Source organism: Hirundo rustica, chromosome 8, assembly GCF_015227805.2.
Source record: "Hirundo rustica isolate bHirRus1 chromosome 8, bHirRus1.pri.v3, whole genome shotgun sequence".
NCBI lineage: Eukaryota > Metazoa > Chordata > Aves > Passeriformes > Hirundinidae > Hirundo > Hirundo rustica.
This window is the reverse complement of record NC_053457.1, coordinates 32,195,845-32,339,497: the sequence shown is the minus strand read 5'-3', so window position 1 is coordinate 32,339,497 and position 143,653 is coordinate 32,195,845. Positions and strand designations below refer to the sequence as shown.

The following is a 143,653-nucleotide window of genomic DNA, read 5'->3' as shown; positions in this document are numbered from 1 at the left end:
CAGGAAACCACTTTCATTAAAAGCCCATTCCTGGCCATGGAGAGCTTTTATGGGTATTTCTACTAAATTCTGCAGGATTACTCTTCTCCATTGTGAAGGAATATGCATTTAAAAAGCCATATGAAATTCTGCTATTAAAATCATAAATGAACAGGGTTCTCAGTACCTTACAGAAAGGATGTGTTACCTTAGGAATTAGGTTATGAGTTTCCCCCTCCAGGAAAAATGTCTATATTTAGTTAAAGAATTTGAGATGCGCAGACTTGAGGGGAAAAAACCCAACATTTTGGAATTTATGGAGAAACTTGGGACTACCTGCAAGTTTTTATTTGAGAAAAAAGATCAGATTTTTCTTCAGATGTGCAGCGATTCCATCTTTGATCTCAAACATACCTGGTTAGGTCACTGCCAGCCACACTCTGCAGCCTTCTGCAGGTGGAAATCTCACCTAAGTAGGGGATTTTTTAAGAGACAAATATAAATGCCGCCTATTGATCATTTCCTCTCGTGGGATAAACCGTTTCCTCCCTGAATGTGTGTGGAGTGGGGTCAAAGGAAGCTCCTGTCCAGCTGACAGCTATCAAACCCCCAGAGAATCTTCTCTGATTGGCTTCATGTGTCCTTTCAGCCTTGATGCTGGACCCCACAGTGCAGATTTATTGACGGATTCACAAGTACAGTTACAAATATTAAATGAACTCTTTCCTATTCCCTCCCGCCATGGAGACATATTACTCACTTCATGTGTTTCTAAATTGAGAATTAATGCTGAAAACTTGATGGATCCTGAACATTTCACACGGGAATATGATTGGTGACATGTGATATGTTTTGCAACAGAAGACCATTCCTATGTTCTTTGCCAACTGGTAATCTGCTGCATAAAAAAGGAGTCAGTCTGGGATTTCAAAAGCCCAAAATAAGTAATTTAGTGAAGTATTTTAGACAACCAGAACAGATTAGTTCTAGTTCAGAAATGCTCACAGATTAAAAATGGTTGGAGAGCTGAGAATGGACTACTTTAGCAGTACAAATAAAAAGTATCATGGGACCGTGAAACAAAAAATCAGAATGAATTTACCACCGTTTGTCGATGTGAAAAATTTAATCAACAACGTATTTACACCCAAGAGTTCACCCAGCTGTGCTTTGATTTGGAATCAACACTGTGTGTTCAGGATAACTCTATACAGATGTTTCCTAACCTGGTCTGCCACGGTCAAATATTTCCATTTAGTTGTCAACTACAGCCATGATCTAAAGATATTATTTTACCAGCCCTAAAAGCTAATTAATACATCTGTCCTCATCATTAACGTGAGCACTGAACAGCTCACATGCTCTGGTTTGTGCCTGTGGTCCTTCTGGAAGTGAAGTCTTCAGTGAGGCTGCTTTTATGTCTCCATCTCTTTCATGAGCTCCAAAACAGGATCTCCTGATTTTAACACAGAGCAGCCGTACGCTGTTGGGTTGTGGCATGACTAAGAATCAAGCAGCAGCAAATATTGGTCAAGCAGTCATTTTGGAGGTAAGGATATCACTATCTAGCTCGGGCTCAGGTAAAAATAAAATTGATCTTGTGGCTCAGAATGAAATAAAAGAGTATTTCCTCGAGTGATGGGGCAGTGCTGGGTGTCAGAGCCCCTCTTCTTCAGCCACAGCCAGTCAGTGGCTTCACGGCAAATCTCCACTCAGGACAAGGCTCACTCAAGTTCTTCCAGTTCCCTTTACCTTTCTGCTGACAATTCTAGCTGTGGAAATATTCGATTTTGTTGTTATTCGCTGTAGCGCTGAGGTGACCCACGTCCCCAAAAGAACAATTTGCCAAGAAGATGGAATTAATATCAGACAATATGTTTTCATTTTTGGTGTTCTGTGCCAAAGCATAGCAGTGGCTCCTTGCAGAGACCTCAGGAGATCTGTGTCTCATGCTGTGCTTTTGCTCTTACCACTGCTGAACAAAACTAATCAAAGATGCAGCTTTCCTGAGTGCGGAGGCACTGAGGAAAATGTTGTTTCCAAATGTTCTCGCTGCTACTGCAGAGGAATGTGAAATGTGTTTTTTGTAAGACCTTGAGTGTTTGGGCCAAGCATCTTGGCTGTCTGGAAGAAGTACAATAAAAACAAAGGATCTCCTGCAAAGGAAAACAGGCACTGGTTGACATGGAAAAGAGTGTGTTGTTATCTCTTGAGTCCAGGCCACAGACCCTGGGCTTCAGCTTAGCAAAGTGAGGAGAAACGATGAAGTTGTTGCAGTTCTGAACGTATCTTTCTGCCAAGAAATTAATCCATTCTCCAACTAAGCCAGAGGTTCTTTTGTTAAAGACGAGGCACAGCAGTGTCATGCAAAGTCATTCCTGCTCGATCTCCCTCGCACAGGTGAGGGGGAGCAGAGGACACAGCCTCAATTTGTATCACAGGAGGTTTAGGTTGGATTTTAGAAAAAAATTCTCCACTGCATGGGTTTTCAAGCATGGAACAGGCTGTGCAGGGCAGTGAAGTCACCACCTCTAGAGGGATTTACAGTGGATGTGGAGCTTGGGGACATGGCTAAATGGTGGCCTTGGCAGTGCTGGGGACGTTCTGAGATCTCAGAGGTCTTTTCCAACCGTAACAATTCCATGAGCAGCGTATTTCCAACAGGAATTCTTGTCTTGCAGTACCATCTTGTGGCCAAGCCCAACACTGCTTTGTGCCATGAACAAAGCGCTTTTTTCCTCCTCTGGAAAAAGAAGAGGCAGGTGCAAAAGGAAAAAATAATTTCTACTTCTTTTCAGATGCTCGCAGGAGTAAAATTTCCAGGGCAGCTGAGGAGCTGGTGAGAGTGTGGAGAAGTGCTGGCTTGGCACAGCCTCAGCATCGGGGAATCACAGAATCATTTAGGTTGGGAAAGACCTCTTGGATCATCGAGTCAGAGATCCCAGCACTGCCAAGGCCACCACTGCCCCATGTCCCCAAGGGCCACATCCACACGGCTTTTAAATCCCTCCAGGCATGGGGACTCCACCACTGCCCTGGGCAGCTGTGCCAGGGCTGGACAAACCCTTCCATGAAGAAATGTTCCCTAAAATCCAATCTAAACCTCCCCTGGTGCAAGCTGAGGCCTTTCCCTCTTGTCCTGTCCCTCGTTATTTGGGAGAAGACACAGACCCCCCCCCTCATCCAGGGAAAGATGTCACCAGCAGCTGAGCTGGGAGCTGCTCACCTCTGCTGAATTCATCCGTGTCCTGCTGGGGACAGATGCTTTTAAGTCACAGCTCCTGTGAAAACTCTGTGCCGCCTCAATCAATAGAAAGACCCTCAAAATGATTGCCAGCATGGCAGGGGCCTAATGGGCTGCCAGGCTGGAAGCTGCCATTAAATTTAGAAGCCTGCTGTGTATATATTAAGGCAAAATTAGCAGAGAATAAGGTCTGAAAGAGGCACAAACAGTAATCACTGCCTCCCTGTACAGAGGAGACACTTCCCCTCAGCCTCATCATTTCTGAACTTCCCTTTGCTGGGTGCAAACCTTCCCCTTCCAGCAGGTGCTGATGTGATGGTGCCTCAGCTGGGCTGGCAGAGGTGTGGAAGATCTGCTGAAAAAATGCCAAAAATACAACTGAGGTGGTTTAAAATTGCAGTTCAGTCACTGAAGGAGCAGTAGCTGTGTGACACTGGGCAGCAGGGCGGCTGCACAGACACCTTCCTTGAGGAAAACGGGGCAGATTTCCAGGTCTTTCCTCACTCTGGGAATGTCTCACACACTCAGAAAATTATTTTCTCCTCTATTAATGAACGGGAATGAGGAAAGGGAAAGGCTCTGCTGCTACTCAGAACATGGCAGTACATGAGCACCCTCAGAGCAGCTCCCAAATCTTCATTTAATTTAGGCTACAGAGGCCTAAGCCACAGATAACTTGCAAATAACTTGGAGTTTAGCTTTTAAAGAAGCTAAAGCCAGTACATCCTGATTATTGAACACATTGGGTGTCCCAGAGACCGTAGATTTGGGGCTGGTGCTGCACTGTCTGGGTGGATAATGGGGTCCACACGCATTATTTCCTCCTCTAGATTGTTGAAATGAGATAGAAAGCAATGGAAACTTCTGCCCATCAGTACAAGCTGGGCACTCCCACAGGGCAAGGAGGCAAAGGCTGTGGTAAAACAGCTACAGAAAGGAATGGAGAAAGGGCAAAAATAAGAAGGAAATCCTGCAGCTGTGTCTAGTGAAATCCTGGAATGCTGAGAACAAGTTGATGACACAAATTGCATGGAAGAAAGTAAAGCCAAGAAAGGCAGCAAAAAAAACCCCAGAAAAAATAAGACAGAGGAATGAGCAGAAAGGGATGTGGGGCTGTTAAATGAAAAGGTGGATTTGTTTTGTTTTGTTTTTTACCATCTGAAAAGACTTAGGAAAGGAAAATAATCATATCACCTGGGAAAGAATGGCTTTACTGGAAAGGCATCAGCTGAGCCCTCTGCAGACTTTGCTTTTGTTGTTTATGCACTAAATTCAGCATCAGGGATGGGATCCATAAAATGTGGGTTCCTCACTTCCTCTGCCTGGCTTGTGCAAGACTCAAATCCTTCATTTACGCTTGGGCAGGAGCTAACACTGTGAAAGGAAATAGAACAATTGTTGAGGGGAAGGTCTGAAAAAAGAACAAGAGGTGCTTGACTGGATTAAGAACCTGAAAGAGAAGCTAAAAGCTGCATTTCTGGCTAAAAAAGAGGAAAGGATCTGCATTAGAGATTTCTCAGGTATCATCTGCCCTTGAGTGCAGGCTTTAGATGAGAGGACCCATAAAAGATCAGGATGTGCAACAGGTGGCAAAAATATAACATGCCGTTTATTTGGGGCTCTTTCTGAGGGAAAACTCACTGATTTTAGGTGCTGGGGCGTGCTGCTGCTGACAGAGGCAGGGTGGGGTGCAGCACTTTGCCACCCCAGCCCTCCAGCTGCAGCTCTCAGGCAATTTTTTATTTTCCAGGGGGCTAAGAGCAGCAAGAAATAAGCATGACTGGGGCTGCAGCACACCACGAGAGGGCAGGGCATAGCTGGAAATTGAGCTGCAGCTGGAAATCCAGTGCCACAGCCAGAGCCAGCTCCCTGTCCTGCGTCACAGCCCCAGCAAAGGGTGCCTGGGAAGGGGGAAAAGAGGGAAAAGGAGGGACATGTGTGATAGTGTGTGTCTGGTGGGCAAAAACCCCAGAGATTTCACCAGAATTGCAGCAAGTGGTGGGGAGAGATTGGTTCTCATGCTATGGAACATAAACACACACAAAACACAGCATAACTCGAATGTAACTCAGCGTAACTCATGCAAAACACAACTGGGAGAGTTAGACAAAAGGGCTGAATTTACACACGGTGTGGAATCATGGAATTGTTTATGTTGGAAAAAAACTTTCAGGTCATCAAATCCACTCTCACAGCACTGGTGCTCCTCACATCATAATCCCACTTCTTTCTCCTGCATGAGCCAACCAGAACTGGGGGAACTTAAATTCAGTCTGATCCACGCTGCTGAATGCAAATCGCTTCTCAAACCTCAGAGCAATTTTGATGGTGCCAAATAAAAATCCTGTTTCCTTGCTGTGAGTGACAAACGTTGAGCCCAGCTCCTCTGAGTTTGTGATTTCAGTGCAATATTCCTGATATTTCCTGATACAGGATAAATCAGGAAAGGGACATAGGAACAATTCATCCCCACTGAAAATTCTTCCTGTGACAGCGGCACACTCAGCAGTCAGCTCAGTATTCATTGAATCATTAACAGCATTTCCCAAGTGCCCTGGTGCCTCACTGTGATATTACCAAACCAAGCCCTGCTGAAGCATTTTTTTTTTGCCTCAGTAGTGCTATTAATCCATGGAAAAAAAGTTTCTTGGACTGAAAAAAAAATTAAATAACACCTACCAAACTGGCAAATATGAGTCAGTCCTTGACAGCGCTGTGTCATACAGCCCAGGGTGAATCCTGGAACATTTGTCCCCAGTCCAAAGCCAAATGAGCAGGATGCCTGGCCTATTCCAATGGTTAGTATGTGCCTTCCTAAACTGGATTACAAAGTATTTCACTTCAGCAGGTGGTGCTGCAGAGCAGTCCTGTCGTTCCAACCCATGCCTGAGCTTTTGTACTGCTGCATTTGAGAAGAACTGAATTTATACATTTACATTGGGCTGCTCTCAATCGTTTCCCTTTCTTCTGTACGTGCTACAGAAGTGAATATTACCTAATGAACACCCCAGGAGGTTCCTGGAATTACAGGCTGGGGGGTGAAGGCAGCACAGCAGGAGCTGAAGCAGGTGTTTGAAACAGAGCAATTCAGCAAGAAATCAAACCCCTGAGCTTCTGAATCCAGGAGGTTCAAAGCACTTGGACTGGCAGAAGTGAATGGTTGTGAGCATGATAAAACCTCAGGAGGCAGGAGCTGTAGGTGTCCAGCACTGTGGGAGGCAGGGTTTGCTGAAGTTAACAGCTGCCAGAGCCAGGAAATTGGGAATTTTAACACTGCGGTGAGGAGCTGATGTGCTGGAGAGCTGAAGAACTCAGAGCAGGGAGGGATGAAAGGCTCCAAGTGCAGCCCTGCGAGGGTGAGCTGATTCACTTTAGAGAAACTGGGGCTTGTGCCAGAGTGATTTGGTCCTTCAGCTGCAGAGAGAACAAGCTAACAAGAGATGTTTGCTCACTGTTCACTGCTGCCTTGGCTGGTATCTCAGACATTTTAGACTGTAAATCATTAAAATTTGAAGGGCCTTCACCTGTGGGTGTTCAAAAATGTGTTATGCTCCAAGGACTACTTTTTTTAAAGACCCACACATTCTTAATTTTTCGTGTCTTCTGTATTTTCATTACTTCCAGCAATGCCGCAAGGATTTTCCCTGAGAAAATAAAACACCCAGCTCATGGTTGTAGTCACCAAACCTGAAGGAAAGGAAGATCTTGCAGCTATCCCCTGCTTCCCTGGGATTCAGAAGGCCTTAAGGACTTTGTCACCCCCATATCCTCCTCAAACCTCAAGGATGCCTTGGGCTCACCTCGCCTGCCTTTTAAGGCTGGCAAACCTCAGGAGGCAAACCAGCCCTGCTGGCTTGGCTTTATTCCCAAATTGATATTCCCCTGGTAGTAAAATAGCATCAGAAGCTCCTTGTCTCACGAGATAGCCTGGGGGGGAAAAAACATCCAAGGTAATTTAGGCAACCCAACCTACCCACACCTGGCTCCAGGTGAGGAGACTGAAGGACAGTGGGGAGAATTTGCTCAGGTTTGCATCCAGGCACGGGGAGAAATTCCCCTGCTGCAAGGAACCAGCCAGTGTTGGCTTTCTGGTTGCTTTAAAAGGACAAGGCAAAAGGGGATATGTGGAATGTAACTGATTAGAATAAGTAGCTTGAACAATATCCGGAGATTGTTTTGATACATGGAGTTGTTCACAAAGCTTTGTGAGGGTGGCCAAAAACTGGTTGTCATTAAGACCAAGAACCAAGAAAATACAGGTTTTTTAAAATTTTATTTATTTATTTGCTTTTTTTTTAAAAAAAATTAAAATAATTTTATATACTTTGAAACGTGCACATAGTTATTTAGCCCCATCCTGGCCTGGGTTTCCTAACATATTCATCCTGCTTTTCCCCAGAGCAACCAATTTGCACACACATGCTGCAGATTTTCTGCTTTGCCATCGAAACCATTTCCCAGAATCAGCTGGGCTGGTTCCTGGTTTTCCTTGAAGCATTTCCACACCAGCCCAGTTTTAATGAGCAGATGCAGCACAAAGGACTCAGGTTTGCAGGTCAGGTAGATGAAAACATTTGCATAATGCCAAAGTTTTTTCATGGAACCACAAAGTAGAAGGGACCTCAAAAACCATCAGGTTCCAACCCCCACCATGGTCAGGGACACTGCCTGTGTAATACACACACATTTTAAAACCCATCAGGAATGATACTGAAGTATAAATATTTTTTCCCCCTGAGCTACAATCTCTCCAAGTTACCCCATGTTAAAGATAAGGAAAATGCACACATTGGGATGTGAAATCCTGAGAATATTATTCAAGAAAAGCATCTCTAGGTGAGTCACAACGGGAAATGCAGATGCCCAAAATGTTCATGCAGTGCTGTTCATTGCAGTTTAGAAATCGTTTTACATGTTTAAAGTCAATTTGAATATGACGGTAAGAGGCAGCAGCGCCAATTCCCAGCATCTACGATTTTGTTTTTTGTATTTTATTGAATATATTTGGGAAAAGAATTGCTTTCCCTTTCTCCAGCTTGAAAAGGAACTGAAGCTTGCCCTTGCACAGCAGAGGAGAAGCCTGGGTGTCACAAGTCTCATGTTAGGCAGGAGACGGTGCCACCACATTCTCATCAGCAGGAACGTCCATCCCCCGTGCAGACAAACCCAGGTGTGCCCAGCAGGGAACGTGGGACGGCTGGAGAGGGTGGGACAACGCCAAAATCACCCGTGGAGAGAACAACACAAGTTCTCCCAAGCACTTGGCCACCTCTGGGTGCTCCTTTTGGTGAAAAGACCCTTCCTCTCTTCTCCAGGACGTGAGAGGGCCGGACAGCACAAATCCCGCTTTGCAGGAGCAGCCAGCCCCAGCTGGGGGAGGCTTTTCTCCAGTGTTTGTTCCACCCAGGGCAGGTCACAGCTCAGCAGGTCCTGGGCAAGCAGACGTGCATCCAACACACCTGCTGGGAGCCAGCTGGCGGCTGGGAAGGAGCCTGGCTGCTGCTGGAGGGGCATTTCTCACACCAGGAGTTCGTTCTGACCAGCAAATCCAAGTTCCAAGCGTGGGATGCTGTCTTGGCTGTGTGAGACAGAAGGCTGGAGTGGCCTAGTTTTAGTAAAAGAGGCACTTTGGGGTGAAATGTTCAATCTTCTCACCCCGGGAAGAAAACGTCTCATCAAAATTTTATGCGGCCTTGGGATCTTGGTGTTTCACCCACAAGGCGATTCCAGATGCATAAATAAGGAAAGACTGGAATACCACGAATTGCTCGTCCAGAGGAAAAACGAAAAGTAGATTAAAAAAAAAAAAAATCAAGCATTTACTCAAATTTATGGACATTTACATACACATTTGGGAGTTTTATCCAACAGCAATACTGCTGCTCTTGCAGGGAACATAATAACTGGGAATTTCCAACATCACTCCTCTTTTCTCCCTGGGGTGTTTCATAACAGGACCTTGGTCTGGGCTCCTGGATGTGTTTCTGGGGTAAGTGCTGCGGGCTGTAGGCGACAGGTCACCTCAGATGTGGTTTTAGGGACCCTTCTAAACTGAGCATCCATTTACAACCTTGCACTTAATGGGATGGGAGCTGATGACCCAAGTGGTCTTTTCTAGATTCTCGTTTAATAAAATTGGTGAAAGGAATGTTTGCTGTTCTGGAGCTCTTTTTTAATCGCCAGAATGAAGCTCTAATATAATAAAGAGAATATTTTAATTGGTCATAATAATGTAAAAGAAGGTTTGATCTCTTTGTACTCATCATCCACCTCCCTAGTGAAAATAACAGTTTTTTTCTTTACAAGAACAATAGACCAAAATGACTGTTTGTGGTGAGTTTTTTTCAGTCTAGCTACACAGAAAGTCCAATTATACAATGCCTCACCCCTGGAAGTGTCCATGGCCAGGTTGGATGGGGTCCTGAGCACCTGATCTAATGGGTGGTTTGCCTACCCACAGCAGGGGGTTGGAACAAGATGAGCTTTAATGTCCCCCACAACCCAAACCATTCTGTGATTCCATAAAAAAAAAGTCATTTTCCAAAATTGCAAACTGTGTTTCAATCTGTTAAGAAAACAAAAAGAGAGATTTGGACTGCTAAAGTACTGTAGGGTCTCTCAAACACTGCATTTATCCCTATGCATTCTTTTCCATCCTTCCCAAATATCCTTGAAATTATTCAGATTCTCTTGGCCCTGCAGCGCTGCTTGTTGGGCTAACACAGAATGGTAGAGAGGCATTATCAGCACCAGGGTTGTTAGCCCACCCCAGGAGACAAGAATAACCCAGGTTCCTGTTAGTAGATCCCCTGGGGTGGATTAGAGCAAAACGACACGGAATAATCAGTGTTTGTAAATATACACACGGAGAGTTATTGAAGAAAAATTGGGTTGCACGGGAAAACGGGTACAGAGCTGTTTGGGTTGCTGTTACCCGTAGGAATATGACGATATAAAAGCATAAAAAAATCACCTGAAAAAATGTAGAAGAAGGAAAGGATGAGAATAGAAAGATCTCACTGCCTGTAAGCCTTGTGAGGAGACTCGTTGCAATTTTGATGAGTGTTGGTCAAAGCCATGGTTGCAATTTGGATCCACAGGGTGGTGGGGAAAATCCCAAAGAAGCAGTGGGCAGAAAGCCCCAGGAGCAACTGATGACCAGTCAGTTCCAGGCTGATCTGGAACAGAGACTGGACAGAGCTAGAGAATAAAGTAGGTATTTATTAAAAAGCATTCAAGAATACACCTTGGGCAGGACAAGAGCCTGGCCAGGGCTACACCCAAGATGGTCTAAGAATGGTCACAAAATGGACGCAGAATGGTCACAATATGGCAAAAGAAAATCTTTAAAAACCAATTGGTCACACAAGAAATTCTGTAATTTCAGTTCTGATTTAATTAAAAAAAAAAAAAATATTGTATAAAGCATGTGAACGGCTGCTAATGCCATGTACTGAAAAATGCCGAGTCCAAACCCATGAAATATGAGATTAATTAAAATAAAACGTTAGTGCTTTTCCTGAAGCTTGCATTTCCCTGTTTCCTACTTAATTTTCATGTTTCTAGCCACATAGGCTGGAAATAAACCTCTTTTTAAAAGAAACTTGAGACTCTTACACATTAAATAAGTTCAGCCTAGAGGGCCCTAAAGAAAATATTCATTACCAGGTGAGTTGTAATAAAATCTCCCATGGCTGGCACAGGCTGTTCTCCGGGTGGCTCCTGGGAGTGCTGGGTGTTTCTCCTGGTGCCTGGCTGATCTCCAGCCCTCTGCCAGGTCAAGGCAAACATTGGAAGCCAAGGCAGTGAACAAATTCCATGGATTTGGCCTCGATATTGCCTCATTATTGCCGCAGGTGATTCGGTTACTCAGGTAGAGTTCCTCGAAAGCCAAGCATTTGAATTCATCTATTTTCACAAGATTCTGCTCAGGCTTTGACCCTAAACCAACACATTCCTGTGCTTTCACCATGACAAACACGATATAAATAAAAAAATGCATTTTCTGTCCTAACACCTGAGACTCTCAGGAAATACCAAATCTACGCAGAGCCGAAGGAGGAGGAAGTGCCAACACAGGAAAATGGAGCAGGTCTTGAATCAATTAGCGCCACATGGTTTTATTTAATGCATTTATTATGGTTTCTACTCGAAAGCCAGCCCTTGCCCGGTTATATAAAGCTATCATTTTCTGGATGGCAGGACTGGAACTGTCTTTATAAAATCTGATATTATTTTGGTTCATTATTCCGAGAAAAGTTACTCTTTACTTTCGCTAAGCTCAAGGAAGCCGAATGAGGCTGACACTGATAGATGGGAAGAAAATGGGCACGGATTTTGTAAAATAGTGATTGTATGGCTGAAGTGAAATGTACAGAGAGGTGAAATGTACAATTCCAGGACCCATCATGTTGAGCTGGACACCATTCATGGAGAAAGGGGGACAAATACACAAATCAAGTGACTTCACAGCTCCTCAGCCCTGGCCAGGGGGCTTAAATCCATTAAACCCCAAACCTTAACTTTTGTCATTTCTCCTTCCCAGTCCCTCAAGACAACCTCCTGGAGAGAGGTGGAGCTGGTGAGGGACGTGCTGAGAGTCTGGGAGGGAAATCCTGAGTTATCGACGTGGACATTGAGCAGGTGATATCAATGTACAGCCACAGATTTGTGTCAGCTGGAGATCCAGGCTTGGAGAGGTTCCCACATCCTAAGAATGTAATAGAGCTCATTGTGTTCCTGCCCTTCTCTTTTTTATTTCTTCCAGCTCTTCCTTATCTATCCCAAACTTTTGTTGCCAATTCTCCTCCCCTTTTAACATCAATTCCCATAATTACAGTTAATTCATAAACAAAAATTCAGTTACAACATACTTATTTTGGGGGTTGTCCCATACATAGAACATACATTTCCATATATTTTCTATATAAAATGCCATATACTTCTCTAAACTTTGGCTTAAGTGAAGAATAAAAAGAATAAAGCCAGATGGTTAGAAATGTTGAAGTTAGGTTTAAAAATTAAAGGAAGAGTACACATATTAAAAAAAAAAAAAAAAATAAAATCAACATTTGGACACATCCTCCTGAAATCTCCTGTCTCCTTGCTCTGGTTCATGGTTGAACTGTCAAAACCCTCTACAAAATGATCTGTGCATCTACTCTCTTGGCAGAGCTGACATTTTACAGCTGGAAACAAGCACAGAAACAGCAGTTTGTGTTGATGTTGAATATAGGACCAGTTTCACTGATTTCCAAGGTGTTAATTGAGCAATTTGTGACTTCTTGATTTTTTTTTTTTTTTTTTTTTTAATAAGAAATGGAAAATTCAAATTAAAATCTGTACTGAAATCTCTGTTCCAACTTTAAGGCCTGACACTCTGCCTCATGCCTGACGGTGCTACAGACTGAGACCTTATAACTCAAAATTTGTTTATTTAAATGACCACAAAATCACAAATAACTGCAAATAAAATACTTGAAGTTTTCAACTGTTCAGGACTGGAACTACGACCACAACGGCCTGAATTTCAAGTCCATGGTTTCACTCAAAGTTAGTTAAGTAGAACATGAGTTAGTTAAACAGAACAGTGGAGTTTTGTGGATATTTTCTTTGGGAATTCCTGCAGTAGTTACTGTGGAATAGCACATAACATATCATAGCCTTCCAAGTGTTAATTGTTCTAAAAATCAGGATAAAGGATATACTCCTGACATGCAGCCCACTTGGAAATTGCCCTCTTATTAAAGCTCTAACCCAAGAAGAAAAACAACTGTGAGTCAGGACTCATGAGAACATTAAGAAATGTTCTTTTCTACTTTTTGTTCCCTCTTTCCTTCAGGGATAACAATAATAGCAATAACAACAGCACAGGTTCTACCACTTTTAAAACTGAACGTTTCCTTGGTCGCAACATAAAGGTTTTCCTTAGCTTGCCTGGACTCCACATAGCACTTTATAATGAGCTTTTTTATTAGTGTTTAAGGTTAATCATCTTAATTTTTTTTCCAAACAGAAAACTGGACTAATTTTACTCATTTTTGATGACAATCCAGATGAAATCAGTGGCACATATGTCACTGACTGCAGAACTGTAACACCACAGGATGCTGCATCACACCATGGCTTTGATCTCCACGGGGAGCAGCATCTTCTGCTGGGCACCTCAGAGACTGCAGGGGTCCAACTGAGGAGGGCTTTGGTTCATTTTTTTAGGGGAACCAACCTTGATCAGGATTCAAACCTGCACAGATTGAGGAGTGCCATTGAAACCTCTCCGCTGGGCTGAACTTGTTTTTCTTTGCTTCACCTAAAGAACATATCTGGATGTGCTTTTTGTTACTGGGATAACCTCTGGAAAGCCTACACTGACTGCAAGCAACAACCCGTATTTTATTAATGTACCATGGGTTATTACCAGGAAATGCTAACGAGTTCAGAAAAATCTGTTCTTATTTAAATAAAATAAACGAGCCGGGTTTGAGATTTGCAAAAGCTCTTCAATAATATTTCTATCTCAGAATGGACATTTTTTTCATGCTGATAGATATGAAGAATGACCTTATGGAACTTGCTGGAGAAAAATGAACGTAGGGGGAGAACTAAGGCAAGCAATCTGAAACAGAAACCGCAGCCTCATGGTAAAGGAAAAAAGGAAGTGTCTGTTGTATCTTGTAAGTGAAATTTATCTGTTGCACTGACATTTTGAGGCTGTAGTTGGAGGTCCTTTGAGAGTAAATATTATTACACAGAGAAAAAGAAATCGTAGGGTCCTGACAACACAAGCTGCCAGCAATTTGATTCATTGCCTCAAGTAATTCTTGCGTGTAAACAGAAGCCCCCCAAACCCACTCCCACACACTGCTGAGAACGTTCTGCGTTCTGTTTTGTCAGCTGGATGAAAAGCCATGCCACAGTTTGTTTAAAGAAAAAGCTTTTTATTTCACAAAACATACTCCTCAGGACGCCACCAGAGGCCAGCCTGTAGAGCAGAAAGTACAACAAACAGATCCAGGGTAATCCTTACCCTGAGAATACCAGGGTAAGCCAAATACATTTTCTAACATAAAAAACATCTCTGCCTTCCTTGGACATATTGTTTGATGAAGCCACCATGGATTTACCTTCGAAAATATGAACAGGGATCTTCAAGAGAAGAAAGTTTAATTACTGTTTATCCTCTTGAGTGTGTTCTGGGGGTGTTATTGATTCGCCGTGTTTTTGTATCCGCACCAGGAGTGTTTGAATTCAGGGAATATTCCCACACAAATCTTCCTTCTGTGACAATTCTAGATACAGAATCACAGAATGGTTTGGGTTGGAAGGGACCTCAAAGCCCATCCAGTGCCATGGGCAGGCACACCTTCCACTGTCCCAGGCTGCTCCAAACCCTGTCCAGCCTGGCCTTGGACACTTCCAGGGGATCCAGGGAGAGCCATAGCTTCTCTGAGCACCCCTTTCCACTGAAAAAAACTCTGCCATTAATGTACTGGTAACATTTTCCACGTGAATTGTGATATCTTTGCCTTTAAATGCTCCCCAGTCCACATATTTGTGTTCCCATCCTGGCTGGGATCTGCCAGACACATTTCAGCCTCGTCCTTCCCCGCTCAGTGGGGAGGGTAAAGAAAAGTCAAGGCAGCCAGAAAATTCCAGCTCCTCCAAGAGAGCAGTAAATAGGACACCCCAACTTGAATTAGCCCGTTAGATCTTGGGAACATTTTGAATACTTCTGGCTTGGTGTTGTCCCACAAAAGTTGAAATTGTTCAGATGGATTAAAAAAAAAAAAAAAAGTAGAGAACAATCCATTTCATTGCTAACTGGAGCAGATCAAAAACCACTCTGGCATCTATTTTTCTTGTCCAAGTCCCAGGCAGCATCCCTCAACTTTATGTTCTTGGTTTTGTGAGACTGAAATCAGACAAAGAGTGAAAAGCAGCCAAATATGGAATAAACATTTTTTAGGGAAAGAGACTTTGAGAGTCAATCCATGATAACTTCCTGAATTACTGTCTGCTTAAACTCAGAGGAAAATTTTGTTACATAGTAATTTTCTACAGATTTATTTAAAAAAAGAGATGTATAAGGCCAGTGAACATCAGCCTTTGACAATTTTATCCAGATTCTGTAATTTTTAAATATGCTTTTGATCCACTCTGAAAGTGGAATCATGTGAATAATCTCTTATTCAATTAAAATATTATTTTTATTAAAAATGTGTGTTTCCATTAATTTTTTTTTTTTTTTTAGGTTTGTTTTTTTTTTTTTTTTTTTTTTTTTTTTTTTTTTTTTTAGTTTTTTCTCTCTTTTTACAATTGGCTTAAAGCCTGAAAAGGCAACTCCGCTTGTGGGCTGCATGGGCTTTGTCCCAAGACAGAGCTTATTATTCCAGTAAAGAATTTATATTAGAATATAAGGTACAGACAGGCTAAAAGAACTTGATTTTGATGTTTCTGAAGGAAAAAAAAATTCAGAGGACAACTCATCCAGGCTAAAGAACAATGACCAGATTGAAAGGAAAAGTTTCTCCCTGTTTCACCTGGGTAAAAGCCTAAGCTGGTGAGGATTTGCATTCAGCAGTTTCAAAGCACACTCGTTTTGGTTGGGGGTTTTTGCATAAAAGTCTGAATGCTGTGCAGAGAGACTGAAGTCAGCATCTCGCTGAGCCTTTTTCAGCAGCTGTCTTTGCCACCATCTACTGAGGGGGATTTTCATAGCCAGGGAAAGCAGGAGATTGCAGTTCAAACACAGTGCTCTCTGAAAAGGCAGCTGAGATTCCTCCTCTCATTTCTGAGATTGATCCATTTTCCCCTCATTTGCCCAGTGGAAAATTCTCCTGACTTCTGTAATTAAAGCATTTTAACTAGAGCATGGGAGAGAGAAGAAAACAGAGACAGAGGAGGTAAAATACTTTGCCTAACCTTAATTCCTTAATTCAGATGGAAACCCTGAGGAGACCTCAAAGCCACTTCCAGCACCTAAAGGGGCTGGAAAAGAGCTGGAGAGGGACTTTGGACAGGTGCCTGGAGTGACAGAAAAAGGGGGATTGGCTTCCCACTGCCAGAGGGCAGGGTTAGATGGAATTTTGGGAATAAATCCTTCCCTGTGAGGGTGTTGAGGCCCTGGCACAGGGTGCCCAGAGCAGCTGTGGCTGTCCCTGGATCCCTGGCAGTGCCCAAGGCCAGGTTGGACATTGGGGCTGGGAGCAGCCTGGGACAGTGGAAGGTGTCTCTGCCCATGGCAGGGGTTGAAACTAAATGAGCTTTAAGGTCTCTTCCAACCCAAACTAGTCCTTGATTATATAATTCCATATAATAATGTAGATTATATAATTCTATATAATTCCTACCTTCCCACCACAAGTTTCAGCAAGATCCCAGCATTTCTCCCAAACCACATCAAAGCATCTTTCAACCCAATGAGGCCAGCACTCAGAGCCCTCCCCTCCATCAGTGTCACCTCCACAAAGCTCCTGTGGTGGGACAAGTTGTGGGACAACCTGCCTGGTTTTATTCTGCACCTTTGTGACGCTCAGGGGGACAAAAATGAACAAGCCAAAAGTCTGGGAATTCCACTGAGTGCACGTGGGGAAATCATCAGGTCTCAGATCAGCACCTCAGTCCCTTGGAATGGGAGAGGCATTTCCTGGCATTTCTTGACATTTCCTGGCATTTCCTCGTCTTCCATGGCATTTCTAGACATTCCAGGGCATTCCATGGCATTCCATGGCATTTCATGGCACAGCTGGCTGATAGCGATGACCAGAGCAGCACGAGGTTGACAATGGATATAAAGAACTGTTCCCTTCACATTTCAAAACCTGTGCCACTTAGACAAAAATTGCTATTTTCTTTCACGCTGACTGATTCCGGAGAGTCCCTGGAGCCTGCTGGGTCTCCAAGCTGGCGAGCCTATGATACTTTTAATAATCAGCATTTATATCCTTGTGGCTGGGCTGATAGACAGACTGACAGGATTTACCTTCAGGGCAGAATTTGCTCCAAAACTGTAAGAGCAGCACGGAGGGATCGATGTGGAGAGGTGCTGGTTCTCAGTCTGCAGGGGCAGGATGAGAGGTGGGCTGAGAAACTGAGCTAGAAACAAACACAGCGTTTCTATTTTCTGGCTTTTTTTTTTTTTTCCCCAGGGAGCAAGATCTCTCAGCTGGGGGGTTTTGCTGGAAGGTGTTCAGAACAATCAATGGCATTATTCCATTTATTTCTTTTTAGTTTTTGTATTTTGGGTGCTTTAAATCGACCGGAGCAGATCTCTGCCCGTCGCAGTAGCGCAGCTGCCATGACACGGCTCAGCAGTGACAGCCACTTTGGGACTCGTGTCAGCTTCTTTTGGGGCTCCTCAAGCCACCACAGACATCTGGGGGATCAGGGGAACCCTCAGCCCAGCCACTGGGCCCCCATTTCAGGCCTCACAAGAACACCCATTACTAGGTGTGAGGGACACTGCTGTTGTCTCCGTCCCCTCTGCCTTTGTGCCCAGCCCTGCCTGCTGGAAGCAGAAAATTCCCTCTTCCCAATTTGCTGACTGTCACCACTTTCAGCACGAGGGTTTTAGTGTTAATTTGATTTTTGCTTCAGCCTCGCTGTTTTCTCCTTATCCCCTGAATTCCCTTCGTTTTCCACACTAGCAGGGCTGTCGGATGCTTTGTTTCTGCTGGTAAATCTAAATTATGTTCCCTAACCCCATTTGTATGGAAGATTAGTAGCAAAGCAGGCTGAGAAGAGGGGGTAAGTCAATCAGTGAATTAACCTCCTGGTTGAATGCCACAACATGTGACAGGACAAATGCATCATGGTTTAGAAATGCAAATTTCAACAAGGGGGATTAGTGCAGTTTATAATGACCCAGAATGTTTGCTTTTAAAAAAAAACGATGCCCCAGATGGATTCAGCCTCTGGAGCTTCAGCAATATGCCACGTGAAAAATGTACTCCCATCGAGGAGTGGAGACTCCAGGCTCAGTATCAACTGAAATTTATTTCAGAGGCAGCAGAGGGTTTATTTAGTGCAGACAACTGGCTGAAAACAACATTCAGCTGCTTCCCAGGGCTGAGCAGAGAGGTGTGCGGGCAAAACTGTGCACCTAAAGCAGGGCAAGGGGGAAAACCAAATCTTTCCTTCCAAGTCATAGAGAAGGCAGATCACTCCTGAGCCTGAAGAAGCAGCTCTGGCACGGGAGATTTGCTTTGTCTCTGCCTGTGGAATTGGGAAATCAACCATGGGACAGCTGGAAACTCTTCAGTTCTGCATCTGGGGGCAGAGGAGCCGCTGATCCTGGGGTCACCTGGGGGAGCTTCTTGCTCATTAATGAGGGAAGAGCGTCCTGTTCCTTTCCCTGCACTGGTGGAGAAGGGACAGCTTAAGAGAATGATGAGTGAGGATCCAAGATTTGCTGCAAATGTCCCCATGTCCCTGTGGATTGGCCAGCTGGGACCAGGAACTCTTTCTGAGGACACACAGTTCCATATATTCCATATTTTCCATCATGGATTTTCTCCTGGCATCCCCTTTGGCAGGCTCACACCTCTCCTTTAGCTGTGTTTAAGCTGTCTCACAGGTCAATGAAACAAGAAATTAGGTTGAGGGATAACCTCCAGCTTGCAGAAAAACCCCTCAGGAGTTGACTATTCATTGACTGGCGCAGACTTAGTTCTATTTTAAAATGGAAATTTTGTCAATTAAATATTTCTGGAACTCAGAAAACATTGACCAAAATTATTCTTCTGGTTTGAGTGGAAATAAAGCACTTTATTAGAAAAGCTGCACTCAAGTTCTGCTTTAGAGTGCATGTACTTGTCCTATGTATGAGGAAAACTTCAGCCATCTACAGATATATAGATCTATATTGATCTATGTAGATCAGAGGCAAAATATGGCAGAAAACACAGGATAAAACTCATGGTTTAAATTTACACTGACATACAGCGTCTGATGATTTAATCTAAATTAAAGCTTTTGGAAAAACAAAGCAGAAGGGACAATAACTTCTTTATATTTTCAAAATAATTTCATTAATCAATTAGTAATACAATTGAGATTATCTCAATAATTTAGCAACTATTTATTTCCACTACTTACAATACAGAAGATAAAAAGCTGGCATTTTTCTAAAGTCCTATTTTCCTGTGGCAAATGTATCTGTAGTTCATACCGACCAAAGGAGCAGACAAAATTGAGATTAAAAACACAGAATAAAAAGTTAAGCCTGTTATTTAGCAACTTCATAATGAAGGTCCTTGCTGCTCATATGACACTCACTATTAAGTATAAAGTGTGTTTTAAATTGGGACCTTTCTCCTCACCTGTGAAGTGCTACAGCATGAAGATACCGACCTGAACTCTGCAGCGATACCCATGCAATGTATTCCAGTCTATTCTGCAGATAGACCCTGAAGAAAGAATTTCTCACTTAAAGGGAGACTAATTATATGACCTTTGCATTTTGAGGATCCATATGGAGAATTTTAATCACTCAGACAGCATGAATGGCTCAAGTCAGCTCTACTTACAATCAATTACAACACATAAGCAGTTTTATCGTTTGCACAAGCCAGGAAAGAGGCACCTTGATAGCAAAAATGTTGTTTACATTCATACTGTAACACATCTTGAGATTGATCTTTACCCTGATTGCAGCCAGGAGATCAGGATACCAGCTCTGATCAACATATAGTAGCAGGGACAGTGTTTGGACGAGGTGGGGATTGAGAGCAGTGAAACGCATTTTCTAGTTCAGGAGGAAAGGCTTCTATTGACTTTTGAAAAAGAAAACCAGCAAAACCCAAACGTTTAGTGGGATATGATGCTCTATGCTCTTTGACACACCGGTCCAGAGCCACGAAACTCCCAGAGATGCTTTGTAAAATCATCCTGATACATCCTCAGAAATACTGTACCTTTGGACAGAGGAACACGGCCGGGTGGGAAACGCAAAGGAGGAGATGGGATGAGTGAAAGAGAAGCGCTGAGTGGAGAAAGTGCAGTTGGGATGGCAATAGAAAAGGAATGAAAGACATCAGTGCGAGTGCTCTGGAATGCTTGTGCTTCCTCAGCTCTGTGGAGGTTTTATACATGCATTTCTCACTGTCGTTAGCAGCCATCAGGCTCTGGAGAAAAGCTCTGCACGTTTTTCCGTTTTTCCGTGGACTCGACAGCTGAAGAGCCCAGTAAGATCACTTCTCCCTTTTCAAAATGTAGATTAGATCAGAGAAACGTGATTATCTCTGCAACTCGCCAAGATATTTTCAATGCAAACAAGAGGCTTTCAATCTTCACTTTGTTAAGCAGAACAAATGTGAAGTTTCTCATTATGAGGCATCTCTTCTAGGCTTTAAATTATGTATTGCTTTTTAAAAGTTCTGCTTCATTTCCTTTTCTTTGTAAAACTTACATTTTGCAATGGAACATCGTACTGCCAATTCCCATTAAAGTTAGGGCATCAAACTACCACTGAAGATCCTGGCTGACGAGTTTACAGGTTTCACCAGTGATTGTCACAGGTCTTTTCAATCATCTTTATCTTCTGACACCTCACATTTGATAATATCCAGCTGCCTCAGCCACGTGGGCTGAGGTTCACTGAATTTTAACTGTTAAGCTTATTAAAAGATGTCACTGCTATGGCTACTGCTCAACAATGGATTAGTGTGGGGTTTCTGTGCGATTGCTCTGTCAGTTAAGTTGTTTCTTACTAAAACATTGCAAGTGAGGATGTGGAGAAGGCAAAGAGCCTTTTACAGCACCAGAAATGCAAAGAAGCTGCATTCTTTAGTTCTGGAGCAGTTCAGTAATTTTCCCTAAAATATTAACTCAAACTCCTTGTATTTATAAAGATGAATAGATTTTATTGCTCAATATCAGAGAAGCAAATACTGACTCAGTACTGACTCACAGATTAGAAAACGTTGCAAAAGAACAAATCAAAATGTTGGCATTATTGGGAGTTTCAGACATGGAAACTCTTGCCTTGCCATTGCACCAATGGCAAATACCAGTTTTAGGAAGCACAAGGCAGGTCTGTATCTCCAGCCTGAATGAACTGAGTATTGCAATATGAAATTGAGCTCAGCTCAGAAACGAGCGTTATCTCACCCTTGGGGCATGGCAGATCCTTAAACCTGGGCTCACGTGGTGTCTTTGCTTCCCTGAGGAGTCCAAGACCAAGGGGAATGTATTCCATGATTCCTCTTGGACCACAGGTCACGAATCAAGTCAATAGCTCATCCTTGAGATTTTAATAGAAGATTTTATATGTATCTGTATTATCGGCTGGTTTTTTGCCAGAAGTTCTTTGTTATATTCTTAAGCATTATTAGTTCAGCCACAGGAAAAAATACTAGGACCACATTTGGGAGATTTTATTTCCAGATTTGGTTCTCACCCCAGTATCTGAAGCTGAGCAAGACCGTTTCCCTTAATTGCAAATCCACATCAAGATATTCCATCACACTTCGGACAAACTGAGCCAGACCCTGACAAAGTCTCCACCTCTCCATGATTTTTCTGCTTTCTGCTTTTCTGCTGAGAACGTGAGGAAGCAGGACACAGACACCTACAGGTGATCCCTGAAAATTCACGTGGAGGTGATCTAAAAGATTATTTCTTCACCTGCCCACTGTCCCCTTTGCTGTTAGGACTTTCCACAGCACATTACAAAGCTTTTTTCCAGCCCTGCTACTATGCTAGTGACCTGTAGTAGCTGTGGAGACTGAACACCTTTCCTCTGTGGAGTTTGTGGGCTGGAAGTCTCCGGGAATAGCTGGTGCCAGGTATCTGCACAAATATGGAGACACCAGCAGCAAAAATTGGGTGGGATATTCCCCAGTAGAGAGCACCAAACCTGTTCAAATTTCAGGAGATGGGCACTTCCCCTTACTGAACCAGTAACTTTGATTTGATCAGCTTCTGCATCCAAACCTGAAACCAGAAATTCCCGTGATGGGCTTAGGGAAACCTATAATGGGAATAGAAAATAGCAACACACTGCTGATGTGAAATGCATTATGGTTTTATTTCCAGAGACAGACTCTGCTATCAGATGACAATAGAAATGAGTGAAGCAGTAGGTGGTTAAAAGCAGCATTTATGGGCTGAACATCACCCAGTCCTTCTGCCCCTATTGCTGATCAAGTGGGAAACATGCTGGTAGGGCTGGGGGCCTTACAGAATTTTTAGTTCTATATTCCTGTACGGGGGAAAATTAAATATTTTCCTGTTGTGACAGCTGTAGAGAATGCTTAGATGTACCCTTTAATTTCCTTCATCGATCAGTTCAGATTGTTTTTAGATGGGGATCATAGGGGGCCATATGCTCAGAGACATTCTCTGTACATTGTTCAGTGGAACAGAACAGCACTTGCTCCTTAGCAGGCGAATTTTTCACTGCAATGCTCTTTCCTGATGGAGTTTCCCAGCAGTTGGTGGCCTGTTCATTGTGCAAGGGCCATTTCAGTGAACTCCAAGCTCATATGGCAGGAGAGCTCTTCCCACTCCCTTCTAATTGCTGCAGACCTGTCCAAATGCAAATGATGCACACAGGTTTGGAGCAGTGGCAAGTGCAGCTGAGCAGATCAAAGCAGAAGATTGTTTGTGAGGTGCTGTGTTCATTATCTGAAGGAAGTCTTTCCTTTGTCACAAGACTCATAAACGTGGCTGGATCTGCCTTTTGCTCCCAGAGGGACAATGTGTCCTTCTCACCCCTCTGAGCACTCAGCAAAGTCTGTGAGCTCCCCCCTACCTTTCCCTTTAATCTGTAAGGTTTTCTCGGTGGGATTCGAGCCTTGCAGAATTCAGAATTTGAAGAAGATTCTGCCTCAGATCCCTTTGTGTGTGAAGAGCCGCAATTTTTTTTTTTTTTTTTCCCAAAAGGAGCAGTTAGCTCTGAGAAGTTGCTGGCACTGAAATTCCAGCAGTTGTTATGAGATATAAATACTCAAAATGTCTTCCTTTTCTTTTTATTTCCCCCGAGCCTTTTATTGCTTACGAAGGAGGCCCCGGAAACAAAAGGAGGGTCAATTAAGATGAGATAAAATTATTAAAATTAAAACCCGGGGACCTAAAATGTGGCATCACCTCCAAGGAAGAGGAGAAAGAGTAGTTTTTAAAACTTGATGGAAATGCCAGCACTGGGGATTGCATAAATATCACCTGCTGCTTTCTGCGTGCATAAATCAAGACCAGATTCATTCTGAGTAAGAGATAAAATGTTATAAAGTGCTGTACCTGGAAGGAAAAAAGGCAGGAACTCAGTTTCTTTTGCTCTCTGCAGCCTATAGTTACAGCCCCCAGCATGGGAGATATTTTATAGAACAACATCTGGTTACAGAGTGCAAACAAACCAACAATTTACACAGGGGCATGTGAAAAGGTTTGACATATGGTATTTATTTATGAAATTCAAAGAGCTGCCTGTATTCAGTTTACATTCAAATATTCCCTGTGTCCCACAAAGAGACCCCACGTGTAGGCTGAAATAATTTTGCTGTATTTACTCATGATGCTGAGCTAAGTAACCTCTAATTGGCAGACTCAGATTATACAGACATTAATCACAATTTCCCCATCGAATAGATGAGCACAGCAATGTTTTCTACAATAAATATCAGCAACAAAATCAGAACTGAGAAAAAAAATCACTCAATAAAATGTGAAAATTCTGTGCACAGCATTTGCATCAAAACAAATTTCTAGAATACCAGCGTATAGAATGCAAGAATTAAAATCATATTAACCACCCCAATCCTCAACTTTTAACATTTCTCATAGGGGAATAAGAAGCTGTGAATTTGGAATGGATTGTTATGATAATCCATTTTGATCTACTGCATAATACTGGCTAGAAGGAGTGTTTTATTAGGTTATTTCTACAACAAAATTCACTTTTAAAGACATTCTCACTTCTCTATCACATCTGTCAGCAGTTGAGCTGTTCCAATAAAGTTTAGCCTTGCTGTTTAAACTCACAGCTCATTTCTGTTCTGCTTTTAATTTGTTTTATCAGTTGGTTTCAGCTACTAGGGCTGACAATTCCATCATTTGCTGAGCCAAAAGAGCCCTCTGCTGTTGGAGACCTGCTCCCACCCAGGGGACTTCTAACCCACAGCCAAGAGTTCAGTTGCATAGCGCAGAAAAACAAGTTTTTAAGCTTTTGGAAGGCAGAATTTCTTATGCTGGCAGCCTTCTCGTAGCTGTGTTCTGAAACATTTCGAAAAGCTGCCAAGAGGTGTGTGGGTTGGCATTGCAAACACTGGCATTTCAGCCCTGGTGGGACTCAAAAATACCTTCTCTCCCGTCTCCCTTCCTCAAATTTTGGATGCCTCAGATTTCACCTCGAACTCGTTATTTTTCAGAACAATATTGAGAAAAATGGCTCAGGTTGAAATGTTGTGTTGAGTGAGAACCAGGCAGCCACAAGGTTCTGGATTTGGCACTCAGAGAGAAGGCAAATTCTGTGGTGTGTTGGTTCTGTTTTGGACTGTGTGTCACAGCATCCCCACCTAGAGCAGGAGAAAGACATGAAGTTTTAAAAATGTGAAATTACAGTGCCTGCAAATGCCACCAAAGCTAGAAACAGTCCAAAGGCTGAAGCTTTCTGACTGATTTTCACATCTCTCATTAAAAGTGTGGGAACAGACCTTTAACAAAAGCTCTGCTAGTGCAAAGTGAAAGCAATGTGCTGGTAAAAACTCCAAGTTTATTTTCTATGAACATTAGCTGTGAGGGTCTTTTCCTATCCTATCTGCTGCTCCCCTTCCCTTGATGGACCTGGATCCCCTTTGGGCTTTTCCTGGGGCTGCTGAATCCTGCAGAGCAATCCATGGTGAGGAATCAAGGAACCTTCCTGGTGGGCACAGGGAGTGTCCCTCTGACTAGCACAGGCATTTAGGGACACCTCAAGAAAGAAAAAGAAAGAGTGGACAGGGCAAGCTGGCTGCAGACACATCATCAAAAACAGTCCTTGGAGAGTAAATTCACTTTGTGGAAGCCAGGACTGGGCCATCTATTCCAGCCAGAATGAAATGCTGATTTATTCTGCACCAGATTTACAGCAATTTACAGCTGCACGTGCTCCAGTCTGGCAGGATCAGTTCAAACCAGCAGGTCCAGAGCACTCAGCTGTGTTATCAACCTTGGGGCTGGATAAATGAACAGGGATGGTCCTGGGAGCTGCTTATTTATTAATAATAATAATAATGAACACTTCTGTGCAACCTCTTGCAAATGGATCCATGGAAATGGAGATAATTTCAAAGACATGTTCAAGAAGCTGAAAGTAAATAGGCACCCCTGAAACAGAGGCTGACCTTGGCACTGTCACCAGTGGCACTGCAGAAATCTCTAAAGAGATATCTAAAACCCTATATATATACATACATATATATATATATATATATATATTTCGATTTTTAAATCTCCAAAACAATTCTAAAAGTGGACTCTGCTTTAGAGGGCCTCCTGCACTAACTGATGCCCAGTTGATGTGAACCTGGTCACCAGACTTCTCTCACCTTTTCCTGATGTTCAAAGGAGATTCCAGAGTCACGATCTCTTGGCCCAAGTCATCACAGCAGGCTGATTGCAGCCATGTAATTAATTTTATTAGTGCTCTGGACGTGGTTACCAAATCCCGGGTTAATTCTGTAATTAGCCTGCTTTGTTAATTAATTAGGTTTTTATATCCATACTGTGAGGGCGTTTTCTGTGATAAACTTTATTTCAACTGGCCTGACTTCTTGGATTTTGATAGAGAATATGGAGGCTACAGAGATTTAAAATTACTTCTACAGATTTCCTTTCCCATATTCTTAATTTTATGAAATACAGATTATTGATGCTCTGGGTGAGGGACAGTCCAGAGCTTGAACTGATTTGTTAACAGCCAATACAGAATTTATGTGGGCAGATACACCATAAGTAGCTCAGTCACCATAAATTATTAATCTAAAATTTTATTGCAATGGGTTATTATGTAGTGTATATTATAGGTTTTGTTCTGATTTTGTGACAGATTTTGGCTCCATATTTGAACGCAGCTACTTCTTGGTGTCTACACAATGATGCCCATGGATTTTAGGGAAAACAAGATCAGTGAGGTAAATGTCCCTGGAAAGCTTCCAATCACCCCTGCCCACATGGTGAACCCACAACAACATACAAAGAGGAGAAGGAAGAGTTAAAAAAAAAGGAAAAAGTAAATCACAAAATGAGGGAAATTATGGAAATTACGGAAACCTAGAGGCCCTCAAGGCAAACAGGGAATTGCCCTCCTGCAGCTCCTCTCCCAAGAAGATGCTCCCTGGGCTCACTCGCTGCCTGTCTGGGAGATACAGTAACATTTGTCTGGGCATCTAAAGTTCCATTGACAGCTTAAATTACCCCATCCTCCCTGGGCTTGTCACAGCATATGTGCTGTGGGGATCTGGGGACTCAACCAGGTCTGGGCAGGAGGGATGGCTTTTAGAATTAACACCAATACAAGCCAGAAGTAAGAAACTCCCTGAGGTAGAGATCATCTACCTGTACAGAGAGGGACACTCGCACCCTCCTCCGAATTTAGGGTCATTATTTGTGCTGAGCTCATTTGCATGCTATACTTAAAGGTCAGCTTGGCTGCTGCTGCTGACTGTTTGCTCTTATGATCTGCATTGATCTAGAGATGAAACAGGAGCAATTTGAGCTAATCTGTTCTGACCACTATCATGCAAATAGAAGTGGTAATCATTAACTACCCAGAGCCACACAGAAAGAAGAGTTAATTAATTGTAGGCACACACACGTACCACCCTTTTATTTAAAAAAGCTGCGTGATGACGTCAGCCTTCGAGAATGTCAACAGACATTTTGAAGAGTTTCTGCTTTTGTCCAAGAGCATTCAGCTCCCCAGAGCTTCTGGAAAGGGAGTTAAATATCCAATTATAACAATTTTTACCATCCAGATCATGAGCCTATTCTTCAGAATTAGCCTGAATTAATGAAAAGTGTGGAGAAAGGAGAAGTTACATGTGATTACCAGCTGCATGTTTTTCTGGACAAACCCAAATCCCCAACATCAGTTTTAAACCCTCATTAGCAGCATTTGCAGAGGAGTTCAGGCTGCTCCACTATCCATTAGCACAGCTCCTGCTGCATCTCTTCCTGGTGCTTCCTGGGCAATCCCTCTGACATCCCAAAGGGCACAGGGATTCTTGGCCAGCATCACCAAAAACCCAGCGCTGACACAGCCAGCTAGGAGAAGTCCACAAGTGTGATCCTCTTGGGGTCCCAGCCCTAAATTCACAAACTGTGGAGCTTTTTTGAAAAGTACCCATCTTCTACCTTTCTTTAAAAACATAGCCACATATTACTTGCTATATGCAGAAATTGATTTTTAGAGTATAACTCAAATTTTTGCACACCAAATTTCCCCACTAGGGAAATGTCATAATTTCAGTGAAAAGTATAGGCATTACTTTTTGGCCTAATTTTCTTTGGAAAGTACCTTTTTATTTGAATCAGCTATAAACATAATTGGAATTTTACGTGTTCTTTTTTTTTTTTCCCCTTTTGTGACAAAGGAAAACCATGGTTATGCTTTATCACCACTTTACCCAGGAATTTTGCAGAGTTGAGACCTCAAAAACTTCCTTAGCAGGAGGGAGGCTCTTACAGTCCCTTTTGTAAATGTGCCTGTAAAACTTATTGAGAGTTTACAGGTTGCAGGTTCTTCAAGAAATTACAAAACAGAGTGAGTGCAGGTGACACTATCGAAAAGATGCCAAGAATTTTCCTGTCTTCTCCTCATTAGGGTGGTGGAGCACCATCCTCAATCAAATTATTAATCGTTACTCTAAATATAACTTTAAAAAACCCCAACAAAAGCACAAATATCTGTGTTCAATATACAAATGCTCATGAAAGAACAAGTGAATAATGCTGGTACGTCTTCTTAGCTGCATAAAAATGCAGACTTTCCAAGGAGAATAAATGGAAAAGAGTTACAGAGAGTTTAAGCAACATGGGCAGGTTCACACAGCAACTGTGCCAGAGTTCAGAGCAGCACTCTGCTCTGCTATTCCTCAGCTTTCTGTGCTCGTGGTTGGACCTTGTGCTGTTGTAGTGCAAAGGAAGGAAAATATGCAAGGAGCTCTCCTGTGCCTGGGGGAAAGGGAGTCACTTATGGAAAATAGAAAGTTTTCATCTCTCTTGAGTCCTAAATCTGGTGTTAAAGGAGTGCATTGTTGCTGCTTATCTGTTGAAAAATGAACTTGAGTTTTTGGTTCTCCAGAATTAATAGTTTCTAATAGTTTATGGAAGCACAATACTGTCCACTCTGAAAGAGACCATGATCACAACAGTGCCATTTTAAACCTTTCTTTGTAGCACAGACATTAATTTTCTGACAAGGAACTGAAAGAGTCTGACAGAGCAAGCGGAAATATCTGTCTGTAAAGGCACTGTTGCCTCAATAGATGGCTGTTCGGGCTGATAATAAAACTTCCTGGGTTTATCCTTTTTTCTTAGAAAAAACATCTATTGGAAAAACTCCGGCGGAGAACACCGACACTGTAACAACGGGAACCTGGAGCCACCTGAAAGGATGGCACAGGCATGGAGGCCCAAGCTACAAAATAACTGGGTTGTCTGGAAGGGAATGGAGATAGAAATCCAAGGAATCACTAACTGGGGTGTTCCGAAGGAAGCTTTTTGGGGCTGCTGGAGCCGGGCTCTGGCCGCAGGCCCCGACGCCGCAGGGCAGGGCCGCTCGCGCCGCTGCCGCGCAGGAGCAGCTCTCTGTAAACACCGTCTCATTAGAGCATTCTGAGAGGAAAATCGCTGGGAATTCGAGCTGGGACCGATGTTTGCAGCCAGCAGATCTCGCATTCCCGGCCGGTCACGGGGAGGATGAGGTTGGGGTTGAGTTTAAAGCCCGGCTCGTGGTGCCATCTCTGCTGTGGCGGCGGCAGGTGAGCGAAGGCCCGGTCATTCCTGCAGCAGGAAAGGCAGAAATGCCAAAAAAGAATAGAAATACAGGAAGTTTAAATTGATGACAACAAACTCCCGCTTCCAATAATCTTAGAAATTGCAAGGATTTTTTTTTTTTCTTTTTCCCCTGGGTTAATGTTTATCTGTGGAATTTGTCTGTCTGTCTGGAATTTACTGCGTCTTGCTTTGCCTTTCGCTACCCTACTGGCTTGTTTTAAGCTTCTGGTGTTTTCCAGAGTATTTTAAACATTGCCTTTTAAGTATTTTTTTCTTTTGTGGCAGTTGTAGACAAGTGGGCAGGAGGAATTTGCACATGATTGGGCGAAATAACAAGAAATAAATATTTTCCATTGCAATTACAAGGTTGGTCTCCTCCTGTAAATTATTTATGGAAAAATACACTTAATGCCATTACCCAGATTTTCCAAGATAAAGGAAGATGAAGCTAAGGTTGCTGCACTGTAATCCATTAGTCTGGTATGTGTGATAGATCACAGTCAGAAGCAAACCATGTAGAAAATAGCTGTAAGTGATCCTCCAGCTGAACTTTCTGAGTTTATTTTCCACTACCAAGGTGTGGATACTTCTGGTAGAGCAGAAGAAAACTTTCTAGGCACATAACATCCTTCCTCCCTGCTGCGTTATTGGGGGGGAGGTTTCCTTCTCCCTTTGCACCTAGGGTGAATATAAGTGATTTAAATCAAGCATGCCCATAAAGCCCCATTCCAGGAGGTGATGCGCTGCCTACATGTCTGGGAGCTCACTCAGGAAGAGCTTTTGGCATTCTGCCCTCCTGCCCAGCCTGGCAGCCTTGGGAGGGCTGTGCAAATCACATGCCAGAGATGTTGGTGTACTACTTAAAGGAGGCTTATAAAAAAGACAAGAAGTGACTTTTTACAAGGGAAGGTAATGATAGGACAAGGGGGAACACTTTCAAACTGTCAGAGGGAAGACTGAGATATGATTTTAGGAAGAAATTGTTCCCTGTGAGGGTGGGGAGGCCCTGGCACAAGGTGCCCAGAGAAGCTGTGGTTGACCCTGGATCCCTGGAAATGTCCAAGGCCAGGTTGGAATGGATTTGGAGCAGTCTGGGACAGTGGAAGGTGTCCCCGCCCGTGGCAGGGGATGGAACAAGGTAATTTGGTTACAAACCAAACTATTCTGTGATTCTATGATTCTCCTCCAGAGTCTCAATGCCTAGGGCTGCTCATCACACCAAGTTCAGTTTTTCTTCATATCTCCAGCTCCCCTGTCCTAATTGAGTACCTTTCGCTCTCTTCCACAGCCTTAAATTGTCATTTTTACAAGAGAATTCCTGTGCTTGGGTTGGTCTGCAGCTATCTGTATGTTGAGAAATCAGCTAGCTAACAAAACCAGAAAATTGTTAAATTCACCAACGCAGTTTTCCATCCCTGGGGTTATTAGCTTGGCTGTGTTTTTACTATTCAGCCAATTTCCACAACATGTGAAGGGAATTTATTTGCCATCTTGATTTTTCCATTCAGTTCAAATGAAATCCATCAGGAATTCCAGCATCACTAGAGATGAGGGCACTACAGATGGACAGACTTCTGGGAAAATGAGTGGACAGACAGCTTGGGGACAGGGTAACACAATGGAATAGGCATTTCCAAAGAAACTCTCAAATAAATTATCTTCCATGGGGCTTGAGGGAGTGAAAATGAAAAAATGATGCTTCATGTAACAGTTTGCATTTGTTGGAGGTGATCCAGATGCATAGGAAGGGTGTGGCATTTTTGTTAAGACCAGTTTTCAAAGGACTGTTCGCAAGTGACTTCTAAAATTTATAAAACATTTTGACTTTGTATGACTGTAATCTTGTCTAAAATACATGAAAAGTACCCTTAAAACCTAAAGCTGTCACTGAGAATTAAATAACCAAAAATTGTGAGTCCATGATGGAGTTCTCTAGAGAAAGAGGAGCCACGTTTTCATTTTTCCTCATTTGCTGGCAAAGAGGCCTTCGGTAACATTCTCTTGTGAGGCTCCAGATCTTGTGAGCTCCTGCTGGGATTTTGTCTGAAGTGAATAAAACACAGATGATGAATGCATATGAAAATGCTTGGCTATATTTAGAAATCCTATTTATTACAGCTCCAAACCACCTGTGAAACGAGATGGGGAAGATAATTATGGGATGGTGTTGGCCTACACAAACACCAGGCCAACCTCAGGCTCAGCTCTGCAGATGTCCCATTCCCCAGACTGCCAGCCTTGATCTCATTCCCAAACCACTGCAAATCTGAAATCTCCCGTGATGCAGAGCCCTGAGCCTGTGGTCAGTGGGAAACAGAGAGCAGCCATAAAGCATGACACAACCCCAGGGTCTCTGTATCAGTATTTCCATGGAAATCAGGGAAAGTGGCACTGGGAGCCTCCTTGACTCTATAATATCTCACCATGTGGAGAAGCACCTTGGTCCTTGCTCAGCCTCTGGGCTCAGCCTCTCCCCAACACACCCTGCTAAATATAAAATATCGATTAGAGGAGGCCCTTCCAAAGGCAAATGTGTAGGGACCATGGGAAGGAGAGAAAGAGAAGATGATAAGCAATAAAAGCACATAACAGCATCCTTAAAATGCCAGGAAAACACTGAAATCTCTTCCTACCAGTTTTGTTATCAATCCAGTTATAGCAATAAAAAGGGAACAAGAAACTCCCTTGTCTAGGTGATGATCAAAGGAGCTAGGAGCTCTTCTTCCTATGAGTGGTTTCCTTTCAAAAATATTATCATTTTTTCTGAGATAAAGCCATTTAAGTCCTGATGGATGGTTCTGGAAATTACTCCCTACTCCGCTGACAAGCTTATCTGGCCTCAAGTGAGGCCGAGGTGTTTTGCTTGGACTGAATTTGCCACAACCAGTAGTAAGCAAACAAAACCATATCTGAACTGCACTACTGGGTGCATTTGGCTAAATTTCAGTAGTTCCAAAACCAAATTCAGCAACCAAAATGATAATGACACCCTGTAGGGTAAAACTGTTGGACTCAAGAGTATCCCTAACACCGCTGATCCCACTAACAAGTGGGATATACAACCACATTGTGAGAAATAACTCTCTGTCTTAGAGATCTTATAGTTTAAACATACAAAGAAGGTTAAAAAAAAAAAAGGAGATGCCGATGTCCCAAAAATCTCTTTTAACCTAAGCTATTCTATGATTTTTGGAAACTAAATTACTTTGGATAAATTTTAAAATGCAAGGTAATTTTTATATCCTGCTTTTTTTGGCTGAACTAGTGCCAAGTCCTGCTTGGAAAAATATATTAATGCCTTTCAAACAGTGAAACTTTATAATTTATGTTATGCCACCTATTATTAAGAATCTGCATAACATTAAAATTTCAGTGTAGCTTTAAATCTTATCATTTCAGCTCTCAGATAGCCTTGTCCAGCATGCTGGCACAAGCCCCTTTTTAATGGCTTGAAGTTAAGTTCAAACAAGCTTTTTACACAGCTGTGAAATTATATTGGCATATCCAGTAATGTAAGTCCTGAATCTCTGTGTGACAAGTTAAAATTCATTTCATTGCTTTCCTTCTACATTAATTCTTGCATTTTCACTGTTTTCGTAAGTGAGTGCACTGTGGAAGGTACCTTCAGTGTATTGTCAAAAATACGTGATTATGGAGATAAAATTAGATCTTCAAATATTGGCTTTAAATATCACTAAATTAATCAGTTCAGGGTTGGAATTAAGCTATGCAGAGACATTGTTATCATATGAAAATGTTGCATTACATTAAATATTTCTTCACCCAATGTAATCCTAGCCAAGAATAGTGCTTGTAGCTGAAAGGAATAATTCCTGGCTCTTGTGCCTTTAAAGCACGATATTTAAACACAGAATTTTAAGTCCTGCTCTTCAATGATGCGTTTGCCAGCTCTATCACACTGAGCAAAACCAATATTTCTGCATTTATGTGTCATCTTCAGTTCCCCACTGGATATTCATCCATGACTTCTCAGGGTACACTGAGGCTGTTGAAGAAATCCCAGGGAAAAAAGTGACCTTTCAGGCAAACTCCACGCTGCATTTCCCTGCTGCTGCCTGGGATGTGTTAAACATGCTGCTCACACTCCACATGGCACATGTGCAGCAATTTCAGTCCAGGAAATACCAGACTGAAATGTGAGAGTCGTTACTTTTTGGGATTCAAATGTTGGCAGGTAGATGATGTCCACGGGGACTGGCTGGAAGTGGCTGTTTTCATCCAAGTGAACCAAAAAGGGACGTTCCAGATGGGCTGTGAGCACAGCGGGGGAATTTCATCCCATTTTCTCCAACTGTTCTGTGCAACCACTGTCATCCACTCAGCTCTGTTGTCTCAGTGCTGTCTCGCTTTTACAGTTAAAATAAAATTTGCACATTAAACTTGCCCATTTTTGGACAACACAGATGACTCCAAACCATTGATTAGAGCAGAACTACAGTCTTTCCGATGCTGATGAATCAACAAAATACAAATAGCATTAGAAAAAAAATAAAATATTGGTTGTCCTTTTTGTAGTGCCAGCACTACAGGATTTTTAATCCCAAAGGCAGTCTCTCCAGTCCCTTTCCTAGTGAAAATCCTGCTGGCTTTGGTCCAGCAGTGGCTGCCAAATGCCAGGGCAATGTGTTGTTAACACAAAATCCACAGACATTCTGGGGCATGAAGAAATGTATTTCCCATAATAATAAAGAAAGAAACCCAAAAAACTATTATGTTCTTTGCAAAAATGCCAGAAATTCCTCTTTTTTTTTGCTTTGTTTTTGCCACTGGTTAACTTTGCCTTTCTTAAAATTCTGTTTCTTCTCATGTGTTCAGCACAGAAGGAAAAAGTAAACTCTGGGAAAGTGTAGGTAGAGAATTTTCATTTCTCCAGCAGAACGGGGTTGATGCAGATGGATCTGATCTAAATATCCCCAAATAATGATGATGGTGGGTGCAGTCTCTGCTTGGCATTCACAGCATTTATACCATGAACTGATCCATCACTTTGAGGCGCTCAAAACAGGAAAATCCCACAATTCCATTTCTGGCTCAGAAAAGGGTTCATATAGTGAAAATGATATCACAGCACGGTGAAGTATAAGAGAACAAGGAACTTTTGTTTCCATGGCAATCCCAGCTCCTTCTCCAGACACAAGCACAAAGGCAACATGCTGAATGATTATCTGAAGGTCATGTTGTTCTTAGGAGAAAAAGTTTGGGAGAATGCATTGGGATAAATTCCCCAGACAGGATGCACACTGCATTTCTAACCAATTTAAATAAACTACTGCTGAAGGAAACAATTGCCTTCATTAATGGCATCAGTTTATTTTTAAAATCTGTTGGCCCAAAGGGAACAGCAGCCTGCTCAGAAGGATGTTTTGTACTATTATTTGGTATGTTCAGAGACAAACATTGAGATTCTGGGTATATTTGGCATCCCTCACCTGGTAAAATAATTATATTCCCTTTAAAGTAAAATGTATCTTAAAACTGAGAAAAATGTCTCCAGGTAAGAGCTTGTTTATGTTTCCATTCACTTTTTCTGCGGTAAGAACTGCTCTTTGAAGGATCTGCCTTATCAACAAGGGCACAGAGGGCTTTAGATGCCAGGATACCGAGGCTGTGCAGGTGAGCAGAACCTTAGCACCTGTCTCTGCTACACGTGTAAGAAACAGGCGCCAAAGAGCCAATAAATGTTCAATGCAGTTTCCTTTGTATTTCCCAGTGTCAGTTTTAGGTTTCCATTTCCTCTGAGATGGTTTGACCTTGTTGACAGCAGGGGTAAATGCTTTATGCAGCAAAGAAAATTACTTCAGAAAAGTGTAATTCGCTTTTCTTGCTCCATTCTGAGCTTCATGATTTACTACAGAGCTGAAGTACAAAGGAACAGAAACTTCACTGGTGTTCAGGAGGAAAGCTATTTTTAGTGTCATTTTGTTGCCAAAGCATATAGAAACCTTATGTGCTACCTCAGAGAGTTACCCTGGAATGGCAAGGAAAACAGAGATGCCTGGGTTTTGCCTTTTTCTTTTTTTTTTTCTTCCCAACCACAAAGATTGCTCCCACTAAAAACTTATTTTCCAAGTGAGAAGTCGCAGGAGTCACGGAGCTGTTTGAAGCTGAATTAAACCTAAATACGTCCTCACAGATTGTGTGGTATAAATACAAATTAAGATCCTCGGCAAGGGCAGAGCTTACAGGTACACCTTTCCTTTCTCCTCAGTGAAATGCGTCCCTGAATCTGGTCTTTCCAGAGTCATTTAGGTTGGAAAAGATCTCTAAAGATCATTAAGTCCATCCATTCCCCCAGCACTTCCAATGCCACACATGTCCCCAAATGCCGCATCCACAAAGCTTTTGAATCGTTCCAGGGACGGGGACTCCACCACTGCTCTGGGCAGCCTGCTCCAATGCTTGATCACCTTTTCCATGGTGAATCCTCCCCTAATATCCACTCTAAACCTCTTCTAACAGGGAGGGTGCCAGGGGCAAGGAAGAGCTGGGAGTGCCTCTTTTTCCAGTGGTGTTGTTGAAATTGGCTCAAAATACGTGACTTGAGAAGTGTTAACCCAGTTTAGAGAGCAAACCACCATCTTCCAAATAAATCCTTCTCGGGAACAGAGAGGGAAACCCAGCTCAGAGCACAGCATGTTGTGTCTGACTGCAGCAGGACAAACGTTTAAAGCCATGTGTAGAATGACTTCTACACTCTCACTGGCATCATTTTGGGGGGGGAGGATGATGCTAGTTATAGTTGTTTTCTATAAAAATCTCCGTTTGCTTTATCTCCTTCCACACTGGCAGGTTTTTACAAGCTATTGTGATACTTCCCAGGCAGAAGAAAAGGAATAGCCCTTAGGCCCAAAACATCTGAGCCCTCAGTGATCTTCATACTTCTGTGCCACTCTTAGAAGGAAAACTTCCTTTCCTGTAAGTTGTTTCTAGGATGCTGACAGATAAAAAAACTCATAAAAATGCTTTTTGGTGAGGTAGATCAAAACTGTGCCTAGGGACAGACTTTTGTGTGGGTTCAGCTGGCTGAATTCATGCACATCCCAAAAAGAGAGGTGGGTGTGGAAGGGGAAGCAGTGAATCCACACCGCCAGAAAGTATTGAAACCCTAAAAAAGAAATAGAGGGGAGCTGGTTATTTGCACAGGTTGATACCCAGGAAGAGGTATTGATGAGTGTTTGGATGAATTAATCTTTCTGAAGGCTAATTACAGAGAAAAGAGGGAGTTATTTGTGGTGACTGCAGGAAGAGCAGCAGTGGGTTTAGCGCTGCCTGATGTCCTGCAAAGTTCCTCCCAGCAGAATGCAAAATTTCCCCAAATCACATTCCTCAGGTCTTTAATTAAAGCACGTTCAACTCTGTATTTTATGCAAACGCTTCTTGTTATGCCTGAAAATGTTAACACTCATCTCTGTGTCCATCTTTAAACACTACAGCGAGTTGAATAATGGTTTGCAGCTAAAGCTCCTTTAGTTACCAAAAAGCCAAGTCCTTAACAACATCATGGAAAAGTTTATTTTTCTACTCCTCCTCTAGGTATGTGAGTGCTCATAATGATTTCAAAAGACTGGCAGTGCTGCAAGTGGCAGCAAAATTAAACACATTTTCTGTAGCTTCTGCTCTGCTCTCAGAAATTAGGAACAAGGCAGGAGGGGACTGGGTAGTCTGGAAAGGGAAAACAAAATAAGAATATTTGTGAAATCACTAAGAGGGGATTTCCAGGATATTTCCTGCTCCCACACTGCTCCCAGAGGTGGACATGACAAAGCCAGATAAAAGTGTCTGAGAGTTTGATGGGAAGCAGCTTTTCATCAAATAAAGTTTATTTATGTATATATGTATAATTCAGCAAAGCAGCAAGAAAAATAAAGTACTTTTTATTCTAGTTTTTTTAGAAAATCTTATATTTAAAATAGAAAGATGCAGTTTTCAGATTTAAAGGGCGGGGGGGAAAGTAAAAGTTTGGGATGAAAGTACAGCTGCATATTTATAAAAGGAAGGATAACAGACACAATATAATCACTGCATTCCTTCTGGGATAGCAACTAAGAAAGCAAGGATGATCATTGCTTGTATGGGACGGGATCACCCACAGCCTGGAAACCAAATATATCAAAAGATACAGGTACCAAGACATGAAATTATGCTTATTATGGTATTAAAATGATGAGAAACACACCAAAAATGCGAGCACAAAGCCAGGATAAAGACTGGGGCAACAGATGTAATGCTTTCTCCCAGCTGACTGCACCGTGGCAAGAAATACAATATCCATGATGAAAATATAAGCTGGCATTTTCAACACAGGAGTAAGAATTCATATTTCATGTGAGCCAACTGTTGCACATTTCCTTCAGCACTGAAGGTTATTTTAGAGGTATGAAAAAAGATGAAAGGTAAGATTTTGCTCTCAGGCAAATTGATTTCATTAATGACACTGGCTTGGGTGCGTGTGTGTGTGTGTGTAGCACAAAACATCCTGGTCTGCTGGGAAGATGCTTCAGGGAGAACAAATATCAGGATTATCCCAAAAAGAGTGGGAAAAAGAGCCACAGATGAACCAGGCTCTTCCTGGTGTTCAGCTGGGCTGAACCCAGGGACCTGCCATGCACCCCAGGAGAAGCCTCTTTAAAACTTGGCACGTGATATGTGTTGAGTTGTATTAGTTACAGATAACTCGCTATAAGTTGCTATAAAATAAGAAGCTACGGCAAAGTAAAAGTTTAAGTAAAGCTATATGATTCAAACTATATGATTTAAACTATAAACAATAAGTTACTATAAGCTAATATAACTATATATATAAAATATAGTTCTATATCTATAAATTAAAATACAGTTTTCTGTCTATAAACTACGTTATCTAGAAGTTTTGTTGCCATATGTATGCAAACTAATATGAACAGGGGAGGCTGAGATGGGTGCTGGAGACAGATCCTACTTTGTAAAAGTTAAAAGCAGGGGGGGAAAGCACTACAAAAGGGAATAACTTCCATGGATTATTTGCCACCGTCCCACATCCCGGCTATCCCCGGCGTGGCCAGGGTGGCAGTGCCAGCAGGTGACCCCTGCCAGGCACGGGCTCTGCGCTCCCACCCCCCCTCTCCCAGGGGAAGGAAACACTTTGGCCACGGGCTGGGAGGAGAAGGCTGCCTGCCAAGTTGACTTTTCTTGGAATAAGCGCTCTCTTGGATGAGCCGCGCGCAGGAGGAGTGAGGAGCCCGGGGACGGAGCGGAAACTGTCGGGGAACTCGGGCTGGGGCAGAGGGAGAGCGGCACCGGGAGTGCGGGCAGGGCAGCAGAGCGGCCAGCTGGCATCGCACCTGCCAGGGGCCGGAGCGCGGGGTGTCCGAGAGTTCGAGTGTCCGTGTGTCCGAGTGTCAGAGTGTCCGTGTGTCCGAGTGTCAGAGCGTCTGAGTGTCCGTGTTTCTGAGTGTCCGAGTGTCCCTGTGTCCGAGTGTCCGAGTGTCCGAGTGTCCGTGTGTCCCTGTGTCCGAGTGTCCGAGTGACCGTGTGTCAGAGCGTCGGAGCGTCTGAGTGCCCGTGTGTCTGAGTGTCCGAGTGTCCGTGTGTCTGATTGTCCGTGTGTCTGAGTGTCCGAGTGTCCGTGTGTCAGTGTCCGAGTGTCTGCGTGCCCGTGTGTCAATGTCTTAGTGTCCGTGTGTCAGAGCGTCTGAGTGTCCCTGTGCCAGAGTACCTGAGTGTCCGTGTATCCGAGTGTCCGTGTGTTTGAGTGTCAGAGTGTCTGAGTGTCCGAGTGGTGTCCGAGTGTCCGTGTGTCTGTGTCCTTGTGTCCGTGTGTCCAAGTGTCGGAGTGTCCAAGTGTCCGTGTGTCCGTGTCCGTGTGTCCGGCCGTGCCACTCTGTCCCCTCCCCGCAGCCCCGCTCCTCGCAAAGCAGCGCCGGGCTCGGGCTCCTTCCCCCGCCGCTCCCGGAGCGTTTTTCCAGCTGCCCAGCCTCTGCCCCCTCTCCAAATAAAGTTCCAGCGCTGCCCTGGAAGCGAGCGATGATCGCCCGCGGCCGCTCCCGGCTCTGCCTCGCTCTCTGCACCTTCGGGCTGGCGCTGCTGGGGGATGTGTCCCGCGCCGTCCCCATGGACGATCAGGATTATTACCTGCAGGAAATCACCAACAGGGATCATTATTACTCCTTTCCGTATCCTGGGGAAGAGTTCTTTCCTTTCACGGAGCAACCCGGAGAGGAAGGACCTATCCGTGCTGCGGAGACAGAGGAGCGCCCGGGGTTCAAACCGAGCAGGAAGGAGTTAAAACAGAAGAAAAACAACAAAAAAGGAAAATCCGTTCTTGAAACGCCACCAGGTAACTTTCCAGCTTCTCCTCCAGAGTCTGGAGCCTGTTGAATGTCGCGCTGACTGACTTTTAGCATTAATGAATATTCAGTTAATGGCAGTCTTGGTAATAATAATAATAAATGTGGTTGTGGTGATGATGATGACAACACATTCAAGTTTAATATCCCACAGAACAGACCTGCAGAACTTTTACACGCTTTGAAACAATCTCTTCACTTGAAAGGTAAAGAGTTAAAGAGTCGGAATGTATTAATTCTTCTGTACTCTGGCTTGTCTGTGGACTTCTCCTTCTTAATTATTCTTAATTACACTTGGCAACTGGCTTGCTGTGAAAGCTGCTTTCTGTGAAAGCAGAAGAACAGAGACAGATTTCATAGTAAAAGGTGATTATATATAGTGACAACTCACCTTATCCCTTGTCACTTTAATCTAAGAGAGGTTTCTGAATTAATTTCACTCCTAAACCTGTGAATTTCTCTGAGATTTCACTCTGAAGCCCTCCAGAGGAAGATATGCAAACAGAGACCTTCCTGGAACAGACTAAGCCATAACAAGCTCAATTTAATTATTGACCAGTTAAGTAAAGAAATTAAAAAGCAACAAAAAACACCTTATAATGAAATGGCCACTCTTAATTCCATTTTCTGAAGTTTGCAGAAACGTGATCAGCTTTTGCCACCTACTTGCTCCCATTTAACACCTAATTTAACTTCTAACACTGACCACCGATTATTTTATCCCACTTGGTCTTGCTACAATGCATCTTTCACAGTTCTAATTCTCAAAAATACCTGGTCTGTTTGCAAGCACATAGTTTGAAACTTGCTTCCAGTTCAATTTCTCTCACAACCACCTCTTCCCTGTTCCATGGCCTTTGTAAGGCAGCGTTTGCTCACAGATGTACAAGACTCTGTGAGTTTTCAGTCAGGCTTTGAGAATCCTCTACAAATTCGTGTCTCACATCTCTCCCTCTTCCTTTTGAAATGCCTCTCAGTTGCCCCATCTCTGTAGAGCTAGGGTTTCCAACATCCTCAGGCTCCATCAGCTTCCCGAGGGGATGGCACTGCCTGGGCCATGTCAAGGACTGCCTCACCAGGTTTATTATCTCAGCATGCTCGTTGCAGTCTACAGGAGATCATCTGAGAATGTTCTTGTGTCAATGTCTCATTTGTTTGGGTTTTTAAACTGAGGAAAGTAAGGCTCTGCTTTCCACCTCCACAGACTGGATCAGGTGGATTATGACAGGTCAAGGGGGAATAGCTTCCCATTATCAGAGGGCAGGGCTGGATGGGAAATTGGGAATAAATCCTTTCCTGGCAGGGTGCTGAGGCCCTGGCACAGGATGCTCAGAGCAGCTGTGGCTGCCCCTGGATCCCTGGCAGTGCCAAGGCCAGGTTGGACACTGGGGCTTGGAGCACCCTGGGACAGTGGAAGGTGTCCCTGCCATGGCAGGGGTGGCACTGGATGATGTTTTAAGATCCTTTCCAGTCCAAACTGTTCCATAAATTCATGTCTGTGGGAAACACTTGGATACTAAAGCTCTGTAATGAGGTTTTTGATTCCTCACTGTGCTGGAGACAATCGTGATTTCCATCCTGTGGTGGGATGTTCTATGGTTCATCTCTGCTTTCACCTTTCCTGCTGGCTTCTTCCCAACTTCCCCAGCACTTGGGGACTCACACTTGCTCCAAACATGACAGTGATGAGAAAAGAATGAAATCCATAAGGGCAAAGTTCATTTATCTTTATAGACAGGCATCTTCCTCGTTCTCCACCTGCTGCAGTGAGCACAGGGGGAGAGGCTCATGATGCACCACCAAAAACAGCTGGAAATGGCTCAGTCCCTCCTTCCACAGAGAGTTTGGGCTCTTTGGACACAGCTGAGCTTCCAAGCTTTCATCAGCCATGTGCAATAAGAGGTTTCAAAGCCTCTGAGCTTTTAAAAAAAAAAAAAAAAACAGCCAGAGGTACAACAAGCAACTGATCTCCTCCACCAAACTCCTCCTCCTGGGTCCAGGATATGGGTGATTGACATCGACTCAGCAAACTAGCCTCTGGACTTATTTATATGGGAAAATTCAGTGGATTTCCCTGGGAGCAGCTGAGCAATTTGAACTGCACGAGGCATAATAAGCCCTGAGGTGAACGCCCTTGTTACAGATGTGAGTGAGAACAGCAGGACTTCAGCAGGAAGTGTCAGGCAGTTTGAGCTGCAGTGTTAAAAGTTCTGGCTATAATACTGAAAATGTCTCTTTTCTCCTCACCCAGAGGCAGGCAAGGGCAAGGTCCTGCTGGGGCAGTAACTCTGATGCTTAGTGCCATTGTCCCCACGTCACCAGGGATCGGTTTGGAACGAAGATCTGAGAACCTGGCCCTCACAGAGATGTTTAAATACTTATACACACCTATATTTACTCACATTTGGATGTTAAGAGGCCAGCTAGAAATAATAATAGCAGCTGTCAAACAGATATCAATAATAACAACTATAAATCTGGCCGGGTAAGAATGTGTGTTGTGCTTATATGTACACAACTGTGTTTATGCATCACTCCAGAAGTGGAATTAATTTATTGGACATGCAGTAAATACTAAAATTTGGGGTTTGTGAGGCTCGCTGGCAGCCAGGACATGTGGGATTAATTAGTTGTAACAAACAATAGGCTGGCTGGGAGCTGGGCTGGAGAAGGAGGAGGAATGGGAATGTGTGATGTGCCCTTTGGCTGAGCAGCTGGTCCTGATCAACCCCGGCTTTGGATCAAAGTGGAAATCAAACAGAGAAGTCTCAAGGACATGGCACTAAACAGATGACACACACTCCATTTATTTCAGCTAATTACTGAAGGTGGCCAGGATATAGATATTTGCAATCTGTGAAATATTGACGTAGAAAGAAATCCAATTGATGCCAGTGGGTTTGCAATTTTTTTGTTTAAAGTATTGGAATCAATATTTGCAAATAATCCATTCAGGTAAAAGTTAAAAGTATCAGTCCGCCTCTTTGCCCTTTAAATGCCTCATAAATTAAGTGGTACTAGCTCATCCTTGGAAGGCAAACAGTTAGACTGACAGGTTTTGTGTATATAAACAGATTTCCATTTTCGAATCCCATCCTTGTTTGTATAGGCCTCTGTCCAAAGCCCATTCAAATCAGTGGAAGGAGTCTTGTTAACATCAATGTTTCTTCTTTTATGAGGCTTTTAATAGGGTTTGATATACAATGCCTCAGCTCCCATCTGTGGGGCAGGTCCCCTCAGAGTCTGGGGGTCTGACTACGGGCAAAAATTCATCATCAAGAGATTTATGGAGCTTTGGTGCCCTATAACCACCTCAGTGTAGCCCAAATCTGCCACAATGAAGTCTGTAATTATTTTGATTTGACCTACAAAACTTAAACTCGTAGTCCTTGTAGAGCCATACCTCAATTCTGAATGTATTTAGAAAATAAAGGAGGGATGTTTACTTGTATGGCAATGCTCAGAGTGGGGCTTAGAGCACATTTGTTCTGCATTTCACAGATCTCCCAGTGTCTGACCTCTGCACAACACAACATTTGTCTGTGTTTAGCTGAAATCAGGATTTCCTTTGTCTCATCTCATTTGGTGCTTTCCCCAGGCTTGATGGAACTCCTCAGACGCATCAGTGTTTGCCCAATATTTGTTCATTTTTCTACACTCTTGCCACCTGTTCAATAAAGCAGTTTTTAAGGGGTTTGGTTAGTTATTTCTTTTTAGTTCAGGTAGTGCATGGGATGGGCCAGGTTTTTCCTGGGACATGTGTGTGAGGAGGAGTCAGCAAGGGAAGGCAAGGAGAGCATAAAATGGACAGTGCAGGCAAACATGGAAATAATCCAGCAGAGAGAATTTGAATTTATAAAAATAGACTGATGGTACTTTAATTGAGATGTTTATCAAGATAATGAAAGCTTGGAGGGAGATCAGTGGGTGAATGAGGAGGGAAAGCTGAATCACAGGGATGTTATTCAGGAAAAACTGGAGTTATTTTGGTGCGAAATGGGGGCGAAGATCTGAAGAGTGTGTGAAGTTAAAAACACGACAGGTTTGGGGTGTTGCTGGGCTTTGTGTGGTGGTTTTGCTCACTAGAAGGAAGAAGTGACAGGGTGACACGTAAGGCATTGAGCTGACAGCTGAAAGCACTCGGGACCTGGTCACCGAGGTACACCAGCACAATTTCTCCTGTGCTGGGAAACCACCAGTGCTGCTCTTTTCTGGTCCTTTGGTGTCCCATCCCTTAAACCTTCCTTCTCTGAGCAGCCCAAAGTGGAGCACTCCTGTGAGTGCTAGAACACAGATTTTAATTTTAAAGCTTTTGCTTGAACTTCTCATAATAGGAACCCTTAAGAATGAACTTCCTGGCCCTAGGTGGAAAATCCATGAATTTTAATATGACCTGTATTGCATCCTAATTGCCGTGTGACAAGCAATGTGGCTTTAATGAGCTTTCTTTCATCTACCAGCCTCTATTTTCTCCTCAGCACTTCTAAAATATGCAGAGTAATGAAATGTTCACTATTGCATTTAAGAGCCCATCCTTTAAAGAATGTCACAACAAAAGAGGACAAGGGATGACTAAGAATGAACAATGAGCAATAGCCTCAAAATTGGCCAAACCTTTTTGATTAGCATCTTTCCTTACCCATGGCTTCAATGAATAATGTAACATGAGAAAGAAAAAAACGGGAATAAACACATTTGATTATGCCAGAGAAAACCACTTTCAAAGATAATTCTTCCAGCAGCCTTCTCTGAATTCAGCCTCATGTTTCAGGTGAGAAAAATGTCTCTTTAAAAACACCTCTTTAAAAAGGGGCTGATTTCACTGAATAGGTTTTAATAGTCTCAACCTGAGCTGAGAGTTGTTCCTGAAATGCCAGCATATTATGAGACACTCATTAGCTGAATTCAGTCTTGGGGTTTAATGTTATTATCTGTTCAGTGAGCTGACTAGACAGGTCAATCCCATGGCTCACAATCAAATTTCACGTATTTCCTTTGGGTTTGGAATGAAGATTTCTGCCAGCTACATGAGCTTCAAATCTGTCAGAAAGATGAAGTGGTGGAAGTAGAAGCTGTGGTGCAGAAGAAGTAATTTCAATATCTGAGTGGGATTTTTAATTCTTGCCCAATTCACTGTCCGTGTAAAAAGCAAACTGCCAAAAGACTGATGTTCTGAGTACAGAGCTGGGAGTTAAGTGTCATATTCACACTGTGTTTTCTTGTGATTTTATTGTTATAATGCAAAGGATGCTCTGGATTTGGTCTTCTTGTCAGGCCTCTGGTGAGGTGCTGTCTTGTGGGATTATTTGGTCTATGTAAACATAAATCTGTGCCTTTAACACTGGGCACTCAAGGAAAATGGGAGCAAAAAAAGCTCTGATGCAGCCAAAATTACTTGCCTTTTAAAATGCACTTTTAAATTCAGTGCCTGAAAAATGAAATGAGGACGTTCAGAGGAAACTGGCCAGCTCAAAGATGGGTCTCCAGTGCTGCTGATTATTTTCCTGGTGAAGATTCCTGAGTCACAGATTCCTGCATCTTTCAGGGTCAGACCTTGCTCCTCTGGAGCCTTCTTCTGGCTATTTCAGCTTCAAGAGGCGTTTGGTGGGGTGTTTGCACATCTAATCCAGCAATGAGAAACACCTTCATTAAACCATTAGCAGAACACGCTGCAATGTTAATTCATTACTTCCGGTGCAACCACATTTATAATTGCCTTGTGGCACAGCAAAAGGAACATTTATGATTCCACTCCCCTGCGGTTTTGACATCCCAGTGTGGGCAGGAACAGGGTATTCTGTGCTGGGAGAGATGGAGCACTATCAGAGAGGAGCGAGGCATTTTACTCCTCATGCACTCGCCAGGCAGTGCTAAATCAACTTGACAGGTGTAAAAGGAAAACTCTTTCTCTTTTCTACCCGTAGCTAAAAATGGCAACCAAAAAAAGGTGAGAAAAACAAGGATAATGAAGAGATGCCAGATGGTGACTCAGGGAGTCAGGGTGCCTGTGAAGGCATCAGGGAATGTGTGCAGATCACTTAGGGCATCCTCAGAGCACTTGGGTTCAGCTGTTAATCCCTCCAGCCCTGCACAAACTGAATTACAAAGGATACTCTGGTGACTCTGCTGATAGATATCTAAGGTCCTTCTTTGGACATAAAGTGCTTCCCTTTTGGTGGGGAACATCCCTGTGATAACCAGCAAGGCTTTGCACCATCTTATTATGGGTTGAATGGAGACAAGGAAAAACAAGGGCTTCATTCCTTACTTGCTCAGTGGTTTACATCATTTTTGCAAACAAGAAAAAAAGGCTTTAAAGTGACTTTCTGACTCTGTAGAAGTGGTTAAAGGAGCTGTCTTATAAATAGGAATCGGCCCCAAGAGACTGTAAGGCATATTTTATAACAATACATTTCAAAGGATTACGTGAGATAATACTATTTGTCAGAAGTGGAGAAACTCATTTTGCTCTTGGCTTAGGAGGAGTGAATCATTTCCTATTCTGACACACGAATGCCCCCCAAACCCGCACTGCCTGGGCTCCGTGGGGCTGGGATTTGACATTGCAGAAAAGTGAAAAAAAGCTGGTAAGCTTCAGAGGACCCCAGTGACTTCTAGTGGCTGTGACTCTTGGCTGGGGTTGAGTGGATTTAGGAGTGACAGTACCCAGACATGGGATTAATCTTCTGTTTCTTTGAGGTTATTTACCTGTAACCTGTACAGGTCTGTAAATGACAGAAAACAATAAAGTTTTGCTCCTGCTTTCACACAAGCATCAGCAGAATGCTGTAATTGCCAAAGTGCTGCTGTGTCCAACATGCCAAGCAAGGAACAGAGTAAAAGTTGTGTACAGAAGTCAATCAGAGATCATAGTTACTTGTCTTTTTGCTTTCTGCTACACAGTGTATCTTCTCTGTAGCTTCTAGCTGCTGACATGGAAAATATTACTTTCAAAGCGGATAGTGGAGGTGATTAATTGAGATTTTTATGGGGGGGGTGTGTTAATTACTTACAGGGTTTTTGTTGTTGTTGTTGTTGTTTTGGGTTTTTTTAATGAATTGCCAGGCAGACTTCTTGTGTGACTGTACATCAGCCTGGGGCTGCTGTGAATTATTTAAGGTATGTACCTGGCAAAATTCTTCTATAATCAACGTGATTCCCAGAGACCAAGTCCAACTGGGATCTTCCATGAAGTGATAGTAAAGAGTCACATGTGCATCTGTAGTTATAGACTTTAAAAATACGGGAATTTCGGAAGTGGGGAGGCTGGAATTTCCCATGGTAAATCTGGAGTGGATTTGGATTTGTTACGGGTTGGGGCTGACCCAGAAACATGGGGATATGTCCCAGCCTTCAGTGCATGTCCCTGGAGCAGGAGGCTTTCCCCAGGTGAGGCCAGAGCTCTTACTCTGCTGGGGAATAGAGGCATGAGGAGCAGCCAGACCCAGAACACCCCCCAGCTAAGACAAGGAGAAAAGTGTCTGACAGCTCTCCTGGGGGATATTTTGTCCCTCAGGCTCCTCTGGATAATTCTGGATCCCAGCAGAGGACTGCAGTCCAGAACTCCTCCAGGCTCTTCAGATGAGTGGCTCAGATCTAGACCTTTGCCTTTCATTAGATACATGGAAGTGACAAAAAGGGACCCCAAAAATCTTGATTCCATCTGGTAGTGGAACAAGGGATTGGGGAATTCGTATACAGAATCAGAAATGTGAGTGGACTCCGAGTGTTCTTCCAAAGACCTTTGGAAATATTGACAAAGTGGGTCCAGGTACTGCAGAAGACAAGAGATGGATGAAAGGCACGAGCCTCAGAGAAGAAAATGAGAAGATGGATAAATTCCTCAGCTGCCAGACTTGCAGGAACGAGGGCTGAGGGGTCTGAGGCTGGTAGCATGTGGAATAGAAAACCCTGCAGACACATCTGATTTTTTCTGTATTCCAGATATGTACTTGGCTTTTTTGGTGCTCCAGTGCCAGTCAAATTGTAGATGCCCTGCTGTCTTACAAGAGGAATAAAATGGGAAACTCTAAGAAATATGATAAAAAAGTATGCTAGTATGGAGCTAGTGCAGATAAAATGCCGCAGAACTCTTTGAAAAAGTGGACAGAAAATAACACAGAACTTTTCCTCTGCGGCTCTTTCCATGGTTCTGCTCATTAATCCTGAATCAGATTTTTTTCCTTGCCAATTAGGAAGTGGAAAAATGAGGAGTTTTATGCTCAGGGAAGCTTGCCTTGAAGCCTTCCCTATTCCAAAGCTCTTCAAGAGCAGAATACCTGCACTTAACAAATACTTTTGGTTCCTGTGGATGGGAAGGGGGATGGACTCTCCAAGGCAGCACTAGAGTTAATAAGTCCCAAATCACGACCTGAACTTTTCACATTAACACACTGATGTTTTGCAGTGGAGCTGAATCTCCTGGTGACATTGTGGGCACTTTTCTCCAGGGAAAAGGTGTCAAACCTCACCGGTAAAAATCAGAGTTTATCTGAAAGCACTCCTGATCATTCCTCCTTGGGTCCCCAGGCTGGGAAATGCGTTGTCTTCTGCCTGGATTTTTGGGCTTTCAGCCTGGAGCGGGCAGACGTGAATGCAGTTAGTTTTATATTCACTAATAACTCAGATTCCAATTGATTGGGAGCTCCTGACACGCTTTGCTTTGAACCAGTGAGGCCTCCAGTGTGCTAAATGTGGAGCCTGTGATTATGAGCCTTCGCTGGACCACGGCTGAATTGTTAAACAAAGCAGAAAAGATGTTTGGACAGAATGAATTTTGGGAACCTTTTGCGGGCTGCATAAGGCTGCGTGACCCTAGGAAGCTGGAACAGGGAGAAAGGAGCTCTGAGCACTCAGCCATTTGGGCTGGAGACGTGCCCACCCTTGGAGATATTTGTCTGAACCTTGCTTGAACTGCATTATCTCCTTTGCTCCATAGCTTGGAGCTGGAGCTTCACACCAGCTTCCCAGCTTAAGCTCCAAACCTTCCCTACAATCCTCTCAGAGATCCCCAAAAGCAATGTCTTCCTCAATTTTAGCATTTCTCTTTCTGCAGACAGGAAGCTCAGAGCCTTGAGAAAAGGCTGAGTGTTCCGAATTTAAAAGGTAATAACCAAGCTTTTAAATCCACATATTCCTGGTGCTTGCTTGGGCTTGAGGCATTTAAAAATTCATTTATTGGGTTATTTCCATAAGCTGACTTTTCCATTTTAGTTTGGAGGCAGGTAGAGAGGGGGAAGTTGAACAGAGACTTTGGTATGTCCAAATGTCATCTTCACAATGGACACATGGAAGCCAGAACGTCACCTGAGAGCTGAAATCCTTGGGAAGATGAGCAAAAACTCAGGGAATCTCACCTGAAGGAAGGTGGGAAAGGGAGAGCCTGGCTGCAGAGGGGGCTTTCTGAGCTCCTCAAAAACCTTTGAAACGCCTTTCTCTAAAATTACTTTGGGGAGGAGCTGATTCCCTCTGCAAGCTGGGGTCTGTCCTTAGATTTTCCATGTTTTCCAGTGGGATTCCTGTGCTGCCCTGGGGTTTGTGTCCCCTGAGTCCCCAAATGCCAAATGGAGCCTTCTTCCCGAGGGAAGCCCATCTCATGCACCCCTACAATTCCGCTCCTCTTTTCTTCTTTATTTATTTCTGGGGTTTGCTTTGGGGTGTGGGTTTTTTGGTTGTTGGCTTGAGTTGTTGGTTTGTTTTTTTTTTTATAAAAGAGGGTACTCACGCTTCAGTCCAGGCCTGGATTTGATTTTCCCAGATCTCAGAGCTTTCATTATTTTTTGAAATGTTGCTTCTTGTTGCTTTGAACTATTAAATCCTGTGCTCTCAGGGTGCTTCTCAAGGGTGCAATAGCTTGGACATAGTGGGCTTTAAAGGAAACAAGGAAGCTCTGTTATACGAGTTCCTAAATCTTTCGCTTTTCTGCACTTCTGGATATATCCAAAGAACCTCTGGTTATTTTCTATGTGCACCTGGCCAATTTTTTATCCCTCCATTGAAGCAGTTTTCCACTGTTTGGGATTTAAATGTATGAGTTGCTTCTGATATTTTAGTGCTGTCTTAGAGCTGTGTATCAAAGGATACTCAAGAATTCAAAGAATTCTGGGTACTTAAAGAATACACAGTCTATCATATGAAAAATAATTTAAACGAAAAAGAGTAATTAAGTGAGAAGCAGGTAACACAACCAGACTTATTTTTTCTTTTTCTCTGCTGTAGAACTTACAAACTGATTCCTTTCTAAGGGTTGGGAAGGAGCACAAAGCTTGAGTTCAGGTTTATTGTAACCACCCAAATTTCTTCTGGAATCACTGTCTGGGCAACAGCTCCAGGCACTATGAAAACTTCTATGCCTTGTTTGGGTTTATTAATTTCTTATTGTTTCCTATAAAATAATAACAACAGATGTGATGCTAGAGGGGAAAAAAAAAAAAAAAAGTGTATAACTGTTTAAACTTGCTAGAGCAGACACACCAGGTCTTCGTGAAACTCAGACCTTGCACTTTATAAAAGGTTTTAAAACCAAGCTGGATTGGTTTGAGGTATTTCCTCTCACAGGCTCCTTATATAGGCCGAGCATTTATCCCAGATGTGCAGCCTGGCAGAGGGCTGGGCAGGGAGGGAGAGCAGGGTGACAGCTCCAAGAGAGCTGGGGCTGGAGCAGAGCGTCCCTCGGCGCTGCTGGAGGAGAAGGAAGGGGTGGGAATTCCAAGGGCTGAGGGCTGCCTTGGCAATCCCAGCCCATCTTCGAGGGTGCTCCTGTGCATGGAGCTGTGTTTGCAGCCGTGTGTTCAAGCTTTAATGTCACCACCGAGGAGCAGCAGGTTGTTGGGAAGATTTCAAATCGACAAGGATGAGGTTATTTTTTTTCCCCAAGGAAGCAGAGAGAGCAGGACTGATGGTGAGGTCAGAAGGATGGTCCTCACCCCTCACCTCACTGCAGATGCAGGCTGCTGCTAGTCTGCACTCTGTAGGCAATTTGAGTATTTTTAATAATAAAACATGAAATATGACGTCTCAGCTCTCTGCTAAGATGATGAATGACTCTCGGCTGCCTAAAGGCACAGCTCGTGCTGCTTCATCAGCCTGGCTCTGGAGTCTTCTGGCTTGCATCAGAAGAAAGTCAGGAGGTAAAAAACAGCCTGTGAAACCCAAAACTGAAGAGCCAGGTGGTGCTATCCACATCCATGATTTTCAGCATAATTTTCAACTCATTTTCTGCCTTGTTGAGGAGTCAAAAATAAATATATAAATAAATAAATTAGTTTTGTCTGTGCTGGAGCTTAACCGGATTAAAATTTGAATAACACTAAGTAGAAGTGACTGGGAAGCTGCTGATTTCCGTCCTTCTCAAGTGTAAATTTAGCACTTGGGAGTGGAGGTGACTGTAGCAGTGGGGATAAAATTTAATGACTTGTCACTGCTAACGAGAACTTCACAGTTTCTCAGGTGTTTCCTGCTCCATGTGTGTGGGCTTCACCTCTGTGCTCCGGAGAGTGAGAAGGTGAAAGCTGGGCGATATCAGTAGTTATTCCAGTGGAATTAATGGTTTCCAGAGGATTTCTGGAGCTGTTCTTGTGTATCTCAGCCCCAGGTGAGCAGTTCTGATTCTCATCCCCTTTCCCATGTCCTCCCACTTGGATACTTCCTTTGGGCCACCTCAAATCCATGGGTTTTTTTTTCCAAAAGCATGGCTGTGATGCAAAATCCTCAAAAACCAGCCAGAATTCTCAGTAAATGTGAATGTCTACGACCAGGAGTTATGGATACTTTCCAGTTTATTTATGTTTAAGAAATTTCATGACTATGCTGTCACTCTGCCCAGTGGATGTTCTATACCAGCCACAGATATGTTGGATATATTTACTGCTGTATAAAATTCCTGCTGCAGCTCTCATGGAGGGGAATAATTGCACCACAAGCCCGTTTTGAACTCTCACAACTTCTTATATATTTCTTCTATTTTTGGTAAAACACACTCAAATTGGATTGTTAATATGGTTAAACTTGAGCGCTTCTAAGATGTCTCATTTATTGAGCCAGGGTTGTATCTTAAGATCAGAGTTATTTCTGTCTTGGTTTTATGCTTATTAATAGCATTCCAAGTTTTAGTGTTTATTTTTGATGGCTGCAATTGATGCTTTTATTGTAGAATCTTTGCCCTTGCTGAACACCTCAGTGACCTGGTATTTTTTAGCTATTTCTGGCATGAGGATGTGTTTTTAATGGTGATTTTTGTCCTGTACCCAGCCATTGTGCAAGTGGTCTGTCTCAGTTTTGTTCTCCATTTTTTTTGGCTAAGTCTGTTTGTTTGGCTCTGGAAAAAAGAGGATGGTTCTCATTTTTGATGGCTGTCCTCAGTTTTGTGGCTTTAGCTGGAATTACAGAAAGTCTTCAGCCTGTGCTTCAGAAAAAACATCAGAGGAGACATTTTGAAATTAATAGCACAGAATTCAGCCTTTGTCAAAGCTCATAATAAAAAGTTAAGAGCTGATACAATATTTTTCAGGCTGTGTTCTTTTGGCCACTATAGAAAATATCTTTTCTTCAGATTGAATAAATGAAATTCTTTCTCTGTGGAGAGAGGTGATATCTTTGCAGATGTGGGTATAAACTGGAGGGTTCCTTGTGCCACATCACAAATCCCATCCTCTGCCAGGCTGGTGGCAGCAGAAGGCAGCTCAGGGAGTGAGTGTGATGTCTGGAGTTTAGATGAACCTCTTGAAGGCTTGGCCAGAAAACTCCCAGGCACGCTGGAAACTCCTGCCTCCAGCTGTGCCAGGAATAATAGAAGCTCTTCCTGCAAAATGTTTTGTTGCATCTGAAGCCAGCCACAACCTGGGCTTGTGAGAGAGCAAAAGTGTGAGAAGCTAATGAGAAATGAAAAAGTGCATTTTCAGAATCTCACTTGGTTTCATGTCAGACCTGACCTAAAGAACCCAGATAATTCTTCACTTATCCTTTATCTGCTTTTACACCTTCAAGAGCAATCACAAGTGTATCTCACAGAACTGTGACAAATATTTCCTCCTGGGATGCTGAAGCCCTCAATGCAGCAATTGTTGCTTGTCCTAGAAAAATGTGCACCTTCAATGCAGCATTGGCCAATAATTAATGTGGTCATAGGACAGGAAGTGTTGGCATCTCTCTAATTCTTTATTTGATCTGCGGTCTGGGACTATAATTCAGGGTTTTAATTTCTGTGCAGGGGATCTGTTGTAAGTGCACTTCGCTCGCTTTGGCCTCGCAGTGCTCTGGGAATGGGTTTTTCAGAAAAAGTAAATAAAAGCAAAATGTGTTTGAGGAACTTTCAGCTGCCTCGAGATGCTGCTTCAAGTGATCTGGGGTGTAGGGTGGATGGTGGTCTGAATTCAGGCCAGAGAAGAAGTTGTAATTGTTGTTAGCAACACTTCAGACATGAGCAGAGTCAGAAAACCACTCAGACTGAAATCCATGGACATTTTTCCAGGGAAAAGCTGGGCCATAGCAACTGTGGAGTGTGAGTCATGAACATCTGTGGGAATTTCACACTTCCATGATCACATCATCAAAACAGCAACATTTGCACACACACCCCTGCCCAATGTCCCCATAAATAAATATAAATTATTTATGTTATATATATATATAACAAATTGTTTAGAAGATGGACAACTTTATTCCGTTTAACTCAGCCCCTACAAAAGCTGTCCATCACAGAGAAGTAATGAAAAGATATTTTCAGCAAGGTGAAGGTTGTCAAAAATGTGCTTTTGCTGTCATTTCACCTTGCAGGTGCATTGCAGTATTGAAGTACTTTGCATGCCTGTGACCAAAGCATAACTTCAGCCACAGGAATTAGACTGCCAGAGTTCCCATTAAGAGTTTTCTGCTGTTGGAAGATGAATTATCAACCACACTTTTCATAGGAAAACCTCTACATTTAGCTGCTAGGGCAAAATCTATGATATTGGCCTCATTAAGAATTTTTTGTGCAAGACCATAAAGAACAGTATGAACGGCATAATGAACATTCAAGTCTTAATTCCTACAAAATATGCACTTATTTGTGTGTTTAATTTACCTGTATCTTAGATATATTCACAGTTTTGCCTCTTAAGTGCATGTTGAAGTGTTTTGTTTAAGCAAGACTTAAATCCCGTTATCTCCCCTGGGATAGGAGATTGTCAGACTGCACAAAGCTGCCGTTTCTCCATTTCCAGATCCCAGTATCTCTGCTCAGGAGGAGTTAGACCAGCACAGAATTGTAGGAATTGAAGAGGATTACAGGTACGGCTCAGATATGGACTGAAGAGGAAACAGGACGCTTCTCTCTGCCCTTCCATTTGGAAAGCTGAACATATTCCAAAACTGATGGAAAATTCTCTTTAAGTCAAAGAACTGTTTGTCTGTTTTACCTCTGAAAGAGGGGGACAGAATAATTTCCTAAATGCATCTTTATTAGATAAAAGAGCCATGAAGGCAATCTGGACTTATCTGGCATTCTTTATTTAGACCAGAAGGAAACAAAATAAATGAATAATTTAGGCAATACAGATGAACTCAAGTGTTTTCCTTGCTAATGCAGCTGTGTGCTGGGGAACAGCTGAAACTGCAGCACAGCAGCTGTAATTATACTGCAGGGGTGAAGGAAACCACGCTGGCCCTGCAGAAGGTGGGGGTTTTGACCAGAGCTTCCACTGAAGATGCTGCAGCAATAGGACAAAGCCATCATGAGGATGAAACTGCTTTCAAATATCCCCACGCATGCTGAGGCTGCAAATTGAGCCCCTGCTGGCTTCAGGAGGGAGCTCAGCTGCACATTCAGATATTGTTCTACCTGGGATAAGAGGTAAAGTCAGGTTTCAGGAGATGAGGTGGAGACTGAGCAAATTCCCGAGGGTTTCTCCTGCTGGTTTTTAGGGACAGGGGATTTCCCGCAGTGCCCAGGTACCAGAACTGCCTTGGTGCCCTGGCTGGGACTGCTGGGAGAAGAATAATTGACAGGAATGGACACGGAGATGTGGCCATTTAGCACTGCTGTAGGAAAGATGTTCTGGAATGCAAACCTCCCAAGAACACACTTCCACAGACAAGTGCTACCAGCTCTGAATCCCAGCCCTGTCTCTTTTTACATGGAATTTATTCACTGGATCCAGACATCTCATTAATGGCTCTTTCTGGAGTGAATACCTATCCATGGCAGCAAATCACACACAAAATCATGCTTGGATATAGGCCAGGAAGGAAGAAATGTCCACAACAGCCCCTTCCCTGCACCTTGAAGCTTAATGTTTGCTTTTTGTCTCTCTAAACCAGAAATGCATTTTTTTTTATTAAGTTCTTATGTGCCCAGGGCATGCATTTCAATGTCTCAAAGCCACAGTTGAATTCCCTGTGTTTTATAATGATTAAATTTTCAGCTGGTTAAAGAAACAACCAAATAACTGGGTCATTTCCAGCTGAATCCATCATGCAGTAGATTCACACACTCTCTGGTCATTCCTGCTGTCCAGTTTCTGTGGCTTTCCCCAAGGTTTTTTTCAAACTGGCATAGAGAGTAGAAAATCATTAAGACAGCCCTACTGATTGGGTGGCGATTTTCATTGTTTCATGAAATACTTCTTCAAGTTAAATAAAATGTATTAAAGCAATACTTTAAAGAGTAAAGTTTTTTATGAATGCCATAAATCAGTTTGTTTTTCAAAACTAAGCTGTCCTGATTATCTCCAGTAGCTTTAAGAAGCAGGGGACACACACCCTAACAAAATAATTTATCCAAAATTAAATTCACAGTATGACTCAGGGTTGGGGGTTTTTTTTCAGTAGTGATATAGCAAATTCAGGTGGATTTTGTTGTATTATAATGAGTAAATTTGAGGTAATCAGAAGAGGCTATATTGAAAAATTTGTCCCCAACAACTCTGAATATTACAAATTGTTGCTTTGATGTACATGCTCCTCTTTTCATCCCTTTATTGGTGTTGGAACTCGTATGCACGTGGAAAACATTTCTATTCCTAAAGAGCTAATATTCCAAATATTATGGCTATAAATAGAAGACATAATTTTATTTTAAAGCAAAATCGGAAGTTTTCTCTTGTGGACAACTGCATGAATTCCATACATCCAAGCTGCAAACCACAGTCCTGATGATTCCAGGAATATCATCCCCATGCAGTGCTACACAGATGGAAATACCTGAAATATCTAAAGGTCTCTGAATGCAAATCCTGCTGCTCTGCTCCCAGTTTGGGATGTCCACTGGAGAAAGAGAAGCCAATAGTGGAAGAAAGTATTTTCATTTATTTTCAGTCAAGTAGTGGGGCAAAATATTAAGTTTTTTGCTTACCAAGATAAAAGAAAGAAAAAAATTGATTTGGTTAGTTAGTGCAGTCACAGCTTAAGGTATAGAGAAAGCAAGTGTTCTCTTATTAATTCATATGGATAACTGTAAAAAAGAAATTCCAGGATACTATTGGATTGATGGTAAAAGTCTTCACGGTCTCTCTTGGAATATTTCAAGGCGTGAGCAGATTGGGAAAGGAGAGTGTTGTGAGCAAAGCATTGCAGGGTTTTCATCAGAAAAACTGTTCTGCCTGTTGTATTCGCTGCCTGCTCACACAGCCCAGTCTCGGTTTCACTGACAGCTCCCGCTAAATTGAGCATTTCCTAATATCGGCCTGGTAATCTGATGTATCCACAGCACAAGTAATTCATCCTCGAATAATAAAGAGCAGTCAAGCACCTTTCTCTGAGATCCACATGAACATTTATTGTTAAGCTTCAATTACTCTGGAAACAGAGATAAACACCAAAATACTCAGGGACATTTTTTTTTTCAGCCTGGAAATACCCATCTTGCAGCCTAAACCCACAGGCAACCCAGGAATTCTGCAGCTTTATAGTGAATTAATAACATTTCATTGTGAGTGAAACCAGACCTGCTTCTCGTAGCGGCATGGGCAGGTGAATGTCACTGCAGGGAACCTCAGCCTGCTCTGACAGGCACCTGCCAGCCTCAGAAATGGTGCATTTCATCAAAATGAGGGGTTTGCACAGCCAAGAGCCGTGGTGGATGAGGACTGTGCATCCCATGGAGCAGGGACGTGACACCTGGGGTAGCTCCATAAACCTTTGCTGCAGTTTGGCAGCAGAGAGCAGGATGTGGAGCACAGAGAGTTTTCAGCTTTTATTTTATAACTCCCTGCAGTAGCTGTAGATGCCCCTTGGCTTTGGTAGGGGTGGCATAAACCCTGAATTAAATAACATTTCATGAACTGAGCATGCAAAACCAACTTGTTTTTATTTTTCAGCTCGCCTTTATTTTCAGCTCAGACCAGGCTCAGGTAGTTCTGGGAAGCTTTTGAGTGTGGGGAATGTTGAGATTGTTCACAGAGGAACATACACCAAAGTGCCAGAGCATTCTCAGGATTGCACCAGGAGATTGATTTCCAAACTTGCCTTGAGGACCAAACTTGTTTAAAAAGGCAGTTCCCAACGATGTAATTTACTCCCAGTAGAGATCTGTCAGAGCCTGAGACGTCTTCCAGTTGGAGTATGATGAAAGATGCAACACTCTATAAGGAAATGAAATTAAAACAATCAGACAATCAAACCAAAATCCTCCCAGCTATTCCTTCCTCTGGCTTTCATTACACATCCTGTATCTTCTCTGTTTTGGGTAATTGAATTGGAAGCCCTTTGAAATGAGGAGCTGTCTACATTTCAGCTCTTATGTAAGATCACTGTTGGTACTTTAGAAAATACATTCATTTTTAGCTTTTGTCTTTACTACTTCTGAAGGAGGCATTTGGCCCTGGATTTGTGTGAGAACTTCCTGAGGATGAACAAAGAAACAGCAGCGTGAATTGACAGCCTGTAACATTTTTCCTGAGGGATTTTAGTTTGTTGTGACCTAAAGAGGAGTCTGGGAAATCTCACATCTCGCCAGTTTGTGCCTAATAATGCAAAACTGCACCTGGAAGTTAACTTCAGCCAGGTTGGGATTCTCAGGAACATTCCCACTGTCCAGGGCAGAGTCCCCATCCCTGGAGGGATTTAACAGAGGTGTGGATGCGGCACAATATATGGGGACAACAGTGGTGAGCATGGCAGTGCTGGGGGAATGGTTGGATTTGATGATTTTTGAGGGCTTTCCCCACACAAACGATTCTTTCATACTTTGAGAACCTCGTGACATTTTGGTAAGTGGTTAAAAAGCCAAACATTTGTCTGATAATCACCAAACCAGACTTTTCCCAAACTCTTCTCTTCCAAAGCCAGAGCTCTGAGCACTGCTTTGCTGAGGTAATGGCATTTTCTTTTTTGTCCTCAAAGATGTGCAGAATTTGGGGCTTAGAGAGATGCAAAATTGGTTCAAAATTGCTCTGTTTGTGCTGAATCACCACCTCTGCAGGGCTCAGCTCTCTCTGGGCTCCCAGACCTCTGGAGCACATCCTATTGTGCAACAGGAGGCACTCTGAGTGAAGTTTCCAGAACAGATTTTAATTAGAAACATAACTTCATACAGTAGCTTGGAATGAGTACAGGGAGGGGGGAAAAAAAAAAAAAAAATCCAAGCAAGAGATGAAAAAGAAAACACCAGAAAGAAAAAGGGAGTTTTACTGGTGTGTTGTACTGAAAAGCACTTGACAGGGAATAACTGTGCATGCCCGTGAAAAACCGAAGCACAGAGCAAGCAGCAATAACTACCTGAGCCCCTGGAAATGGTGTAAATCTGCATTGCCTCATGGTTTTTCCAAGAGCTGCCATTTCTCATTGACCTCAGCTCTGCTTTGCTCGTTTATCCCGGGGAGGATTCCAGCCAGCTTGGCACTGCCGAAATCCAGAGACTCTGAATACTTGTTTGTTTTGTGTTGTTTTGTTGTTCGGTGGTGGGTTTTTTTTTATTTTTTTTTCCTGTTTAATTAAAATTTAATCAATCTTTTGTTTCGTAGATTGCCCTCCACTTGGTCTAGAGACATTAAAAATTACCGACTTCCAGCTCCATGCTTCCACAGCAAAGCGCTACGGCCTCGGGGCGCACCGGGGAAGGCTCAATATTCAGGTAACATCAATTTTTCTCCTGAGTGGGAGAATGGCTCCGGGTTGTGGTGCTGAATGAAGAGAGCCAGTGGACAGTTATTGGTTCTGACTGCTTTGTCAGCTCATGTAATTCAAATGGAGGGGAAGCACTGGCGTGGTAGAAGTGAGTTTGATGGATAACCTTTGGGTTCGTGGGCTGGATAGGAAAAACTCCAGATGTGGTGTGCGAACGCAGACAGACCTCTGTGAGCAAGGAAAGATGGGGCAGCTCCCTTCCCAGCTCCAGATCATCCCAGCTCCCCTCACAACCAGCCTGCAAGGAAGCTCTCACTGCAAGTTGCTTTTTCCTTTGTTGTTTGCCTGTGGTTAATGACAATGGTTAATTGAAAGTGTGGTTTCAAGTGAAACCCTTTCCCTAAGGCAGTTTTTCTCAGGAGCAGTGATTACACCGTCCAAAAAAATGCTTCAGTTCAGAACTCTCTAACATACAATCCCGTTTAGCCTGTTTCTTTTAAGATTAAAAATGTTTTAGGTGCTTTGCAGGACCAAATGCCGTTTTCCCATTTCTCGTGTTTCAGTTTCTCCCTTCATTATTAGGGTTGCTCTCTGAATTACGGTCTGTTCCAGACTAAGGATGTTACTTTGCATGATAAAGCACGACTCTTAAAGTCATAAACAGGATATCAGCAGCGAGCCAAGATCTCTGAAGTTTATTTAATTTACCTTTCATTCTTAGACACCTCCATTTGTGTTTCTCCCCAGCTGAAGGGGTTTGATGCTTGGGGGGGCTAAGGCTGGGACCAGGAGGGATGAGCTGTGATCAGCAGTGCCATTGCACACGGTTCCCTCTGGAAGAGGGATCACCCTTGGTTAAAATCCCACTGTGCCTCTGCACAAATGTTGCTCTGATCTTCTGCATATCCCTCCTAATTTTTTTTTTTTTTTTTTCCCCAAGGTTTGTTTTAATGCATTAAAGTCGGTCAGAAAGCTCAGGAAACCACTTTGGAAGAGCCAGCTGTGGGGGGGAGAGGCAGGCAGCCAGCACAGAGGTGGGAGTGGGCTCTTCCCTTTCAATCCAGTGGGGAGGTACAGGGGGTTGTGTGCAAGGTGGGGTCTCACCTGCAGCCTTCATATTTATTGTCTTTTGAGAGCCCACTGAGGGAGTTTGCTTCTTTACTTGGTATTTTCTGCCAGGAAAAAAAAACTCCTCATGATCACAAAAATGGAATGCAGATGATATTGCGGGGGTTACAGAGGAATGCTCGGTTATTTTATTACACTCTTGTTTATATAATGGCATAAACCCAAGCACTGTGATGCAAACCTCTGAGTTCTCTGTTGGTTCTGGCTACTTATTTTTCGTGCTGCTGTAGAAGTTCAATTTGTTTAATCACAAGACCACATGGGTTTAGACCAGGAGTCCATCCAGTCCTGTCATCACCAGTAGTGTGTTAAAATAAATAGAGAGGTGATAAATAAATATATAATATAAATATAATAAATGGAGTGTTACCAATGACTGATGTTTCCTCTAAATATTATCTCCAGAGGAGCTAAGGGCACAGTCTTTTACTGGGAAGCAAAACAGAGGAAAAATGCGACTCAGCTCTTCCCGAAATTTCCCAAAGCTTGGATTAGACCAAATTTTTTTTTTACCCCTACTGAAATTACAGATACAGTAATTCCTTAAAACCCCTCACCCCACAGCGTTACTACGAATGTTAAAAAAAAAAATGGCCTTGCCTTTATTTTCCTTTAAAAACAGTTTTCTTCAGGCTCAGTTCAAAATAAAGAGCACCAAAATATTTCTAAACCCAGAATCCGCAGGTCCCTGTCACTGGGGTTTCAGTGCTTCATTTCACTCTGTGTGAAGATTTCTGAATTTCGGTCACATTTAGAGGGAATTGGCTTCTGGGCAGGGACAGGTGCAGCATGTGGCTGATGTGTCAGGTGGGTAATGAGCTCCCTGGTGATTTCTCTTTGCTGCCCAGCACAGGAGGTCTCAGCATGCTGGGGAAGGGCAGAAGGCACTGGGATTTAAGCTGCCGTGTTTTCCTGCTGTTCAGAGCCGGCCGTGAAGGAAAACGCGCCCAGGAGCGCTGATGTGCCACTGGAATTCTGTCAGCACGTAATGCTGTGGGTAGGGTGACAAACAATTCTCTGGGCTGCTGCCCTCGTCCAGTGATGTGGATATCACCACAGAGCTGCCACAGTGTTGGTGGGGCTGTGGTGTCCCCCACGAAATAATTCAGAATCCTCTCTCTGCCCAGCCTCATCATCTGATGCGAAGTCAGCTGAGAAGCTCAGGGCTCTCCCCAGGTAACTGGCACTGCCTCAATTCACGGAGAATTTGCAGAACAGTTAAGTTTTTCAAAAGCTTTTCAGGGTTTGTTTTGGTTTGGTTTTGGTTTCTTTTTTTTTCCTTTTTCCTGTTTAGATTATCTGAAGCACATGAAATGAATCAGTTGGTGTGTGCTTTATTCCAGAGAGGAACAGGCTGAGAACAGGATGAGACTTTGCAGGATCTGCTTCTCTCGTGCCCTTGAATTGTGTGGGACGTGATTTTCCTCCCAGTCCTGCCTGAATGTGGGGATTAGGGTGGGATTTCTCAAGGGCACGAGCCACGTTACTGGAGCCTCATATTCTGGAGATTTAACTGTAGTAGTGGTACAACCAGGAGTAATTTAACATCATCAAGAGAAATCAGGGCATAAAATAATATTAATTGAGGCTCTCTGCCTTTGGGGATAAAATTCATTAGTATTTGTCGCTCATACGATAATTAAGAGTGGTTGAAACGTGAATAATTTGTCGAATTATGTTTCTTTCCCTTCCTCATTTTCCTGGTTGGGGAAATCCAAACACTGAGGATTAACCAAGTAAAGCAATCGCATGTCTGCAAACACAGGCATTTGTGTATGAAGGAGATCTCCCAGTGCCTAAAGGGGCTCCAGGAGAGATTGGAGAGGGACTTGGGACAAGGGATGGAGGGACAGGACACAGGGAATGGATTCCCACTGCCAGAGGACAGGGCTGGATGGGATTTTGGGCAGGAATTGTTCCCTGAGGGTGCTGAGGCCCTGGCACAGGGTGCCCAGAGCAGTTGTGGCTGCCCCTGGATCCCTGGCAGTGCCCAGGGCCAGGTTGGACACTGGGGCTGGAGCAGCCTGGGACAGTGGGAGCTGTCCCTGCCCATGGCACTGGATGGGATTTAAGGTCCCTCCCAACCCAAACAATTCCATGGTTCCATGATTGCTTTTCCAGGTCTTCGTTCCCTTTGAAAATCTGTGCTATCAGATCACAAGGAAAAGACAAAATTATCGAAGATTTACTCTCAGACTGTGTGTTTCAGTTCTTCCCTGCTGGCAGTGGTTGCTATAAATACCTGTGATGAGTAAAGCTTTTTTTTTTTTTTTTTTTTTTCCCCCACCCCCTCCCAAACTTCCTATGGTAAAAGAATTTTTTTGATCATCCTGCTGGGAATGGAAAAGAATTTAAGCAGAGGTGGTTTGATATTTGGTGTATTTTTACTGCTGTTCCAGCTGATTTGTGGTAGAAGACTCGAATTTCTTTCTTTATTTGAATACCTTTTGGTAGTATCACCTTTCTCCTCCCTATAGAAGAAGGCTTTTAGAACACTGATATTGTGAGCAAGTTTTTATTCTGCCGTGCACGCATCTAATTTGGAAGAGAAACATGAATTAAAATGCAAAGTCATATTATTTGTAAAGGAATTTAACCTTCATCTTGTTTTCTGGATATCTAATAAGCAGCTGATTTGGTTTAGCTGGATTACAATTTTCAACTTTCACACTTGGGAATAATTTATTTGTGAGTGACAGAAAAAAGTCTCTTTTCCTCTATCCAAAAGATTTTTTTTTCTTTTTTTCATAAGACTGCATATTGAGAATTATTTTTGCATTTGGCTGCAAGTGAAACACAGGCTGGGTTAGACTTGGAGTTATTCTTGAATATTCTGGGAAGGGAAAAAGGATTTGCTCAAGATTTAGCCCTGGATTCCAATTTTCATTAGCTCCTTCAGTCTCCTGTTTATGGAGATAATTGAAGTACCCATGACGTAACCTGAATCTCCTTTTCCCAGTAATACAATATGGTTTTTTAAAATTCAAGTAAACACCTTACTGAGGAAAGGTATCTTGATCTGTATTATTTGATAGAATACTTGGTGATAACTGCACCCATCTCTTAGGAATTCTCATAGTTCCAAAGAAATTTAACAGGAATTCTAATTACTAAATGATTCAGTCTATAAGTTTTTATTTTATAGAAACAATTTTTGAAGTGGCCATAGGGAAATAAAGCACCTTCAGAAAAAAATAGACTTGAAGGTTGAGAAGAGAAATTGTAGAATAAATTGCTTGAGTTGTTTTTGGTTTTTTTCCTTCAGAAACGTTTCTAAAAAGAACTTCTCATTAATCTCCTCTTTTTCATGTAGGACTTTGTGCTGATTAGACACAGACACCTGCTTCTTTTTACACAGTAAAAACCTTTTATTTTAGGTTCAGAGAGGCTGATCTCAGAAAATAAGAGCTGGTAGAAGTAGCAGCATGGTTTCTGCTATTTCTTTTCTTTCTTTTATATATTTGTGTGTGTGTGGTGTTGTTCTTGTTGTTTTTTATGGTGTCTTTGTCCTTATTTAAAGCCAGAGTATTTTAAGCTGTGGATAATTAAGACTCCCCATATTTGATATGCAATTTAAGCTTAACTATATTTAAACCCAGTTGAAACCATGGATACTCCAGAATGTAATTTAGGTGGGAAGGTGTTTGGTTTTTTTTTTATTTTAATAAGCACATTTTTCACACTTTTTTCTTCTGCTTTCCACATCCCATTGCAATGTGGAGGAGGGGTCTGTTCCCTGATGAGCATCACACCAGTGGGAAAGGTCCTCAGCTTGATCAGGACCAGGAATTGGGAGACAGGGAGACTTGTTCTGCAGGAACTGGTGGAATTTCCCCAGTGTGAAGGGGATTAGCAGGATGCTGGTTCAAGGTGCTCTGCAGATCTTAACATTTCCTGGCAAGGTTTTAAAGCCCGAGGCTACTTCAAATTCCATCTTATTTTAAAATGCATTGAAACCTTTCCTTGCGAAGGGTTCTAACTCAGGTCAGTGTTTGAGTTCTCATATTTTCCCATTGTTTTGCTCTCCTTGAAGAATTTATCTCACATTGTTAATACACATTTTCTCTGTGTTTTTTTTTCCTCTGACTTTTATACAAATTTCTCCTTAAAATATCAGAGCTAATGCATTGAAGTCGGGGGCTTGATTTAATTTTGGCAGATGTAGGAAAACAACTAATTTTTAAGCTGCCTTATGTCAGACCTGAATACCCGAGAAAATGAGAAGTTTTAGGGGTTGAATCAGTGTCATGTGTTTTGCAGCTCTTCCTTCAGTTGCCATCAGAGCCACACTGGGAAAAGGGATTAACCACTGCATCCCCGCTGAGTTAGAGCCACCCATTTGAGCAGAAAAAGCTGTAAATTTTCATTTGGGAAATATTTAGTGCTATCCCTTCTTGGAATTGCACGGATGGCAATGATAAAATCACATGAACCACAGATGAAACACCACAAACATACACGTGGCCTCAGAGGTCCACATGGCAAAGCTTCCGTGCTCTTTATGGCAGTGTCCAGCTTGGTGCCAAACATTTCCTGGGCTTTAGGAGCAAAATAAATCTCTGAAGGCTTTAGATGCTATGTTTAATGAAATTCTAGTTCAGATTTATTTGGAAAACAGCTTACCCAAAATACCTTCAGCTGTCTCTTTGAGAATGCTGGGAAGGCTGTTCGTGGCGGGTTTCCCAGCAGAAATTGGGATACAGATTGGTGCTCAAGTTGGGGAACAGCCAGGCATTCCTGAAATTTTAACCTTTGCCACCCTTGCTATGAAAATTAATAATTCTGGTGGGAAGAAGTGTTACTGTTTCCTTATGCCCTGCACTCTGCTTTGCTGCTTCCAGGGAAAATGAGATTTTCTAACCACTGACCATTATTGACATGGGCTGGAGCTGGCTTTGTAGGACTTTCCAAACTCTGCAGACCATGTGGGTGATTTGTTCTGGGTAAAGGCTGTGGCTCTGGATCTGTGGCTCTATCAGGCCACAAGAACTGACTGAAGCTTTGTTTATATTTTCTTACTTAAACTTATATGTAAGCATTCTTCGTTTTCAAAGTGACTTCCCAGAATTTCCTGCCCTGCCTGGAGTAAGGAAACATTTTGGTGAGAGCCTCAAGGGTCTCAAAAGTGGTGCCAGAGGAGTGAGGGGGGTGAATGATGTGTTCCTTTCTTTTTCCCATGCAAGACCTTCAGTTTCTTAGCTCTGATTTATGGTCAGCTTTACCTTCTTTTCAGGCAGGTGTTAACGAAAATGATTTTTATGATGGTGCTTGGTGTGCAGGAAGAAATGACCCCTACCAGTGGATTGAAGTAGATGCTCGAAGGCTGACAAAATTCACTGGAGTCATCACACAGGGAAGAAACTCCCTCTGGTCGTAAGTACACTCTGACTTTTATCCATGGGGTTCAGAGCTTTCAGATCGAGGAATTCATGTCCTGATGTGCTTTGGTACTTCAAGAAAAAAAAAAACAAAAACAAAACAAAACAAAAAAACAACACAACCCACACACACACAAAAAAAGAAAGATTGAAAATGCTGTGAGACATCAAGTAATTGAAAACGGCAAAGTCATTACATGTGGCATAAAATAGAAGTTTAAGGATAGCAAGCTTCTCTAGTCATGATCTGCATCTGGGCCTTTAAGCTCCCCTTGGAGTATTTGCTTGTGTTAAACTTCCTCTTTCTTTTCCAATATTTAACTTGCTAAGCTTAGGTTATACTTTCAGGGAGCTTTTTAAATTTAGTTTAGAAAAACCACGCCTCTTTGAGATGCCTTAATTCCTAGGTAATCACCAAGTGATTGCTGTAATTCCAGAACAACATTATTTTTATATGAGCAGATAAAACAAACTTTATAGTACTACAGAGATATATATTTACATATAGCTATATATTATATGTAAATATATATAATTTTATATATTCATAATTAATTTTATTTTAAAATATTAACTACATATCTACATATAATTGTGCAAATGTGTATATATATTGTATATATATAAAATTATACTATGTTTGACCTTTCTGGCCACTCCTTGTGCTAGAGAATGTGCTCATGGCACTGAGAAATAAATATTTTGCCCAGATTTGTCTGCATTTACTCCTCTGTGACTGTTGTGTGGTGTGTCTGAGGGACGCAGCAATCACATGGCAGGAACAGGAACTGGAAGTGAGGATTTGGTGGTTTTTTTCCTGCTATTTATGTGTTTGTTTGACCTTTTAATTTGTCACTGGGTCTCACATCTTGAGGTGAGCAGATAATTCCACTTGTGCTGCTGGACCTTTTGCACAGGGATGCAGGAGATGCACAACCACTCTGACAGATCCATCCTGGCCAGAGTTCTCCCTTAGAAAATGAATGTGTAATTGAAGGTAAACCAGAAAGAAATGCCACTACATCTTAGAAAAAGAGTATTTTCGTATTTTCCTTTCTTAATTTTCTGTGGTTTTTTTTTTTTTTTTTTTTTTTTTTTTTTTATTCATTTTAACGTGGTTGTGGGAGTAGGTGCTTATTTGGCAACAAGGTTTCTATATTTATTCCACTTTGTTCTGTGGTAGGTAGGTAATTACTGTAGCAAAGCCTTGCTCTTTTCTTTATCCATCCTCTTGACACCGCTGTTCCTCTCCACGCCAGAGCTGCACTGCTTCATCCTGTCATGCTTCTATTTTTAGTTCAGCTCTGTTAGGAGTTTACAGCAGATCTTGACATTCCATTTATAGCTGGTATCCACAGTCATCTTGGGGTTTTGGTTTTTTTTTTTGAATCGTAGAAACACAGAATCACAGAAAGGTTTGGGTTGGAATGGACCTTAAAGGTCATTGAGTTCCAACTCCCCTGCCACGGGCAGGGAATTTGGGTTTTGCCCTCTTTCCCCATAAAAAAAATGGGTGGGCAGAACCCTGAGGTTCTGCAGGCAGGGCAGGACTGGTGCTGGCAGAGCAGGTCCAGGCTCCTCCTGGATAACAACTCGGATTTGAGGAAAACCAGGCACATTTCTGCCTGATAGGGGCAAAGGCGATTTCCACCGGACCAGCTGCGCTGTGGGGCAGGTTAATGTCTCCTGAAAACACGTGCTGTAGGACTGACCTGTGCCCCATGGAAGCAGCAGGGCTGTGGGGAGGAACAGGGACTGAAAGAGTGGGGTAGCACTTGTTTTGGGGTGGGCAGGTTCCTCTGTGCCTGTTCTGCTCAGGAAGCCGAGGAGACTCGGCAGCCTCCTTCCCTCACCCGGAGCTGCTGGCTTTGATGGTATCAAAAGGGACTGTTTGTGATCTGAAAGCTTGTACCAAAAGATGCCCTTCTGTCACCTGAGGCACCTTCCCGGCTTTATGAGGCTGTGTGACAAGAGGAGAGTGCTTTCATGGCTGATGGGAACATATGTTGGGAGAATAATCTTGTTGTAGGTATGGGAGCCAAAAAAAACCACCTCTCTGATCTGTGTTGTATTAGAAGCGAAAGCCTGCCAGGCAGGGGAGGCGAGGTAGAGGTTTTTATTTAGTCCAAAGCCTTGGAGACTTTCCCAGCTTTAGATTTTAAAAATAAAAAATCAAGGCACTGAAGGAGAGCAGGCTTATATTAGATATGAGGAAGAAATTCTTCCCTGGGAGAGTGGGCAGGCCCTGGCACAGGGTACCCAGAGAAGCTGTGGCTGCCCCTGGATCCCAGGAGATCCCAGACCAGGTTGGAAGGGTCTTGGAGCAGCCTGAGACAGTGGAAGGTGTCCCTGTCCCTGGCAGGGATGGAACAGGATAATCTTTAAGGTCCCTTCCAACCTAAAGCAGTCTGTGATTCCATGACACTGAGATAAAGAGCCAGTAAACCAACTCCTTTTATTGAACAAGAATCTTTTAACAAAATGAAAAAAAAAAAAAAAAAGTATTTCACTGGAAAATCTGCCTAGATCAGATTTGTACCTGTCCTGGTCCCTGTGGTTTACTGCTGCTGCCTTAATGAGGACATTTCCAATGCCAAGGGAGCGCAGGCAAGGACACCCTGCTGAACCCTCTACCCTCACTGCAAGGCTGCAGCACCTGAGCTCAGAGCAGTCTGGCCTTTGCTCTCCTGTGTGTGATGCTGCAGCCAGAGCCCTTTTACTGGTGCTGGACTCATCCTTTTCCTCCTTTGGAGCAGCTCTGACACCTGGAGCCTGTTTCTTTTTTTCGTGACCCCTCCAATCAGGCAGGATCTGCACACATGCAGCTTTGCTCTTCAGGGTTTTTTGGGCTTTCTATTCAATGATGAACTGAAGGTTGCACTTCACACAGCGTAAAGAGCACAGAAATGCTTGGAGTTTCCATTTCCTGTGCACTGGCAGGAGCTGCTTCCCCTCAGTCCTTCCTCTCCTGCTGTTCCCTGTCTGTCCCCTCTGGTGGGTTGTGCCTCCTCTTGCCCACGCCAGGCTTGAGACAGGACTGCCTTGAGGAGGGAGAGGCCGAGTTGCAGAAGCAGCTCTTGGAAACACAGATGACCCGACAGGAGAGAAGGAAGCTGAGCCTGGCCTCTGATGAATACTTGGATTGTTTAATCATTTCCTTTTTAAGGAAAAGCACTTCTGAGTCAAATTTTTTTGCTCGGCTGTGAATTCTGTGATGGTCGCAGGGAATCAAACCTTCCTCCTCTCCTTTTTTTGAGCCTGTAACGAGCAGAAACGGGCCTTGAACAAAAAATCCTGGATTTGAGGAGTCCTTCCTTTTGCCAGACAGAGCAAGCACGTGCGCTCGAGGGCTGTTGCTGTTGAGGCACTTCAGCCATTCCTGGGAAACCTGCAATCATGGAAGAGTGTTCTTTTGCCACCCTAAATGGGCAAAAATCTGCTTAGATCATCCAGATCTGCAGATGATGAATTTTGCAGAAAAAATGGAGCCCAGCTGCAAGAACCAGGACTTCTTTTTGATTTTTACACTGAAGGTACCCAAAAATCAGGAGTGCCACAAGTGCTGGTTAACAGGAACAAAATCCAGTGCCTTGAAAGTGAGCAGAATATTCGTTGCTTTTTGGGGGAGGAAATAATATATGTAATTCTTCATACTGCTGCCAATACATCTTCCAGTTTTAGGAACCAAATATCTTTTAAACCACTGTCCAAGGCTGTAGAGTGGGACACTGGAAGCATCACCATGGAATGGTGCCACGGATTTAAAACAATGATGTGGTAGTTTAAAATATGCACTCTCTTGACAGAGGGAAAGAAACTATTAATCACCCTTAACACTTTGCTAGGAATTTGAAAAACAGAGTAAACTTGTTTCCCACAAACCAAACTCTCTTCTGATAATTCGGTGTCATCTTTTGTTATCAAGAGAAAACCCACATGTCAAAATAGAGTCAGTGTGTGCTGACAGTAATATAAAGCTTCAGGCTGTGTGAATGCAGAGGATGTTTTGGTTTTCAGGAGAGGATGTAATGTTGCAGTGAGTGAGATGAATTTTCTGAAAATTAACCTTTCAGTCGTGGTAAATTGTGAACTATCACTGCACTCTGTGGAATGACAACAATTACAAAAAGCATGGATGAAATTATCTGGGCAGAAAGTTGGAATTCCACAGCAAAATGATGAAATTTTTAGAGAAAAATCAAAACAGACTTACTTACAAGCATGTACTCTTTAAGACCTTTCAGCTTCACGAAAATATTGAAGATGTTTTATTTTTATGCAAGATATTTGTCTTTAGGGAAAAAAAAAAAAAAAAAAAAAAAGTAGGGGGAGCATCTTAATTTTTCAGGTCTGATTCAGGTAGAGGTTATTCCCTGCGTCTTCCAAAATTGCAATAGCTCTTAAAAGGTTTGACAAGACACCAGATCAATGGTGTTGGAATCAATGAAAGAAATGACTTTCATGTATTGCCTGGTTCTAAACTGACACACTTTTAAGCTGGTCCCCAATTTTCATTAGTGCTGAAGAAACATTTTAACTGGAAGCTGGTGCAGACACCATTGCCCGCTCCCTGCTGTGTCACTTGTTTGATTCCCCTGCGCTGCTCTGTCAGCATAGCAAACAATAAATATCCAGCAGATTGGATTCAGTGGCTGATCATGCTTTTGCTGCAGACAAGATTCTTGTGGTTGAATAGGGGAATGATTTTGCAATTTTTTTTTTTTTTTTTTTTGTGGTACACCCTCGACCTCAGCCTTCCCTGTGTGCAGTGCAGCTCTTCGCGCTGCCCCAGCATCCCTTTTGACAAACGGTCCTGAGGGAATTGTAGGTCTGTAACAAGCTGGGTGCCTTCCAGAGATACGGTTGAGGATAAATTTAGGTCAGTGCAATTTGCTTGCTTGCTGCTAATTTCGGTGGTACGGCGTTCTGCTCTTTAGTCACAAAATGGATGCGTTGCCCCACATTTCAGCTTATTGCTGCACTCACTGGCAGTTTCTCACGGGCTCAGATTTGTTTTTTAGGCAGTCTCTATGGCAAGGGGGTAGTTTCCTTGCTTGCAAAGCAGTAAAAAATCAGACTCACAGATGCATTAAGGTTGGAAAATGCCTCTAAGATCATCAGGTCCAACACTGCCAGGGTCTTTTCAGCTATTCCTGGTACTAAGGTCATGGTCTCAGCAGTAGCACTGGCCTCCTGAAGAGATAATCACATGAGCATCTTCAGCATTCCAGCAGTAACAGAAGAAAGAGCAGTGATAATCCTTCCAGCGACACTGTGCTAGCATTCAAGAAAGTGGAGTGGATATTCACAGGTATTTCGAGCTGTTACTACAATCTAAGAAAACAGAATTTGGCGCAGTACGCGTGAAGGGCTGAAATTCAGCAGTGCAGTGCTGCTTGTGCGAGCAGAGGAGCTTAAACCCTAAACCCTGTCCAGCTCACAGGTGCCACAGACAAAGCTGGCACTGGCTTTCAAAGCAGCTCCCCCTGTCCCCACGCAGAGGCTGTGAAAACACGCCCTGGTGAAACCTCAGCAAGCTCAGTGGATATGCCTCGATGTTTTTATCCAAATCATGTAGCAAAACAAGCAGCTGCTGCGTGCAGACTCGACTAATTCCGGTGCATTAAATCAGTGCAAACGGTTATTTGCCCTGATTGGATGAGAGGACTGCAAGGGATTATTGCAGCTTTCCCAAAGTCAGCCTCATGGAGTGAATCATTCCAATCCATAGAAATCATATCCAGTGTATTGATGGGAGTTATAAAAGCACCTGAACTCATGGCAGGAAAAGCTCCCTTGAGATAGCAATGTCAGCAGTTACATCTTACACTAATGTTTATGATGGGTTTACCTAATAAATTACATTTTCTCTTGACTGTGGCTTGGTGAATCCTTCTCAAGGGTTTCATGAGCCAGTCTTTGGTGGCTGCACCTCCAGGGCTCTCCATCTATTGGTTCAAATTTCAGTCCCTGTGATGCTTAAAGTTTTAGCTTTCATGTTTTTCAGATTCTGTGCTGCCCAGGGGTGCAGTTCTGGGCCTCACACTCAGGGTCACTCAGCTCTCTGCACAGAGTAGGGACACAAAACAAATCCTTTTCCTGCTGGACACCAAGGACAGCTGTTAAAAGTTTTCAGGCCCAAAAGCACAAGCAACAATGGACTGAAGAGGGAAAACAAGAAGGATGGGACTTCATAACCTGAGGCTGTAACTGGACAATTAAACCCCAAAATGCAAATGGACCAAAACTTATAAAAGTGTGAGACCTCATGACCGGGCGTGCGTTTTGTGACCATTTTTTGGGTCCACCTTGGGTGTAGCCCTGGCCAGGCTCTTGTCCTGCCCAAGGTGTATCCTGGAGGCCTTTTAATAAATATCTACTTTATTCTCCAGCTCTGTCCAGTCTCTGTTCCAGGTCAGCCTAATGGACAAGGCATTTCCTGTGCCCTGTTGATTTTCCAGCTGATTCTTGTCCCCTGCCCAGGATTTTGTCACAGCCTCGGTCACCCTGATGAGCACTCCCCACCTCCTCTGGGCTCTGGGGAACTGTCCTGGTGGCCACCTCGGGTGATCCTGCGTGGGTGGGGTGCTGACAGCACACCCAGGGACAGATCAGTGCCTTCACAAGTCTGTTTGACAGCAATGTCAGAGCTGATGCTGTTCTGATTTGTCACGGGGATCCTCTGCCCGAGCCTCCGTGACTCACTGGGAGTGAGCAGGTCACTGCCACCCCCAGGGACAGCTCTGCACTCTCAAAGGGTGCTGAGGAATGGGCAGAACCTGCCCTGCACAGTGAGGCTCACTGGGGATGCTCAGAAAAGGTAGAGAAGCTTTTTAACCTCACTTGAAATCAAGTGAGCCGAATCCTTTTGGAAAAGGCGACTTCCGATGAATTCCAGCCTCTGCTGCAGCTGATTACTCACACTTACTCACCACGGCCTGGATTTGTGTGCTTGGCACGTGCACGATGACTTGTTGCACTGAGAATGGCTGGGTGGGGGTCAGGTTGGGGTCACCAGGCTCCTCGTCCCCCCACTTGTGCCCTTCCCAAAGCAGTGTCCCTTCCACGCTTGGCCACCTCTGTGGGCTTGGTAGCAGTGAGACCCCTCAACATTGCTGTAAATGTTCTCTCAGCTGTGGACACCAGTGGCAGTGTTTGTCTGCTGGTTCCTCTCAGGGCTTTTCTTGTATTTGAACATTCACAAAGTGAGGCATTGCCTGTAAAGTCTGGGTTTTTCTCCTCAAATACATGACTGATTTACAAAGGCGGGATAGGCACAAAAAGGAATGGAAAATTAGGAATGCCACGGGAAAGAGGTTCGGAGAAAAGTCATTGCAGCTTGGTTGTGATCAGCAGGATCTGGTGCAGAAAGAATTTCAAACTCATGCAGATCTCACTGCAGAGTGGCCCAAAATGAGGGGTGTTATACCAAAATGTTTGAGGCAGAGGATGTCTCTGACCCTGGCACCTTCAGGCATTACTGGCTGAATGTGCAACAGCAAAAAGAAACATCCACAGCTGGCACCAGATTTTCTAGAAAATCATGAAATTCTTGTAAAAACCTGGCTGGAAGTTGCAGATTTTGGGATGGAAATGTATTTGCAACCCCAACTGCTGTTTATTGAGTAAAGCTTTGCAAAATCTGTGCTGAATTCAGTTCAAGCAAGTGAAATTCTGGCTCTGAGCTTTTCTTCATAGGGCCTCCAAAGAGATGGATTTCACAGCAGTACATTCATTTCAATCAGCTAGAAGCAATTTTAAAAATTAAACATTCAAAGATTTCAATTATTAAAAAAAAAATACCCTTGCTGGCTAGTCAATCTTCATCTCCTAAATCACATTTATTTTAATTAGTTTGCAAAACTTGCTGGGCTACCTGTGGTTAGCCTGAGCATTTTTTGACTTGGCTTATTGGGAAGCTGTTTGGCAGTGGGTGATTTAAAAATTTATCAGCATAAATATTATTATAGAATATTCTTATTAATGGTTTTTACATTTAATTGCATGAGAGTACAAATTAATTTTTCAAGTAGAAATCCATTTAATTGCCAGCATGCTGATTCTGTTGCATGAGTATCATTTAGTATCAGGCTTGTCCAGCATTATTTTGGTATAGAGATTTTGCTATATCAAGTATTTTGGTGGGTCAATTTACTTATTATTGCTGGGCACATATTTATTTGCCTGACTGGTTCCATTTTTTATTAATTTTGGGGGTTCGTATTGCAGATAAATCAGGTTAGCCTGACAGCAGAAGAATAAAATGCTCAGTTGGAGCCAGGTCCATTGTAGATGGTGTTTGTGGAAGCTCTGCTGGTTTTTGCTGGTCTCATTCCAAGAATGTCAGAGAATCATGGAATACTTTGGGTAGGAACGGACATTAAAAGTTGTCCTGTTCCAATCCTCCTGCTGGAGGCACCTTCCATCATCCCAGGGTGCTCCAAGCCCCATCCAGCCTGGCCTTGGACACTTCCAGGGATCCAGGGGCAGCCACAGCTGCTCTGGGAAATCCATTCCAGTCTCTCCCAACCCTCCCAGGGAACAATTCCTTCCCAATCTCCCACCCATCTCTGCCCTCTGGCAGTGGGAGCCATTCCCTGTGTCCTGTCCCTCCATCCCTTGTCCAAAGTCCCTCTCCAGCTCTCCTGGAGCTTGTGCAGGCCCTGGAAGTTGCTCCAAGGTCCAGTCTGGATCCTTCTCCATCCTGAACAACCCCAATTCTCTCCTCTCCAGGCAGGAGGGTGCTCCATCCCTTCAATCTTCTTTGTGGCCCATTTCTGCCACTCTGGGCTCGAACCTCTGCTCACCAGCACCTCAAATCTCCTGTTCACCTCAAATCACATGGGGTTTCCTTGATGTGGAACAGCATCCTCAGAGATGAGGATCAGAGTGTTAGATTTATTTCACTGGTTGCCCGTTCAGCTTTCCATGACTGAGAAACTTGGCCTTAAAATATTACATGCAGCAGATGCTGCTCAAACAGAATAAACCCAAACAGTCCCAAATCTGAGCTGATCCACTGCCTGCTGGAGCCTGGGCAGGAAAAAGCCTGGCATCCCTCCACTGCTTCCCATTCAGCACTCGTTGTGTGTTCTCCTGAGCTGGGATTCAGCTTTGGGTCCAACACACAGAAAGAAAAGTCAGGAAAATGTATCAGGGAAGGCATGGCTGGAAGATGTTTTGTTGTTCTGGTGCTGCCCATGTTCTTTTTGCCTATGCTCAGGAGCCTGATGCCGTGGTTAGATAAGGAAAAGATGATTATTGGGACAGGAACCTGCCAAAACTGTAGGAGATCTGCTTTTAATTCTCTGCTTTGATGCAGGTTTACTCTCTCTGTCCCTGGGCAAGTTATTTAATCCCTCAGCTTTTCTTTGTGGATGCAAGTTGAAAAGCAGGACGTTTCCATGCATCACAAGAAACCAAATTTGAAAGTGAAGCTTGGCCTAAGTCCAGTGCATTACAAATAAAAATCAAATAATTAGTAATAATTCAAAAATCCACTGCATTAAGTGAATTTGAATCATATTTTGATCTTTGCATTTACTATCTCTGAAAGGAATCGATTAATATTGTCAGTGGATGCTGAGATTTTTCAGATAGGCACTGCTTCTGAAGAGATAAGGCTGCCATAAATTTTAAAAGGGATTATTTAAAAGGGACGCACCTGAATAATCCAAAGGATCCCTGTCAGAGCTGTACCTCGTGACCTTTTTCCTGCATGGAGGAAATTTGTGAGGCAGAAGTGACATTTTGTGGCAGGGGGTGATGAGCTGAGGGTAACCTCAAACACTCATGGATTGTCACACAATGGCTTCTGTACTGCCTCGCCCTCTGCCAAGAAAGAGCTCGATAATTAATGCACTCTTCTCTGAATGCTGGCCTAGGACTTCCCCTGCAATTCTGTCTCCTCAGCTCTATAAACCCAAAATATATCTGTATTTTTCTCTTAGGAGTGTAAATGTAGGTCTTGGCAGATTTTATAGAGTGAAACCAGAAGGGCTTCTCTGAAACAACAGCAGGGACATCCTGAGTCTTGGAAAACATTACAGCTTTCTTTCAGCCTTCTTTAGACAGCTTTATTGTTCAGTGCTGATGGGCTCCAAGGAGATTGGCTGTGACAGAAATCCCTGTCTGCAAATCCCAAACCCAAGGAGATGGATCTTGGTGTCACCAGGTAATCACACAGATGAATTTCCCCAATACTTCCCCTAACACAAGGCTTTGCTTCAGCTGCCACGTTCCTCTGATGGATTGCCACAAAAAAACCTTTGGATTTCTGTGCCTACATGAATAAACCAGGTGTTCATGGAACTCCTGGATCCTGGGAAGTGCTGTTCTTGCTGCAGACAGGCTGGAGAATGTGCAACACATCAGCTGGTTCCTGGGGTTAGCACTCCTCCCGTGCCACTCATGGGTGGGAGAACTGCAGCTCTCAGGGAGATTTAGTGAGTTGGATGTTCTTGTGCTGGTCTGGAGCTGTAACAGTGTCTGGGGTTTGAAGATACTCAGTCAAAGCTCTGCCAGTTTTAGGCTTTGCCAGTTTTTTTTCCAGATCCTCTGACCACAAGAGCACACACAGAGCTCCCCTTCCCTGGTGTGGGGCTTTTAGGGAGAAGGTGCCATTTATCAGGGGCATCTGGATTTACAGGAGCCTTCTTAATGTTACCAGAAGCTGTTTTTATTATGGCATTGGGGAAAAAAGAGGGAAGGATTTAAGCCCTTGGAGGCAGCTTTGCACGTAGTGCCAGTGAGAGAAGGATCTGATCCCTTGTGATGTTTTTATTCTGCTTCTACCTTACAGGCAAACACAGTTAATAGTGTATTGTGTGTACCTTCATACACTGCACTGATTTACCTCATCCACGACCCTCTGAGGTCCTTCTCTCCTGCCAGTGTCTGAGACTGGATGCAGTCCATTACGATTTTAATTGAATTCTGCCTCTCCATGGCACGTTACTTGTTGCCACTCAGGATGGAAAATGTGCAGTGCTACTTGTATATGTTTTCCTTTGGGAGAAGTTTGAACTTTTGTAATGGTAGGGAGAGGGAAAAGAAAAATATGTTAAATAAAAGTCCTAGCATAGAAATGTTACTGTGGCAGCAGCATTTTTTCATGCCAGTAAGGCGAGCTTGTTCTTTTAAAACATCCTGTATGCGCCTTGATTTTCTTACAAAATCTGTTACAGAGTCAGTCCACAGTTGTTGTGGTTTTATGTGACTTTAGTGCTGTGTTTGAATTTCTTCTGCGGATGTTGAGCAATGAATATGGATGTGCTGTGTTTGCCCTGGTAATCTGATCTGTGCAGCTGAAGTGAGAAAAGTTCTGTAATGCTGCAGAAGCAATGATGTTATTTGGTTTGTGGCTTTGCCTCTTTTGGTCATTTAGCCTGATTTTGAGAGATGGCCAAGAATAGTAAAAAAACCCCAATTATGCAAAGCCCATGCAAAACCCCCAACAAAATGAGCAAGGAAATAAATAGAAAAAAAAACAAAACAGCAAAAAGCCCAATATAATCTAATGTGCATTGAAAATGTATGCTGCCACCAGCACCCTCCTTCAAACTCAGGAGTTTTGCTCTCAAGCTTATCTTTTCCTAGTAATTCAGAAAAAGCTATTTTCCTATTTTTTAGAGTTTTGCTGTTGGCCATTTTATAGACTGGTTTAGGCTGGAAGGGACCTTAAAGTTCATCTCATGCCACCCCCTGCCATGGCAGGGACACCTCCCACTGTCCCAGGCTGTTCCCAGCCCCAATGTCCAACCTGGCCTTGGGCACTGCCAGGGATCCAGGGGCAGCCACAGCTGCTCTGGGCACCCTGTGCCAGGGCCTGCCCACTTTCACAACCAAGAATTTCTTCCCAATATCTGATCCAAACCTACTTTCTTTCATCACCCATGCCCTGGAACTCCATGTCCTTGTCCCAAGTCCCTCTCCTTGTTGTTAGCTCCTTTGTTTGACAGGAGTAAATCACCCTTTCTTCAGCTTAAGAATACAGAGAAGCTGAGGGAAGAAAGTTCTTTGCAAGAGTCAGGAGAAACTTATGCTGAACATGCTGAAGTCACTGTTTATTTTGTTGTGTGTCATTTATCATTTTACAGCCAAATTCTGGAGACGCCAGCACGGCACTTCTCTGCTCTCCAGTAAATCTCCTACCCCAGGAGCCCTTCCACTGAAAGGCAGACAATTAGGATTTTCAGAGTGCTGTTAACTTGTTACAGTTGTTTACCAAATACTAAAGCTGTGTGCATTACAAGTGATAGATGTACCCTTCTTTTCATTGCGATAACAAAAAGTTGTCTGCTTGGCAATAGTCAAGATTTTTCCATTTAATCTAACATGAATGGCAAAACCTATTCACTGAAGGAGGCTGGTGAAAGAGTTGCAGAGGACTGGTTTAGTGGCTAAAACAGAGCTGGGTTTGTTCAGTGGTGTTTTTTTTGTTTTTTTTTGGGGGGGGCATTAGTATGGAACGTACCGAAGTGATTTTCCAAATCCTGCTAAACATTTACCTCATCTTTGTTTTAAGGTGTGTAAAAAAAAACCTCCTCAGCTGTCTGTTCTGTACAAGGCTTGGTGAGCTGGGGCTGATGGTTTTTCTCTTGTTCCATCCTTGTCCCTTTTTGGTCTTCATTAGAAGCCTGGCTCTCTTCAGCAAGCACATAAAGGGACATATTTGTCCCTTTAAACACAGGCACAGCGGATTCAGTGCGGGGGTCTGTGCTCATAGGTGGCTTGCTGTTATTAGTTGATCCTAAAAGAAAAAAAACAAAACAAATCAAAGTTGTATTCGTGTACGAGCAGTACAAGAGGAAGTTCTTAGGTGAGTCTGTCCTCCCAGGTTCTCCTGATCTCCAATTTTTATGTTCTGCTGCTTCTCCAGTACCTGCCCCAAAGGCCCCTTTTGTTCTCTCCAGTGCCAGGAGCTTTCCTAACCCTGGTTTCACTCCCAGCCATGGGACTGTAGCTTAGCTAAGAACCTGTGCTGAGGAAGAGCAGCTCCAGAGCCCTGCTGGTTGCACATAAACACGGAGTTTGATCGTCCTGGACTGACTTCATGGTACAAATGTTCCTCCAAGCCACAACTCTCCTCCAAGTCCCTGCCTGCTGAAGCCAGGTGTTAGGGGGAAAAAATAAATCACTGCTGCTCTTTCTGAGTAACAAATGTGAGAGGAGCATCGAGCATTACCTTCTCCAGCCTTCTCCAAGCCTGTGCACACATTTCCACAGGTAATGCCCAAGCAGTGTGAAACTCCACAGGTTTAATCCAGAATAAAGGAAACAGCATTTTACATTTCCTCATACTCTTCTTTAGATGGATCCAGACGAGGCATAACTGAAGGATTTTACTTTTTTAGATGAAAGGGGATTTTGCTGTAAATCAGATGACATTAGAAAAATCAGCCTATTGGGGATTGATCATGATATTGTAGGAGTGCAGTGGTCCTGTGATCAATTGTCTCTCTGTCCCTATGTCTTGCTAATAAATACAAGAATAACTGCAGGCACCAGTTATTCTTCTATTGAAAGAAATGGAAATTTCGCTGGTTGAAATTCACAGATGTTTCATCCTTGAGGATTTATTACTTTTTTTCCCCATCCTCTCTGATAATAACAGCAGAACTAATAAATGTTCTACAGCTGAAAAGATGATCTTTGAACACTGCATAAATCTGTCCTAGATAAGCCATTTATCCCAAACTCTGCATATCAAAGGAGAGGAGAACAGCAAGTCTCTCACCTCCTGGAATCCCAGAGTATTATCTCACCAGGATTTTGCTTCTATGTGCTAAGCTTTTTGAATAGTCTGTTGAATCCAGACTGCATGACTTTGCCAAATGGGATTTCCAATGCTAGCAACCTTATAACCTTGATTATATCAAATAATGTACAGTCATTCCAAGTTATGAAAAATAACTTATTTATTCTCTTTTTCAAGGAGTAACTGGGTGACCTCTTACAGAGTGTTGGTGAGCAATGACAGCCACGCGTGGACTGCTGTGAGAAACGAATCTGGAGATGTGGTGAGTAGAATGAAACAAGTTTTGTGGGGAAGAGCAGAGCTGAGAAAACAGGGCCTGGCCACAGATGAGTCAGCGGCAGCATCTCTCAGTGCTCCCATTGATTTTAAGAGCAAATCCCAAGGTTCAGAATTGTCCAGGGGGGAACGGGGGCATTGCCATCCTGGAAGAGCAGTTCTGGCCTGAGCCACCATCAGCCTGGACCTGAAAGGTGATTTTGCATTTCTATTACCAACACCACTGAGGGACAGTTGGAAGCAGTGACGTTGCCGTTTCCCCCCGTTTGTCCTGCCCAGATTTTCGAAGGGAACAGCGAGAAGGAGATCCCAGTGCTGAACATGCTGCCGGTACCGCTGGTGGCGCGTTACATCCGCATCAACCCGCGCTCCTGGTTCCAGGAGGGCAGCATCTGCATGAGGCTGGAAATCCTGGGGTGCCCCTTGCCAGGTAATGAGAGCCTTTGTTAATTAATGTTGGCGTGGCTGCCTGTGGCAAGACTCAAAAGTCTCATTTCTTTTGGATATCTTTGCTTTTGGTACGATGTTTATCTCCAGTGAGTAGGGGTTACGCAAAAAGAAAGAGAAATCTCTGCCCAAGCCCACAGACAGTTATCAGGATCACTTTTGATATCAACCCATAGTATCTCTAAATCCCTTTATTAATGAAACAAGATTGCCTGGATCATCTAACAAGATTTTCTTTGTTGTTTGGGCTTAAATGCAATGCAATAAATCTTTCTGAGTGCACATGTACAATGGAGACAACAGAATTCTGTACTGGGACAGGCACTTGCAGAGGTCTCAAGGTTCTAAGACAAGAAATAGCAATTGTATAGCCTGATTTTTAATTTTTTTTTTTTTTTTCATGATGTAGGCCGTAGGACTTCCCTGAAATATTTTGAACTGTTGCTGAACTAGTGCTTAGCAAAACTGGGGCATGGAAGGGATAATTCTCTGCCAAAGAGAAGTGTGGGGCAAGCATTGTCATAAAATTTAGTCTGTAGATGTGTTATCATGAAGCACTGAAATTTAGCAGCACACAGAAAACTGCTGTTAGTGGGTAAAAAATGCATCCTGGACTTGATGGCAGTGACCAAAGGCCCTGTGCATGTGAATTTCCCCATTTTCAGGAGGATTCTGATTTCTTTTAGCTGTGTAGTTGTTTAGAACACTGCACCTCTGCGAGTTGCTTGTTTCCCACTGCAATGGGCAATTCCACAGACAGTATTTCCCCTCAGCTCTTGAAAGGACTCTCAGAGAGCAATGATTTATCCCAAATTCCTGTCTGGAGCTGCTCTCTGTAAACCAGGGTGTGAGGCTGAAGGAAAAGAAACCTTTCTTCAGCACCATGACTTTTTACTGGACACATAGAGAAGTCACATAGAAGGAGTAACATAGAGGACACCAAAACTGTTTTTTCAGGCAATTTGTAGGGAAATTCTCATGATCCCTTTCTCCCATCTACAACTGCATCTAAACAGGAAAAAAACCAAAAATGTCAGTATTTAGAAAAGTGATTTTTATTAAGTGCAACAGTTTTTTTACCCTGGATTCTTACTGGCTTTACACCCATCCGGGGCCAAATTCTGCTTGGCAGAGTTGGCATTTGTTACCCTTCAGCTTCACGGGTCCGTGTCAGTGGGTGAAGCTGGGAACACATCACTTTCAGCACTGTCCTGCTGAGTGCTCTTCCAGCTTTTCACAGATCTTGGATTCACGTGGAAACAGCATCAGTGCGTCCCCCTGGTAGTCATTTATTGAGTTAATTGCCCGCAGTGGCTGATTCAGTATATTCCTGAAAGAAAATACCAGAATCATTCATTGAGAAACACAATGAGAATGGGGTATGCTCATTCAAAATGTAATTGGACTGAAGAACTAATAGGTTTTGGTAAGTGCTGACCCATCTTTTTTAGCTCAGAAAGAGCTGGCATTTCTTTCTCCTTGCTCATTTTGCTCACCGCACGCGAGGCGCCCGGAACAAAGCTGTTGCTCAGGTTCCAGAGGCCTTTCCAAGCATGTTTTCTTCATGTAGGATGGGACATTTTTTTTTGCAGCTCCCTCTAAGAGGATTCTTTACCCTTTACTGATGTCATTTTGCTCATTCTAAGTTAAATATCTAGATGGTTTGGCCGTGGGAGCAGCGACTTTGACAGTGCTGCCCTAACATTCTATTGACTATGGGACTGGAAATCAAGGGCTCGTCTTTTCTGACAGTCTTTTTTATTTTTTCCCATAAAAATGACCAATTTTCCTAAATTCACCAAAATCAGGAGGTGGGGTTCTGTCAGTTCACACAACTCTAGCCTTTCCAAAGCTTGGGCCACAGGGAAATACCCCAGCAACTAAAGGAGGGTTGAATTTATTTTCGTTTTCAAAGACGACTTTTCAAGTCTTCTAGACTTGTAATTTTAGGGTTTATGCCTTCATTAATACATGAATATATTAAACCACTTGCATTCAATCTGTGCTCTCTATCAGCTTTCCATCAAGCAGGCTCACAAGGGAGAGTAATAAAGGAATAAGGAGAAAGGATAAAAGAAAAAGAAAAATCTTGAATAAGATTGATATTCTAGGAGAGGTGGTTAACACTGCTGGAATGAGATGGAAATGGTTAAAGGCAGCTAGAACTCATTCCTATGGGTAGGGCTCTGTCCATAAAACCTGCTGCATGTGGTAGATGCACTAAAAATTGGATAAATCATGATAAAACATGATTTGGACAGCAGTAACAGAGAAGTTACTTCTTGACTGAGCAGTATTATTTAAGATAATTGTAGTTTTTATCAGTGAAAGGCTTCTATCTTATCCCATAACATACAGTTTTGTTGTATCTTGGGCTAGTTTGGACAAAAAAATCTTTTCTAAACCATTACAGGAACTCTGAACAAAACAAGACAAAAAAAAGCTGTGTTGTCCAGCTATGTCAGTGCTATCTTCGGCCAGCAGAAAGGATTTGCTGTTTCACCACGAGAAAGACATTTATCCTTGGAGGAAAGATGCCAGAAAATCCTACCTACAGCAACAATCAGAGCTGCCATGTCTCAAAAAAGAGGGCAAAAATAGGACAAAACCCACAAGCATTTAATTCCCTCTCCGCTTTACAAAAATGCTGGTATTTACACAGAGGGAAACCGACACACACAGTCTTTTGCAATTGCCCCAGGGGGATGGATGTGCTTTCCTTGCCTTCTCTTTCTCAAACCTAAGGAAGGTCAAAATGAACTTGCATGTGATCAAAAGCGAGATCGGAGGGAGAAAATTAGTTGAGTTCTTCATGCATTTATTTATATTGTGGAGTATTCAAGGCAATAAGCAATTATTTTAATGGAAAAAAGTTGTGATGAAATTTAATTTTTAATAGTTCTTATATAAGAAACTATCACTGGTACCATGATTATACCATTACTTTGAACTCAAAATAAAAAATGAACTTTAACAGCTCTGTAATGGAATACTGTGTTTTGCAGTGGATTCAGTCTTATTTTCATTGCTTCTCTCTTAGTGCCAGCCTACCTGGTCCAGTCTAGAGCTGTGTTCATTTTTTGATAAAAATGTGATTTTCTACAAGTATCTTTCATTATAAATAATCTTATAAACAGCAGTTCTAAATCCAGCACCTACTTCTGAGAATAAAAGGAGAAAGGAATCAGTTTATAGTTGAAAAATATTCTTTCATTGCCGATTTCATGTGTGATGTTAATGCTCATGAGCAATGCTCATGAGGCTGCCATGAAATAGATCATCTGGAAAACAACTTAGGATCACCTGATGTGGCTGCCAGCGGATTTATTTCGAGATTACACATGTGCTGTCCATGAGATGTTCAATTTAGTGAAGACAAGTCAAATACACTTAAATTACATGGGAATCAAGAAAACCCAGTCATTTGCGAAATAGCACATTGGGGTTTTGAAGGCAGTCTAAAGGATTTAAACCAGAATATTCTTTTTATCACAAACTTCTCCAAATCCCTTGGATTGCCTTCATCATGGCCTACATTTGGAGCACCACTCCAGAGAAGCTGAAACCCACTGGAAGCATCAGGGCTTCACAGGCTGACATGCTGTAGGGCTGTAATAAGTGAAAAATCTCCTTTTTTTTAATCAACTGCTGAGCAGTTGGTCCTTTCTGGTACTTTTAATGGGAAGTTTTCAGAGCCCTCATGCTGCAGTTGGGGAATTGATCTGCTTGGAGTTCTGGGGTCCGTAGCACAGAAAGGACATGGAGATGTTGGAAAAAACCCAGAGGAGGCCTCAGAGATGATCAGAGGGATGGAGCAGCTCTCCCATGAGGAAAGCCTGAGAGAACTGGGGTTGTTGAGCCTGGAGAGGAGAAGGTGTTGGGGTGATGTAATTGTGGCCTTCCTGAGGGCAGCTGCAAAAAAGGTGGAGAGAGACTTTGGATAAGGGCTTGGAGTGTCAAGACAAAGGAATCATTTCCTGTTGACAGAGGGCAGGGGTGGATGGGATTTTGGGCAGGAATTGTTCCCTGAGGGTGGGCAGGCCCTGGCATAGGGTGTCCAGAGCAGCTGTGGCTGCCCCTGGATCCCTGGCAGTGCCCAAGGCCAGGTTGGACATCGGGCTTGGAGCAGCCTGGGACAGTGGGAGGTGTCCCTGCTGTGGATGGGGTGGCACTGGATGGAATTTAAGGTCCCTTTCAACCCAGGCCATTCTGTGGCCCTCTGCATCTATTATTTAACAGCTTTAACCACTTGTCCATCTTTACAAAGAATAGAAGGATGAAGGGAGCAAGGTGCTTCCACCAGCAAACTTCATTAACTCTACTGCTGATGCAAAGACAGATTAGTGGTAGAAAAATCTAATATATACCTCTGTATAAATGGCAGTGCCACAGTTTGCAGGATCTTTTCTCCTTGGAAGAAAGAGAGACTTTCTCCAGAATTTCTGTGCATAAATCAGTATGTTTCTATTATAACTCTTCTGTGGTTTGAGTTCCTCAGTCTATTATTCTAGTTTTATTTAAAAAAAAAAATAATAATAATAAAAAAAAAAAATTGCCAAAGTGGACCCATCCAGCTGTGTGCAAGCCTTGTTTGCCTTTGTGCATTTTAGCTTTTAATGTTCTAATCTGTATTCCTGCTGCAGCAGAAATCCAGTGATCCAAGCAGGCTGCAGCAGAGCCTGGCAAAATATGAGTGTTAATTCCCTAGGGAACTGTCAAATTGAGCTCTGTTGTTGAGGAAGGGCCAGAGATACAATCATTCTCACTGCACAATTTTTTAAAGTTTCCACCAACTCTACAGCATTCACAGTCATTCCCATGATATTAGTATTTGATGTATGGAAAAAGAGCCAGGCTTTGAAAGGAATGGGATTAAAGTATCAGGGGAAAAAATTGGTTGCTGTATATTTTGGCTCGTGGCGATACAGAAAACCTTCAACGTCCTGGCAGTTTTATGATGTTTATTTTTATATTTTTACAACGTGGGGATATCTTTCCAATTATGAAGATACTCTGTGGGGCATTTAACACATTGTCTCTTTAAGAAGAATTTTTTTTTTTTTTTTTCTGATTTCCATTTCTCATACATCAGCATATTAATGAGTAATTTCTACAAATTAACATGGGTTTTGATGAGACAAGATCATTTTTTGACATTTTTCAGTCACATTTGTAGAGCAGCCTTCAACTTACCTTCCAACATCTCTGATGTAGAATAGGAGATGGCAGGGGAGACAAGGATGGGTCCTGTTACTGTGAAGCTTAATGGAACTTGCATGTTTCATTTCATAAGTAATTTAATAGTGCAAAAGATCCCCAAAATTTTACAATTTTATGGGAATATTAAATAGTTTTAGTGCCAGAAATATGAAACTTAAAAAATGTTATGAAGTATTTTGCACTGTTGTGAGCTTTCCATAATTTCATTAAGGATCTGTTGCTGTAGGATGGTAACTACATATTTTTGATACTCAGAATTGTTCTTTTTTCCCCCCCAAAAAAAGTCACAGCTGACAGGTGATATTGTTTAAAACCATTTTTTTTTCCTCTAGAGACAATGTCCTTTTGTGTTGCAATAAGACAGGATGATATTTAGACTTTTTCATATTTCACTTTCCCCCCAATAATTTTAAAACAATGAAGATGATTTTGTGTGAAGGGAAACAATTTTTCATCGAAGCCTGACAGCCACTGGCTTGACAAATGATTACTCAAAATTCCAGACATCCCAGATGTGGCAAGTTAAGGAATGTGTCTGATGTTTTCCAAATAGACTTGTTTGTCTCTGAAAATAAATCATAGTAGATTAGGCTAGGAGCACATTTATCAGGAACTTCAAAGCTGAGCCATAGCAGTCTTGGCCTGTTTGTTGGGGTTTTTTTGGTTTGTTTGTTTTACAGGTGAAGGGCCTGGAATGTCAAGGAGACAAAAGATTCTTTTCCTACCACATATCCTCCTTTGATACCTTGAAATGAACAAACCATAAATAATACCCATAATTCAATGAATATGTAAATTTTTAAGTAACCAACACCTCTGACTTCCACAGGAACTCTTCTGGAAGATAATTAGGAGTGTTTAATGTGCAAAGTTATTCCTTTCCATATTTTGCAAGCAGTTCACAGACTTGGAAAATACTCACCGAGAAAACTAAAATTCCTTGCAATAGTAAATTAATCAAGTGGACATAAAACATTTACTGTGTCTTTTTCCTCTAATTTGATTTTTCTTCCACTCTTTTATCTTGCATCTGACTCACCACTTCCCAATGACTTTTCCCCTCCTCTGCAGCCTAAGGCTGCCCTTCTGCTCTTCTGTTGAGGTTTAGTTTTTTGTGCAGAGGAGCTGTCTGGAAAGCTGATGCTTCCTTGCTTTTGATGGATCTGTGTGAATTGATTTGTGTGGTGATTAGAAATATTTAAAATCATTTGTTTCTCTGAGTTTTGCTTTTGAAAATCTGTTTTAAGTACACACAGGACGGTGGAATTCAGATTTCCACGATCCTTACATGAATTTTGCCAATGGACCTCTATATTTGAAATTCCTAAGCGTGTGAAAACTCTTCTATTTCTTTTCTCAGACCCAAACAATTATTACCACAGAAGAAATGAAATGACAACTACTGATAATCTGGACTTTAAACATCACAACTACAAGGAGATGAGGCAGGTAGGCAAAGAGGCTGGTGTGTGATGGAGGGTGGATGGGTCCAGGCTTCTCAGCCCTGGGGAATCTGAATTCCACCTCTCCAAAATATCATTAAACTCTGTCTACAGTATGTTTTTAAAATATTTTCCCTGTTTTAATCTATTAGAAGAAGCAGTCCAATGAAGTCCCAAAGTTTTAATTTGTATATAAACTAACCTGTAAAGGGTGACACTACGTGACAGAGGAAGTATTTTCATATAATGTACCAATTTTTTTCTTCCGTATGTGTTTGAGAGGTGAATGGCACACACGTTTCTCCTTCCAGATTTGACTCTGATTTATCAACATCAGTTTTCTCATATATTTCAGTGGGTTTGGATAATCAGAATAAGCTCTAGAGTCCAATTGCACATTCACAGTTGTGAAAATTAGCAAAAATTCACCAGAAAAAACCCCTCTGTTAGTGTAATTTTAAATCCACCGGCCTTGTTAATCTTGTTCCTTTAACTTCAAACAGCCAGCCTTGTTCTTGGCTTTGTTATTGTTTTTAATCTTGCTTCATATCACCACAGACACAAGTGTGGGTTGTCCTGAAGAAATATTTCTGCCCACTTTCTCTTCAAATATAAAGATAATATGTTTGGACTTGATGTGTGTGATTCACTTGCTGTGTGCTGGATTTTCAGTGTATTTATACTGCATGAATCACCACTGGGTTTTGTTGAGCAATTGTGTATTGAGTCACACGTTTATTTTGGTAGAGATTTCATGGCCTATATTTCTTAGCACAAAGATTAGACGAGTAGGAACTCAATTGGCATAATTACTGTCAGGAACAATAAAATAAAATGCATTTATGTTGTCATTGCATAAAGGCAGGTTGGCCAGGTTAGAAATGTCTTGGGGAAAAAAAAATCTACAGCTTTAAACCAGGATGTTTTTGCACTCTTCATACAAATGGGAAATCTGTGACTGTGGTTGAGAATTGTGAACTGTGTGCTCTCCCAATCTCTGTTTTCTTCTGTGTCAAAATAGTTAACTTTTATAGAGCTCATTGGATTTTAATTGCTGGTGGGCACAATATTGTGGTTGCATTGCAACAAGTCTTATATTCCCAAAATTATTCTCAAAACTTCAGTGCAAAATGGAATAATAACTGCCATAGTCAATTTTTTATCAAAAAGAAACAAACAACAACAATCAAAAACATCCCCAACCCCCAAATATACATTATTGTTACTTTTCATAGGTACTTCACCACAAACCATCTTAGAAAAATGCTGTTCTTTGAAGTGATTTATTATCAGCACTGAAGGAGGAGAAGAGGTTGTTCCTGGACCATGTTTTGGAAGCATTACATTACATTGCACTAAGTCTAGTATTTGTGAGAGGGAGGGATTTTCTCAGTGTCAGGTAGTTTTAATACAACTCTCTGGTTAGGAAGATGAATTTTACAGCTCCATTTTTCTCTTTGTAAAAGAACATTCAATATTCTTCTTCCAGTCAATGGGAACGCTGGCTGTATCTTGTGTGCAGGATTGTTTTACAGCCCAAAATATTTGTGTTCATTGCTATGTATGTATTTGTATATATTCATGTGGTGCAGGAGCTGTTACATCTTTGATGTGGGTATTTGAGTACGGCCTTGTCTTCGAGACAACAAACCCAGATCACAGGTGAAATATTGTGCTATTTGTAGGAAATGGGAATGAGGAGATCAAATATGAAATATGTTTATTTTCAGCATTGTATTTCCATTAACTCCATTGCATTACATGTCACCAAAAGAGTCACAGTAAGTGTTACTACAAAGGCTCTAATGCAGGAAAAGTTCTTTAACGCAGAAAATAATCACATGTTTGCAATTAAAAAGATGATGGGGATCCTACTGTGGCCAATACAAATATTTCCACTGAATGTAATATACTTTGAACGTGGTCCTAGGCATTTTTTTTACTCTTAATGAGCATTTCCATACTTCCAACCACTTTTTAAAATGGATGTTCCTGGTATCCTGTGAGCACTGTGGTGCCAGGCACGTCAGGAAAGCTTCTGCACATCAAGTTTCAGAGTCAGGAGTTTCTCTGTTGGGTTTCAGAGGCAGCTCTGAGACAACAGGCTCACATTCCTTATTTCTCAGCTTGTGGAGCTGCATGGACACAGGGAAACATCAGCCAGCTCAGTTTCCTTCTGTTGGAAGAAGGTGTGAGGAGATAAATTAGTAAACACAGGTCTGAGTCTGTTACATTATTTATACAGCACCATTTTAGCCTTTAGCTAAAATAGAACTGCTTTTAGGGCTGCTTTTAATGCAATGTCTCTACTTGCTGGCAGAGTAAAAAAAAAAAAAAAATTATATTTCTATTGGAGAAAATGTGGCAACCTGCAAAATAAAAGCATTTCTGTGCACTGACACCCTGGGTCACCTCAAGTCCCTTAACTATAGTACCTCACAGAGCGTGGTAGCTTAATTATTCTCCATTATTTTAATTACTCTCCATGGCATAACGTTTTAAAAATGAGATAGCAGAGCTATAAATTCATGAACTAAACATAAAGCTTTTACAACTAAGAAGTAATTGGAGAAGCAAATGAAGAGTTTGTGCCGCATCCAATTTAGAATGAACCAATTCATAGTGGATCTATTTTGATGCTGCATTGTCTAAATATGTTATCTTTTTTTCTCTTTTTTTGTTGGCAGTTGATGAAAACTGTGAATAAAATGTGCCCAAATATCACAAGAATTTACAATATTGGAAAAAGCAACCAAGGACTGAAGCTGTACGCTGTCGAGATTTCTGACAACCCGGGAGAACACGAAGTTGGTTAGGATTTTAATCTTAACTAAATCTGTTGAAGGGGTGTTGGGATTTGGTTTTTTTCACCCTTCTGTTTCTCTAATTTTCACTGATGGAATTATATTCATGGCAGCAAAGATTTCAAATGTATGTAGGAGGAACCTTAGCGCTGTATTTCTAAATTGGGAAGAGGAGGGTGAGTACAAACAGAGGACATTTTGAATGTGGGATCGAATTTTTTAATGATCATTCTTCACAGTAATAAAATAAAAGTGAATTTTAATACTGGAGGATGGATTTTAGTAGTGGGATTGATGTAGCTATGGATAGAAGTTTATCTTTTTTATGTGGGGTGAATGCATTGCAAGCAGGGACAGGTCAAATCTCCAATTAATTTTTCACTCATGGGTTCTGGGGTTCAGTTTCCTATCATGATATAATTCTTCAGCACAGAAACTCGTTTAGTTTTTGGTCCTTCTCACTGTGACAATGCCTGGGACAGCTCTTGGAATAGAGGAATTTTGTGCTTTGCAATATCCATGAATATATCCCTTATAACGTGTTTAGATTAGCTGTTAGGAAAACTCTCTTCTGGCAAAGAATTTTTCATGTGACTTTTAGACCTTCAAAGCTGTTAAAATCTATCTCTAACATGCTGAAGTTGTGAGTATAATCATAGATATGTTTAATCAAAAAAGGGCTTTGGTGAATTTACACAGTGGCTTTAGATATCACTAATACATAAGCTTGTTCTAAAGCAGCAGCAGAAAGCAATTTATTTCTCCAAAGTGACATTTCCACCTCTCATCTGTGCAGCTGAGACATTTCTCCAGCTCTCCTTAAGTGAGATGTTGCTGATTGACCTCAATGCCATTTGATAGAAATTTGATTTGCTGCTCTGACTACAACTCTGCTCCATGTTTTTTTCCACAGGGGAGCCAGAATTCCACTACATTGCAGGAGCTCATGGGAACGAAGTGCTCGGACGTGAGCTAATCCTTCTGCTAATGCAGTTCATGTGCCAGGAATACCTGGCTGGGAACCCACGCATTGTGCACCTCATCCAGAACACGAGGATCCACCTGCTGCCCTCAGTGAACCCTGATGGATATGACAAGGCGTACAAAGCGGTAATTAGGATTATGAATGCATCAAGGAATTCTTTTCTTTCCAGTAGGTGAATCAAAAATGCTCCTCCTGTCATTATTTTCTTCGGAGAACACGTTTCACAAGCGACCGAAATTTAAAAATGAAAAGATGGGCACGTCAAAGTAAATACAAACCGTCTTGGGAAAAAGCTGAAAGAAGCAGTATTTGATGTGATGTTGGCTAGCAGGAAAATGTACATGGACAGAAGGGTCGCAAAGAAGGGAGCAAACCATCCTGAGGTGTACAGAGCCATGGGAACACCATTATGGAAAATGGAAAATTCATGAAGTCTGTTTCTCACGAGAAACCAAGCTCAGCACATGAAAATTTACATTCCTCCACAGCTGAAATATAATAGTGTGCCTTTAAGGAGAGCACAATGTGTTGGGCATCGTAATAATTCAGTCTGGATGAAGACAGACAACCAGGAAAAATCGTAGGGGCTGGTCAAATGCACTGGAAAATCTTCCAGAGCAGTCTGCAGAAGAGTGGAACAGGAAAGTCAAAATCATAGTCATGGGAGGAAATGTGTGCTGTCTCCATTGAGTAATATATTTTGGCTAGCCTCAAGTACATTTTCATGGGTTTTCCTTCACCTCATTCAAGATTTCATACAATTTTTTTTTAAAAAAAACAATTATTTAATTCAGTTGATTTAATTATTGAATTAATTAATAATTAATTGAATTATTATTTAATTTCATTAATTATATCATTAATCTCCCACTTCTCTGTATAGAATTACCTCTGGCACATTCTGAAACATTCTGCAGGGGCTCACAGGTTGCATTATGAATAAACTTTTTTTTATTATTTTTTTTTTTTTTTAATTTAAGGGTTCAGAATTGGGGGGCTGGTCTTTGGGACGATGGACTCAGGACGGCATCGACATCAACAATAACTTCCCTGACTTAAACTCTCTGCTCTGGGAGTCAGAAGATCAGAAGAAGAGTAAAAGAAAAGTTCCGAATCATCACATCCCGATCCCTGACTGGTACCTGTCCGAAAATGCCACTGTGAGTAAGGCTGGAAGAGGGGACAAAACGCCTGGGATGTGCTGAGAGAGTGGGATTTGTATTTCTTAAGAAATTAATAACCTGGGAGAGAAGTTCCACATCTGATCTATGTCAATAATTCCCTTTATGTCAGTGGAAATAAAAATGCACCACAAAAGGACCATTCCCCTCTAGGATTTAGAGGCAGGTCTTGAGGAAGAAACTGTTTCCTAGAGGATTTTCTTTTCCCTCAGGTATTGCGAGAACCTGGAGGACTCAATACCCAATTCTTAGGCAGCAAGGTAGACAAGGAGAAGCACAGCATGAGCTCGGCCATGTGGATCAGGCTTCTCCCAAGTTCTATGGCACAGATGAGCTTTTTGAAAACTCACTCACAGATTTGTCCTGGGATTTTCTTGCTTGCTCTTACTTGAAATATATTCTTATCTCCATGAACACAGCAGCAGATCAGGCATATGCAAACCCAGTTCTGTGGCTTATGTTAAAGTCGTTTATTGGATCGTAGTGCCAGAAATTTAACTTATTTTGGCCTGACCTTTTAAATATGATGGCAGCTATTAATAGCAGCCTCACTGTGGCAGTTTTTAGTACTTCAGAATCACAAAATCATGGAATAGTTACAGTTTAAAGGGGCCTCTGGAGATCAGTCCAAACCCCTGCCAAGGCAGGGTCACCTGGAGCAGGTGACACAGGAGCACATCCACATGGATTTGGAACGTTTCCAGAGAGAGACTCCACAGCCTCCCTGTGCAGCTGTTCCGGTGCTCTTCCACGCTCATGGAAAAGTTCATCCTCATGGTGAGGTGAAACTTCCTGTGTTTTGATTTATGGCCATTATTTCTATGTTCAAAATCCCTTATTTTGGAAACAAAAAGAGAAGGAGCAGTGTCACCATCTGAAACCTCTGTCAGTCCCTGTTTTTGGCCTCACTCGACATAGATGTTTCTATTTCTTAACTTCCAGACATGAAGGTTTTGTTAGTTCTTGAGGGATGTCTGTGACCTCCCAAGGGTGGCTGACAAACACCATAATTTAAAAAAGGCTGCCTCTTTGCCTGCATCCCTTCTGTTGGCTCCCAATGCTCAGGAACTCCTGAGGCTGGTGTCCCTTTGAAACAGCATTCTCAGATTTCCAGGCTGAATCCGAGCCGCCATTACATTTTCTCCCAGGTGGCGGTGGAGACACGGGCAATCATCGCCTGGATGGAAAAAATCCCTTTCGTGCTGGGTGGCAACTTGCAGGGTGGAGAGCTGGTGGTGGCCTATCCCTACGACATGGTGAGATCCATGTGGAAAACCCAGGATTACACGCCCACCCCGGACGACCACGTCTTCCGCTGGCTGGCCTATTCCTACGCCTCCACGCACCGGCTGATGACGGACGCCAGGAGGAGAGCCTGCCACACTGAGGACTTCCAGAAGGAGGATGGCACTGTGAACGGAGCCTCCTGGCACACCGTGGCTGGAAGTAAGTGGTAGAAGTGATGCCTTAAGTTTTAGCGTTCGTATTTTCCACGTTCAGCACTGCATTAGTGTATAACGGGGAGGTGTGGGAGTCGGCCTGACTGAGAAGCAGGGTCGGCAGGACTTCACCCCTGGTAAGCCTTGGCTTCAAGCCCTGGGAAACATTCATCTAACTCCTGATTTCCTCCCAAGATCCTTTGGAGTTATTATATGAACTAGCTCGAGTTCTTCTCCTCTATTGGTTACTTGTGTTCCGTGTATGGTATTGTTTCTAGAACGATCCACCCCCGAGACTATATATTGTTACTTCTCCCTTGTTTCTGGTCTTTGGAGTTTGTCACTATACTGTGTTCGGCTTCTGGGCATCATCCCCATTTTTATTTCTCATTAAATTAAATTAAATTTTGGGGGGCACACCATCGTTCCACTCCTCTTTTCTTACTTTGCACAGCATTCACCCTGAAATCAGGAAACTCAAAGATTTGTTGCAGCCACTCTCACTGCAACAATAACGCTGAACTTCATATTAAGTGTTAGCAAGTTCTCCTCACAGTGTAGTCAGAAAAAGAAACCTTTTCCAGCCCTAGAACCGAGCCCTAGAACCACTGTAGTTCAGGGCCCAAAAAGTATAAACACAGCAAACTGAGGAGAGCAAACTGGGAGGATAGGACTTCATAACCTGAAGCTGTAATTGACCAATTAACCCAAATATGTAAATGGACCAAAACTTATAAAAGAGTGAAAATTCGTGACCCACTGTCTATCTTAGGTGGAGCCACAGCCAGGCTCTTGCACTGCCCAAGGTGTGTCCTTTGAAGGCCTTTTAATAAACACCTACTTTATTCCTTTAACACTGTCTAGCCTCTGTTCTAGGCAGCCTCTCAAGGCATCAGAAACTCCAGTGAGCGTTACCTTGCTAATTAGGGTAAAACCATCACTGCCTGGTGTACGTTGCAGCAGCAGCGGCGGCAGAATGTCTGTTCTAAGAGGAATATTTCCAGATGTCATTACTGTTGTTAATACCTAGTGACTGCGTCTTTCACAAACAAGTTTTCCAAAAATGCACATGCAGAACATTAGCTTTAAGAACGCTGTGCACTCAAGACAGTTTGCTGGAAAGAAACCAACTCAGTCCAAACCCACACACAAGGTGACAAGAAGAAAACTGCTGCCAAGCGCCACGACTGGTGTCAGAGCTGAAACAGTGGCTTCGGGGAGAGGTTCCAGTGGCTCTCAGATAAAGAAATCCTGATTTCAGCCTCCTGCTGACTGAACTCAGCCTCAGATCAGCCCCTAGTCACAATCACTCGGAGTTGTAATGAAATGCCTTTAAAAGCTACTGTTTGCCTGCTACTGTTCTATTTCTAAAACACCTGGATGTCCTTACACTTAAATTTTGCATGGGCTCTACAGAAATTCCTGCTGCCAGGATAAATCACAGCCTGGATCAATCTCCACACACCCAAGCCTGTCACCCTGTTAAGGAGTGCAGAGAGGAAGCCATGGCCTGTGGTGTGGCCAAAACCTGGATTTCCAGGAAACCCCAATTAGAAGCCCATTTTTAACAGCATTAGGAATGTTTTCCTCTCTGGATGTGCACTTGGAGTGGGCTGGGAATCAGACACTCTGCTGATTCATCATAGTTCTGCTCAAAATGCTCGTGTTTTTCTAAGTGCATCAGTCAAACAGCGTATTCCCTGAAATTAGGAAATGAGACAGGCATCTGCCTCCAGTGGGCTGACAACAGGAACAGCACTAAGAGCAAACAGGTGCAGGCCAGTGTCTCTGAAAACCAGGTTTGGCTGAATCTGGCTCGTGTTTGGAACTTGCAGGTACTTCCACTGCATAAACATTTTGGGATTTTGGACATGGCTTTTAGGGCTTTTATGTTGGCCCATGTGGAGTTAGTGCTGGCCAGCCTTTAAAGGCTACAGTCGAGAATTCACTTTTCAAATAATTTTTCAGGAGGTTAAAAAGCGTTGGATGAATTTGGGGGGAAACTTTGAACTCTTAGGTCTGACAGTACATTCTTGTGCATTTCTGCAAATTCTAAAGTATAGTCTGAGAGCTAACCTGACCACTTAATTATCTAATTTATGAATTTAATTTTCCTAAGTGCAACAAGAAACATCATTATTAATTGATCCAGAAAAGATGACATTGATCTTGCCACTAACAGCTGTCACACTGATAAATAAGGATGGACAATATAGATGCTGAATATTACCCTGATTTCTTAGGACCAATTATGTTTTGGATTTGTTTCATCTGATTCGTTTTCTTTCTTGATGATGTTTTAATTATGATTTATGTCCTGCTCTGTTACATTACGATAAGACCTCCAACAAAGTGCTTGCAGAAGCTCTCCCTTTTGTGTGGGTGGCATCTCCTCATTGTACCACGCTTGAAACTGCCTGTCCCCTCTCTCCTCATCCATCTGCTTCCTTGCAGTGGCCCTGCACAGAAACTTCTCACTGCTCATGCCATGGGAAAATTTAGGTGGGATTTTTCTAATTTTATTTCAGTCCCTAGAGAAGCGTGTGCAGCACAGATACTCAACACCTCCTCGTGCCTTTAAAACCCAGCCATGATATTTCCCGCTCATTATTTTATCTGCAGTGAATGCAAGTTCTTCAGCAATTTTACATGTAAAGTTTCTACACTGGGGCAGCTGCACAGAGGCAAAAAAAGAGATTGATTTAATTTTATTTCCTGTGTTTTTGAGGCTGGATTTGCATGTTCAGGCACTAGGAAAGGGTCGCTCTTGGCAACGCAAAGCCGTTTTCTTAAATACATGTATTAAAACTGAGCAATTACTGTGTATGGCAAAACATTTCACAGAAGATTAATCAGGATGTTATACAGTATGTGAGGGGAAAATAATTGTGACTGTTTCTCAAGTGGAGGGGAAGCACATTTATGCAGAGTAGCATATGCCACTGGCTGATGTTGAGGTTTTCCCCATTAACAAAAGTGAGAAGTTTAACATCTGTATTATATAATCCTCCTGCTCTGCTTCCAGAAGGCACTGAGGGCTCATTAAATACTTGACTATTGCTCTGTGATAATTGGGCAGGAGCAGGGATTTTGGTTTAACTCTTCTGGGTGAGAAGCATTCGGTGCTTGCAACTCCTGCTAATCTTTGCCATTTAAAACATAACAATTGATGATCATTAACAAACATATTTTAAAATACCTTATTATTAGAAATGCAGGTGGAAAAAGAAATGAAGCTCACAGAATTTCTTCCTCTAGTGTTCATGTTCTGTATCTCGTTATCTCTGGGAGAGTGGAGAACTAATAAGCAGGGAAAATAATGGTGAGAAACAGGAGAGAAACCTGGAGAACGGAAATGTTGAGCTCTGTGTGTAAAGACAGTCTTTAGTGTTCCAGACCTTTGCAAAGGTTACAGTGGTCTCTGTAATGCAGAATTTAACTGCAGCTCCTCAGAGATTGGAGGCACTGAGCTTGATTAGGACAAATTTCTGATGGAAATCCCTATTGCAGAGCAACAGTGCAGCTCCCAGTCTTCTGCAACACCATGATGGGGGGAAGAGAGACCCTTTCATTCCTTCCAAACTACAGACACTATATGTAACATAAAATAATTATTGCTGCCTTGATTTTTCTGGCTTTTTTTTCAGTTAGATTACTCGGGGAGGAGAGCAGACTGAGGAACTGTTTCACCAACTGCTCTGATAAATCACTTTTACATAACAACCCCTGAGAGCACAGTGCTCTGTGCCCTGGCATTCAGGGTTCTATCAGTTGGGTAAAGAGCTGCACCTCCCTGCCACCCGACAGACAATTCCATTTCTACCCAGGGCACTCACAAGGGAGAGCTGCTCTGTGGGCAGTGTCAAGAATTAGAGATGCCTAGTGCTTTCTTAAAAGCAAAGCACAAATTTTTGTGGTAGAGAGAGTGACCTTCCTCCTGGTTGTGTCCCCATCTTCTCCATCAACAGAATCCCAGAATGGTTTGGGTTGGAAGGGACCTTAAAGCCCATCGAGTTCCACCCCTGCTTGGAGCAATTTCTCACTCTCACAGGTTGCTCCAAACCCTGTCCAACCTGGCCTTGAGCACTCTGGTGCTTTGTTACAGAATATTTGGTGTTTCTAAAAACTTTTTACCCTTCCAACTCTGCAGGCGTAGCCAGATGGATGGATACCCAACTCGTGTTCGTAGATGTTACGTTAGTTTGCATAAAAACTCAGATCTGATCAATAGATTAAAAAGGATATGAAGTTGTTGCCTTTTCCCCCAATATTGACAGGCATCAATGACTTCAGCTACCTGCACACGAACTGCTTTGAGCTCTCCATCTATGTTGGCTGTGACAAGTATCCCCACGAGAGCGAGCTGCCAGAGGAGTGGGAGAACAACCGCGAGTCCCTGATTGTTTTCATGGAACAGGTATTCACCAGGAGCGCATCTCCTTTCAGACTGAGAGACTAGGGTTCCTACCCTTTTGCGTGCATGATTAATCATGTGGTCATTGGTATTTTTGATAGACATATCGCTTCAGCCAGGCTGGTTAGACTTCAGGGAACAAAATAATGAAACTTCTGAAAATTTGATGTGGGTGCTGAGCTTGTGCTGGAAAGGGCTGCCAGAAAAAGACCCCAGTATTGTGTCTGTAGCTTCATCTGTTCTTTTGATCTATATCTTGAAATTGATGCCTCAGGAATCCTAACAAAGTTCACAAGCTGATTGACAAGTTAATGCCTGAAGGGCAGCTACAGGATTAATAATGATATTCCACAATGTTGTGAGCCATAAAGTAGGAATAGAAAAATATGATTCACTTATGGGATTAATGATTCATTGCAAGTTCCTAGTAAGTTCAGATCCATTGTAAGTTCACTGCTGTTCATTGCTCTGCAGTATTTACTTGCTTTTTTTATTCTCTTCACAGGTCCATCGTGGCATCAAGGGTATTGTGAAAGATGTGCATGGAAAGGGAATCCCAAATGCTGTTATTTCAGTGGAAGGTGTTAACCATGACATTCGCACAGGTAAAAAAAAAAAAAAAAAAAAAAAAAAAAAAAAAAAAAAAAAAACCACAGAAACCCAAACCAATAAAAATACAAATCAACACTGCAAAAGAACAGATCTGTGGTTTAAAAACAAACCCACTAAACCATGTTCTTAAGTACCACATCCACGGGTTTTTAGAATGTTAATTTTATGTATTTTTGTCTCTTTACTGGTGTTCTGCGTTCTTCATTTGCTGCCACTTCCATGTGCTTTGCCACTGAGGTACAGAGTGACAGATTTGGACACAAACTGATTTCAAGCTATGGAATATCACGGAGCTTTGTGACTTCCAAATCTTTAATGTTTGCCACAAGAGGTGACCTGAGCCAATAGTAAATCTTGGAATAACTTAGTTTGTGAATAATTTCAGTGCTACTGTGTCTCCATTGTAAAAGGAAGCATTGAATGACAGATACTCAATTAAGCAGTAATGATTCTGCCTTAAATATTTCAAAATGGGACCACTGGGAAATGACAGTAGGAACTAAAGAAATCAACTTGTTTTTTCTTGTCTTGGAAGCCTTGGCAGTGCTGAAAGTCTGCCATAAAGTGTGGGTTGTATTACTCTGTTAACAAAATTAATGTATTGCTCTGAGTTAATGCAATATGTGATTAATCTCCAGCTCTCTGAACTCTGGATTGTCATGTGGAAAAAAAAAAAAAATAAAGTGCAATAAATGTGCAAGATCCCAAAATCCACCTCGTAACACTTGGGGAACCTTGCAGCTATCTACATCTTGACTTATTGCTGAGCCTCTATGGCTCAAGGCCATCTGTACTTGTTAGTAAAAATAAAAGTACTTATTTCATTCCCTTTAATTTTTCTTTTTAATGAGACGTTTAAGCTCACACTCTGGAATCACTGTGGAGATGGGAACATAAAAGTTCTGTCTTGTTTCGTATTATCCAGGTAACAATACACGTCTCATTAGTCCCTGAAACATGAGGATTTATGCTGGAGCCAAAAAGCTAAAATGACATGTATAACTCCAGAGAAAGAAGGCAAATTGTCAGGAGTCTTCTTTCATTTATACCTTTTAAAATGAAAAATGTGTCCATTTAAACCTCTGAGTTGCCTTGATGTAAAAATAGGCCAAGCAGGAGAAGAATTATGGCCGCTATCTCTATTCACATAAGTTTTGTTTCAAGTGAGCTGAGCTCTGCTGTTTCACTGATACATTAACGTGGTCAGCTGCCCCATGGAGCCAGACAAAAGTAGCCTGTAAAAGCCCTCTAATAACATTTAAAGGTTTGAGAAAATTCCTTTGCTTCTTCCTGTGGACTGAAATAAAAGCACATTGGTTCGACTTTCTCCTGGATACAATGTCCCTGATGGAAGGAGAGGGACGCTGACATTCAGCTAACACCATTAATGGGCTAATTGGAGGCATTGATTCCAGGAGCAAGAACTTTGTGGGGAATTATTCCATTTTCCCTCCATGCAGATGTAATTATTGATTAAGTCTGAGTGGTTCCATGTTGTTACAGTCAGATATGGGCTGGACTCTACGAGGAAACATCTGGAAAAAGACTTCAGTTGGGTGAACAAATGCACCTTCTCCCCACTCCATGGTGCCAAGGCATCTTTGTGGGTTGCTTCCTGTGATTTGGGAAATGGCAAAGTAATTATTGATGGAGAAATGTGCAGTTTCTTCCTGGTGAGACTCTTCTGTGTCACAGCCAGACTTCAAAGACAAATATTTCTCTATGGTTTTTGAACCAAAGCATAATTATTTTCATTTCACACAGTGTCCAGAAATTTTTTTATTAATATTTTATAAAGTTTGCTCTGATTTCAGTATACTTTATGTACCAAACCCCAAGGATTTTGAGGTAGAATTTAGTAATATTTATTGTATTAAATATATTTATATATCAAATATTTATTTAATTAATCTAAACGATGCATAATTCTGGTTTTGCTCCTCTCCTGCCTCACTCCTGGCTGCTTGGTCCATCCAGAAAAGTTGATTTTAAGTTGTTACATGCTTTGGGTGTGCAACACTATGGCCAGGTTTCTTGGAGAGTCTTTTGCTGGTAAAAAGAAATCAGAAAGAATTTTATAAAGTTTTTAAATCAGTGCAGTTTGTTACATTTTAATGTGAAAATTGTTTTTGCACTTTTACAATTACTTAATTGTAACTAAGGACTGTCCTATCAGGCCCAAAGGACATTGCTCTTAATTGTAGTATTTCTGGAATAATCTGACATATTAAATTCATAGCAATGCTATCTTTGTCCTTTAATGCATTTTTATTTTATCTAAGCAGACATGGCAATCCTTTTCCAGCCCCAGTAGGTGGATATGGATGCAGTCTGCCTCCATTCTGCTCCCACTGGAACCTATTATTTCAGCAAACCTATTATTTACTAAATTTATCTGTGTTTTTAATTGTGTTTCTTCTTGCCATCTGTTCTGATTTTTTTTTTTTTCCCCCTGTCTACTGGATTTAATCTGATTTTAGAAAAACCCCAACCTTTTAGCCTGGTATTAAATTCTGGGCACCGACAGAAATACTCCTGTCTGCTTGCTTCTAAATGGAAAGGAGGGAAAGTGCATCCTGCTGAAGGCTTAACACCCAGCTTTGCCATAAATTCCCAGTGTGGTGTGAATGTGTAGGTTTATTCCTGGCCCTCTGTGGGGTTGTGATGAACAGACTGTTAAATGTGTCAGAAAAATGTGGGTCAGGTTTGCAGTCCTGGGGCTAAAGCCAGGCTGGGAGCAGGGATGTGATCACGGCCACACACGGGGGGATCCAGAGCCCTTTGCCTGCCCTGTGGTATTGCCAGAGCATTTACAGCTGAAAATGAACCCTTGGGGATAAATACGAGGAGTTTGGGCAGATTTATGGTTTGGCCTTTTGTTCAGCTTCCAGCAGATCCAGTGGTGAGGGAGAGCTGAATAAAGAGCCTCTCTTGGAGCCTTTCCTAAAAACACCCAGGTCATGAGAAACAGAAAATTTGTACCTTATTATCACCCCAAATGTGGTCAAATTGACTTAAAAGCCCCTGATGAGTTGGGATGTAAGAATGGACCCGATCAGGTACAATTCTAGCACACTCAGAGGCTGTGCTGTCAGGGTACAGACAACATTGCCATTAGTTAACACTTGCTGTTTGCAAACACATTTTTTATTTTACCAAACCCTAAATTAAAATACTCCTTCTTTAAACAGAGACTGACCAGCCTGATCCTTCCACAAATATAATATTTTTATGCAAATCACCTTCATTTTTTGCTACCCTCTGCACTGTCAGGGAGCCAAGGTTGGTGTTAGTAAGGCTGTCAGGTCTCATCAGTGCTAAAAAACCCCAACCCCTCCTCATGCAGAGGATGTTCCCTTTCTATTTTTACACGGAATTGCATATTTGAATATGTACTTTCATTTGCAGGGAGTTTCTCCAGGACAGAGTGCAAAACTAATTTTAGGTAATAGTTTTTTTCCCCTTTTTCAATTCCCAGCTAAGAATACACGGTGGTTAAAATCATATTTAAAAGAAGCTTAAAGTGATCCTGATGCACATATGGGTACATAAAATGGGTATATCTGAGTTCATTCATGGGGGAAAAGAAGAAACCAAAAACTCCTGATTCAGTGAGGTATTAAAATACATTTTTATGAGTAGTTAGTTGATTACAGGAGCTTGGTTTGTGCATTTACATTTAACCAGGTGGTTTAAATGTCCTGGTGAATTTACTTTGTAGGAAAATCAGTGTCATAAACCCCAATGTAAGTCTTTCTAGAAGGGAATATTTACTTACACCTTGAAGTGAGTTGATATTATGTATTCACATACTTTTCCTAATAAATAGCACCAAAATCTTTGTTCTGGCAGTCTGGTCAGGGTTGTGTGAAGCAGATATTTCACTGGGGCTCCTCTGGATCCCACAGATAGGATTAGAAGGGTCTTTTCTACCCCATGGGGATCACCAGATTTTGTCTCAGGCTTTTCCAACTGCCAAAAATCTGCAGCTGGATTGGATCCTTTTTTCATCACTTGGAAAATATGACTGAGGTGTGTTTTTCATTACGGCTGGCAGGATGAGGAGGGGCACTTGTGGTGAGGGCAGCCCCTGGGACACCCTCCTTGTGTGAGGATGGAGGCTTCTACCTGTGGTGTCATCATACCCATGGCCACAGACTTCTCCTGGGAATGATGCAGGGCTGGGACTCAGTTGTCCTTGTGGGATTACAAATCTGTTTATCCCTTCTGTGTCCTCATTTAATGGACTCAAGTTGCCCCAGGAAAGGTTTAGACGTGATTTCTTCATGGAAAGGATTTTCAAGAACTGGACCAGGCTGCCCAGGTGTGTGGTGGAGTCCCCATCTTTGGAAGTGTTAAAAAAATCTGTGGATATGGCACATGAGGACATGGTTTATTGGTGAACGTGATGATAATGGTGATGGTTGATGGCTGGACTTGAGGATCACTGAGATGTTTCCCAACCTCATCGACTCTGTGGCTTTATAAACACCACTGTCCTCAAGGAGAAAAGACCAAAGTCCTGAACATCATTTTTTTTAATTATCAACACCTTAATGAAGGGATGGGACCACTGTCAGGCTAAAACAAATTTTTTACTCAGATAAATTTCAGCCTCAAAGGCCGTGAGATTTTAGAGGAGCAAGAAGTCATCCATAGCTCAAAGCAGTTACAAGTTTCTTCATTACAAAGCAATATATAACATTCTGATCCAATGGAAAGTTGCCACAGAGTTTATTTTGTTTTTCTGACCCTTGCTTAATTCTGCTGCATTGGGTGTATTTTTATGCAGCGGGTGTCCTGGTTTGGGACAAATTTGGGAGAAAACTCCTGTATAGGATCTTTCTAAGGAAGCAAACTTACATGGCTCTTCTCTCCAACTGGTCTGGAAAAAAACCAAAACTCTCTTTGGAGAAAAGTGGAAAAAACTATTTTACTAAACAAATAAAGTGCATACAAGTATAAAGAATGAATAGTATGAAATAATAAAACTTCTCTTTCTGAAGTGAGATGGCAAACTGAGAAAGTCTTTGCCGTGGGTGTAGCTTGGCTCTCTTTCTCAGCGTCTCTTCAGTCCTAGTCTCTCTGGCGCTGCTGGAAAATGCCGAGGTCCAGGCCCCGGTGGGCCGCAGGTGCAGCCCCCAGTGCTCCCCTGGGTTTTTAGTCTAGAGCAGGTTTAAACAGTTCTAAGAAAAAGGAAAAAAACAGTTTAGGGAATTTTTCTGCCCTAGTTAGCTGAAACTAACTAAAAGCAAAGAAAAAAAAAAAAATCTGTCCTGCAGTCTCTCCAAGCCTCCGCCGAACACGCTGTCCGCAGAAGAATGTGGAGGAGTCGGGCAGTTTTCTCAAAACAAACTCCGTGCTTCTCCTTGCTCTTAGAACTAGTCTTAAAGGCACAGGACTCAATATACAGCACAAACAGAACAGACGATTGGGGATACAGGCATCATAAAGTTACCCTAGGACAGCGGGCTACTACTACATGTACACACATGCTTCTATTATAACATCTAAACTCTTCACTTACTCTATACAGTTACATTACTGCACTATAAAACCCTACACTATCTTACCTAACACAGTTTCTTACTTCCTTAATTCACATTTTTACAACCGTAGAAACGTAAGTTTGTAATTTCTCTCCTTCTGTGCGCTTTTATTTTTACATCAATCCAAGCCTCTTCCAAGGCTGCAAATCATACCTGTGGAAGTATCTGTGGAAGTTTTTATCTTTCCACTTCCTACATTTTTTTTCCCCCACCAGGAGCCGACGGGGATTACTGGCGCCTCCTCAACCCGGGCGAGTACGTGGTGGGCGTCAAGGCCGAGGGCTACACCGCCGCCACCAAGACCTGCGAGGTGGGCTACGACATGGGGGCCACCCGCTGCGACTTCACCATCTCCAAGACCAACCTGGCGAGGATCAAGGAGATCATGAGGAAGTTTGGGAAGCAGCCCCTCAGCCTGTCGGCGCGCCGGCTGCGGCAGCGGGCGCGGCGGTGGCAGCGGCAGTAGAGCTCGGCCCCAGCTCCGCTTCTCTCAGCCTGGCTGTAGTCGTAGTGAGAGTTACGTAGCCCGTCTCTTCATGCCTTTTTCTCTGCACTTTCTGTTAGTGGAGCTGGATGGATGCTGGGTGAGGGGGTGGTTCTAATTTTTGGTGGGGAAAAAAAAAAACAGAAGCAAAGTTCGAGTCGAACCAAACGGAGCCCCCGGTGGAAGGGAGAGACAGGGAGGATGGAGGAAGGTGTTTTGAGTTGAGCTGGAATGAAATGTTTTGCTTGTTGGGTTGTTTAATCCTTTGTCAATCTGCTTTCTTTAAAAATTGAAAAGAAAGGATAAAAAGCCACAGCAACAAAAAAGAGATACTTGTAAAGGAGAAATATTCTGAATGAAAAGCTGAAAAATGTATCTAAAGTATAGAATTGGTATATTTTTGCAACTCAAAAAACTTTTGACACTCTTTATGTTTTATTCTCATATCGGAGGAAAAAGCTGAGAGGCGGCAACTTCTGTTTAATGTGATTAAAAGTTGTGTCAAAATTTCTCTCTTTCTCTGAAAGTTCCCCTTTTTTGATAAGAGCTGTATTTCAGGAAAGAGGCCTGCAGTGAATAACCCACCTTTGCTTTCCTGCTTGGGTTGTTTAGATTTAAGGATGCTTTGTGCTGCCAGAGTTTAGTGCCAGAAGTGTTTTCTCCTCTGGCTTTTTAAGGCTGCAGTTCTACTCCATGAACTAAATCTGACAAAAAGGTTTTAGGATCAGGACCATTCCACCACTGTGGCGTGGCAGTTCTTCCCTGATGTGGGAGAAGGACCTGAACAAAGATTTTCCTGAGGATACAGCCAGTTGTGTCATGGATGAGAGGAGAGGCTTAGTCACTGAGAGGTGCTTCATTCAGAAATCCACTTATTCCATCTTTTTCCTTAATTTTTGGCCTGACTTGAAGTGCCTTTTGTGCTCCTGCACATCTCGTGCCACTGTCTTCTGTGACATGCGGGGGTTTCTGCACTCCTCTGCAGGCCTGCTCATCTTGCTGCTGCTTTTCTGGCCTTATGCCTCTTTGGGAGCAGGATTTGTGCTTTATTGTTGGCTTTTGAGTAAGAAAACTGTACAGCAGGACAGGATCGAGGTTCAGAAAAGATGCAGAGCACATCTAGGAAAGAATCAGCAGTGGGGAAAGCGCCAGCTGATGAAAATACAACTCTGCTCCATTAGCTTCAGTGTTATGACCTAAAAAACAGGGTCAGCTGCATGATTTTTAGCCAGTCTGTGGCTAAATAAACATCTCTCAGCACACATGGTAGCAGACTGCAGCAAACTCTTCCAAATGCAATTCTGTTTTAAACATTTTGATTGCTATTTGCAGTTTTTGCCAGTTTGATAGGATTCTTGGAAAAGACCTTCAGCAAAGTATCATTGAAACTGAGGAAAAAATAAAGCATGAGCAGAAAAGTTACTGTAAAAATACCATGTGCCATTTGTATTAATTTTTTTTTTATTGTCAAGGAATGTAGGAAACACATAAAAGGTAAAAGACTGCAGAATGACAAATATAATCATGAGCCCTTGCATAATAAATAATCATATTCTTAAATTTCTTGGGCAATTTCAGCCCATGCTTGCTCTGCAGTTACCATTAAATAACAGCAAAGGCTCCAATAAAACAAAGAGTGCGCTTTTAATTCTCTGTGACTGAAATTATGGAACACCTCCAAGTCAGTATCATTTCAATTAAGTAATAGAAGTAAACAACTCATCCAACCATTCCATCATGTGAAATTACTAATTTCACCCTCTCTACCACCCTTACAGCATCCTGTATGCCATATATATTTTTTTATATAGCAGATGTGACTGCAGTTTGTCAAGAAGGGATTTTTTTTTTCCTTGAGTGGTGAGAAGGGATTAATGATGTCTTTGTGCAGGTAACAAAGTGAAATCATTTTGGAATATGGAGTAATGACAGCAGACAATTCTTTTGCAGTTCAATTTGACTTGTTCACTGGCATACGTAGATTTTATGACCATCAAGAGCACACAAGAGTTTTTTGGGTTATGAATGGAGTTTTTTGGGTGGGTTCTCTCGGGAGTCCTGCAAAGGCATCTTGCAGGGTGGTTGGAATGCACTGGCAAAAGTGGAACAAAATAGCCAGATTTAACTGGGGTTGAAGGTGGAAACCACTGTTTTAGCCCTGGCAGGTGAGGTTTTTCTACCTCGAGATAATGGTGTGAGGGTTTAACTTCACAAACCTTGAGGTTCCTGTGCTTTGTTCTCAGAATTGAGGTTCTTTCTGTGAGAAATTATTTTTCATTTGATAAGGAGATATGGATTTGATGGGGAATTCTTGGACATCTGTTAGCTAAGACTGGATGGGCTGTGATTGCTGAAGGCCTCAGGTACTGGGGACAGTGGCTTTGGTGTTCCTTCCTGGCTGTCACTAGTGTTTACACGAGTTTGGGCACAGCAGAACTGGGACTGATACAGGTAACCTTACTCCATTTTAGTCCAGGCATTCCTGAATAAATGGCCTAATAGCTGTCAAGTTGACTTGTCTGTGCAATTATTTTCTGATTGTCCAGTGCTGGAAAACATTCCAGGCTCCAAGGGATCTTACCAGGATTATCTGATGTGTGAGTATCTGGTGCTGAGATGTTTATGCCTGCCCTGGATGTAATGATACCAAACTGATGTGTGCCCTGTTTACTGCTGTAGTTATGCACTTGGGAGTTAAAATGTTCCTTTGAAATACACAGCACCATTATTTAACCTTCAGACACATCAAAACCACAAACCAGTAAATCTGGATACCAGTGTTTCCTATTTATCTGCCTTTCCCCCTCTCTTTAGAACAGGTAATTTTTTTCCAAAGTCTGTGCTTTAAATCTATTTTCCTTTTAGTGTTGTAAGAGAACAGACAACCCTGCAGAGATGCCAAGAAATAAAACTTGAGGGTGGATTCAGCCCTTTTGTAATTACAGATCCATTTGAACAGCTTATAGCAGCTCTCTTATGTGAGAACTTTGTAAAATCTTGATCATCCCTGATATAAAGGAGAAAAATACAATTCCTTCCAAGCAATAAGAAATTCAGCTTCACAACCTCACCCACACAGGAAAGGTTAAACAAATGAAAGGTTAAAACAGGAGACACTCCACTCTGCTTGATAATACCAACCATCAGTCATCTGCTCCCATGCAGAGCCCTGACAATCACAAAACACAGTGGGAGCTGCCTGGCTTCTCCTCAACTCTCCCTGTCAGGTTATCCAGCTGTTCATTTTTATTGGTTTAATTATCATCTGGGTTTTTCTCATCCAGCCTGATAACTACAAGTGCAGTAACCTCTCAAAGACAGCTCTCAGTACCTGCAAATCCCAGACTGATTTTGGTTGGAACGATCTTAAAATTCTTCTCATTCCACCCCCTGCCATGGGCAGGGACACCTCCTGCTACCCCAGCTTGCTCCAAGCCCTGTCCAGCCTGGCCTTGGACGCTCCCAGGGATGGGTGAATCAGGCTGGGAATCTACAGAAACGATTTCTGCTTACCCACATTGGTGTACATGCAATGTGATTTGGTAATCTCTAGTCCAAGTTTAATTTTCTGGCAGCAGAAGAGTTTCAGGAATGTCTGAGTATGGCTTTTACCAGGAGGTTGAGCTCTGTGTGAGCAAAACACTGATGGAAATGAGTGTGAATTAAATCATTGCCTGTGCTAGTTAGGAAATGCATTTTTTTCACTGGATATTTTAAGCCTGTCACATATTTTCAGTTTCTGTCACCATGTATTTTCCCTTCTCTTGCCCATGTATAGTTGTGGGTTTTTTCCTCTAACTTCAGCTCATTATTTTCGCGGAATTTGGGACATCTCCCCAAAGTTTGGATTTCAGCAGTGAGTGACAGTCATCCAGCCAGATTTCCTTGTCTCTTTTATCACTCTGTGGCAGGAGGCTGAGCTTTATGAGAAACACCAAAAACAGAGATGAACTTGAAGCAGAACACAAGTGGATTCTCACCAGTGCCTTCCACTAGTTACCCTTTAAATACTTGCAGCAGATACCTTTGCTGTGGGCCTGAAAAAGCCCAGGTTTGCAGCTTTTTTAGCTTTTATTTTGTGACCAGGCTCTGATTGAATTTAGGCAGCAGCCCTAAGCCTGAGGGGGAAGTGTAAAAGCACAGATAAATTCTATGAACTGTGGTGGCATCACCTCCTGCTGCAGGACAAACAGCTCTGTGCACACCTCCCAACCCTCCAGCCAGAGCCCAGGGAAACTCTGCTGCTTCTCACTCACTCAGGACACAACTTTTCAAAGCCTTTTTCCTCTCCTACTGCAGCAGTTGCACATGTGGAAAAAGATCAGTCATTTTTACAGTTGATTTCATGGGTATTTTTAGGACCACCTTTGCCTGTGCTGCTTTGTGTTATCATAGAGACAAACAGGGTTTTTTTGGCTCTTTCCAGTCCTTAATAAACAGCTCTGAATCCTTTTGGCTTCAGGTGATTAACTTCTAGAAGTTTCAGTTGTTTTTTGGTTTGTTTTTTTTTTTTTTTTCTGATAATCTCCTTAATATTCCAAGTTTAAATCATATCTGTGCACTTAATCTGAAGTGTTTACTGCAAGCTTTAATTTCTTTTTGAAGGTCATTATAGTTCAGATGACATTTTTGTATTTCATGGTAATGTTGTAAGATTTTTTAGCAGAAAAATTCACTTTCAGTGAAGCCATCACAGTGAATGCAGTCTTGCCACCAAATAACCATTCTCTGCCATCTTCCATTGATAAAATCAGCCTTTTGCAGCATCCATAATCACTTTGTAGCTGGGTGAGATTTACAAATCTACCAAGTCCACACTGAGATTTGCAGGACAATTTGTTGATCGCTTTTTTGGCTTTTCTGTCCTCTTAACCTGACAAGAGACTCAATTTGATTTTGATGGAGATTACAGTTTCCCTTAAAATTTTAAACATTGCTCACATGTTTGTGATCTGCTCTTTGGGCAGATAAAAGATATTTTTATACACCTCACGAATTTCAGAGGGGCTGTATTGACTCAACAATTTTTGGTGTGGCATTTCCACTAAATATGCAAATGAGCATTTTCATCAGTAAAAAATGAAAATAATTGGATTTTTTTGACAGCTTGTAAAAAACTTGCAGGCAGTGAACATAAAGGTACTTTACAGGTGCATGTTTTGGATACTTAATCTGCCTTTTCAGGTGTTTGAGTGCCTTTGCTCACCCGCTGGGGTGTCACACACAGAGATGTTAAATCCACCTTCCCCTCGCTGGTGTCTGGTGATTTCCACAGGCTGGATTAACCAATATCCCACAGTTTTCTGGTCTTTACTAAACTGATCTTCAGACCAGATCCCTTTCAAGCACTTTCCTCTCCCAGAGGAAGGTCCCTGGAGCATGGCTGGAGTGCCAGCATCCCACCTGGAGAGAACATTTGGATTTTCACATCACGGCAGCACTTTTGAAACATTTTTCCCCCACCAAAACACTAGAAAAGAGCAATGCCCTGTGTATTCTGAAATGCTGGTGGTGTTTAGAGAAAACAGTAACAATTCCCACCAATTATGATGCTAAGTAATCTCAACCACCTGATAGTTTAATTATTCTAGTCATTAACTCTCTCCCTTAATTTGCTGCTTTCTAAAATTCAATACATCACTTATGTCAACAGCACAATCATTCTTATTAACTCTGCTGTCCCAAAAGCAACAAAAAAAGAGTGTTCAGAGTAAACTGTCATTTAAAGATTAAATATTTATCCAGCATTATTGTCAGCAAGGAAAAATATGAAAAATGGAATTACTTTTTGTGGTTTAGATGGGACAGAAATTCAATACGTGGGTTAATAAGGAGCAATGGCAGCACAATCTTACTTAACCAGACCAGGGGGATTTAATTCTGAGACTAAATCCCAGACACAAGGATCTGGGTCTGGTTCCACGGCCTCAGTGTAAGAAGTGCTAAGATCACATTGCTATTTATTACAGCTTTGTGAGCCCTGGAACTCACACGTGAATGGAAATATTAATTTGGGTTGGCCAAGCTCTGGCTCAGCTCAGGGATCATCTCCTGACTCCAAGGCTGTCCTCACAAGCAGAACAGGTGAATTTACAGAATCACTGGGAGAGGAGTGGAAGTGAAGGGAAAAACAGATTCTGTTTCTATGATCTAGCCTGTACCAGCCTTATTTTTCTATTTTAGCCAGCTGGAGCCACTGTAATGAACATAATGATTTCTGGGAACATTCAAACCCCAGTCATTGCACTGAAGGACCAAGACACTCCATCAACAGCTACACCAGAGAGAAATAAGCTGCTAAATCTCCTTATTCAGTGTAACTCTAAATGACTTGGTTGCTACATGGTCATTTTTAAAAACTAGAATTCCTGGAGTGTTAGAACTTTGAGAGTTGTTCTTCAGAGATGTTTGTCTGCTTTTACTTGCACCCTTTCTGTGACTCTTGCCCTGAAAAAGTCATCAAGGACCAGTTTGATGACTCTGAGTTGCTGTAAATTTGGGCACTGCTGGTCCTGACACCAACAGCACCCTCAGTCACTGCACCCTCAGCTCTGTGTGCAGAATATACCTGATTTGGAGAAAATCCAGCACTTTAAAATCGGTTCCTCACTAGTGAAGGTGTCCATAGAAATCAATTGCTGATTTCCATCTCAGCTTCGGAAGTGATGTATCATTCTTAAAGCAGCACGAGTCTCCAGAGGGTGCTTCTCAGATTATCACAGTCTTTAGATGCATTGTTAAGACCTTGACTGCTGCATGATTGATTTAATAGAAATATAAATCAGTAGAGCTCACCTAGAACTCATCCCTGTCTTCTGCAGGGAACTTGGTAGATTTTTGGGAAATGAGACCAGAAAAAGTGTGAGGTTGGGGTGGGAGAAACAGAACCTGTTACAGAGGGAAAACTGAAGGATGGAAAAGAAGATTCCAGCTGAAATCTTCTACTGCCCTGTTTTTCCTGAATAAATTTGCTTTTTTCCTGAATTTTCAAATAGTCCTTGTTCCTGAAGCAGCCACTGAGGTGAACAACAAAGGACATCAGGAGTGGTGGCAGTTCAAGATTGCCAGTCCAAGTCAGAGAGTTCAGAAGCAGATGGTGGCAAATTATATTTCAGCAAACACTGATGAGGAGTTTATCACAGAAGAGAAAATTACTCTGAAATTTGGGATCTGGTAGAAAGCTGAGTGGGTATTTCTCACACCAAAGGACCTCAAAGCTAATAAAAGCCCAGGGTAGGAAATGGGATGGTCAGAGCAGAATTCCTTCAATGAGTTTGTGATTTGACAATCAACTGTTGATTGAAATGCTGAGGATGTTAAAATCACCCATTTCCAATTTAAAATAAAATTTTATTATTTTATTTAACAGTGTTATTGGAAATAAAAATATAAGCTATGGAGGGGGAGGAAGGTTAAAAATAAACTGGAAATGAATCTCTGTGACCCACACCAGCTGTGGGGTGTGTGCTGGTGTGGGCACACAAGAAATGAGGAGGGCAGGCAGCCCGCAGGGGCCACCAGAACTGCAGAGCTGCTGACTGTTCCACATTAGAAACCCCAAATTGTACAAATGCAGCCTTAATATAGCAACAGTCAGAGCAGAGTGTGGGAGTCCCCGGTGCTTATCAGCTTCCCTGATCGCATCTCCTCGAATTTCAGTGAGCCTAAGAACTCAGGATGTGAAATAGTGGTTATAACATCCCTCCCAGCATCCAAAAAAAAAAAAAAGAAAATAAGGAAAAAGAAAACAAACAAAATAAAAGTTCCACCCTGCTGATGAAACCACAGAGTCTCCTGTGACTCGTGTATCTGAAAATGCTGCCTTGAAATATTTGGGAATTTGGCCACAGTTTGTGCCAGGTTATGAAAAATCTTTAGAGAGGAAACAAAAGATTCTCATTTGCTGAAGCCATACAAAGCCTGCTGATGCCATGATAAAACTGCCCACCCCTTTGTCACTGCATTTGAGAGACTTCCTTATCAGTGTCCCAAAGCTTCCAAGAGCTGCTCTTTGTCTGGTTCCCACTGGGAAGGTAGGAGGATTTTCTACATCAAAGTTCATGGCCCATCCACACCTGGATGTTTATAAAAGGTCCAGCACATTGTGGGTGCTGCAGGAAACAAACTATGAGTAAAAATGTAATTGGAGCTATCTTCTTGAATTTATCAAGCCTTTCATGTAATGGAATTGTTCAGGCTGGAAAAGCCCTCTAAGATCTCTGAGTCCAACCATGTCCCCATGTCCCATATCTACAGAGCTTTTAAATCCCCTCAGGGATGGGGACTCCAGCACTGCCCTGGGCAGCTGTGCCAGGCCTGGACAAACCTTTCCATGAAGGAATTGTTCCCAATCTCCACCCTGAGCCTCCCCTGGCCCAGGCTGAGGCTGTTCCCTCTCCTCCTGTCCCCGTTCCTGGGAGCAGAGCCCGACCCCCCCGGCTGTCCCCTCCTGTCAGGGAGCTGTGCAGAGCCACAAGGTTCCTCCTGAGCCTCCTCTTCTCCAGGCTCAGCCCTTCCCAGCTCCCTCAGCCCCTTCTGGGGCTCCAGAACCTTCCCTGGACGTGCTCCAGCCCCTCTGTGTCCTTCTTGCCATGAAGGATACAGAACTGCACACAGGATTTGAGGTCCCTCAGCAGTGCCAGCACAGGGGACAGGCACTGCCCTGGTCCTGTGGCCACAGCAGGGACAGTAAATACATTTTTTTTAATGGCTTTATACCTCAGTGCTCTGTCCAGAGAGCCTCTGGTGAGCACTGAGGCTGCTCCTGTTGCACTGCTGCTGAGGAGGGCTCTGTGCCCACACGAGTTAATGATGATAACAATTCTGATAATCTCCTGAAGATCTGGCATTGCCACCAGCTGAGGTGCTCCCTACAAAGTGCCCCGTGGCATTTCAGCCACCATTTGTCACATCAGCTCTCTGTAAACCACAGCGCTCCTGTCCCTCTAGCCCAAAACATCTGAAATCTCCTCCGTGACTCCACAGCTCTCCAACCCTCCAAACGGGCAGGGGGTGATTTGTAAGCAACCAGACCCCAATTCAATCATCTGTTCACAACAAATGATTTGAACACCGCTGTGTGTGCAGTTAAAGCAGATCATCTTAATGTGAAAACGATGGCGAGTACGGAATCGCTTTAATGGAATGATTAAGAGCTGCGGGCTCCTGGGGAAAGCTGTGCAGCAGTGTGTGCACCTGCATCCATTAAAAGGAGCAAAAATACAAGGCATAACAAGCTGTAACTCGCCAGCACATCTGTGGGGCATGGGAAGAGCTGGTGGGACCTGGAGTGGACAGGGAAAAGAGAAAAAGATCCAAATAAATAATAGTGTAACGCAGCCTGGGATGGTGTAATGGAGCTCACACTGAGCCACGCTGGGTAAAACTGAGGGAGATTTTGGAACCCGCATGGAATCTGGGTCGTGGAGGAAGAAAAAGTAAAATTAGAAAGGCACAGGTAGTATCTGTGTCACCTAATCAACTCAATCTACTCTGCTCATTTTTAGCATAGCAAGAACACGTCTCAGTCCCTGGGAGAAGTCTGTGAATGCTGGCCAAAAAACAAAGAAAACAATCCAAAGTAACTACGAGATCTTCTGAGATGATCTCACTGCCCATGTATATTCATTGTTTGCTGCTAGGCAGAAATATTCCTTCAGTCCTCTTGACGTGGAGGAAGTGGAAATTATAATTACAAAACACTAATATCTCCAATAAAATTAATTGACCAATTTTAAACAGGTAATAGATTTTATTGCCTTCGCAGTGTTCCTTAGGAGGAATATGTTTGTAAAGCCCTTAAATATTTATTGGTGCCTCAAATATAGAAGTATATAAATATGAAAAAAATGCATAGATGTATATTCCCTTCCTCTTCTTCCTTTTGCATTGCAAAGAAGGGACAAAGTGTGAGGAAAAAAAAATATATCTCTAATAAAGCGACCCAGGCTGCCATAGCTGTGTTGAGGCTGCCAAGGTCACAGGAGAAGATGATGTTTTATGTGACTGCCAGCGACAAATATCAACACTAATGTGAGTTTATTGACAAGCACAATGGCAGAGATGGCCAGGAAAGCGAGGTATGGGCTGATAAACTGATAAAGTGATTTCTCGGCTAATAAAGGATGCTGGGATGTCCCTCCTGGATTGGTTCTATGTCCTTGAATTATCAGGCAACACTTCTTTACATGGAACATCTACCTGCTGCTAAACACACCATTATTTAGGGAATGGTGTGAGTTCATCGTCATTTACATTTTTCTTTAGATTCAGATACCATCTGCTGCTCTGTTTGCTTTTGCCTAATGTCACAGTCATAAGCATGTAATTACCATACTCCTACTCATTTTTTTTTCATGTTCTTATTCATTTCAAGCTTAATTTCAGTCAGTTTTTTGTCCTTAGCTTTCTTAAACCCTGCAATTATTAGAAGACAGTTAATGGGATCAACAGCAATGTTTCATGCTGCAAAGATAAATTTTGAAATGGATTAAATGAGGACAGATGACAAAGCACAGAAAGCAATCTTTGGATCAGAAAAAAAGGAAGGAAAAAGGAGCCTTGTAAAAACTAACAAATGATGACTTTGTATGTATTAAAAACTCTAAATCTTGGGGGTTTTCCTCATAGAGTTAAAACAAGAATTTCAGCCCCGAGAAAGTGTAGATGTTTGTAAATATTAACGGAGGCAAGTGCAACCCTGGCTCTGTTCCTCTGTCCAAGTTCAGAAAAAACTCAACACGGATCTGTTCTGGCCCTCAGAGTCCTGCCAGGTCTGCTGTTTGTTTCTGGCTTATTCTCTAGCTGAAAAGGGGGTTGCAAAAGTGAGGGAGAGGGACATTGCAGACAGGCAGCTGGTAACAGGACAAGGGAAAAAGGTTTTTTACTGACCCACCCTCCCAGGGAACAACTCTTTCCCAATATCCCATCCAGCCCTGCCCTCTGGCAGTGGGAGCCATTCCCTGTGTCCTGTCCCTCCATCCCTTGTCCCCAGCCCCTCTCCAGCTCTCCTGGAGCCCCTTTGGGCCCTGGATGGGGCTCTGGGATCTCCCTGGAGCCTTCTCCAGGTGAGCACCCCCAGTGATGGAATCTCGCACGGGGTCAGATGTGATTAACCCCATAAAAGTCTGTCACCTCTGAGTGGCCAGCCCTCACAGAGAAATGGGTTAAAATACTAGTGAAACTACTTCTCTGGATGTGCTTTGTAAAAGAAAATGGTTTAATAATGAAAAAAATAACAAGCAGCATCAAGCAAAACAAATATAAGCTGAACACAGCGCAGAGAGAACTCTTGCACTGGCTGATGCACTCCAAGAAAGCCCTGAGATGTTCTGTGCTGTCTTTTGAGTACTGAATGGTCCAGGTGGGTATTCTGGCACCTTTCCCAATGAAATTGGCAACAGGTTTCGAGGCACAGGCCCAGGTGTCCAGCCGCTATCTCTGCTTGGCACTTGGTCAATCACTGGGAGAAGAACATCGAAGTTTCTGGCTCTTTCACCTTATGAGAACAGCAAGGGGTGAATCTTAAACCTTTCCCTATATGGAAACACCTGCCCAGGTGTTGGGGTGCATTCCTGCACCCCAGCTCCCCCAGCCTGTCCCAGAGCAGAGGGGCTCCATCCCTCTGATCCAAACTGATATTTCCGCGATGTTTGCTCAGAATATTCCAGCACCCCTGCTGCAAAAGGATCCCTGCAACCACACAAGGGGGAGGAATGTCAGTTTAGGTCAGCTGCTCGTCATCAAATGTCCCAGAAGCCACTAAATGGCTCCCAACCTTTTCCTTCCAGAGGCCTCTTGAGCCCCTGGTGCTGCGCTGAGATTTGCTGTGCCGCTCCAGTGTCAGGGACCAGAGTGGCTCAGGGACACACCTGAGCTCTTCATTTCACCCTGGGGCTCCTCCAGCTCTGGCTGGGCTCCTCTTCTCCACGTGCTACTAAGTACAAAGGATTCAAATAAATATTTGCATTCTTTGGGGTGCCTTGCCACGCTGGGAACGTGCCCCCTCTCTTGCTGGCGTTGCAGCTGCTTTCCTCCCAAAGCCAGGCCAGCAGAAGCTGGCACGAGGCTTTTAACTTGGTTCTGGCACGATGGTGGCAAAAGAAGAAAGTTAAATAATGATATGGAAGGCAAGTCCTTTGAAGCTATGCTTTCTTGCGTTTTCCAGGGTAATTATTCTGTCTCTGCTAAATCTCCATTCAAAACTTTCCAGGAATTAATATTCCTTTGCCTTTGTACTGTGAAAGACAATATTTAGGTCCTTCCTAAGGGATGGGGAAAAAAAAAAAAAAGTTGCAATGGAGACCAGAGCAAAATAAAACCTCCCACAGATTCAGAGAGGGAACAGTGTCCCAGAATCCTCACATGGTGTTAGCAGCTTCCCTTTGCCTGCTTGAGCCTGGAGCCCAGGATGGAGCTGTGATTCTGGGAAATGCCTTTCCTCCCGTGTGAGAGTGCAATTGTTGTGCTGAGGTTTGCACAGCCAGCTTCTCCTTTCAAAGACAACAGCGAAATCTTTGTGTTTGGAGCCTGATTTTGTGCCTTGCTCTCGGTACAAGTTAAAAGTGGCTGCACTGCAGGCTGAACGTGAATAAATGATTTACCTCACCCAGCCCTGCCAGCCTTTGTGAGAGCAGGGTGTAAATCTCTGGAGACTCCTGTTGATGTGTGCCCGGCAGGGAGGTGGGGCATGCACAGAGAGAGGTGGGGAAAATAGTTATTTAAAATAATGGTGGGGAGTGGGAATAAAAGACGCAGCACAAAGTAATCGTGGTGGTTAAATCAGAAATTATTTGATGTCAGAGGCTTTTCAGCTCTTCTGGGATCTCTTCTGCTTTTCTACAGTGGAGATTTAACACCTGTACGGGAAGCAAAAGAGCCCTTAAGAGGCCTAATCTGTGCACTGGAGTGGAATTTAGTCTTCAGCTCAAATCTCTGCGTGGAGATCCCAGGGAGGAGACTGGAAATGCTGCTGATTCAGTGAGTGGAAGGTGTCTGCCCATGGCAGGGGGTGTGGAATGAGACTACCTTTATGATACACTCCAATCCAAACTATTCCGTGATTCTATGTTGTTAATAAAATTCATTATTAATTAATAAAGCATTAATCCCTGTAAATCAGGAAAACCCATTTGGGGACCAAGAATCTGGGCTTCACATGGACAATATGAAAGGCTCTGTGAGGACCAGAAGTTTTGCCCTGTGCAGGGTTTGCCACTTGGGCAGTGTTGAGGAAGAGTTTTCAACCCCAGACCTTTCTGTGGGAACTCTGAACGGGGGAGGATGTTCAGGGAGCAGGAAAAGGAAACCCCTCAACCTTGGTTTCACGCCAGCCCTGAAACCTGCCCAAGATGATGCCAGGGAATAACTAAACTAAAGTAGAATCATGTGTACTAAGGCTAAACGACTATTCAAGACTAGACACAAGCGTTGTGTATTCTCCAATTCTTCCACTTGTGTTGCTCATCTTGGGATGAAGTAATATTCCATTGCAGTGGATTTTGTAGTTGTTTCCCAAAAAATGGGAGGGACTGACCAGGCCATATCATTGCAATGGCACCACGGGCTTGACTTTTGCAACAATGAAGTGAAACAGACCTTTTTAAAACATCAATTTTATATGAAAAAATAGCTCATGCCAAGTCATTTATCATAATCACATTTCATTAACATTAAAGTTAACAAAATCACAATATACAGCTTTAGTATGTATTTATTTATATATGTCACTTTGTATTTACCATTAACTCTATGTAATAAAAATATATTACAACATCTGATATGTATCCACAAAGCACAAGCCATTGTAAACAGAACAGACAGCACAGGCCCCGTTATTCAAAAATCTGAACTCGGGAAAAATATTTATTTTGTCGTATTCCTTTAAACTGTAGACGTGGAGGATTTTACGTGTCTGCCTTTGCATTAAAGGATTAGTTTCCCTGCAATATCTCTTAGGAGACTCTCAGAGTTTCGCTTACCTGGGACCCTAAAATCCATGTTAACTCATGGCACTCTTAAGTGTGTTGTCATTACAAAGGGGTCTGTGCATCCCTTTATCCATGCAATTTAGAAAGGTTTCATTTATACTCCCATTTCCCCCTGAAATAAATAGCCCCTGCAATTACACCCTGTTGTTATACAAAAAAAGTTAAATGCAATAAATTATAGTGGAATATTTATAATAATATAATCAAACATGCCCTATCTACAGCAGCTATTAATGTTATTTCATAACTATCTTCCTTCAGACTGGCTCTAGGTGCTTCTAGAAATAGGAAACCATCTAGTTTCAATATTTGCAAAACAAAATAAATACTTTAAATACACAGACTGCACTTTTTATACCTCTCTTGATAGGAATGGTCCTTACCTGAGCAACCCTACTGTCCTGGCAGCAAGGAGCTGTAAAACCCAATAACTTTTTTAAAAAATCAAATAATCTTCTAGTAGTCTAACTTAGGGACAAATGTTTATATCCAACTGCATCTGGAGGGATTGGTAATAGGTTACATTCCTGCAAGAATTCAGAAGGGAACAACTGGTGATTGCCAAACACATGGAAATTGTAATCCTAAAATAATCCTCAAAAGAAAAATGCTGTTTAAAAAAATAAAAATAAATTAAAAAAAAAAAAATTGAAGGATTAGAAAAATGCCCAGTGTATAAATAAAGTTAATCAAGGCACCTCTTAGTTACCTATTCCTATTTTCCAAGGCAATATGTGATAATGGATTTCAAATATCTTATCTGGGAAGCCCTATGGTTTCTGCCATAAAAAGACCCATTCTTTCCTCTGGCTGATGCAGGTAGCTTTATTTTACTTGAATGAGGCTGGGCACAAAGCACAGAAACTTGTCCCCAACCTTGTCACATGTTTGCTGTGTGACCCTGGGGGCACAGAGCATTTTACTGACTTTTTCCTCACAAAAGCCACGCAATTAATGAGATTTTTCCCTTTGTGTATTTTTTTTTCCCCCTCTGTTGGTCATTGATCCCATTAGCAAAACAGGAGGAGAATTCACCTGCCTGTGCACAAGGGTTTAGTGGTCAGGAGGTAAATTAAAACACTTTGGCATCGGACAGGGCTTTTTAGCGTTTTTGTTGGAGAGCTCAGAGTAACAGGAGTGCAACACAGAGCAGGGCAGTGGGATGGACAGATGGGGGGGGCTGCAGCCAGATCTGCACCATTCCCACCCACATCTCACTGGGATGCTCTGGCATCTCACTAAAAAGCGCTGGATCCAAATCCCAAGGGAATGGGGGCTTCTGATTTTTTGCTCTTTGCTTGACTTTTTTAAAAAAGGTGTGTTTTAAAGCTCTAATTGTACAACTACAGTGACTAGAAAAGAGTTTTCTAATGCCAGAAAGATGGAGAGGAACTTGGGATGAGAACAGGGGGTGACATGACAAGGGGGAATGGATTCAAACAGACAGAGATTTAGATGGAATTTTGGGCAGGAATTGTTCCCTGTGAGGGTGGGCAGGCCCTGGCACAGGGTGCCCAGAGCAGCTGTGGCTGCCCCTGGATCCCTGGCAGTGCCCAAGGCCAGGTTGGACATTGGGGCTGGAGCAGCCTGGGACAGTGGAAGATGTCCCTGCCATGGCAGGGGTGGAAATAGATGAGCTTTAATCTCCCTTCCAGCCCAAAACCCCTCTATGATTCCATGACTCAGTAATAATTCCAAATGCAAATCCTTTTCCTAACATGACTTTGTGTGTAAATAATCAGCCATATGGACTCGTGCCTTTGGGTGTATGGAAACCATGTGAAACAGCAATTCTTCAACAACAACAAAAATAAATGTTATTTTACTCCACAAGTGCCATCCCTGCTGTCACACCCCTGATGCTTTTGCTTCTTGGCACACACATTTCTGAAGGGCACTTACAGCCCCTAGGGCTAATCCTCCTCCTTAGAAATATAAAGATTTGTGATAAACTACAGCAACTTCTCCAGTTCATTAGATCAGCAGTATTTGCTTAACAACTGACAATCCTAAACACATATTTACACCAAACACAGCAGGAGCACAGGTAAGAAGCTGACATTATACAAAGGCTGCAGCAGCTCTTTCCTCCATGTAAACTTTTATACCCTCCCAGCAGGGACAGCTGCCTTTTGGAGCAGGATGGTTTTCCTGAAAACCAAAACTTCACCCACTGAAATTTTTCACTATTGAACGCTGAGAGCATAAAAAAACAAATTAAAATTAAATAGATTTAAGGCTACAGTGTCATTGTTCCCACTTTCTCAGGTCTGGGGAGGTTACAAAGGCTTAATCCCTGGTTGTGCAGACACAAAACCTGTGCTCAGCCCTCACAACCCAGCAAAGCAAACACACAGTGACTCTGGGGTCAGGATCTACCTGAGCTTTCCGTGCTGATCAGTGATTTTTAGAGTCGAGGAGCAACCAGCTGACAGAGGTGTGAAGTCTCTGTCTTTGCTTTTAACCTTTGTTTAATCAGAAGAATGCTGAGAGTGGGGGGAAGACAGATCTAAAAGCAGAGAAAAGCAATTTCCAAAGGGTTGTTCCAGAGATATTCACTGTACATGTAAAAATGTACAGGACAGGAGATTCAGAGCCTGATTCATTTAGGATTGAGAGCAGTGAAGGCGCTGTGAAACCTGAGGCATGTAGCTCCAGGAAAATTCACATTCTGCAAGTGACCTAAATCTCTTGGACTGTAAGAATTAGACCCTCTGGTCATTCAAACAACTTGAGTAGTTTCCATATAAACCACCTGAAAACCCAAAGAGCCTTCCCAAACCCAAATGGATCCTTCTATGGCAGCTCTTGCAGCCTCAGCACAGTCCATGGCGCAGCTACAAGGCTTTGACAGGATTTTCACCTTTTTCTTTGGGGTGAAAGAATGTCTGAGAGGCTTGGAGAGCTCTTGGGGGTGGAAACAGGGCACTGGGAAAAGCTCACTGCAGCCAAGGAACCCCAAATCCTCGCAGCAAAGCCAGTTTGTGCTTCCCAGCCTCCCTGACCCTCAGCCTCCCATTCACACCCATTCCTGCCTCACTTTTGGAACCTCTTCAAGAGGTTCTGACGCAGCTGGGTTTTGAAGTTTAGTCTGAAGTGTCTTCTCAAAGTTATTTTTTAAAAAAATATCCTTGCCAGAGGATTTTACTGTTGACCTGAAGCAGACCAAGATCATTTCCTAATGAACTGGCAAAATTTCAAGGTTAAATCACTGCCAGAGCCAGGGATGTGGCTTTTGGGGGCTTTTGGGGGCTTTTTGGGGTTCCTTCCAACTTCAGCTGGTCTAGGATGCTGTGATATTTGTGGCTACAGCTGCAGCAGTTGTCAGGCTTCATAAGGATTTGTCTGGAGCATTTTTAATCTCTAGGGTTGTTTTGTTGTTTTGTTTATTTTTCCAGACATAAAGGAAGGTTTAAAAATTCTGATTTAGGGCTATAGAAAAGAGGTTTTCAGGGTCATCTACTGAACATGTAAGAACAGGGATAGAGCTTAATTAGTTATGTGATTGCCTGACATTGGAAGTGAGTGTTTGCACATCAAAGGAACTCCCTAAATCCTGTTTACATCCTTCCCTTTGTAAAAACCATAAAAACAGGGCCCTACACATAGAGAAGAAATCTATAAACCCCAGATGAAGTCATCTAACGGACCCAATCCTCAGGTGAAACCAACATTATTTTGATTTATGCCAAGAGAGGGCCTGGTACTTAATAACTGTTCAATGAACCCTTTTCAGTCTCTCACAGTTTTTGCCAACTGCAATTACCCAGATCTTCACACTCAAACTGGCTCAAGAGCATAACAGAAACCAGGATCACAGCTCGCAGTCAGGGCTCTGAAATGATGCAAAAACCGCTAAAATGAACAAAGGGAAAAGCTCAGAATCCACAAAACAACGCCGTGGACTGCGTTCTCTTAATCATCTGCCAGTGCTCTGCCTGCCAAATTTACAAGATATGAAGGAAAAGTTAATTGAACATGCGTGTGAGGAGTAGATATTGCATATGGGTCACAGATACAACAAACAGAAAACTGCATATTGCCTAAACAGCTGCCCAGATTTTGCACATGCAGCTCCAGATTTTGGGCACGGGTTGCAGCCAAATGTCACAAACTTCTTCAAAAATATTTAAGTAAGGAATGGATATTCCCCCACCCCTTGCACACACGTGTGTCAGACAGAAGAACAGCTCTGCTTCTCGAGCAGAGATAATAAATACTGTGCATTACATTTACCAGCATTATTTTAACTCACTCGAGTCGGAGAGTTGTATAGTACATATAATATTCAGCAGACAGATATTACTCATATCTACATTCATCACTGAGACACACATTTTAGAAAATTCAGCAGAAAATCTAGCGCCTAACAAGCCACAGTATCGTATTTTGAGTGTCCTGTAAAATGCCATCAGGAAGTGTTGGGGTGGTATCTTCCGTGTACTGAGGCGGTTTTGTCAAGCACCAGCACTTACAACTCCTGCTTGCTTCAGATGGTCAAAATATGACAGAGAGCTGATGCAAGGAAGGGGAAATTATATCTGTTCTCTGTTACAAGATTAATTATAGAAGAAAGGCACCATGAAAGAGAGACAAATTTTTAAACACATACAAGGGGAGAGATTTATTGCTCATGGTGGGATATAAATCAACCAGTGGCTGACTGTGATACACAAGCATAATGAGACAAGTCCAGTGCTGTGTTCTCCATCTTTTACTAGGCATCCTAAATGGATTATGTTTTTTGTTTTGTTGTTTTGTTGTTTTTTTGGTTTTTTTGGTTTTTTTTCTCCTGGGAAATTAGCTTACTCTCTTTGAATTTGAAGGTTTAAATGTTTCTGGAGCTGCCCATATTGACATACAAACCTCCCACTGACTTTGGCATCAGCTCCGTGTGTAAGTTTATGATAGCTGTGGACTTTCCTGGTGAGATTTAGTAAAAGTGGTCTTAGTCAAATATGCTCAATATAGAGCTTTTTATCTCTTTAAACTCAGCAATAATCAACTTTCTAACATCCTGTTTTCTAATGCAATCCAATCATCAATATGTCTTGAATTTCTTAAGAAACAAGTATTGAAATGGGTGTTTTTATCTATTGCACCTGAGAAAATTATGTTAAGCCTAAGAAGCAAAATGATTAAGATGAGGTAGATAATTTGATCTGGCTAAGGGCTCATTTGAATGCAGGGTTTTAAAAACTTTCTTTAATTCTGTGGCTATAATTATGTGTGGATTTTATTGTAATTATGGTATTTTTTATAACTGAAATTAAAATTAAGCTGAATTTTTGTTTTGTTTTGTTTTTTTTTTGTTTTTGTTTACGTAGTAGCTGATAATCTTCAGATCGTAACTGAGGTGTTACCCCACATTCACTGACTTTGGGGTGAAGCCCCTCACTGAGTCCCCAGTCTGGGTTTTGAATCAGAGGCCAGAAAATTCAACAGTGGACATTCTTTGCCACATACCAAGCCCTTTTCTTGCATGAGAGAAGGTGGCAACTAAAAAGCAATCCCACTTTTTTTACACTTTGAGGCCTTGTTTCCTCAGAATGGCACTGACAGTTGGAATATGAGCAGGGATAGATGGCAGAACAGCCAGTTGTGTCAGCTGTTATTGAAGCTGTCGTTGCATTCATGAAGCCTAATTAACCGAGCCTATTTTAAAATCTGGGCAGGCAGGTGAGTGCATGGTAAATATTAATAATGTTCCTGTGCAGGACTGCGGTCCAGAGCTATAAAGATTTGTACTGACACCTCCAGAGGTTTGCACATTCAGATGTGGATTCAGGTTATTGGCTCCACTTTCATGGTGGAGAGGGAGGCCTATTATTTGTGCTCCACTTGCTTTGGAAATTATACTTGAAACTCAGATTTAGGCTCATCTTTCCTTTAAGTAAGGAAAAAAACCCCATGATTAATAACCCCTCAGAAGAAAAGATTTGTTATTTTTCCTCCTGGGCACAGGGCCCAGATCTGCAGCTTTGGGCAAAATCCAGCTATTAAGAGCAGATACGTGGAAGGTAGGCAGGAGGCATCCTGACCTTTCCACCCTGTCTACCATTTGTATTTTCCTGAAATTTAATGGGGACAATATCAGTGGGATTCTATGTAAATAACTCAAAAAATTCAGAGAAGACATGGCTGAATCCAGCACACTCTGAGAGCATTTTTTCTTCTCCTTCAAGCTGCAGGATTCTTCCTAAAATATATATCAGAAAAGGCTGAACTGCATTGCGTGCTGGAAGAATATTTAGATTTTTTTTTTTTTTTAAGCTTTTCCCAATAAGATATTTTCCACACACAACCTTCTCCAGCCACTAGGGTGGGGTGGTTTTTGTAAAGCCACATTGGCAACTACATCAGAGGGAGCTTCACCTGCAACCAATGGCAAACACAGACCCAATATCCCTGTGCAGCTTTTTCGAATAATCTCACACCAGCAGTGGTTTGCTCCCGTTACCTTCATGAATCCCTCTGCTGAGGACTTAGGTTTTTTTTATCTATAGATGCAGCTGCTGATGGAAATCAATGGGAGATTTGTATTTGTGGAGCCTGCAGGACCACGGATCAATAGCGCTCTTCCAGTCAGAGGGAGGAGGTCCGGAGCAGCCTGGATGTTCCGTGGGCTACTCGAGGGACACGGTTTGGGCTTCACGCTGCCCACAGCTGCCTCCCCAAACCTGGACAGCTGAGGAGAGCTGCTGGGGATGGGGCAGGTCCTGTTGCTCCACAAAGAGATAGCACTTTGCACCTCCCATACCAGGCTCCTCACTCGCTGAGCTGCGGAAGGTTCCGGTTGTGCGCCTCGCCCGCCAGCGCCGAGGAGTTGATGGAGCTCCTCTTGAGGATCTTGTTTATGATGTCCTTCCACGTCTTCTTGTACTGGTGCCGCAGCAAAGAGTACACAAAAGGGTCTGAGACAGCTTTGCTGTAAGCTAAGCACTTGGAAATGATCCCCCAGTGGGCGTTGATGTGGACCACGGAGGACAATTCGACGAGTCTGGGGAGAGAGGGAGGGTGAAAGAGTGAACATCAAAAATTACACTAACCCACCACAAAACCCTCAAATTATTGCTGGGAAATTGCGACAAGACTAAAGAAAAGAAAGCCCTACTCATGAAAATGTGTATGCTGTCCTCCTCTTATAAATTTTGAAGACTGCAAATGTGAACTTGGTGCCTGTTTGCTAAAGTGCCACTGCTTGGTCTCGTGGGAGTCAAATTCCTCTACAGTGAGCAACCTAAAAACCCAGCATCAGTCTGAGCTCGTGGTTCTAGGTCCCCTCTAGAGCATCTGAGTAACCTCACCAGGGCTACCCAGCTCTCTTGGCCAGTCCTAGAGAGAGTTCCATGCCTTTAAAGAGTTCGTCTGAGTTGTAGAAGCACACAAGGAAAATTCTTCCCTCAGGGATGGCCTATCGTATCTTGAATTAAAAAACTGGCCAGCTCAAAGGGCAAGGATTCACATTTGCAACAAATTAACAAGACAAAACTTTTAAATCTTTAGGGGAGGGGGAGAGGCATGAGCTTCATATACTCCTTCATATAATCCTTCATATACTCCTCATACCTACACTAGCCCAGATAGTTCACTATGTACTGAGAGAGAGCATTTTTGACAGGGAAATATTGATAACTCCCCATGTCTTTGAGCAACATCAAAGGGCAGCTCTGTTCAATATGCCTCTATAGCTGTTAGAAACCATTGATTTTTATAGAGGTCAAACAGCCACGTGTGCTGTTACAGAGCCCCACATGGCAGATCAGATCTTTGCTGGACCTGCCTGCAGCAGCAGATGTTCTTAAATCTGCCTGGGAAATACTTCAGTTGCTCACATTTTTCTGGACAATGCACCACATCCGAGGAGCATTCTGAAGGGTGGCTCCTGCAGCAACAATGGCAATAATTTTGGTACTTCAAGCAGTTTAAAGATGAGGATTTTTTTTTTTCCTCAGTCATTTTATTCCCATTCCATAACCTTTCACCACAACATGTTATTTAAAATAATGCTGGCAGATGTCACAGTCCAGTAAATGCGAGGGACATTTCAGGTGACCAGGGAACGCCACATGAAAATACTTGGGAGGTGTTTGTGCCACTCCACTGGTGCTCCTCGGCTCAGCAGCTCTGAGGTCCCAAAGAACCCTCACCTGTCCCTTTTCTCCCTCATCTCGACTAAACAAATGTTCTTTCAACCTCTCCTTGTAATTCGTGGTCGTTATCTTTTCTACAAAGATCAGAACTGAGACATCATTTTCATCTGCTCGAGTTTCCAGGTGGTCTCATCTGGTGTATTCTCTCTTCTATAATAAAATCCAACTTACGGCATCCACGTTAACGTGTTCTAAAATGAGAATTGACAATTTGGAAGTTAATCATCTACTGAGTCATGTTTGCTCTGTAATCTGCCATGAGCCGTCCTTGTTGTTCTCCACTTCATTTACTCGATGCCTACTTCACGTTTTGAATTTCATCGTGTTGAATTTCCTTTGCATGATTTATTTTTGCTGAGTGCTTTACAGATGTGAATTTGATTATGTTTAATTAAATTCAACGGATGCCTTGAATAACCAAAATATGACGAATTTGTGTCTGAGGCTCTGTCAGTCAGTTCTATGAGACATTAACAATCTCCATTTAAAGCACATCAAACAGACACTTCAGGGATGCAAGCCTAGACTTGATAATTTTACCTTCATTGACTGATCAAATGAAAAGCTTACACTTTTATTAACAAAGTCTTAAATATTTTGCTCGAGTTCTGTAAGCTTCCTTGGCATTACACATTTTTCAATTCTCATGAATTATTTTTTTGTAGTAAATTACATTTGCTGTTATCAAGCAGCAAACACAGAAATGTAGCCAAACCCTGAGCTATGCATTTCCATTTCATGTACAAACAATTAAATGTCAGCCTTTCAAGGCACATCACAGACTTTGTTGCCTTTGAAAGGTTTTGTTTCTCATTTGTGAGGGAAATTATATGCACACCTTTCATTTTCATGAAACCTTTCAGCCTAAAAGAAGACATTTTCAGTGAAGGAACATTAATATTTCAGTGCTACCTGTAAATTAAATTTTACAGTATCAACTACATAATTCCCTGGCTTGCTTTCATAAGCCTCTCTTCTGCTGTCTGGTCTTCAAACCCTTTTTATTTCAAAGCTGTAAACTCTTTTTCTGTGAAATTTTGTTCACGTTTTAGAAACTTACAACTCTGTAGAGTATGTCATTTCACATGGCTATCCAATTATTTTATTTCCCCTTCAGTAAACAAATGAGAATGCCATGTTGGAGAGTGTGACCTTGATCTCTACACACATAATGCACACTGGAAATCCTTTATTTACCTGTGCAGTTAATCACTACTCTAAAATATTTTACTGAACTGGGATGCTGAGGAACACAAATTGCAGAAGAATTCTGAGCTTCTTGTGTGCCCAATCAGGATCTGCATATGCAGAGGGCAAACAACAGTCTAAAACCAGAGCTGGCTTACCCTCTATCCCCTAGAGATGATACAACTGAATTTTAATCATCTTCTGCCTGTTCCACATCCTCCTCTGTAACCTGAGGACTTGGGACTATGAACTTCTGCCTGCTGTTACTTCAGAATTTTTAATTTAGGGCCGATTTCCTCACACATTGACAGCACTTATTAATTTACATGAGCAAAGCTCTGTATTCCATTATGAAATGCCTGGAGTTGGAAATGAATATTAGACACTTGTATGACTTACCTTCATTTTTTTCTTATGAAAAAGTTCTTTGGAGAAAAGAGGTTTGGAACGAGTATATTTAATTGCACAATGATAAATATAGCAAGGGAAGGGATGTGTACCAGTAGATTATTTTACAAAACAAGACATAAGCTATGCTTGGAAATGTATAATATGGGGGATTACACCTGATGCTGGTGAAGTGAAAACACTGGATCAAAGACAATCAGATCCTGATACACTACTTGAAGTCAACCCCTGAACTAATTAGAAGGGTGTTTTCTTGATAAATGATGTGCCTAATCTGATTTTTCCCTCAATGTGATCTGAAAAACTCTGGTTTACCCAGAAAAGCATTTATCTCTCTGAGGTCATGAGCACAACTCCTTCACTCCTTCATGGAATATTTTTAGTGTAGAAACAGGAAGATGTTATAGTAAAACCTTGTGATTTGCTGCTGTCAGCCCCCAGTTCAGGGAGTACTTAAAAGCCATTTAATTGAAATATATTGCTGATTAGGAGAGGCTGAGCAAGGCATTCCCTCTCCTGACTTCTGTCCACGGCTTGAACTGTGATTGATTGTGTCTCTCTTGAGAACGAAAAGCCCTGGACTTAGTCCAGAAATTACTCCTTGCTCACACAATTAAAATCAAATTCTCCCACTCCCCTTGGTGTCCACACGCTCAGCCTGTGTGTGAGGCCCAGGGAAGGTAGGGATGAGTGTCCTGGAACACCCAGCCCTGCAAGTGTCCAGCAAGGAGCTCAGGAGGGAATTACCCTTAGCCTGCTGTGCAGCCATCCTTTCATACGTCAGAATTTAAACGTCCAGGAATGTGGGAGGCTTCACCCCTCCTGCCTTGTCTGACCAGCTCCCATCCCACCCCAAAAACATCCTCATGCATCCAGGACCCTGCATTTTTCCTCTCCTCACCGTGTGGAGAAGCTGTTCCTCAGCAGGAGAACATTGAAGTGATCCTTGCACAGACTAAAGGGAGGAACTCAGGGTTTTTCCACCCCCTCTTCTGTATCTTAAGGCTACTGGGACACAAACTGGGCTGCCACGGAGTGAAGAGGAGGTGGGGAGGTGGTGCTTGAGTGCTGAGATGCCTTTGGGGAAGCACAAAAATACTCCTGGCAGCTCTGGTTAGAGCACTCGGTGTCACTCAGGATGAGCTGCCAGCTATTCTGTGACTGGGAGGATTTCGGTAAGTTCAGAGAGCCAGCATGAAATGAAAATCAACCATTTGCAAAAAGACAAATACCATAATATCTTACAGCTTGAGAATTAAGGCTAAATGTCCTTAATTGCAAATCCTTTCATACTCTTTAAGTGTGTGGCTTGCAGTGGTGTCTCGTGGCCACTAAGTGAAAGCGAAGGTAATTCTAGTAAATTACCTTCATTTTCTAATCCTGGAAATTCAGGGTATTACACTGAGTTGGAAAAGCTCGAGGTTGGCCAAATGTTCAGTTACATTGACTCTTAATCCGGATTTTTCAATTATTTTTTCAAGGTGGATCTGAGTTTGACTGAGATCAGCCCCACTAATTTCTACTTAACAGTATTGGAATAGGAGATCCTTTAATTTTTTAATTTTTTTTTTCTCTGTTGTGCATAGCAGCATCTCAGTTTTCCCAAAATTTTATAATGAGGAATGCAAGCTGTAAATTTCCTTCAACAGCTAGATAACTTGTTTTTTCTGGATGTACTCACTTTCTAACACTTTATATTTCATAGGAGTAATTTAGTGTTTCCCACAAGAGCCATTTCCAAAGATAAGCTAGTAGATAGACATCTACCATAAATCACAAGATTTTTCAGTTATGAGCCAGCGCAGTTTTGATACTTGATATCTCTGACTAATAAACCCTACCCAATCAGACAAAACCATTGTTTAAGTCTGTGGACCTGGTTCTCACTTCAGCTCAATCTTGCTGACTAAATTTTTAGTCTGAGCTATTGAGGACAGTGTTTCCCCTGGAGATGGAGATCAACCCCTGGACTGCGAAGTCAATCACAGGAGAAGGTGACAACAGAAAAAACACAAGTCTGCAAAACCATGTGGACTGATTTCCCAAATCCTTCCCATGGAAGCAGTGCATTGACCACGCTGAGGGAGCAGAGTCTGACTCTCAGAGCGCATCAGGGCTGAGTGGAGAAGCACCGTGGCATTTTGCATCATCTGTTAGGATGCATTTACATCACAGCCCAGTAAAGGCAACCTCGGCTAGAGCAGCGGAAATGGAGCATCCATCCAACCTTCGCGGGAGACTGGAATCCAGTTCTGGCTCAGAGCGCCCTTCCCCAAGTCAGGAGCGCATCTCAGCAGCCTTTCCCAGGATGCAGGCTCACACTCACCTCGTGATTACATAAGGTGCAAAGCAAAGTATGAAAGTACCAATAAAGGTACTTATTTTCTTCGTTGCCCGCTGCCTCCGCCTCCTTTGTTCCTCGAGACAACGCTCCCGCACGCTGTGTGACATTCAACACAAACAAGAACACCAGTCAGAACACCAGGCAACAATCTGCAGTGGCTTCATCATGGAACGATGGAGAACAATCTGTTTTAAACCAATAACAGGTGCACTGCATTTAGGTGGGACAATACCAAATGTTAATGCACTCTCTGTTCATCGTACCCGCCACAAAGCTACTGACAAATAAGTGGTTGTGTGCTTATGTGCACACACCCCCATTATATCAAGTGATCTGTAGGAAAATTGGTGGAATTCATCCTTGAATTCAGTTTGCAGCTCCTTTTTGAACTGCTGTAAGCTGTATTTGCAGGCAAGATGATACTCAGAGATTTGGAAAACATCCAGAGTGGGATAGGACAGCGTGGTTCTTCCCTAGAAACAGCAATTACAACACCACTGCCCTGGAGAGGAGACACTTCCCAGCAAAAAAACCAACGAAACAACAAAATCATAACAGGAAAAAGAACACTCTGAACCTTCAGCCCAACATGGGAGCTGTCATTGTGTCCCACAGCTGTGAGCTGTGTGGCCATAAACATCCCATCAGATCTGCAGGGCTGTCCTGCTGAACACTCCACAAAGCTGGAATTGTTCCATAAATCCACAGTCCTGGGATATCCCCATTCCTCACCTCAAACCAGCCCTGCTTCCAACTAAACAGGTGAAAATTAGTCACAGCTTGGGGTTTTTCCTACCTACGGTATTTTAGGACAAGAGCTTTTCCTTTGAGTTTTCTGTTGGTGGTCTCAGCCACAAGAGAGCTCTGAATCCCCTTGGTGCAGGGTATATATATACATATATTATATATTTTATATATATATATTATATATATATATAAAAAAATATATAATTATTCTTTTTTTAACCCAACTGTTTGGCGTTGGTCTTTCCATTTTTGTTGTAAATTTTTTAAGTGATGACTCACTCTCAGGCTCCCCACTCTCACAGCTCTGAGACTCACGGCCATACCCTTACATTATTTACTTCATCTGTAAATGTTTTATCAACATCCAAACACGGGTTGTGTCCTGAGGATCTCAGTGTTCTTCAGTGATCTCTGTGGCAATGAGTTCCTCTGGTGTTAAAGAAAAAGGGGGCTTTTTTCTAAATTTGGTCTTACATGGCCAAGCCCCAGAGCAGCTCACGATGGGATGAAATAAATACTGGAGGAAAAGTTTGTTCTTCTAACAAATTGTCTTCCTCCTAAAGAATATAGCACATTTAAAGGTGTTACATGTTCTCTATGTGAGTTATTTGCAGCTAGAAATGGCAGCCAAGAAGGGGGAAAAAAAATCACCTTTTGAAGGGAACCTATGTGCTTTCAATTCTGCAAGCACAGGGGAACTTGGAGTACTTTTATGTGCAGAAAAACAATCTGAGAGTTTCATAAGCTTCGTTTAAGACCTGTGTTCTTAAATTCATAATATCCCAAGCCCATGGTGATACAGGAAAGTGAATCTCCAAAACAGGTTCAATTCAGGTGTTGCTAGGAAGGAGAGGCTGCTGGATTTTCTGTCTCTGTTTCCCCAGTTACATCTTTTCCTTTCTGGCACATGCAAAGCTGTCTCTCACTCCTGAGCTCACCCACGACTGTCCTGGTAGACTCAAACCCATTTCTTTTGTTCAGACTTTCCAGATATATCCAATAAATACCACATCAGAGAAGAAGGCATTTTATCTCACTCCTTCATGCAGACAATGTACACAGATTAATATTTTGTTTTTGCACATACTTTCATGCACTAAGATAAGAGACATGCGAGTTCCAGCAGTGACATCAGTAATAGAACAGGATTATTGACTAAGCTTTCACTTAAAGATTTTAATATCCTGCGAAATCAGAGCTATATCCCTTTGAAGGTTTGGTATTTTAAACAAAGTTTATGAGATATTGGACCTTAAGATGTGTAGAGCTGGATACACCAAAAAGATAGTACAGATAATTTGAATTAAGAAATACATGCATTAAGTGCTTAAGTGGAGTTTTGCCCAAATCTCCCACAATACCCAAGATACTTTGGTCTTAAGAACAAAGAAAAAGCAAAATCCACTAAAAAAGCCTCAGCTCACTTGGAATGCCACGTGCCCTAAACATTCACACAGATTTGTAGGGTATTAGGAGGTATCCCTTGTGCCCATCCTGAATGACCTCCAGCAGATCACTCGTGTCTTTCTAAGTCACAGGTAATGAAGCCCTCTGTCACAGCGCCTGTCACCCCTGCGGGTGGATTCTGAGTCACAGGAAGCAGAAAATTGTCTGTACTCACTTCCCAGTCTTGAGACTGGACCCTGCAAAGAGCCAGAGGAGTCAGAGTAGTCCAAAGTGGGACTGCAAACAAACTTTGTTCTCTCCTTTGGACTCTCCCGGCACCCATGGCTGTGCTGCCAGGCACTGCCGTGAGCCCTGAAATTGCTGTTACATAATGCAAACGCTGCCTTTTGTTATGTCAGACATTTCTGAGCATTGCTGACCCCTCCAGCAGAGCTGCAGCCCCCGTGCAGCTCTCACGGGAGGGAAGGTGACCTGAGATCTGCACCTTGCAGCAGCAGGAGCTGGGTAAAGCAGCCCCTCCAGGTGTCAAATCAGCCACAAATCAGTTCTGTAGGGTAGAAATGATTTCTTAGAGAGCTCCTTTCTTAGAGAGAGGCATCAGAATGACGTGATGCCAGAGGTAAAGGCACTGGTGCAGGCTGCTCACAGCAAAGTGCCTGCACAACTCTGTCACCCCTGAAGAAAGGATCATTCCCACAGCCCCACTGAATCCATCCTGCAAAGAGAGGATCACAGAATGCACAAACACCTTCAAATCAACCTCAACCGGGAAAAAATGCAGAGGAGGAGAAGCAGCACTGAGATTTTTTTCCGTTTTACTAAACTTTGCAGTGCAGTCCAGGCATACTTTTAGCATTAGGCAGAAAGAATGGAGTTTCAAGCAGCGCTGGTGGGTTTATGGCACTTTCCTGGGGGCAACCGCCACATCTCCTCATGCTGCAGGAACTGAGGCAGTCGAGGCATAGTTCATCAACCAGACAGCACGTAGGGCAGGAGAGTGTTTTTTCCTCAGTGTGACTTGGTGAATAAGGGAAGATTTATACCTGTATTTCCCAAGAATGGCAACAAGACTTGCCCGAAGTTCTGCTCTGCATTCTTGGTTGAGAGAGAGCTCAAACAGCTTAACTGGAGAGTTCTGAGCAAATGTTTCTGTTCCTCTAAAATGACTTATTTGTCTTAGCCTCAGTCATCCCCAAACCATGACCTGTGTTTGAGGACAGCCACATGTGCTCTGAGCCCTGCAGCTCTGCTCCTGGCTCCCTGCTGGAGCACAGGGAGCAGGGATGGTCAGATGGGATGTGTGGCGTGGGACTGCCCTGTCTGCTCTCCTCTCTCCTCTCTTCCAGCCAGATTCCTTCCCTGTATCACACCCCAAGCCTGCATCCCTTCCAGATCTGTATATTGATTATTCATGCAAGATTTGTGGCTTGTGCATAATCCCTGGTGTGACTTTTGCACACATTCCTCTTTGGTTCTTGCCCTCCAGCCCACAACACTGCCAGTCCCTGGGGACTTTTCTCCTCTTGTCTCGAGGCACAAGGGACTTGCCTAAAATCTCTTGTTTGAAATGAGCTTTATACATCACTTGTTTGTCACATTAACATTGCTACTGAATTCTCTCTCACGTAGGGTTTAAGTACAGGCATTCGAGCACACGAATTTTGTGGAATTCCCTTAAGGATTCTGCCTTCAGGAATGATAAAGTTACAGAGAGCACAGCAATGGGGAAACTGCTGGGAAAAGGAGCAGCAGGCAGCGCTCCGCTTCCCTTCCAAACTCCAAGTGACATGTGCAGCCTCCTCCTTCCCAGGGATCCAGCAACGAGATTTGGGCTGACAATGCCCAAAATATGCAAAGCTATTGACCACTAAATGCACCTCCAGAGACAAAGGGCAGTGGTCTGATCACTGTCTCAAAGGGAATTCTTGCTTAGCCAAAACTGCCTGCTCATTTGCTCTCCCTCCCAAAACATCTCCTCAAGGCTAACAAAAAAATGAGTTCTGCAATCGGAGAATTAAACACAAGTGAAAAGAAACATGCAGAACACAAGCTGAGAGGGTGTTTGTTTTCTCCCCCTCCCCATCCCCATCCCCTGGTGTGAGACAGATTAGTCTCTATTTACCACAAGGCTGAGCCCCCTCCTCACTTCTTCTGCCGCGAGCAGCGGCTGCTCCCCCGGGAAGCTTACCTGGGATGGATGTCCACAAGCAGCACCAGGGTCTGCATAGTGATCACGTCGATCCGCTTACAGTGGAACCGTGCCACCTTCAGCACCTTGAGATACGTGAAACACAGGACCACGAGGGAGAGGAGGAAGCTGAGGGCGTGAAAGACCCCAGTGAAAATCACAAACTGCGTCCTATCCTCTGGTCTCTTGTTGTAGAGCGTGCAGGAGGCGTAGAGGTGATGGAAACCCACCCAGGAGAGGGAAGCTGCCACTATGGGGAACGACGCCGAGTGCAACCACGTGTAGCTCAGAATGAGAGCAGCGTCTCGGAACCTCATCTTGGAGTGGTAACTTAGGGGGAAGACCACAGCAATCCACCTGTCGATGCTCAAAGCTGCCATGCTCAGCATGGAGTTGGTGGTGAGGAAAGTCTCCAGGAAGCCCACAGCCTGGCAGACCTGATCTCCTCCCGGCTGACTTCTGTAAATGATCCCAGCCAAGGTCACGGGCATGCTGGAGACGGCCATCAACAGGTTGCAGAAGGTGAGGTTGAGGATGAACAATCCCGGGACCTGCTTGCGGATGTCGGCGCTGTACAGGAAGCACACCAGCACCAGCACGTTGGCCAGCAGGGCCACGAGCATCAGCACCACCACCACGAAAGCCAGCAGCAGCTCCCAGATGCTCATGGTGCGTCCAGTCACAGCAGGGACATCTCCGAAACTGCGCCGCGCCGGCACCGGGCCACCATGGTGCGAGGTGCCCCCACCTCGCCCTCCTCCCCAGCCTGCTCGCTCCCCTGCATGCCCTCCGTGTTTTTAGAGGAGCTGCAGCTTTCTCCTCCAACCTCCCCCTCCTCGCGGCTCCTTTCCACGTCAACGCTTCCCGAGACGTGCACAAAAGCGCTGGGAATGCCCATCAAACTGCGAGGAGGGCTTAGAAATTATCATCAGCAGGGCTGAGCCACTGTCTGCCGTCGGTGCATCCTGAGGAGAGCACGTCGTTCTGAGAAGCCGCTCTCCTGAGATCCCTAATCGTCAGCCCCAAGCTCGCGAGCAATCCACCGAGCGAATTGAGCTCTCTTTCTCCCTCGCTTTTCTGCCTCTCTCTCCCTCTCTGCCTTTCTTTCCCCTCCCCTCTCCTCCAACCCTCACTCCCTTCCAGGCTGAATGTAACCTGCTTTTTATGATCGCAGATAAAAACCCCATTAATGGATTAAAGCGTGCACACTGCTGGTGATTCGCAAACGTGATTATGTCATCCCTGCTCCACAACCCCTCCCCTTCTCCTTGCGACCGTGACTAGACTTTCCTCAAGAGAAATCCCATGCTTTCATTTAATTGATTTAGCCACTAATTTGCAAACAAGCCTTGTAGCAGAATTCCTGCGCTCCAGCGTGCTCCCTACATTTCGGTGCATCCCTTGTGCCGCTGCTTGCTCTCAGCCAGGGCAGGGGCTTTCTTTTCTCTTCATTAGCTGTGCTTAAAGAGATGGGGGTGGGAAATGGATGTATTCTGCCACTCCTCTGGAGCTGTCATTAGGCTACGGGAAAGGTTTTACTGCTGGGGTTCAGCACTTTGCAGTTCGCTGTCTCCAAACACCATGCGGAGGAGGGAACTGATTGCTTCCCCTCCTGCTTTAAAAGCAGGGGAATCAAAGCCCAGATGCCAGAGCCACATGCCCAAGGTCACAGAGCAGGTGAGGGGCAGAGGCAGCATCGTGCTGCAGGTACCTTTATCCACTCAGCCTTTCTTCTCTCCAAGAGTTTCTCCTTCCTGATAATCAAAGCCTCCCTCCCTGTGAGGGTGAGCACCCAGGGAGATCAAAACTAAAAAGTGGCTTGGCAAGGGAAATAAGAATGAGTCTGACTTGCACACAATTAGGCATCAAAATGAAGTTTGTTTTAAAGGACGGAGCGGGAGCTCTTTTCTCATCGCTTTCCCTGTCTCTCTAAATCAGTTTTAACTGGGGAGGCTGCGAGTTTGTGAGCAATCAGGGCAGCTTTCTGATCGAGGCAGCCAAGCTTTAATCCCTGCACAATAAGAAGGCAAAAGACACCCTGCAGCACAGTCATTGGGGCTCAGTGAGTGCCTCTGCACGTGTAGAGAGCTCGATGCTCGGGCCATTTTCCCTCGGAGCCCTCCGGAGCTGAGCATCTCCAGGAGCAGCAGCTGTTCCCTGCATCTCAGGAGCAGAGCTGGCACCCTGCACGCTGCCAGAGCTTGGCATGTTGGACAAAAAGCCTCTTCCACTCCAGCTTTTGGGTTGTTTTGTTTCCAAAAGCCAGGCTTTAAAAGCTGATGGAGCCATCCAAGGAGCAGCTCAGGGTGCAGAGCCCAGCCCTGTCCCTCAGCCCTGGGAGCTCTCTGCTTCCAGAGCACAACTCCTCATGCTGAGGGGATGAGGAGAGAACTACAGTGTCTGTCTCTTTCCCAAAGTCAGTGAAAGCGGTGGAGTGACCACCCCTGGAAGTGTTCCAAAAACGTGTGGATTTGGCATTTTGAGGACGTGGCTCAGTGGTGAACGTGGTGGTGGTGCTGGGTTGATGACTGGGCTTTGTGATCTCAGAGGGATTTTCCAACCTCAGTGATTCGATGAGAAAAGCCTAAAGGTGACCCCTTCTTTAAATACAACAGGCTGTTACCCTCTCAGAGGAGGTGAGCTAAGGAAATGAGGAGGAGGATGAAGGTTTTGCTGCTGCTTCACAGCACCAGAACCTCTCAGCAAGTTTCCTCCCTGGGCAGGCACCAACAGCCTGAGCAGGGTGTGCAAAGGACAGTCAGGCACAGCTTAAAGCCTCAAAGCTCAGCAGGCAAAGGCAGCTGCAGGAACACAGGAGCTGGGAGCAACTGTGAAGAAAAATGTGGGAGAACTTGCTAGGAAGAATAGGGGAATGAGAAATCCGGGTGGTACGTGTATGAGAGGCAGGAACTCTGTGACAATGGTAGAGGGGAAACTCACCCCCACTTAACACCAAGGTGGTTCCTGACTCTCCTTCCCACACTCATCCTCCTCCTGGGCTCAAAGGAACCCTGAAATTCCCCAGCTGCTCAAGGACTGGGAATTCAGGCTTTTCCCCTGCCTTCAGAGCGCAAGGCTATGGGTTTGTCAGGGTGTTTTCCTGACACAGCCTGCTCACATCCCTCCAGTGAGCTGTGGTGCCTCCAGGATTGAAGAGCTCTGCTCCTGAGTAATTCCCTGCTGTGACGGGGGTCTGGCATTAGTGTCAAACCTGGGTGAACAGTGGGGGAGGAAATTCGTGCCCGAAGAAAAAGGATTAAGGATGACACTGGGGAAAAGAGGATTCTCCCTAAGCAATAGATGTGAAATAAGGGGAGGCAGAATGAGAGAGTTCAGTGAAGCTGTGATGGAATATGGAAGGTCAGATCTGGGGGAAAATCTACAGTCAAAGGGAAAACCTTTGTAGATATCAGGAGGAAGATGAAGTTTTCTCTCAGTGAGTAATTTGAGTCTCAATGAGTATTTTGTATTCTGAAAACCCAGGTGATTTACATAACTAATTCCCCTGCTGCTAATCCCTGCAGCAGAAGGGGTTTGCTGAACACCTCTGAGTTTATTTATCGTGTGTACCTGAGGGAGCACGATGGACCCGTGAAATGGCTTCATTTCAGACAAGCCAGGAGGAGAGAATCTGCTGGGCATCTGTGTAGAGCTAACCCCAGCTGCAGACTGAGCGCTGCTCAGTCACTGCCCCTTCCTCAGGAGATGGAATCCTGGGATGGAATCCTGGGATAGGGTCACAGAGCCATTTGGGTTAGAACAGACTCTGAGATCCTCGAGTCCAAGGAAGACAAGGAAGTTCTTTAGCGCTCGTGTGGGTTAACTTTGATCTCCCTTCAGCCAGTACTATTCAAACCCTTGGCAGGGTTGCGTGATGGAGACAGAAGCCACAGGTCTGTCTCTCTCTGGTGTGTCAGAGGTGACCTTTACACCTCCCCTGTCACCTTTGCTGACCAAAATTTTATTTACTTCATCCCCTACTCTCCCTAGCCCCAGATAACGAGCATCACCCAGTGCCTGCCTCCTTCCTCTCCTGCAGGTTCCACATGTGTGTGGCACACTGGGACTGACTGGGAGTTCCTGGCCAGCCTGATGGCTCCTCATGGGCCACCGCTCTGGGGACGTGGGGACAGAAACCCTCCACTGCTCCACCTCAGAGCCCTGGAGCTGAGAGTGCCAGCACAGCTCCACAGCTGCTCCCCAGAGCCCTCCTGGTGAATTATTCACGCTCGGGCTGTCGCCGCTCCTTCGCTTCACGGAATTAAGGAAACATCAGGTCCGCGGGCACGTGGCTGGTGCTCCTGGCGCTTCTGCCTGCTGGATGGGCTTTTAAGGACTCCTAGGGCAGCTGAGGAAATCGAATCAAGGCAGGAAGAGCAGAAAGCCGTGGGAAGCTTTGAGTCAGGGAGGTTTTGTGGGTGGATGTGTGTGCAGGGGGATGACAGAACGCTCTCCTTCCCTCCGAGCTCCTTTGGAGCCAGGTGAGAGAAAAAGGTCCCCCTTCCTTCCTGGGGACCCATTAGGGGATGAGCAAGCTCAGAGACTTGGTCCCTGTGTGTTGTTCTGGCAAATGCAGGATGTGAAATGATGTATTCCAGCACAGGCTCTGGTTCACAATTCACATTTTAGAATCACTCCCTATCAGCACCATCAGTGATGCAGATATTGAGTCACACTTCATCTTCATGTGGAGCTCTCTTGGAACAGCATTCTTCTAAAGGAGACAGTGCGTGGATGTACCTGCTTTATTTGGTTTGCCTCAAAGACAAAAAGGGGGAGCTTGGGAATTAAATTTTAACGGCACTGCCATTTCTCACCCCAGGAAATATTTATTAACAAAAAATAATTAGCTACATTTTAATGCTTTTCAAGGTATAAGAGACTTCTAGTTTGGTTTTATGATTTTTTTTTTTTTTTTTTTTTTTTTTTTTTTTTTTTTTTTTTTTTTTTTTTTTTGTTCTCAACCTATTTTTACTCCTCGCCTCTTGCTTAATGCTAATGAATAAAAGAGTAACTAATGGGAAAATTAGCATCTTTGAGGGATGTTGAAAAACTCCAACTAAACAAACAAAAGTTCATCTTATTTAAATGAAATTAAATTAGTATATCCATAATATTACAGCCTGTAGAATTATTTGGCACACACCAACACTCCTCCTGTTTCAGACTTTTCTAGAAGGAATGATTTCCAGCCTCCAGGAAATGTTGAAATATTATTGTAGAATCCTAGAGGGGTTTGGGAACTTAAAGCTCATCCAGTGCCACCTCTGCCATGGCAGGGACACCTCCCACTGTCCCAGGCTGCTCCAGCCCCAATGTCCAACCTGGCCTTGGGCACTGCCAGGGATCCAGGGGCAGCCACAGCTGCTCTGGGCACCCTGTGCCAGTTTTCCTTTTCCCTTTCTCTCTAGGATGCTTTTTGCAGCAGCTTAAAGAGAATTGTCTTTGCAATCAGAGCTGCCTTGTGAACTGATGGAGCAGCCTGAGCTTTGCCTTGCCTTGGGAAGTTCGTTCTTGTTCTTGAAAAGGCTTGAAGAGATTTAGGGACCTGTATCCACGTGGGAAGGTGATGGAACTGGAAGGTTTTTATTCAGGGAAAGGAATTAAGCTTGGGATAACCTCTCCTAATATCACCTGTGATGTGCTGTCACTCTGGGATTTAAACTGTCCTGGACAAAGCACTGGGTATTTGAGGATGGGTATGCACTGGGTATGCAGAGGAAGAAGGAAGCCAGTTGCTAATTTAAAGATCCTAAATATTCTTAACTATCTGAAGACAGGTAAAGCAAATTAATTCCCAAATTTTTAGGAGGAAAAGCAAGACTGAATTTGCTAGATGCTCCATTTTAGATTGGTCCTATATGTGATATAAGCAATATAAGTGACACCTGTCACATCCACACTGCTCTAGATAGAACTTGTTCCCTTTACCCTGTACTCCCTCAAAATGTCAGAGCAGAAATCACTTTTGTCACACTTGCTCTTTTTAGATGTGTGGTATTTCAGTTTCCTCTTGTTTTAAACTGGGCTGGCTCCTTCTCACTCAGCAAAGATGAAAATAGAGGCTTGAACAGAAGGCTTTCAAAATGATACGTAGATGTCAGTGCCTGCTTCTATATAAAAAGTCATACATGAACATGCACCCTTGTAAACTTCCACTTAGCAATTAGCTAAGTATTTTATTTTTCATCATTTCCTCTACTGTAGCAATTTTATGCAGATATTCTTATCTATCCACTTCTTTGTGTGACATGTCCGTTATTAGTCTTGTTATCTTGTGATTGCAACATTTGATCTTTGCATCTTGGTTGGTTTGGGGTTTGGTTTGTTCAGGTTTGTTTTTTTTTAAAACTCAACAGTATAACATTACTGCTCCTTCTAATAAGTTCTGCAGGGGAGGAGGTTATGATACATATGGGGATGATCTAACCAAATATGTCTGGTTTATTAACGAAGGATATTTGGATCTTTGCCGCAGGCTGGGCAGAAGAGTTTGGGTTCAAAAATACATTTCATTTCCATGAGCATACACATTTTTTTGCAGAGCTTGGTTTTGTTTGCCTCCCTTACTCTGCTGGGATTTTGGACTTCAGGGCTCAGCTCCTTGTGTGTCCCCTGCAAATTTTGCACAACTAATTTAAATATACTGGAAAGCTTATTAATGTTATTCTAGCTCAGGAAAGGAGAGCTCCAATTCACTCCCTCAGAGACTAAAAGACTCATTGCAAAGCAGTCTATTAAAGGCTTTAAGTTATGTCCCTGTAACAGCTCTTTTGGGGCTGTGATTCCCTTGGATCTGTGATATATTGACAAGGTTTTATAAGACCTTTTTCACTGGCAGCTTTTCTACAAGCCCAGTAGGTTTAAGGTCTTTGAAATTCTAATTTTAATTATTGATTTAACTCGCTTACGGTGGTAATGAAGGAATTATGCAATCCCTTCAATAAACTCAGCAGCCTTTTAAAAATATATATAAGTTATTTCCAGGCCATAGAAGGGGAAGCACAATTAATGAGCTGTGGCCTGCCCTTGCCATCAGTTTGGCTTTTTCATTTCTAAAATGTTATTAGCGTAAAAGGGTCTTAGTTAGAACCTGTAAATCTCAGTCAATATTTTACAAACAAAATAGAATCATGGAATGATTTGGGTTGGAAGGGACCTTAAAGATCATCTCATTCCACCCCCTGCCATGGACAGGGACACCTTCCACTGTCCCAGGCTGCTCCAAGCCCCAATGTCCAACCTGGCCTTGTGCACTGCCAGGGATGGAGCAGCCACAGCTTCCGTGAGTACATGGAGGGCAAAAGGAAGTTAATACCACCCTTGGTTTCTGTGTTGATGTGTTGATGTAAAGCAATCACGTGTCCATCAACCATAACCAGCAGGTGCTGAGAGTGACACTGGAAATCATCAGAAGTGCAGCTGTACTGGCATTTCCTCGTAGTCCAGGAAGATGGATCGGTGGCTGCTCCTTGGAAACATCTTCTCTTCTTGTATCAGATCATTAAGAACCCAATAAACTGGGAGAGCAGATCCTGAGATCCTTTACTGACCCCAAACAGGACTTTAGCTCTGAGATATCCCATTTGTAGCTCCACTTGTTTCTTTCTGTAGCACACATGGCATTCATTTTACGGCAGGTCATGTGTGATGGCTCTCCTTGGACCTGGAGCAGAGCACGTTCCATAAGAAAAAAATAGAAATGGAAAATTGCTGAGTTATGTTAAGTTCCACAAGAGTGGGGGGTTTTGTGGTTTTTTGTGATTTTTTTTTTATTTTCCATTTAGTAGCTCAACACAAAGAGTTCTGGGGCCTGGCTTCAGGAGTTTCATCCTTTGCCAAGATGCAGCTGCTGCAGTGTTTGTGCTCAAGAGCTCAGCAATGTTCCTCATCTCTCTACCAGTTCAGAACACTGGGATAGGACTTTTCTAAAATAGTCACAGCCTTTCAGTCAACTCTAACTCCGCCTTGTCATCTCCTTTAATTTTTTTTTTTTTTTCCCAATGCAGTAAATGTTTAAAATAACTCAAACAATGAAATAGGAAATGTTGGCCACGTTTCACGGCTGCTCTCAGTCATTGGTCCAGGCAGGTTACCTGGAATGAAAGGAAACTCAGACAGAGACAGAACCAGCAAGCAAGTCCAAGCTCAGCAAGCTCCTGATGGAAAAATCTGGAAAACTACCCAGTCAACAGCAGTGCTGTGCATTCATGAGCTGTAAGTGAGCAGGGATACCTTGAGTTTATTTTTACCAAGGGCTCCTGACCTGTCTCGAGTGAGTTCTTCCCATGGAAAAAGTTGATTGAATCCACATTCATGCAGACTGCTTCCATTTCTACTGGTTAATCCATTTGTCTTTTTAAAATACTCTCCTGATAAAGGTTCAGAGAAATCATGAGAACGGGAAAAAGGCAAACACACAGGAAGATATAAGATTTGTGGAAGGAGCAAGTGAGGACAAAGACTTTGAAGTGAGCTGTAATATCCTTTATATCATAATATTCTAGTTTGTTTTTTTTTACTTTTCTTGTATTGAATTTCACCTGATAGCTGAGATTCTAGCCACAAAACCTAATTATAAGGCAGAAAAGAAGAAAGTGGTGACATTTTATCTATGTCCTTAATCACTCTTTGATTTTTATCAAACTGAGGCATAATAAACATCACCTGCAATTATCCCCCACACAGAAAGATTACTTTCTTTTGTCAGGAATATCTGTCTGCCAGACCCAGGAGCCCCGGGTTTTTATTACCTGGGGCTCCAGGAACACCTGCATTTTCTTGGCAAGCTCTGGAGATGAAAATGTTTTAACAGTGTTCATGTTAAGAATTTCCTCTGCGGTCCTGAGTGCCTCGTTGATCTGGTAGCTGTAAAGAGGGAAAAATTGAAGGAGTTACTGACTGATTTCTTTTCCCAGTGTTGAAGATCTCCTGCACTTCATCCCAAGTTTTAGCTTTATTAAATTAACCCTAAGTCCCCACTTTTGTCATTTGCGTGAAAGCCTTAAAATTTGGACAGAAAGGTGCAAATGGGGATTTGCTTTCCTTGCAAAATGCTTATCTTTTTCTCTCAAGTAAAAGAAAAGATGTTAATTATCACTAACAAAACAGGTTTTTTAATTTCCATTTGAAATCAGTATAATTCAATTAGCTTAAAGGAGATATTCCTCCTCATCCTCCGGGCCTGGGAGGTGAGGAAGCAGCGCAGGAGGAGCATCCCTACATCTGGAGACACAGGAGATGTCCCCCAGGCCCACAGCCAGATGATGCTGGAGCTTCTTTTCACTCCCAGGTGCACTGTTTGAAATGGAAACAACGGCTTCAAAAATGGCTTTAAGTGCAGAGAAATCAAGGTTGTCTTAATGCAAATCTCCGCAATATTTCCTCATTTGCAAACCGTGCTGTTGCCTTGGACTTCCAGCTGCCATCATTCCCCCCCTCTGGACATTGACTTCTCCCTTTTTGATTCCAGCTGGGTAAATCACACTGGATTTCGAATTTATTTTCTTCCGTTCTTTCTTGCAAACC

At 42.9% G+C, this 143,653-nt stretch overlaps 2 protein-coding genes across 3 annotated transcripts; one reads left to right on the top strand and one right to left on the bottom strand.

Moving 5' to 3' along the window:
* The first annotated feature begins 38,453 nt into the window (after positions 1-38,453).
* Positions 38,454-106,173, top strand: CPXM2 (carboxypeptidase X, M14 family member 2). Of its 2 annotated transcripts, none has more exons than XM_040071070.2 (13): positions 38,454-39,533; positions 58,482-58,591; positions 64,946-65,085; positions 79,027-79,111; positions 79,405-79,555; positions 86,153-86,241; positions 88,922-89,045; positions 89,952-90,148; positions 91,004-91,183; positions 92,353-92,650; positions 96,921-97,060; positions 97,563-97,662; positions 103,434-106,173. In XM_040071070.2, the coding sequence occupies exons 1-13, from the start codon at positions 39,221-39,223 to the stop codon at positions 103,682-103,684; spliced, it is 2,178 nt and encodes a 725-aa protein (XP_039927004.1). In that variant the 5' UTR covers positions 38,454-39,220; the 3' UTR covers positions 103,685-106,173. The 2 variants fall into 2 exon arrangements, with proteins under 2 accessions (XP_039927004.1, XP_039927006.1); XM_040071072.2 differs by lacking the exons at positions 38,454-39,533; positions 58,482-58,591 and adding exons at positions 60,644-60,705; positions 60,840-60,888 and having other exon boundaries at positions 64,992-65,085.
* A 16,891-nt stretch (positions 106,174-123,064) lies between these two features.
* GPR26 (G protein-coupled receptor 26) lies at positions 123,065-135,180 on the bottom strand. The gene is made up of 3 exons (XM_040071637.2): positions 134,126-135,180; positions 129,766-129,879; positions 123,065-124,690 (listed from the first exon to the last, which is right to left on the bottom strand). The coding sequence occupies exons 1-3, from the start codon at positions 134,791-134,793 to the stop codon at positions 124,459-124,461; spliced, it is 1,014 nt and encodes a 337-aa protein (XP_039927571.1). The 5' UTR covers positions 134,794-135,180; the 3' UTR covers positions 123,065-124,458.
* Between the last annotated feature and the right edge of the window lie 8,473 nt (positions 135,181-143,653).

Excerpts from the sequence above, each read along its gene's own strand:
- CPXM2 (XM_040071070.2), top strand. The coding sequence starts at position 39,221 with ATGATCGCCCGCGGCCGCTCCCGGCTCTGCCTCGCTCTCTGCACCTTC. Across the intron at positions 39,534-58,481 it reads CGTTCTTGAAACGCCACCAG|ATTGCCCTCCACTTGGTCTA; the intron begins GTAACTTTCCAG and ends TTTGTTTCGTAG. Across the intron at positions 97,663-103,433 it reads TAACCATGACATTCGCACAG|GAGCCGACGGGGATTACTGG; the intron begins GTAAAAAAAAAA and ends TTCCCCCACCAG.
- GPR26 (XM_040071637.2), bottom strand. The coding sequence starts at position 134,793 with ATGAGCATCTGGGAGCTGCTGCTGGCTTTCGTGGTGGTGGTGCTGATG. Across the intron at positions 129,880-134,125 it reads CTTGTGGACATCCATCCCAG|CGTGCGGGAGCGTTGTCTCG; the intron begins GTAAGCTTCCCG and ends AATGTCACACAG. Across the intron at positions 124,691-129,765 it reads GCACCTTATGTAATCACGAG|ACTCGTCGAATTGTCCTCCG; the intron begins GTGAGTGTGAGC and ends CTCTCTCCCCAG.